The sequence below is a fragment of the Nomascus leucogenys genome, chromosome 5 (assembly GCF_006542625.1).
Source record: "Nomascus leucogenys isolate Asia chromosome 5, Asia_NLE_v1, whole genome shotgun sequence".
NCBI lineage: Eukaryota > Metazoa > Chordata > Mammalia > Primates > Hylobatidae > Nomascus > Nomascus leucogenys.
The window spans coordinates 62,824,679-62,947,378 of record NC_044385.1 but is presented as its reverse complement, the minus strand read 5'-3'; the positions used below and the strand labels follow the sequence as shown (position 1 = coordinate 62,947,378).

General features: G+C 45.6%; 1 protein-coding gene and 2 non-coding genes across 3 annotated transcripts; 1 reads left to right on the top strand and 2 right to left on the bottom strand.

Annotated features, from left to right (window-relative positions):
• The first annotated feature begins 4,358 nt into the window (after positions 1–4,358).
• On the top strand, positions 4,359–4,457 carry LOC115835332. The gene has a single exon (XR_004030319.1). It is a non-coding gene; the product is annotated as a small nucleolar RNA U13 (small nucleolar RNA).
• A 3,581-nt stretch (positions 4,458–8,038) lies between these two features.
• Positions 8,039–97,488, bottom strand: LATS2 (large tumor suppressor kinase 2). The gene is made up of 8 exons (XM_030813259.1): positions 96,801–97,488; positions 80,457–81,001; positions 26,536–26,668; positions 23,160–24,571; positions 18,462–19,044; positions 16,705–16,887; positions 14,893–14,999; positions 8,039–10,359 (listed from the first exon to the last, which is right to left on the bottom strand). Exons 2-8 carry the CDS (start codon positions 80,796–80,798, stop codon positions 9,865–9,867), a joined length of 3,255 nt encoding a protein of 1,084 aa, XP_030669119.1. The 5' UTR covers positions 80,799–81,001; positions 96,801–97,488; the 3' UTR covers positions 8,039–9,864.
• Positions 73,260–73,394, bottom strand: LOC115835230. The gene has a single exon (XR_004030226.1). It is a non-coding gene; the product is annotated as a U4 spliceosomal RNA (small nuclear RNA).
• Positions 97,489–122,700: the final 25,212 nt, after the last annotated feature.

The window sequence follows — 122,700 nt, the reverse complement described above, 5'->3', positions numbered from 1 at the left end:
AACAACTGAGAATCTTTTTGGAGGCGTTAGTCACCAGCCTAAAGAGACAATCAGAAACAGGTGGTTCTAGTAGGTACCATATAGTCAGAGCAGTGAGGCAGGAAAGGACTACAGCAGTGAGGCTGCTGAGCCATGGGCAGTGCTTGACACACCCTAGGTATTGCCGACTCTGATCCCTAAGGAATGCAGTGTTCTCTCCATTGCCCAAGCGTAACATGACACATAAGGGAAAGATGAAGACTACTTACATGAGTCCCAGAATTCAGCAAGATGTTTATCAGTGCAAGGATTCATGCAAAACTTGACAACTACCCTCCCATACCTGTGCTATCCCATATGGTAGCCATTACCACATGTAGCCACTGAGCATGTAAAATGTGGCTGGTGTGACTGAAGAATTGAAGTTTGAATTTAATTTAATTAATTAATTAATTTTATTGAGACAGAGTCTCACTCGGTCACCCAGGCTGGAGTGCAGTGGCGCGATCTCGGCTCACTGCAACCTTTGCCTCCCACGTTCCAGCAATTCTCCTGCCTCAGCCTCCCAAGTAGCTGGGACTACAGGCTGGAGTGCCACCATGCCCAGCTAATTTTTGTATTTTTTAGTAGAGATGGGGTTTCACCATGTTGGCCAGGCAGGTCTGTAACTCTTGACCTCATGATCCACCTGCCTTGGCCTCCCAAAGTGCTAGGATAACAGGCGTAAGCCACCACGCCTGGCCTTTATTTTATTTATTCGTTTATTTTGAGATGGAGTCTGGCTCCGTTGCCCAGGCTGGAGTGTGATCTCAGCTCACTGCAACCTCCGCCTCCCGGGTTCAAGCGATTCTGCTACCTCAGCCTCCTGAGTAGCTGGGATCACAAGCATGCGTCACCACACCTGGCTAATTTTTGTATTTTTAGTAGAGATGGGGTTTCACCATGTTGACCAGGCTGGTCTCAAACTCCTGACCACAAGTGATCCACCCTCCTTGGCCTCCCAAAGGTGCTGGAATTACAGGTGTGAGCCACCATGCCTGGCCTGAATTTTGAATTTTGATTAATAGTTGCCATTGAAATTGAAATTGAAACCCACTTCCACTTCCAGGAAAATGGAGTGCGTGTACTGCTCCTTATTTCTCTTGCTAAGTACAACTAAAACTCCTGGATATTACATATAAGACAATCCTCTCACTGAAAGGTGGAGAGAAGGCAGACCATTTAGGAACCTCAGTGGCTAAGGAAGTACATGGTGGAGAGTTTTCCCTCTAGAACACTCTCCACCATGTAATTTCTTTTTGCCTCAATATCCCAGACTTGGAATAGAGAAACTGGAAAATCAGAGATAGCAACAAGCAGACAAAAAAAGTCCCCATGAAAGACTGCTTTCTCTAGCCAAAGGACGAGGAAAGAGGTAGAGTAGCCAGGCAGCTCTTAGACAATTACTACTGTACTCCAGGCAATCACCGCAGAGAAAACTGTGGCTCCACCCAACCTGTGCCGTCAATGACTGAGTGAGGACTAGGATTCCATCCTTGTAAGGCTGCAATAAAGCACCCTGATGTTCCTGCCTAAGTGATGTCAGAGAACCCCTGGTAGGGAGCTGGGATTTTCCTCCCCATTGGCTGGTGATACCTTTCCTGCCCTGTGGGGAGCCTGGACTTCTAGTCTACCTGGTAGTTATGAGATGCCCCTCCCACTCCCCGCTAGGGCAGCAGCAGAGGGGGCCTAGGAGAGTCAGGACTTCACTGACCATTGCCCACTGGCAATGAGGCCACCCCATGGGGTGAACACAGCATGGAAAGCAGGCACTCCCACCCTGGCTCAGCAGTAACAAGCAGCCTCCCCTAACCCTGAACATCCAAAGAGGCTGAGTGGGGACTTTACCTTCCTAGGGAATAATGAGGCAGCATGTCCACTTTCCCTGCCAAAGCAATGTCAACAAAAGTCAGCTACAACAAAGATAAAAAATATACAGGTTTCCATCGAGAATCATTCATCACACCAAGAACTAGGAAGATCTCAAAACTAAGTTAAAAAAAAAATTCAATAGAAGCCAACACTGAGATGACAGAGATGTTAGAATTATCTAAAATTTAAAGTCAGCCATAACAGAAAGATTTTGATGAGCGATTACAAACACTCCTGAAACAAAAGATAAAAAGCGCCAGCAAAGAAACAGAAACTAGAAGGAGGAATAAATGAAAATTTTACCTTTTTTTTTTTTTTTTGTGAAAGGTTCTCATTTTTGAGAAACGGTCTCACTCTGTTGCCCAGTCTGGAGTACAGTGGTGCAGTCATAGCTCATTGCAGCCTTGAACTCCTGGGCTCAAGAGATCCCCCTGTAACCAAGTACCTCAGTTTAAAAACTATATTTTAATCACTCACTTTCTTTGTCTTCCTTCCTTCCCCTCTCACCCTGTCATTCCTTCCCTCTCTACACTCCCCTCTGGCAACGCATGCTTATCTAATTACATTCTTGCTTAAGAAATCCCAGAGGCTAATCTCAAACAAACCAGGCATGAAGCCCCCACTGCAGAATCCTCCCGCTTAGGGGGAGTCATGACAATTAGTCCACCATCAGCAGGCTGAAGTCAAGATAACGCCAATCAGACCTTTGGACAGGCGATTACCCAAGATAGCCACCAGAACAAGACACACAGGACCCTGCACCCTGCACCATTCCCGCATGTTTCCCATACCAAGTTTCCCTTTGAAAACCCCGTGGTAAATTTTAAAATTTAAGCCGGTACTTTAGAATGCTATTGCCATCTTCTTTGTTTGCTGGCTCTCCAGTTAAAACTGCTTTTCCTCCCACCTACCCCAACTCCTGTATTCTGGCTGCTGCTTCTTTTTTTTTTGAGTCTTACTCTATCGCTTAGGCTGGAGTGCAGTGATGCCATCTTGGCTCACTGCAACCTCTGCCTCCTGGGTCAAGCAATTCTTGTGCCTCAGCCTCCCAAGTAACTGGGATTACAGGCGTGCACCACCATGCCTGGCGAATGTTTTGTATTTTTAGTAGAGATGGGGTTTCCTCATGTTGGCCAGGCTGGTCTTGAATTCTTGACCTCAAGTAATCTGCCTGCCTCAGCCTCCCAAAGTACTGGGATTACTGGCATGAGCCACCACACTTGGCTCCAAAAATGGAAACTTTAGAACTAAAAGATGGCCGGGCATGGTGGCTCACCCCTGTAATCCCAGCACTTTGGGAGGCTGAGGTGGGCGGATCACCTGAGGTCAGGAGTTTGAGACCAGCCTGACACAATACGATGAAAGCCCAACTCTACTAAAAACAAAAAAATTAGCCAGTGTGGTGGCATGTGCCTGTAGTCCCAGCTACTCGGGAGGCTGAGACAGGAGAATTGCTTGAACCCGGGAGGTGGAGATTGTGGTGAGCTGAGATTGCACCATTGCATTCCTGGGGAATGGGCAACAAGAGCAAAACTCCAACTCAAAAAAAAAAAAAAACCTAAAAAACTAAAAGATACAGTAACTGAAATGGAAAGCTCAGTGAATGGGTTCAAGAGCAGAATAAAAGGGTCCGAGGAAATAATTAGTGAACCGGAAGCTAGAACAATAGAAATTATCCAATGTAAACAACAGAGAAAAATGGAGGGGGCTCTGGAGGTGGGAGAGCCGAAGCTTAAGAATTATAACAAAAGATCTAGTATTTGTATCAGTAGAGTCATGGAAGTAGAGTTCGAAAGGAGAGGTGTGAAAGAAAAAGCTCTTGAAATAATGCCTGAAAACTCCCCAAATACCAAATTTGGCCATAAAAATAAACCTACAGATTCAAGAAGCTGAGTGAACCACAAACAGTAAAAACCTAAGTAAATCTAAGCCAAGAATCTCCTAATTAAACTTCTGAAAAGTAAGCAAAGAGAAAAGCTTGAAAGCAGCCAGAGAAAACACCTTATCTATCCATAGGGGAAAATCATTAGAATGACTACAGATTCTCTTGAGAAATCACGAGAGCAGGAGGAAGTGGCACAGCATTTTTCAAGTGCTGAAAGAAAACTATCAATCTAGAATCCTGTAGCCAGTGGAAATACCCTTCAGGAAGGGAGGGGACATGAAGACATTTTCAGGTGAAGGAAACCTAAGAGAATGTCACCAATAGACTTCCCTTAAAAGAACAGCTAAAGGAGATTCTCTAAAAAGAAAGAAAAAGATAAAAAGAAAAAGCCTTAGCACATTAGGAAGAAAAGAAAGAACACGGTAAGCAAAAATATCAGTAAATATGACAGACCTTCCTTCTCTTGAGTTTTCTGAAATGTTTGATAGTCAGAACAAAAAAATTCTAACAGTGTCTGATGTGAACTGAAAAAGAACAACACTGCCATTCGAGTGGTTTTTTCACTCTGTGACAATAGCCTCCAATCATTTTGTACTTTTTAAGCATGACGATTGGGTTTTCACACTCATGTGGGAGGTGCCTCCCTCAAACTTTGTTACATTAGCACATTACTCATCTGATGTGAACTTAGGAAAAAACTCACAATGACCCATATGCATTTCATCCCAGTGTCCAATAAGATTTTTCTTCTTTTCTAAGGTGAATAAGCTCATTTTGTCCACTCAGTGTAGGCTTCTGTTGGAAATGGAAAATTCTCTTATAAAGGAAAAGCTTTTTTTTACTGATGGAAAAAGATTTAACAGGATTAATAATATCAGCATAAGGACCACTTGAGCCCAGGAGTTCAAGACCAGCCTGGGCAACACAGGGAGTCCCTGTATCTACAAAAAAAAAAAAAAAAAATATGGCAGTGCACACCTGTAGTCCCAGCTACCCAGCTACTTGAGAGGCTGAGGTGGGAGGATCACTTGAGTCCAGGAGGTCAAGGCTGCACTGAGCCATGTTCATGCTACTGCATTGCAGCCTGGGTGACAGAGCAAGAACCTGTCAAAAAAAAAAAAAAAAAAAAAAAACCAGCATAGTACTACTTACAAATATTGACTTAATATCAAAGATTTTTTTGATTATGCTAATTTTTTTTTCTTTTTTTGAGACAAAGTCTCACTCTGTAGCCCAGGCTGGAGTGCAATGGCATGATTTCAGCTCACTGCAACCTCTGCCTCCCGGGTTCAAGCAATCCTCCAGCCTCAGCCTCCCGAGTAGCTGAGGCTACAGGTGTGTGCCACCACACCCAGCTAATTTTTGTATTTTAGTAGAGACTGGGTTTCACCATATTGGCCAGTCTGGTCTTGAACTCCTGACCTTAGGCAATCCACCTGCCTCGGCCTCCCAAAATGCTGGGATTACAGGTGTGAGCCACCATGCCTGGCCTAATTTTTGTATTTTTAGTAGAGATGGGGTTTCCCCATATTGCCCAGACTGGTCTCCAACACCTGGGTTCAGGCGATCCGCCTGCCTCAGCCCCACAAAGTGCGGGGATTACAGGCATGACCCATGGTGCCTGGCCTTCCCTACTTTTACAAGGCAATAAGTTAGCCTGTTCTTTAGTGGAATGGTCCCCAACATTTTTTGGCACCAGGGACCAGTTTTGTGCAAGACAATTTTTCCATGGATGGTGGAGGGATGGTTTCAGGATGAAACTCTTTCACCTCAGATCATCAGGCATTAGATTCTCATGAGTGCACAACCTAGATCCCTCATATGTGCAGTTCACAATAGGGTTTGTGCTTCTATGACAACCTAATGCACTGCTGATCTACTGATCTAACAGGAGGTGGAACTAAGGACTCATGCTCACTCACCCACCACTCACCTCTTGCTGTGCAGCCCCGTTCCTAACAGGTCCATGGACTGGTACCAGTCAGTAGCCCGGGTGCTGGGGACCCCTGCTTTAATGGATGCTGGACTAAGACAAAGATTCCTGGATCAGAGACAAAGGACTTTATTTTTCATAGCACGGCAAGCAGCATGTTTGCATCAGTTTCCCCTTGTTCCCAAGTCCCACTGGGGCAATGTGGAAGACTCAGATGGGTTCTGCTGAGGTATACTAAGCTTGGGGAATCTTTTTTTATATCAAGCAGCAAGCAAACTTGCTCTTTGTCTTGGAGAGAGACATCATCTTACCCCTTAAAGTTGCTCACTACAAATCCAATCCTGAGAAATGGCTCAGAGAAAGAGCAGTCAGGCCTTATCTTCTTGGCATATTCAGCAAAGTGTGCATGAGGGAGCCGGGAAGAAACTGCTCACATCTGCACAGGGAAATGTGGCAATAAACCTTGCAAATACACCTTACTTTTGACCTAAGAATTGCACCTCTAGGAATTTGTCCCACATAATTACTTTCACGTACACAAATGATGGTTATAAGAGGTTATTTATTCTAACATTGTTTATAATAGGAAAAGGTCAGAAACAACTAAATGTCTAGCCATATGGGACCAGTTTGATTATAATACCCTCACAATGGAATACTATGCAGTAAGAATAAAAAAATCAATTTCTTTATGTGCTGCTATATAGAGTGCCAAGACATACTGTCAAGTGAAGAAAACAAATGCAGAAAAATATGCATAATATTCTCTCATTTCTGTAAGAGGCAAAAAGTACACATATACATTTTTTCTTGTACATAAACTTTCATTCCTCTAAGAATGCCCAATATATTGTTAATAATATCATTTGTTGTCTGTGGGGAGGTGAATTGAATGACTGAAGTGAAGGAGACATTTTTTGTGTATCACTTTTATATGTTTTGATTTTTTTTTTTTTTTTTTTTTTTGAGACAGTCTTGCTGTCTCCCAGGCTGGAATGCAGTGGCGCAATCTCAGCTCACTGCAACCTCTGCCTCCCGGGTTCAAATGATTTTCCTGCCTCAGCCTCCTGAGTAGCTGGGATTACAGGTGCACACCACCATGTGCAGCTAATTTTTGTATTTTTAGTGGACATGAGGTTTCACCATTTTGGCCAGGCTGATCTCGAACTCCTGACTTCAGGTGATCTGCCCACCTTGGCCTCCCAAAGTGCTGGGATTACAGGTGTGAGCCACCGTGCCCGGCCAGCGTTTTGATTTCTAAACCATGTGACTGTACCTATTTAAGGTATACAAACTCTTATATTTTCCAGATTTCTAATACCATCAATCTTTATCATCTATCTATTTATCTATATTCTTTGAGACAGTTTGTCTCTTCTTGCCCAGGCTGGAGTGGAGTGGCACAATCTCAGCTCACTGTAACCTCCGCCTCCTGGGTTCAAGTGATTCTCCTGCCTCAGCCTCCCAAGTAGCTGGGACTACGGGCGTACATCACCCACAGCCGGCTAATTTTTTTGTGTATTTTTAGTAGAGACAGTTTCACCATGTTGGTCAGGCTGGTCTCGAACTCCTGACCTCAGATGATCCACCCGCCTTGGCCTCTGAAAGTGCTGGGATTACAGGCATGAGCCACTGCACCCAGTCTATTTTTTTAAGACGGAGTCTTGTTCTGTGGCCCAGGCTGGAGTGCAGTGGTGCAATCTCAGCTCACTGCAACCTCCGCCTCCCAAATTCAAGCAATTCTCCCTGCCTCGGCCTCCTGAGTAGCTGGGATTACAGGTACCCACCACCCCACCCAGCTAATTTTTGTATATTTAGTTATTTAGTAGAGACAGCGTTTCACCATGTTGGCCAGGTTGGTCTTGAACTCCTGACCTCAGGTGATCTGCCAGCCTCAGCTTCCCAAAGTGCTGGGATTACAGGTGTGAGCCACCACACCAGGCCTCATCAACAATTTAAAATGAAAGGTCAGGGGCTGTAACTGTCCTCTCAGTTTAACATATTATGCTGGGGAATTAGCTCTTATTCATGATTTATTTGATCACCCACCATATTTATTTGATATCCCACTTAAGCCACTCAGTAATCCTAATGAGGCATATTTTGTTCCCATTTTACGTTACGTTGGTCACAGAACTACAGCCTGATTTGGACTTCATGTGTCTACCTGGAAAGCCTGCTTTTCCACACCCCAAGCCATTCCTGAGACAGCCCTGTCTGTGCTGTGCAACCCTGGCTCATGTGTCACAGGGGAAGCATGGGGGAGTTACAACACGCTGAGAGAGGCAAGGACTTACAAACTCCAGTAAGACATGACACCAACTACGGGATTTGGATTCAAAATTTTAATAATAAATTGTGCCAGTAGAAGCTTTTCAAAGGCAATGATATATCAATAAATAATAGTTAAACTGAGTTCCTGAGAAAGAACCTAGCACATGAAAGTATGTCAGAGCGCTGTGAGTAACAACATGGCACGACTATAAAATAGCGAGAATACTGACAGTCACGACGACAGGCACAGCAGACTTCAGAGTATGCCACTCACACAAATGTAAACCAGTACACAGGAATCTTTATTTTTTTAGTTTAAACATTGATAAACTTCTAAGTGTTGTTGCCTAGATATATACTAAGTAATGGATACATTATGCTAAGAACTTCAAGGAAAAATATGTGGAATAATATAATGAAAATTATGAAGCATCAGATTTTTTAAAAAGCAAAAAAGAATCGAACTTTTTACTCAAATATAAATCACTTTAAATAGGAATCATACTAATTTGAAATAATGAATATTGTGTTTATCTGTGTGTGTGTGTGTACACGCACATACATCTATACTTCTAAGAAAATACGTATGGCTTACTTTTTATCCCAATGTCATTTTGAAGAATCTTTGCTTTCTTACAAAGGTTAGAAATATGTATTGTTTAAACCAAGTTAAGATTTGACACTTCAAAGCACACTAAAAGAACAAAAAAAAAGTGAGAGAACCATTAGATCACTCAGTTTCCTGACGGTAACAGAAGAAAACAGGACTAAGAACGTTCACTGAAGCTTTCAGTGTGGGCAGTCTGTCAGTAAAAAGGTAAGCAGTAGGGTCAGAGGTATGGCATTCCACATACCAGCTCTACCAAGAATGAAAGAGCATACGGACTAGAGAAATGGACGTGTGTCCGTGATTAAACTTTTTTGGCATAGCTGTATTAATCCCTTTTGATGTACATAAGTTCAGTATGTGACAAATGTTTCAGTCCCCCCACCCCCAACACAAAGAATCCAATCACACCCAAGACACACACACAAATCACTTCTCAGTTACACATCTGCATTTCTTTAACAAAACAGTAAGAGATACAATCATAGCGAAGAGGTCACCCGCACAATACATTATCAGCACACTGTCTAGAACACCTCATTTAAAGACACTCAGTAAAAACATATTCACAGGACCTGCTGTGAATGGCAAGATACGGTAATTTTATAATAGAAAAACTCTGCTCATGCAGTACTCTCCACACACCAGATGTCGGAAATCACAGCCACATCATCACCTTGCTCACACTTCCTATTATACTAGATATGCAAAAAGCCAAAAAAAAGCAGCTTTTAACATTGTATCATTATATCACAATTTTGAAATGTGGGAAAAAAAAAAAAAACCATTGTGTGGATAAAATGGTCTCCGTGACATTGAGCAGAGTGTTATCTTTTTTTTTTTTACATTATTGCACAGAGATTTCTCATCAAATGTTCTTCAGTTTTTGTCTTTTCCTAAACGTGAATAAGTGCTATGGATAAAATACAAATGTAGAAAATAACAGCAGCATGATTTGTCAAAGTTAATCCCTATAATTTAGTAAGAAAAAATGGATATAAACAAAATAAGTGCTCTTTCTAAACTGTACTAAATTTTCAAAAATATTGTTTTAATGCAGTGAAGGTCCTGAAAAGCCTATTGAAAGCAACGCTGAGTCCTGTTTTCAAAAGTGTCTTATTTGGGTTTTCTTGGTGAAGACCAGAATTTCAAGTGAAGTAATCGACGGACTAATTTAAAACAAAACAGCCCTCGGCTTCCCTATTGGCCTGTGAGGGCACCGGCTCCGGGACCCTGACCTGGGAGCAGCGAGTGGTGGGGGTGCCTGGCCCCCATCTACACGTACACAGGCTGGCAGCCTTCAGTCTGATCCACCAGATCAGAGGTTTCTAAATCTGAGTTCTCAGCCTGTGAAGCTTCTGCTCCTGAAGGCTTTGGGCATCGAAAGGGGTAGCCATTGTCATCAAAGAACCTTCGGAAGGTGAACTCGTAAAATGCGTGCTCTGGATGCTTGTTACTGGGCGAGGTGAGTGTGTCCCAGGCCTTGGTGCTACCTTCGCTGGCATCGTTCCAAGGGCTTTCTTCATCTACAGGGTCGAAATTCGAGGTGTCCATGGGGTGGCTGATGGTGGGAACGTAGGGGGCTGGCTGCTTCCGGATGTCACTGGAGAAGTCAATGGTGCTGAAGAAGGGGTGGGCCTTCAGGTCATCCGCCCCATTCCGCCCCAGGCGGTGGTCTGCGGAGCAGCACAGCTTCGTGATGAGGTCCCTGGCCTCAGGGCTCAGCTTCACCTGGGCTGGAATGTGGAGCGTGTTCTCCCAGTTGATCACCTGAGGAAACAACAGAACCAACAGGTTAGCTTCTCCTCACATCTTGGGCAGTTCTGGGACAGCATGTGATGACGTGACTTTCAAATAAGTTTAGTTTCACAATAGGAGAGGAGTTAGAATAGACACAAGCAGCAGTGTTGATCTCAGCAGGCATAAAAAGTGTCATTTCAGTCGATGGCTCACAGCCTGAGGCCAGGATGACCAGTCAAATACAGACAAAAAGATACTGATTTTCTTCTCCCAGAAATACTGTTTAGCCAAAGAATTTTGTGCTTTCCACAAAAATGAAGAGAATGATGGTCTACAAGTTATTTCTTTTTCTTTATTTTTATTTTTTTGAAATGGAGTCTCGCTCTGTCGCCCAGGCTGGAGTGCAGTGGCGCGATTTTGGCTCACTGCAACCTCCGCCTCCTGGGTTCAAGCGATTCTCCTGCCTCAGCCTCCCGAGTAGCTGGGATTATAGGCGCCCCCCACCACACCTGGCTGATTTTTGTATTTTTAGTAGAGACCGGGTTTCACCACGTTGGCCATGCTAGTCTTGAACTCCTGACCTCAGGTGATCAGCTAAAGTTATTTCTTTAGCTATGGCAATGGCTTTCTGTCAAACCATCATGGCACTCATTCAAATACTTATTGTGGTCAAAAAATGGCCAACCGGGGTTTTGAAAAACAAAAAGGAAAAATCTCATAGAGAAGAATAAAGCTGACTGACCCCATGTGACCTTACATGCTCAACTGCACAAACCAGCCATCTGGACGTTCAGTAAATGCACTTGTTGTAGAGATGTGTCTACTGTGAAGACAAAACCTAGGGGACTTCTTTATTGTTTACACTTAGAATCAGGAGGAAACAAGGCCAACATGACTGGCTACCAGCTGGGGTGATGGGACAGCGGATAAGACATGGAAGTTAGCTAGTGGGTGTGTGGGTGGGAGGCTTGGTTTGAACCTAAGTAGTTGTTTTCACAGAGCTAAAACTAGAGCTCCTAGAAGAAAACATAGGGTGAAATCTTCATGATACTGAGTTTGGCAATGGTTTCTTAGACATGCCACCAAAAGCACAGGGAATAAAAGAAAAAAATTGGACTGCATAAAAATTTAAAACTTTTGTGCATCAAAGGACATTACTGATAGCAAAAAGGCAACAAAATGGAAGAACAGATTTCAAAACATATATTTGAAAAGGGGTTAGTACCCAGAGAAAATACAGAACTCCTACAACTCAACAACAATAACAAAACCAAATAACTTGATTTAAAAAGGGTAATGGACTTGAGGAGATATTTCCAAAGATATACAAATGACCAATAAGGACATGAAAATAAGCTCAATATAATTAATCACTAGGGAAATACAACTCAAAACCACAATGAGATACCACCTTACATCCCCTAGGGTGGCTACTACTTAAAAAAAACAAAAACAGGAAAATACTTATTGAGGATGTAGGGAAACTGAACACTCAGCCACTGCTGGTGGGAATGTAAAATGGTGCAGCCACTATGGCAAACAGTTTGGGAGTTCCTCAAAAAGTTAAACACGGAACGACCATATAATCCGGCAATCCCACTTTCTGGTTTATAAGCAAATGAACCAGAAGCAGGGACTCATACAGTGGAATATTATTCCACCTTAAAAAGGAAGCTACGACATGGATGAACCCTGAGAATGTTACGCTAAGTGAAATAAACTAGACACAAAAAGACAAATACTGCATGACTCCACTTACAAGACGTCCCAAGGCCAGGTACAGTGGCTCACACCTATAATCTGAACATCTGGGGAGGTCGAGGTGGGTGGATAACTTGAGGTCAGGAGTTTGAAACCAGCCTGACCAACATGATGAAGCCGCATCTCTACTAAAAATACAAAAATTAGCTGGTGTTGTGGCAGGCACCTGTAATCCCAGCTGCTTGGGAGGCTGAGGCATGAGAACCTGGAAGGCAGAGGTTGCAATGAGCCAAGATTGTGCCACTGCACTGCAGCCTGGGATACAGAGCAAAACTCTGTCTCAAAAAAAAAAAAAAAAAAAAAAAAAAGAAGTCCTGAGCATAACCAAACTCACAGAGACAGGAAGCAGAAGACAGGCGAGCAGGCGCTGAAAAGGAGAGTGGGGAGTTTCTGTTTAATGGGTTTGGGATGATTAACACATTTGAAAATAGAGGGTGGTAGCCGCGCGTGGTGGCTCACGCTTGTAATCCCAGCAGTTTGGGAGGCCGAGGCAGGCGGATCACGAGGTCAGGAGATCGAGACCACGGTGAAACCCCGTCTCTACTAAAAATACAAAAAAATTAGCCGGGTGTGGTGGCGGGCGCCTGTAGTCCCAGCTACTCGGAGAGGCTGAGGCAGGAGAATGGCGTGAACCCGGGAGGCGGAGCTTGCAGTGAGCCGAGATTGCGCCACTGCACTCCAGCCTGGGCGACAGAGCGAGACTCCATCTCAAAAAAAAAAAAAAAAAAAGAAAAGAAAATAGAGGGTGGTGATGGTTGCACAATATTGTGAATGTACTTAATGTCACTGAATTATACACTAATTAAAAATGGTAAATAAATAATTATCAAATAATTAGTGATTAAAATAATTAAAATGGTAAATTTTAATTTACCATTAAAATAATTAAATGGTAAATTTTATGTTATGTATATTTTACCAGAAAAAAAAATCTGAATTATCATGTGGGCAATTTAGTGAGTAGCTCAGCAATTCAATTAGGGTGCAGACAATGCCAGATTCCAATTTTACTGTTCCTAGAGTGAAATTAAGCCTTACTTTAGGGTTTTTCTATTTTTCTTTTTTTGAAACAGTCTCGCTCTGTCGTCCAGGTTAGAGGGCAGTGGCGTGATCTCGGCTCACTGCAACCTCTGCCTCCTGGGTTCAAGCGATTCTCCTGCCTCAGCCTCCCAAGTAGCTGGGACTACAGGCGCCCGCCCCCATGCCAGGCTAATTTTTTGTATTTTCAGTAGAGACGGGGTTTCACTACGTTGGCCAGGCTAGTCTCGATCTCCTGACCTCGTAATCTGCCCGCCTCCACCTCCCAAAGTGCTGGGTTTACAGGCATGATCCACTGCGCCCAGCCTTACTAGACAGTTTTTCTAATTAAAGTTATTAATTTAGGCTCCCTGGTGGTCATGGCCACCACGGCATGTGAAAACTCCTAGGATTGTGTGTCAGTTGGTATGTCCACAGAAGACCACAGATTCTTAATTCCAATTCTCAATTCAATCCTTACTAACTCATTTCAGAAAGCAAATGGCTGTCATTTTAAAACTAATAATTTAGTATTAAATGACTGACAGAATTATTTAACTACTTTGAATAAATATTAGGAATATGCATAACTAGCCTGACCACATAGCTGACAGTTTGCGAACAATGATATAATATCCAAATAAAGAAACTGATTTCTTTAGATACAGTTGACCCTTGAACAACACAGTTTGAGGGCCACTTACACTAGCATTTTCTTCCACCTTTGCCACCCCTGAGACAGCAAGGCCAACGCCTCCCCTTCCTCAGCCCACTCCACATCAAGATGACAAAGATGGAGACCTTTATGATGACCCACTTTCAATTATTAAAATAGTAAACTATTTTCTCTTCTTTATGATTTTTTTTTCTTTAGACAGAGTCTCACTCTGTCACCCAGGCTGGACTGCAGTGGTGTGATCTCGGCTCACTGCAACCTCTGCTTCCTGGGTTCAAGTGATTCTCCTGCCTCAGCCTCCTGAGTAGCTGGGATTACAGGTGCACACCACCATGCTGGACTAATTTTTTGTATTTTCAGTAGAGATGGGTTTCACCATGTTGCCCAGGCTGGTCTTGAACTCCTGACCTCAGGTAATCTGCCCACCTTGGCCTTCCAAAGTGGTGGGATTATAGGCATGAGCCACTGCACCCAGCCTATGATCCTCCCAAAGTAGTGGGATTACAGGCATGAGCCACTGTGCCTGGCCAGCATTTTCTGTTCTCTAGCTTGCTTTATTGTAAGAATACAGGATCTAATACATATAACATACAAAATATGTGTTCATTGACTCTTACTGGTAAGGCTTCCAGTCAACAGGCTATTAGTAAAGTTTTTGGGGAGGTGAAAGTTATACGCAGATTTTTGACTGTGCAGGGGGGTTGGCACCCCAACCCCCCCTTATTGCTGAGGGGTCAACTGTAGTTCCTGGAGTTACATGTGTTCTCTGCGGGGCAAGTGTGGGTGGGGGAGACAGTGGATCTGCAGCACACCTTTGCTGATCCTCACTGTTCTTGCCTGGAAATAACAAGGTGGCAGATGGCCAAGGGTTTAATAGAATTTCAGATATTAAAATGGGTCCAATTCCATGGCTTTGCTTATCAAAATAGAAAATTTAAAAACAGATAATAATTTAAAAAATAATGAGATTTCTTTTAAAAATCCCATCCTATACAACTGCCATTCCTACCCTACTCAGAATAAGAGGGCAAATGCTGACCAAAGATTCATGGGTACATGAGAAAATCAGATGTCTACAGCAAGCAGATGCGAGGTTCCTCTCACATTACCTTCAGCTGGGTTTCTGTGGGAGTAGGTGCCAAAAAGGGCGGCTGCCCCACCAGCATCTCGAAGAGAATCACTCCAACACTCCACCAGTCACAGAGCTGAGTGTACCCTGCAAGACAAAGTTCACTCAATCCCTACACAGGCATGAATTGTCCTCCGAGGTGAATTTCATCAAGATGCTGAACATACAGATTTCCTGTGAAGTGGGAAAGTGCGTTGAAGCATCACACTGTGCAGAGGATGGACCTGTGTGAGTACCTGGATACTACTGGGTGGAGTGGCGGGGGTGGGGGTGGCGGCCATGGCCGCTTAGGTTTTCGTATTTTTAATCATTGTAATAAGAAAATACTTTTTAATTTAAAAAGATTATTTTTATTGTTAGCAAATAGTTACTATCCAAAATTTTATGTTCTTAAAGATCACAAACAGAGGCACCAATTAAAACAACAAACTGAAAAACATAAAGTGCTATAACTCGTGAATAGTCAGGTGAGAGTCCAGGAGGGCTTGCTAAGGCGGGGGGCTTCTAAGTCAGCTTTGGATGAAGCTGAAAAATACGGAGATGAGGAGGAGGTGGGCAAAACCCACCGGACAATTCACTGTAAGCCAAACACGCCTTGTGTGAGGCCCCTACGGAGCTGGGCCTTCCTCACGGGGCTCCCAGCTGTGCTGGGTCAGGGCTGGCCTCTGGGAGGCTGTAGGCTAGGCTTGTTTACCTTTCATTTTCTCCCACTTTTCCTTCAGAGCCTCATGACCTATCAAGCCAGGCTCGTCTTCATGTCACCTAATCCTTGCTAAGTACAAACCGGGATGTTAAGAGGTCAGTCCGGGGGTGCCTGTAGCTGCATATGCCAGGGTAGACCCCTCAGGCCCCTCTGCTATGTCTCCATCCCACCTCTTCCTGTCCAAGTTTGGCAACAGAGGCTGCAGAAAAACCCCAAGCAATGGTTTCTTGAGAATGCTGCACGTGGCAGAGGGAAGTAGACCTTCAATGGACACCAAGGTTATTCACAACCTCTCAAGGTCGTTATTGCTATGTCTGTGGTCTGAGAAGTTAAGTAACTTGTGCTGGATTACCACAGCTAGCAAGGAAAACCCAGACTTGAACTGGGTCTGGCTGGCTCCAAAGACTTTAAACAACATGTGACGGCAGGGGCTGCCTGTCTCTGGATTAATTACACAGAATCAGATCAACACCCCACCGTCACTGTGGACCATGCAGGATCACTGAAGGATTCCTCCTATACTGAACCAGATGTTGTATTTGATAGAATGAAGCATCCATCCAGGAGGCAAATGTTATGAGCACTAGTCATTTTACACAACTGGCACCTGCCACTTTTGCTTATGGTCTAGCAGGGAGAATGAGAGAAAAAGGATCTTCCAATGCTGTCACATAAGCACCCAGCTGCACACGGCACAACTCAGCCAGGGGCCTGAGACAGAAATGAAAGCTAGAGCCCAGAAATATGTGGTCTGGGCAGACTGAGCGGAGGTCCTGTAGCCCTCAGAGTGGTTTCTATCATTTGACTGTGAAAATCAGGGCTGGAGTCATTCCCTTGGGTCTAGATAGAGCCCGAGGGCCAGCAGACACTGGTCTAATGGTGCATGTCTTCCAACCCCCTGAAGGAAGAGCACTTCCAGGACAGGAGGGAGGCTTGTATGTTGCGGACATTAGTAGTTTTCAGGCTTCCAGGAGGACAAAAATATGACTGGAAGCATTAGGTCCTGGAAAGCTAGAGCCAGGGAGACTCAGCTCACAGGTCTGAAGGGAAGGAGACCTCCTGCGGGGTGGCTGGCCGTGGCGCATGTACCTTTGCGGAGGAGCACCTCGGGTGCGATGTAGTTTGGAGTCCCCACCAGTGAATGTGCCAGGCACCTCTGGTGCTGCTTCCGCGCCCTCTGCTCTAGGGTCTTCAGCCTGTCCCCACACCGACAGTTAGACACATCGTCCCAGAGGTCGCTGGGCTCCATGCTGTCCTGTCTGACATGGCTCCCTTCACCCAGGAATCAGGGGTGGTGAAAGAAGAAAGAAAATATAAAGTGAATTTTCACTCTTCAATAACTCAACACATCTACAGCTTAAAACAGCAAAGTCATTCCAATTAGCTCCTGACATATCAGAACATAAGTCCCCACTGAGCTGCTCCGTATGGGCAGCCTGCTGTTCCTAGTTCAGAGACACAGGTGGTGAGGTTGGCGCTAGCACCAAGGTAGAAATGACGGTGAAGAATCATAGGACACCAGGCACCGTGCTGAGCTGGCAGGAAGGCACTGCAGGCAGGAGAGGCCGGAAGAACTGCGGGGACAGCACCCCTAGCACTTGGGCCATAATCAAAAGGTAACAACTGCCTGACACATGTTTTAAGATGAACATGGAAAACTTAGGAGGATTTAAACAACATGAACAAAGGTTACTTCAATACCAGAAAATGAGAGTGAATTAAACGATTTAGAGTTAGTTTTGAGTTAGAGAAAAAAGACTAAGTGATGATATTAAAATAACTATTTCAAGAATCTGAGCCATAAAGAAGATAATAACCAGCTGTTTTTGGCTTTTCCAAATGGCAGAACTATAGGAAATGGAGTTCAATGATACACTACATAGATTCAGGTTGGCTCTAAGAGAGGACTTCTTGGGAGGCTGTGACTCTTTTATTTATTTATTTTATTTTATTTTGAGACGGAGTTTCGCTCTTGTTGCCCAGGCTGGGGTGCAATGGTGCGATCTCGGCTCACCGCAACCTCAGCCTCCCGGGTTCAAGCGATTCTCATGCCTCAGCCTCCCAGTAGCTGGGATTACTGGCATGCATAACCACGCCCGGATAATTTTGTTATTTTTAGTAGAGACAGGGTTTCTCCACGTTGGTCAGGCTGGTCTCGAACTCCTGACCTCAGGTGATCCGCCCGTCTTGGGCTTCCAAAGTGCTAGGATTACAGGCGTGAGCCACCATGCCTGGCTGAATCTTTTATTTTTTAAGGCTTGCTTTAATGAGGCAGGTGATGGTTCCCCACAAAGGCCCTGTGACACCTTGTAGCCTACTGTCTTAAAAATATAGTAGGCCAGGCACGGTGGCTCACAGCTGTAATCCCAGCACTTTGGGAGGCGGAAGCAGGCGGATCACCTGAGGCTGGGAGTTTGAGACCAGCCCGACCAACACGGAGAAACCCTGTCTCTACTAAAAATACAAAATTAGCCAGAGGTGATGGCACGTGACTGTAATCCCAGCTACTCAGGAGGCTGGAGGCAGGAGAATCACTTGTACCTGGGAGGCAGAGGTTGCGGTGAGCTGAGATCACGCCATTGCACTCCAGCCTGGGCAACAAGAGCGAAATTCTGTCTCAAAAAAAAAAAAAAGTAAACCTGAAATCCACTAACTTAAAAAAAAATGCGTGTATCATACTATTCCTTTTGGAAGGGAAGGATGTCACATCAATTTATAAAATAATGGAGTGACAGACAAAAATTTCAAAATGATTAGGAGCCACTAGGATGGGAAATTTAGTTGCTTGCAATGGGGTTAGTGACATCTACACATAGAAAGTGCATGTGGCACACTTAAGACAATACCTTTCTGGTAATATTTGGAATTGTGAGTCCACCTGAACCCAGTGCAGAGGCCGAAATCTGTGAGTTTAATGTGACCATCCAGATCTATCAAAATGTTATCAGGCTTGATGTCTCGGTGGATGAAGCCCATCTTGTGGACACTCTCAATGGCCAAAGTCAGCTCTGCGATGTAGAACCGGGCCAGGTGCTCGGGGAAGACCTCCATCCGGATCAGCAGGCTCATCATGTCCCCACCAGGGATGTAGTCCATCACAAAGTACAGGCTGTCTTTGTCTTGGAAGGAGTAGTAGAGTTTGACCACCCACTCATTGTCTGCCTCGGCCAGGATGTCCCTCTCGGCCTTGACGTGGGCCACCTGATTCCGGTTCAGGACATCCTTTTTCCTTAGGGTCTTCATGGCGTACAGGGCGTGAGTGTCCACCTTACAAGCAAGGCACACTTCTCCAAAGGCACCGATCCCCAGGGTTTTGATTTTGACAAACATAGACTTGTCCATCTTGGCCCTCTTTAACCTGTTGTAATTAGACTCTTTCTGGTAGAGGATCTTCCGCATCTGCTCCTGCTCAGCTTCACAGAGTCCAGCCTGTGTAGAAGGAAAGGAAGGAGGAAGAATCACATTAGAGAAATCCCACGATAACAAATGACTGGGATGGGGATGCCCTGGAACTGAGAGGAACCCAGCTCGTTTTACAGAAAGGAGAACAGAGAAGAATGGGTCTCATATACTACAAAGCAAGGTAACAATTGGTTTTGTTTTGTTTTTGAGACAGAGTCTCACTCTGTCGCCTAGGCTGGAGTGCAGTGGCACAATCTCAGCTCACTACAGCCTTCGCCTCCCGGGTTCCAGTGATTCTCCTGTCTCAGCCTCCCGAGTAGCTGGGACTACATGTGCCCGCCACCACGCCTGGCTAATTTTTGTATTTTTAGTAGAGACAGTGTTTCATCATGTTGGCCAGGCTGGTCTCGAACTCCTGACCCCAGGTGATCTGCCTGCCTTGGCCTCCCAAAGTGCAGGGATTACAGGCGTGAGCCACTGTGCCCAGCCAGTTTTGTTTTTTTATATCCATATATAGACATGAATCTGGAATGAAAAGTTAAGACAAAAAAGAGAGTTCTTTCTCTAGGAGACTTTTGGCTCTAAAAACTAAGGGAAACTTCTATTAACAAAAATCTGTGGAAAAGGGGACCACAGCATTCCTAGAACTCCAAGAGCCATCTAATCTTTCAGTAACTCAGGGAAAATGGGAAAGCAGGAAGAAAAGTCAATGATCAGCATACAAAAATCAGTAGCATACATTAGATAGACTTGCATATGGTGAGAGATAGGGTCTAGTTTCATTCTTCTGCATAAGGATACCTGGATTTCTGTACACCAATAATGAATGCCATTTACAACAGCCATAAAAAAAATCTAGGAGTAAATTTAACCAAAGTGAAAGAGCTCTACAAAGAAAACTACAAAACACTGAAGAAAGAAACTGAAGAGGACACGAACAAATAAAAAGAGATCCCATGTTCACCGGCAGAAAGATTTAATATTGTTAAAATGACCATGCTACCCAAAGTAATCTACCAATTAAATGCAATCCCTATCAAAATACCAATGATATTTTTCACATTACTAGAAAAAACAATACTAAAGTTCACAGGGAGCCCAAATACTCAAAGCAATCCTAGGCAAAAAGAACAAAGTTGTTACCTGACTTCAAAATATATTACAAGCCTAGAGTAACCGAAACTGCATGGTATTGGTATAGACCAATGGAACAGAATAGAGAACCCAGAAATAAGTCCACGTATTTACAGCCACCTGATTTTTGACAACGGTGCCAAGAACGTACATTGAAAAAGAGACATGCTAGGAAAACTAGATATCCATATGCAGAAGAATGAAACTAGACCCCAATCTCTCACCATATAGGAATGTCAACTTAAAACAGATTAAAGACCTAGAAATAAGAACAGAGGCTATGAAAATATACTCTAGGACATTGGTTTGAGCAAAGATTTTTATGGCTAAAATCTCAAAAGCACAAGCAAAAAACCCCCAAATTAGACAAATGGGACTACATTAAGCTAAAAAGCTTCTGCAGAGCAAAGGAAACAACAGAGTAAAGAGGATACCTGTGTTGAATAGGAGAAAATATTCACAAACTATTCATCTGACAAAAGACTATTATTCAGAATATACAAGGAACTCAAACAACTCAACAGCAAAAAAAAAAAAAATCAAATAATCCCATTAAAAAGTGAGCCAAAAGGCCAGGCACGGTGGCTCACGCCTGTAATCCCAGCACTTTGGGAGGCTGAGGCAGGCAGATTACTTGAGGTCAGGAGTTTGAGACCAGCCTGACTAACATGGTGAAACCCTGTCTCTACTAAAAATACAAAAATTAGCTGAGCATGGTGTTGCACACCTGTAGTCCCAGCTCTCAGGAGGCTGAGGCAGGAGAATAGCTTGAATCCAGAAGGCAGAGGTTGCAGTGAGCCGAGATTTCACCACTGCACTCCAGCCTGGGTGATAGAGCAAGACTCTGTCTTAATTAAAAAAATAATAATAATAATAAGGCCAGGCGCGGTGGTTCACACCTGTAATCCCAGCACTTTGGGAGGCTGAGACAGGTGGATTATCTGAGGTTGGGAGTTTGAGACCAGCCTGACCAACATAGTGAAACCCTGTCTCTACTGAAAACATAAAACTAGCTGGGCATGGTGGCGCATGCCTGTAATCCCAGCTGCTCCGTAGGCTGAGGCAGGAGAATCACTTGAACCCGGGAGGCGGAGGTTGTGGTGAGCTGAGATCGTGCCATTGCACTCCAGCCTGGGCAACAAGAGCGAAACTCTGTCTCAAAAAGAAAAGAAAGTGAGCTAATGACCTGAATAGACACTTGTCAAAAGAAGATACACAAATGGCTAAGAGGTGCATGGAAAGATGCTCGCTAACCATCAGGGAAATGCAAATGAAAACCACAATGAAATATAATCTCTCCCCAGTTAGAACGACTATTATCAAAAAGGAAAAAAAAAAGAAACTAAAAATAGAACTACCATACAATCTACCAATCCCACTATTGGGTATTTATCTAAAGGAAAGGATATCAGTATATCAAAGGGATACCTGCACCCCATGTTTATTGCAGCACTATTCACAACAGTAAAAATATGGAATCAACTTAAGCGTCCATCAACTGATGAAGGGATAAAGAAAATGTGGTCTGTGTACACCACGGGATACTAATCAGCCATAAAAAAGAATGAAATCCTGTCATTTGGAGCAACATGAATGGAACTGGAGGTCATTATGTTAAGTGAAATAAGCCAGAAACAGAAAGTTCAGTAAGAACACCACACATTGTTACTGATATGTGGGAGCTAAAATAATTGATCTCATAGAGGTAGAGAGCAGAATGTTAGTTACCAGAGGTGGGAAAGGGTGTGTGTGTGTTAAGGGGAGATGAGAGGTTAATTGGTGCAAACATACAGCTGGATAGAAGGAACAAACTCTAACTAGCATGACTATGGTTAGTAAAAATGTATTCAGTACTTCAAAATAACTAGAAGAGAGGACTTGAAATGTTTCCAACACAGAAATGATAAATACACCAGGCAATGGATACTCTAAATACCTTGACTTGATCATTACATATCCTATGCACGTAACAAAATATCACGTTTCCCACAAATATACAAATACTATGTATAAATAAAAAATAAACGGCTGGGCGTGGTGGCTCATGCGTGTAATTCCAGCACTTTGGGAGGCCGAGGTGGGCAAATCACCTGCGGTCAAGAGTTCGAGACTAGTCTGACCAACATGGCGAAATCCCATCTCTACTAAAAATACAAAAAAATGGCCGGGCGTGGTGGTTAAGCACCTGTAATCTCAACTACTCGGAACGCTGAGGCAGGAGAATTGCTTGAACCCAGGAGACGGAGGTTGTGGCGAGCCAAGATCGCGCCATTGCACTCCAGCCTGGGTGACAGAGCAAGACTCCGTCTCAAAAAAAAATTAAAAAATAAAAAATAAAAATAAAAAAATAAACACAAATGAAAAGTGTATCTTTAAAAAAAATCAGTGAATATGGGACACTGAAAAGAACACAAATCTGGTTTTTAGGCTTTGGAATTACTGGCTTTGTGTGATTTAAATCTGTTACATTTTAATTTAAATAATTTCATCAATAATTACCTTCTTCAGCACTTCAGTGTCAACTAAGGTATACTTAAATCATTAGTTACTAATTAAACACTTAAAAGAATAAATGGAATCACTACTAGATACATTTTTCTTCCAAAATCCCACAATATCAATTTACAAAATCTTAAACTTTGTTTCTACTCATTCAAATGTTCTATTTTTAATCCATGATGAATTTTGTTAAGCGAGGACATACCCTAAAACTTAATTTGCTAATTTACCTACAATGTAAATTGTAGATTACCTACATTACGCTGGCTACATTATGCACAGCTATCTCTGATTCTTCAGAAGCGTCAAGGGGAAAGGGGAAAGGGGAAAGGGAGGTCACACCATTTGCAACTTCTCCAAGTTGTTGGCCCCATAACCAGACTGTTGCCCGTTAGCCATGTTGATGGTAAGGGGTATACAGTCGAATCAGAAAAGGGATTGTGCGTGCTTCCTATCGCCAGTAGAGGGAAGAGCCGGGAACAAATAGTAAAAATGAAGTGGGAAATTACTTTGGCCATTTCTTGCTCCAGCTGCAGCCTCCGGTTAACCTTCTGCTGGTAGGTTTTGATGACATTCTCCACATGCTGCTCCATGAAGAACTTAAAGGCGTATGGCGAGTAGCTCTTGATGCGTGACTCTCTCTTCTCTTCGTCTCTGCTGTTTTTGCGGACGGGAACGGGAGAGGTCTGAATCTGCTTTTTATCCTTTCCGCCTTTGTCCCCCTTGGCGCTTTTACGGCTCTTGTCACCGCCCTCGGGATCGCTGGGGCCCGCACGGAGGCTCTGCTCCATGCCCGCGCACAGGCTGTCCAGGTCGTACTGCTCGGACTTGCTGCGCAGCAGCAGGTGCTTCGGGTAGGGCGGAGGCGGGCACCTCCGGTCTGGGCCTCCGTACTCCACGTCCAGCGGGTAGGCGCCTGCGCCGCCCAGCGCCAGGGCATGCTCCTCCTTGGCGTCCAGGCCCTCCGCGGCCGGGGCGGGGGCCGGGGCAGGCGCGGGCACCCAGGCGGGGTGCGAGGGCCCCACAGCCGTCTGCGGCTCCGGCCTCAGCACACGCACGCTCTTCACCGGGTGCAGGATGTGCGCGGCCGTGACAGCCGTCACGGTGTTGGGGGCGGGCAGGGAGGTCTCGGCCTTGCCGGGCGCACCCGGCCGCGGCTGGTGGCTGTTGAAGGAGTTGGTCCTGCTGGGCACTGGGCAGTCAGGCCGGAAGGCCGCGTGCGCGCGCGGCGGCGCCTCCAGGCCCGGCTTCTGCAGGGAGTCCCGGCGGGCCAGGGTGGCAGCGGGCCACTGCTGGACGGAGGTGCTGCTCAATTCATACAGGTCCACGTTGAGGCTGTTCCGCGAGGGAGTGAGCAGGCTCTGCGGGGGGCTGTCGCTGGCGAACACCTGGCTGCGGGAGCCCAGCACATGCAGCTGGTGGGCCGCGGGGCCGGCCTGCTTGTGGTGTGGGTGCGGCACGTAGAGCCCGGCGGCAGGTGGTGGGAAAGCGAGGCCGGCACCTGGCGGTCCTCCCTGGCCCTTCGCGGGCAGGCTGGCGTAGCCCCCGGTCTCCGGCGGCGTCTTGCTCTGGAAGGAGGGGCTGCGCTGCACTCCGTAGCCCAGGGGTTCCCCAGGCACCAGCAGGTGTGGCCGGCCATAGTGCGCGCCCTGCAGCGGGAAGTGTGCCCCTGCTGCCTCTACGCTGGCACCGTAGCCCTTGGGTGGGTGCTGGTGCTGGTGGCCGGGCCCGTGGGGGCCGACTCCGGGGAAGAGGTAGTCCACGTATGGCCGCGGCACCTCCTCCAGCGCCGTGGGGCCGTCGGCGCCGAAGCTTGGGCCCTCATAGGGGGCACCGCTCAGCTGGTGGTAGGACGCAAACGAATCGCCGGTTCCTTCAAAGCTGGGCCTCCGCGTCACTGGGGTTGGCATGAGCCCCTTTCCTGCAGTGGAAAAAACAGGAAGACAGCATCAGAGTGGGTGTGATCAGTGGGTTCTGGCACTTTCAGGCTGGTCCCCACTCTAGCGCTGCCCTCGGGGCTAAGGGTCTTGAACCCTGGGCCCTGACGTGCTGCATTCTGCCTAGCACAGGGTCAGTGGACTCCCCTCTGCCCTGCCAGCAGGACCAGTTGCCCTAATGTGTTAGCAGAGTGGAGACAAGCTGGAGGGCACATGGGAGGGCCAAGGGCAGAAGAGAAGACCGTGTCCACATCCTGAGGTGCATCCTTGCCCCCTGGGGACCGCACTGGGGTCACTCTCCTGTCAGGCTAGGGATCCGTCTGCATAGCCAGCTTTGTTTTCAAAATCCTTTCATGCCCAAATTGTGGGAGGCTGAGTTTACCACCGCATGGTTCCCAAAGCGCTGCTCCCTCACAGAAAGGGCAGAACTGTATCCACTGTGCAGCAGCTGCTCCACTTCTCTTTCACCTCTTTTCCAAATTAAAAGATTTTCTAGTTTTTTTGTCTATATTAAAACAAAGCAATATATACACAATAATAAAAACCACACAAAACCCCTCTACAAATATCCAGATTTCATCTGCTGCTACCTTAATCCTGACCTCCATTTTCAACATTTCATCTGAAACAGACACCGGAAGGAAGGTCAAAGGCTCCTTTCATTTCTTTAGGCCAACTGCTCCACTTGGCTCGACTTAGCAGAGGGTGCTGAAGGGTAGAAAGGCTGTGCCTTGCCCACAGGAAGACCACCCCGATACCTGGCAGAGTGAAGGCCCTGACAGCCTGGCACTGAGCAAAGGTCACAGGCACACCAAGGCTTTGTTTTCCCTGGGCCCAGAAGACGTCAGCGAATAGACACACCAAAGGCAAGTGCAGAGGGAAATCAGCACGGAACATGGGCCTGGCCTAACCTTTGAGCTATGCTCTAAGGCCTCAAAACTGGAAGAATTCTGACATGGATGGCCAGCTGGGGGCTATTTAAGGAAGTTCCTTCTCTTAAGAAGAAAACAAAAATGTGTGTCCTTTTAACAAGGGAGATATAACTTACAAAGGTGAGATTTTTCTCACCCACCACATGAAGTAGGTTTTATCCAAGGTCTTCCACAAAATAGGGAAAACTCTTACTAATTACTAGGAATTTTTTTTTTTTTTTTAAATACAGATGAGGTCTCCCTCTGTTGCCCAGCCTGGTCTCCAACTCCTGCCTCCATCCTCTGGCCTCAGCCTCCCAAAGAGTTGGGATTACACAAAACAAACAAAACAAAACAAAACAAAACACCAGGCCAGACAATGTTGGGATTACAGGCTTGAGCCACTGCGCCTGGCCATGAATCCTTTATCACACCCCAGGGGCCTCAGGTACCAATCACAGGGCCCATGTGCTTGCTCCATCTTGGGAAAGTAACATTCATCCATAGCCAGTAAAAGGCAGGGATTTGGTGCGGTGCCTCAGGCCTTTCACAGGGGATGCTAGGGGGGGCCCAGCACTCTGCCCACACTGCCTGCCATTGAACCCGCACTCTCAGAGGCTACGATGTGAGAGAGGTGTGTTTTAGAATTGAGGAAAGAAGCCACCCTTGTCAAAGATCCCTCCACAGGCCCAAGAGAAAGTGAAAAGACCATTTTTACACCCACTTTGCTGACTTTTTTGATCTTTCATAAAACAAGCACACACTTTCCCCTAGGTAGGAAGTACTAAGGTAATTTCAGACAAGGCTGGATGGGGCAAGCACCAGGTGAGTCCCATGGTCTACCACTTGGGGCTGCTCCCGCCAGGGCCTGACTCTGTCAGGGCAGGGCAGGCTCAGCTTGCCTGTTAACTGAACAAGGCAATGTGCCAGGAGACTGGCTCTGGCCAGGCCAGGCCAGGTTGGACCCCTCTGCATATGGTTTTGTGTCCTTAAGCCACAAACCATCTTTGCCCACCATGCTGCAGGCCTGAGCTCACCTGGGGAGGTCTGCTTAATGACCCGCACGATCTGCTCATTCCTCGGGTCCAGGTAGCCCATCTTGCTGATGTACTCGAGGGCGGCCTCGATGCTCCTGCTGCCGGTCTGCTTGAGAGCTCGGCCAGCCATCTCCTGGGAGGGAAGTAAGGGAGAGGTAAGTGCATGTCATCCTAAAAGCCACCAAGGACTCCCATCCCCACTCTGTGCTGGACTGTGCTGGGACACTTCGCCTCTGTACTGCTGAGAACCTGCGCTATGCTGCAGGAGACCCTCAGAATGAGTGCCGGTGGCTGTGTGCCCTGCCGGTGCCTGATGGCAAAAGCCTAGCACAAGCCACACCATAGACTATTTAGCCTTATGTCAAGGACATACGGGAATTTTGATGATGGGCCTGAGACTTAAATTCTGCTTCTCCTCAGAAAACTTCTGTGGTTGGACTGGTGAGTTCAGGATGAACCTAAACCTAGAAACGTTTAAGGGGAAGAATTGTGGGAGTCAGGGAACCTGGCTTTAACCTCAGCTCACCTCCAGGCTAACTTTGGGACTAGGAAACCTGTCCCCAGGGAGAGGGTGCAGCTGCCGAAGAGTCATATATTACACGCCTACTATTTACAATGCCCCGTGCCGGCTATAGCAGCAGAGGACTGGCCCTTAGAGATCTGACTCGTACAAGAAAGAAAAGAGACACAACAGGAGCCCACGGAGCCACACCGGCCCAAGGACAGGCCCCTCAAACTGCTTGTGGGAAGAACACAGAGACTGGTGGCCACCACGGGAGAGGGCAGGTAAAATGGGAGAGGGCCACAGGAGAAAGCCTCCTTCCACCCGAAAGATGAGGTGGTGGCATGGCTAGCTGTTCCAGACTTTGGGCAGGTGGAGAGCCCCGGGAGAGAAAAGGCATTCCTGGCAGATGGGACAGCCAGAGCAGATGCCTGGGGAAAGATGGGCCCATGGCAGCAGCACGCAAGGGTAGGTAGAGATGGGGGGATAGACCCACAGATGGAGGCCAGGCTCTCCGGGGTTTTGCTCCTATCTGCAGGCATTCGAGGAAGCTTTCAAACTGGGACATACAGCATCAGCAGGTCAGGCTGGGGGCAGCTGTGGGTGCAGAGGTGGAGGCACTCAGATGGAGGAGACAGAATAGGCAGGAGGGTGCAGAAGAGATGCAGCCCAGTGGGGCGGGGCGGGGCAGTGAGGCTCTGATGAAGGTGCCCCCTTCACCTTTCAGGACAGCTCTGCAGAGCTGTAGGCAAACAGGGAGGGTGAGCACAGAGAAAAGAACACCACTGAGGCTGGCTCTGGGACAAGGGCAAAACAGGTAAAGGCCACAAAAAGGGCTTCGGCAGGAGAAGGGAAGGCTGAGCACTCTGAAGGTCAACGAGGAGGGCAACCAGGCAGGAGGAAACTGAAAATGTAGAACGGGGTCCGGAAAGGAGTCCACAGTTACCCAGACAGCAGAGAAGAAAGGGGTGGAGACAGCTGGCCATGGTGGCTCACGCCTGTAATCCCAGCATTTTGGGAGGCCGAGGCAGGTGGATCAAGAGGTCAAGAGATCGAGACCATCCTGGCCAACATGGTGAAATCCCGTCTCTCCTAAAAATACAAAAATTAGCTGGGTGTGGTGGTGCGTGCCTGTAGTTCCAGCTACTCAGGAGGCTGAGGCAGGTGAATTGCTTGAAACCTGGGAGGTGGAGGCTGCAGTGAGCTGAGATCACACCACTGCACTCCAGCCTGGTGACAAAGTGTGACTCCAACTCAAAAAAAAAAAAAAAAAAAAAAAGAAAGGGGTGGAGATGCAGAAAGACCCCGGACAGTGGGGGAGGCTGTGCAGGGCTGCTCTGCAGCAGAAAGCCTGGCCATGGTCACAGAGCCACTCTGCAGAGAGAGACGCAGCATTGAGTGTCCCCCACCTCTGGACAGGGCATTGTGGTGCCCATGATCTGAATCACACTCAGCTGTGTGTCTGTGGTTCCCTTAGGACAAGAAGAACCTGGCAGAGCCTGAAACCATGTTACTCATGGTTGCATCTGCCCACTTAACACAGTGCCTAGAACAAATTAAGCACTTATTGTCCATATATGATGGTCTAATACTGAATCAAGCTTTCCAGTCCTGGCCATACGCCAGCAGAATGGCTGTAAACTGTGCCTGTGTTCTTAGCGATGCAGGCATGGGCATGGCAAGATGGCAGGGACAGGGAAGGGGCTGCAGAGGAGCATGAAGTGGAAGGCCTGGGGAGGTGCCGCCACATGGGCAGGCCACGTTGCAGTGGAGGGACATGAAGTGACAGATTGGAAAATGGTAATAAGAACAGACCTGTTTGTTAAAGTGGCGCCTGGACTACCAGAAAGGGCAAGTGTTTACAACCTGGAAGAGTTGCAGAGAGAAGGCAGCGGCAGTTCCGAAGGGAAGTGCTTCCTGGCCTCACCTGGGACAGGAGATAAGACTCCCACCACCGCCTACTTCACAGCTGTGCTATGCGATGAGATCACGTCTGCGAAAACTCAACAGCTTGGAGGAAGACATGATATAAGACCACATCTTTGTGGGATCACCCTGGAGCTTTTGGCGCCCATTAAAAATATGTGCCAATTGGGGCCGACTCTTAACCACAAGCCTTTCCATCAGCACTAACTGTTCAATTGCTTCGTCTGAAACGTGACCATCGCTCTGTCTCCTGCAGGGTGAATCACCAGCCTGTGCTCATTAACCCAGTACCTGCTGACTGCCAAGGAAGGGACACCTCCAGGACAGACTAGGTCAATGTGGATGTTCTCAAATTCTCTCCCTGTTTATGGAGCACCCACTACTCAAGATGTGTATGTTTATTGTGCATCAAATCTAGGAACTCAGAAAAATCAGCAAGGAGATCACAAGTGAAGACTCATGTTCAGAAGGGAGTTTGAAGTCCTAAAAGTGAACCGTACTCATGAGCCAGCTTGTTTATAAATAAACCCTTCAAATAACCCATGTCCTTTGAGGCTTGCCCTTGTTATCTGTCCATCGACCCTTCTTTAGCAAGTAAGTAGTTCCTATCTGTATATTAACTCTCAGAAGATGCTACTGTACATATACATAGAGCTATGTTTTAAACACTGAAGGAAATGGGAATGCACTTCTAAATCCATCAGAAATACATGACCTCTGGGCACAAAGTACATGCAGAGTCACAGAGTGAAGACAAGCGCACAGTCTGGGGAATGGCAAGAGGTCAGAGCCAGGACGCGGAAGGAGTGTGTCAGAGAGATGCAGCTGAAGCCTGGCCAAGGAGCTTGGCCACTCACCTTCCTTTCTTAAGAATGTATGGAGACCAAGCTGGATGTGGTGGCTCACGCCTATAATCCCAACACTTTGGGAGACTGAGGCGGGAAGACTGCTCGAGCCCGGGAGTTTGGGGCCAGACTAGGCAACACAGTGAGATTCCGTCTCTACAAAAAAATAGCTGGGTGTTGGTGGCACATGCCTGTAATCCCAGCTATTCAAGAGGTTGAGGCAGGAGGATTGCTTGAGCCCAGGAAGTAGGGCAGGCTGGGCAACAAAGTAAGAATGTGTCTCAAAAAAGAAAAATAAATAGAATAAAGTATTTTTTTAAAAGAAGAACGTACAAAGATCATCATTTAAGGGTCCTTATCTAGAATCGTCGGTGGCTATTCCAAAAGATGGCAGGATGGCGCAGTGGTACAGGGCGCAGATAGGGAGGCCACACACCTGGGTTCACCCCTCCCCTCTGCCGCTTAGCAGCTGTGTAACCTTCAGCAAATCATTTCCTTACTTTGAGTGCCTGTTTCCTCATCTGGGAAATAAGGCTAATAGGTTGCTCTAGGGATGAAAGGAGATGTCATGCTTTGGCATCAGCATCACTTAAGGGTTAGCTGTTACAGTTCACAAAGGTATCTTATGTGTTTCTGGGAAAAAACATAAAGACTAATTGTAGATTTTATGCATGTTTGATATTTAATGGCTCTAATGTTTTACTGTCTATTCTTCTTACAATAATTATACAAAGAAATGTAATGAGTTCTTTTCACCAAGCCTCAATAGACACCTCCAATTTCTTCCAGCTTACCTCAGGCTGCTGTGTAAACATTATCCACATCTATGCATGCCAAGATGTGGAAAGGCTGAGCAGCCCTGCCCCAAAGCAAGAGTGAAGCTGCAAGCCAACTGAAGGCGAGGACAGTTCAGGTATGTGTTATGGTGTCTAGCGTGTAGAAAGAGATCAGCAGATATCTGTTCAATGAATGACTGAGTGAGTGACTGAGTTAGACTGTGACATAGGATAGATGAAAGGAAGAAAGAGCTGCAAGCAGGGAGAAGATACTGCCTGTTCCACTGGGCAGGCTGCCCTGGTGTGTGGAAGATGGAGATAAGGTACACAGCAGAGATGCACCAAGGCACAGGCTAAAGGGAATTTCAAAACATTAACAACAGCAGCAACTTCCAAGTTTTACTCCATTATCTAGTTTGCACATGTGTCATTCTTCAGGACAGCCTCTTCTACAGAAGTTCACAAAATCTTAATGCTCTTTGAATGTGTGTGTCATGCACTATTTACCAATTACTAATTATTTACAGAGTAATGTGGTAGGCTAACAAGACTTTGATGACTTTGTGTCACCTAGCCACATGCAACAAGAAAATCCCTCACACACTAAATTTTTCTCCTAAAACCCTTAAGAAAGCTTAATTTAGGAAAGCTTAATTTAGGATTGGGCTAATGTCTCATAGAAAAAGGATGCTAATCCATTGAACTTGGTTACCACGCCCATAAATTAAGCCTTCTCTTCTAGACAGATATCAATGCTGGAACTGAAGCCATCATATGAGCACCAGATTTGGCACAAGATACCCGCAGTGTTCAACACTTGCTTCATCACTCCATGCCACCTGCTGCAAGAGTAAGATGACTCAACATGTGCAAAACCCAATCTCCTGCCTCTAACTTACCTGTTCTCTCAGGGCTCCCAACCTTGGAGGCATCTTGACTTTGAGATTTCATTCACATCTCACATTCAGTCCAGAAGCATTTTTTTTCTACCTACATTAGAGTGGTAGAAGATTCTTTTTTCTTTCCTTTTTTTTTTTTTTTTTTGAGACAGAGTCTCGTTCTGTCCCCCAGGGTGGAGTACAGTGGCGTAATATTGGCTCACTGAAATTTCATCTCCCAGGTTCAAACAATTCTCCTGCCTCAGCTTCCCAAATAGCTGGGATTACGTGCATGAACCACCACACCTGGCTAATTTTTGTATTTTTAGTAGAGATGGGGTTTCGCCATGTTGGCCAGGCTGGTCTCAAACTCCTGACCTCAGGTGATCCACCTGCCTCAGCTTCCCAAGGTGCTGGCATTATAGATGTGAGCCACCATGCCTGGGCTGATAGAAGATTCTGGATACTTTGAAGGCAGAACTGATACTATTATTCACACTCCATATCAAATTCAGCAAAACCTAACATGGCATAAACTCTATGCCTTACAGTTTGGGGAGCCACAATGGTTACAAAGTAAGAGTCTGACAGGCTCTTACCTGGAGCCCTTATCTGCTACCCTGTGGGCTATTCTTGCAGATTCATAAATATTAAATGAAAAATTATTTTGTCAGACTTGCTGTAGAATAGAAGCTAGTAGGGCCAAATACTATGGCACAAAGGACAGATACCCCAAGGGGCCTGGCAGCCTCATCTCTTCTGGAGAGCAGTGACATGCACTGCAGTGGGCTATTCTCAGCTTGGGGTGGTGGCCCTGGACCAGATAGAAGGAATTCTTCCCACTCCATGAAAGCAGAGCTCCTCAAGAGGTTTTCTGCCTCATGGCTAAAACTAAGGGATTGGGGAGGGATTGAGAAGGGCAAGACAAACTGAGGTTTCACTAGTTTACTGCTGCTACTGACAGCTCTTGTAAAACTCCAATTTAGGTGGTGAATTACATATCAATAAAGCAGTTTTGAACATCTGTACCTTAGGTATCTTTCCCAAGAGATTTTTCCTCTTACATTTTGTCAACAAATTGGTGTTCACTTAAAACTGGACCTAACCACTACGAAGCCTGGAAACTGTGAGATTTGCCCATATGCTATCTGATATAGAAAGGACTGCGAAAGAGGCACTTTAACAAAATGGCGAGGTGGCTGAAAGGTGGGACACCTGCCAGTATCAGGCCCTGCCAGTATCTTAAGGCTGGTCCTCTCAATTGCAAGGACCACACCCCAGCTCCAAACCTCCCCATGGGATGGTCCAGGCCTCTGTTGCAGGTACATTACCATTTAATGATCTCTGCTGTCCCTCGGGGAAGCTAGCTAGCCTCACCCAGCTCTCCAGCTGCTGACCAGCTGCCAGACAGCCTAGCATGGGCTCCTGACACACCCTCTGCTCTCTTGGCTTTGTCCCCCTCTACTAGGCACAGGGCTTACGAGGATGGGTGGGAACTGGAAGACACTCCTTCAATCTACCGCTCAGCTCTTAGCAAGGCAGGAGCTGGGCTTGCAATGTCTAAGCAGCAGAAGTATTTCACGTGCATTGCCATGTGAATGCAAGTAATTTAAATGCAGTGACAATTATTATGTATGAGGGAAGGAATTTCCTATGGAGATCCTCCCCCACTCAGCCCTTCCTGGTAAGGAAGCATTTTTCAAGCCTTAGCAAAACCATATCCTAAAGTTTTAACATTCCAACTATGAGGTTTGGCTGAAAAAGAAACGGAGCACTCTGGCCCTATCGTGTCTGTGTGGGCCTCTGTCTGTGTCTGCCTGTCTCTCAGGCTTCCTCAGGTAACTTCCACTTCAGTTGTAGCTGAGGCCTGTAATCCCAGCGCTTTGGGAGGCCAAGGTAGGATCGCTTGAGGCCAGGAGTTCAAGACCAGCCTGGGCAAGACCCGCATATTTGTAAAAAGTAAGAAAATTAGACAGGCATGGTGGTGGGTGCCTGTAGTTCCAGCTTCATGGGAGGCTGAGGCAGGAATCACTTGAACCTGGGAGGTGGAGACTGCAGTGAGCTGAGATCATGCCACTGCACTCCAGCCTGGGAGACAGAGCAAGAGAGCCTGTCTCAAACAAACAAACAATAATTAATTAATTAAATTAAGAAAAAACAAAGACTGAGGGAGAGAAGAGGAAGAGAGGGGCCAGTTGGCTGGCAGAGGAGGCTGCACTGTCTCTGGAGGGATCCTGTGCTTGCTTGGAGGATTGCCAGCGGGCTGGTCTTCAAAAGAATCTCTGACCCAAAGGCCTAGATTTTTTGACGAGAATATAGGAGCCGAGGAGCTGGAATTTCCAAAGGGTGTTCCAACCCCACCCCCACGGAAAGGCGCCTGGAAGAATGAGGCCCCTCCTGGCCCAGGGCTCCTCTAACCGCCCCACCACTGCGTGCCCCTCCCCTGAGAGCAGCGCTCCCGGGGATCTTAGGCAGGTGGGGCCCCAGGACCTTGTCAATGCAAGGCGGGGCGGGGCCCAGCAACCTTGGGCTGGTGGGGCAGAGCCCCGTGACCTTGTCCACAAGGGGCGGGGGCCGCAGCCACATTGTGCACGCGGGGCCCCGAGACATTGTCCACAACCTTGTGCATGCGGGGTGGGGGCCCTGGAGACGTTGTCCACGCAGGGCAGGGGTCCCGGTGACCTTGCGTACCCGGCGCAGGGGCCCTGGCGACCTTGTGCACGCAGGGTGGGGGTTCTGGCGACCTGGTCCACAACCTTGTCCACCCGAGGCAGGGGCCCCGGTGACCTAGGGCAGGCGCAGCACGTGCCGTGTGCGAGCCAATTGTGGCTGGAAAACAGGTGGAGGACAAATGGAAGGAGTGGCCTTTGGAGTTTAAATGTCTGCGTGCTTGAAGAAAATGAGTTGCCACCTTGCGCGGATGCAGCAGAAGCTCCAGCCCCAGCCGTGGCCGCCTCTGACTGCTGGTGGTGCCGCAGGCCCCCGAACCTTGGTACACCAGACACGCGCCCGGAGGACACCTGCTAGGCACATACAGGTATAAACCATACGTCTTTTTGAAACGAATGAAGAAGAAATTTGGCATAATGTCTTTTTTTGTTTTGTGTATTTTTAAGGGCCATGCTAATCTCTGTATCGTTCCAATTTTCATATCTGCTGCGGAAGCGAGCACTTTTTTTTTTTTTTTTTTGACAGGGTCTTGCTCTGTCACCCAAGATGGAGTACAGTGGCTCGATCAGGGCTCACTGCAGCCTGGCACTGCTGGACTTAAGCAATCCTCCCATCTCAGCCTCCTGTAGTCAGGAGCCAGTATGCTCGGCTAATTTTTTTAAAAAATTTTTTGTAGAGATGGGCTCTCACTGTAACCCAGGCTGGTCTCAAACTCCAGAGGCCAAGCCATCCTCCCGCCTCAGCTTCCTAAAATGCTAGGATTATGGACATGAGCCAGGGTGTCTGGCCTTAAATTTGTTCTAAAATAAAATGAACATGAAAAATCCCTGGCCTTGCCAATGATCATGAGACCAGCCTGGACAATGTGGTGAAACCTCATCTCTACTAAACATACAAAAAAAAAAAAATTAGCCGGGCATGGCGACACACATCTATATAGTCCCAGCTACTAGGGAGGCTGAGGCAGGAGAACGACTTGAACCTGGGAGGTGGAGGTTGCAGTGAGTCAAGATCATGCAACAGAGCAAGTCTCCATCAAAAACAAAACAAAACCAAGAAACACCGATAAAATAAAGAGCATTTTATAACTATTGTTAGCACCAAAATAAAATCAAAAATTACAAAGATAGGCCGAGCGTGGTGGCTTATGCCTGTAATCCTAACACTTTGGGAGGCTGAGGCGGGCAGATCACAAAGTTAGGAGATCGAGATCATCCTGGCTAACATGGTGAAACCCTGTCTCTACTAAAAATATAAAAAATTAGCTGGGAGTGGTAGCATGCGCCTGTAGTCCCAGCTACTCGGGAGGCTGAGGCAGGAGAATCACTTGAACCCAGGAGGCGCAGGTTGCAATGAGCCGAGATTGCGCCACTGTACTCCAGCCTGGGTGACAGAGCAAGACTCTGTCTTAATAATAATAATAATAATAATAATAAAGATAAATGGACTGGTAAAACTATTCTTGGTCATGTATAAACCAAAAATATTCAGGGGTGAATATTTACTATCAAAAGTTATTAAATTTTTTGTATCCCGATTTAATGATTTTACTTCTTGAAATTTATCCTCAGGCTAAAATAATCCAGTTTTAAAAAACTGATTTCCATAATGATGTCTGTCAGATTTAGGTATATCAGCCCCTCAAATAGGAAAGTGTGGGATGGGAGTTGGAGGCCACATGGCCACTACTAAACTATAATTATAAGTAATATAGTCCTTAGAATACACTTACCACAGCCAGAAATAATACTTTCTATAAGTAAAACTCTAACAAATCTACCACTGTTCTAGATGCTGAGTATGTAGCAAAAATAAGCAAAAACAAAATAGGCAACTTTCAATAGTGTAAACAACATGGAAAAAATGGTGATTGTATAAAATGTTATGTCTCTTGGTAACTATGTACACAAATCAGTTATGCCTATCAACAAGGGCTTGATTAGAACACGAAAAAAATTAAAGTATGACTTAATTTTATGTTGAAAGAACAGCAATTTCTTTTTGTTAAAGAGAGTATGACAATAAGATGCTTACACATATATCAGATTCCATTATAACAAAACTGCCTGTACTATCTAGCTACATAATTGTGGACAGATCATAAAAATTCTCCAGATCACAGTTGTGTCCAATAAAATGGCAAGATAAGAATATACAAGCTAATCCCAAAGTTCCTTTTATCTGTAAAATTCCAGGATTTTTTTCTTTTTTTTTTTGAGATGGAGTCTCCCTGTGTTGCCCAGGCTGGAGTGCAGTGGCGCGATCTCGGCTCACTGCAAGCTCCGCCTCCTGGGTTCACGCCATTCTCCTGCCTCAGCCTCTCCAAGTAGCTGGGACTACAGGCGCCCGCCACCACACCTGGCTAATTTTTTTGTATTTTTAGTAGAGACGGGGTTTCACCGTGGTCTCGATCTCCTGACCTCGTGATCCGCCCGCCTTGGCCTCCCAAAGTGCTGGGATTACAAGCGTGAGCCACCGCGCCCGGCCAAAAATCCAGGATTTTGAGGGATGTTTGCTAAAATAAGACTTTTGTCACAACTGAGATAGGTGAACAGAGGTGAGCATATTCCACAGAAACTTAATATACCCAAAATTCCCTATTAGTACACACACATGGCATGGTTTCAGGGGTCCTGGATCCTATATTTCTATTCATGTGTAACAGTGCTACCAAAAAAACGGCACTAAAAAATTTCTCCCATCCCTGTATGTACCGGCTGCAGCTCCCAGTATGAAGCGGAATCTACTTCCCCTCCCTTGAATATTGGCTGGCCTGTGATTTTCTCTATCAATGGAATGAAGCAGAAGTGCTGCTGTGCCAGTTCTGAGCTTCACCCTCAAGAAGCCTGGCTGCTTCCATTTTCAGTCCTCAGATCCCATCATAGCTGGAGACAGATCCAGTTAACTGTGTTGCAGTTCTAACCCATGAGTGAAGCCCTCTTGGGTATTCAGCCCCAGCTGAGTTCCCAGTGGAATGAGCTACATGGAACCCCAGCAGATACAACATGGAGCAGAAGAACTGCCCAGCTGAGCACAGCCAACCCACAGAGCCATAAGAAATAATAAGCCATTATTTCACTGGCATGCGCCCGTAGTCCCAGTTACTCCGGAGGCTGAGGCAGAAGAATTGCTTGAACCTGGCAGACGGAGGTTGCAGCGAGCCGAGATAGCGCCACTGTACTCCAGCCTGGGCGACACTCAGAGTGAGACTCTGTCTCAAAAAAACAGTAATAATAAAATAGTAACAAATTTTAAAAAGCCGTTTTTTTTTTTTTTTTTTGAGGCAGAGTCTCGCTCTGTCGCCCAGGCTGGAGTGCAGTGGCACTATCTCGGCTCACCGCAAGCTCCACCTCCTGGGTTCACACCATTCTCCTGCCTCAGCCTCCTGAGTAGCTGGGACTACAGGCGCCCACCACCATGCCCGGCTAATTTTTTGTATTTTTAGTAGAGACGGGGTTTCACCATGTTAGCTAAGATGGTCTTGATCTCCTGACCTCGTGATCCGCCCACCTTGGCCTCCCAAAGTGCTGGGATTACAGGTGTGAGCCACTGCGCCGGGCCAAAAAGCCATTATTTTTAAGTCACTAAAAATTCTGGGATGGTCTGGGATGGTTGGTTACACAACAGTAGATAATTGATAACTGGTTCTACTTTGCTCTCTGCTATGTATAATCTGGATAAATATGCCCATCTTTTAAAAAATTAATTAATAAACTTTTTTTTTTTTTGAGACAGGGTCTCACTCTTGTTGCACAGGCTGGAGTGCAGTGGTATGAAAACAGCTCACTGCAGCCTTGACTTCCCAGGCTCAGGTGATTCTCCCACTTCAGCCTCCAGAGTAGTTGGGACTACAGGTGCATGCCACCACACCCAGCTAATTTTCTGTATTTTTTAGTAGAGATGGGGTTTCGCCATGTTGCCCAGGATGGTCTGGAACTCCTGAGCTCAAGCAATCTGCCTGCCACAGCTTCCCAATCTGCTGGGATTACAGGTGTGAGCCATCATGCCTGGCTCCAGCCTCTAACTCCTGGGCTCAAACTTCCTGCTTCGGCCTCCCAAGTAGCTAGGATTACAGGTGCAGGCAATCACACCTGGCTAACTTCATTCTTTAATTTCTTTTTCATTTTTAGAGAAAGGGTCCCACTATATTGCCTAGGCTGGTCTCAAACTCCTGGCCTCAAGCAAACCTCCCCACCTCGGCCTCCCAAAGCGTTGGGATTATAGGCATGAGCCACTGCACCTGGCCTATTTTATCTTAAGTTTTGAATGGTTTGGTCTCCTCGGTTTTTTTGTTTTTTTTTTTTTTAGATGGAGTCTCGCTCTGTCACCCAGGCTGGAGTGCAGTGGTGCGATCTCAGCTCACTGCAAGCTCCACCTCCCGGGTTCACGCCATTCGCCTGCCTCAGCCTCTCCGAGTAGCTGGGACTACAGGTGCCCACCACCACGCCCGGCTAATTTTTTGTATTTTTAGTAGAGACGGGGTTTCACCGTGGTCTCGATCTCCTGACCTCGTGATCCACCCGCCTTGGCCTCCCAAAGGGCTGGGATTACAAGCGTGAGCCACCGCGCCCGGCCAAGGTCTCCTCAGTTTTTGTTCAAATAAACTCAATTGCTGTTAAGATCATCAAGTTTTCTGAAAAGGTAAATTTTCATAGGTAAGATTACAATTATTAACACAAAGATTTAACCAAATGCTTAGAAATAATATTTCTTCAAAAAATGAGACTGTTCCATTATTGATTGCTGGTGTGATCAGTGAATTTTGATAATCTAAATAAATACATATTTTTAAATTTATTATTATTATTTTCGAGAGGGGTCTTGCTCTATCACTCAGAGTTCGGGATGGAGTGCAGTGGCCCAATCTGTGGTCACTGCAAACCCTGCCTCCTAGGTCCAAGCAATCCTCCTACCTCAGCCTCCTGAGTAGCTGGGACTACAGGTGCGCCACCACACACAACTAATTTTTGTCTTTTTTTCCTTTTTTTTTTTTTTTTTTTTTTAAAAAGACAGAGTCTTGCTCTGTCGTCCAGGCTGGAGTGCAGTGGTGCGATCTTGGCTCAATGCAACTTCCACCTCCTGGGCTCAAGCAGTCCTCCCGCCTCAGCCTCTCAAGTAGCTGGGATTACAGGTGCCTCGCCACCACACCCGGCTAATTTTTGTATTTTTAGTAGAGATGGGGTTTCACCATGTTGGCCAGGCTGGTCTTGATCTCCTGATCTCAAGTGATCCAGCCACCTCGGCCTCCCAAAGTGCTGGGATTACATGCATGAGCCACCGTATCAGGCCTAATTTTTGTCTTTTTGGTAGAGAGAGGGTTTTACCATGTTGCCCAGGCTGGTCTCTCCTGGGCTCAAGCAATCTGTGCATCTCAGCCTCCCAAAGTGCTGGGAGTACAGGCATGAGCCACTGCACCTGGCCAGGAGTGTCTTTTTAAATAATCTTATATCTTTTAAGGCCCTAAAGTAAATAATTGGTTGGGTTAGTATTTGACTACAAAATTACTTTTATTAATGTTTAAATGCTTTTGTTTTAAAGTGTGCTAAACTCTTAGCTATGGCTATTATTACTAGGTCAAATCTCCCTGTGAGAAAAACATACCCCAATTTTAAAAAGCAGCACACAAAGAACTTTCAAATGAATATGACATACAAAAGAATATAACATTCAAAAGCACTTTAAAATGCTTCTGTAACGGTGGCCGGGTGCGGTGGCTCACGCCTCACCAACCCGGCACTTTGGGAGGCGGAGGCAGGTGGATCACCTGAGGTCAGGATGTGAGACCAGCCTGACCAACATGGTGAAACCCTGTCTCTACTAAAAATACAAAATTAGCCGGGCATGGTGGTGCATACCTGTAATCCCAGTTACTTGGGAGGCTGAGGCAAGAGAACCACTTGAACCCAGGAGGCGGAGGTTGCAGTGAGCTCAGATTGCACCATTGCACTCTAGCCTGGGCAACAAGAGCGAAACGCTGTCTCCAAAAAAAAAAGCTTCTGTAATGCAAGGGAGAATCAAATTTTAACAGTATACATCCTGTTCAGTCCTAGTCTAGTGTTTTGTACAGCATTACTGGGCACTGACCAGCACATGTGTGTCGGCATGAACTTGCGTGTGCACACAGCATGCTGTTCTGTTCTGGGTGTAGGAAACCAGCAATGCAGTGGGCTTCCTGGCCCCCTGCCTCCAACCTGGCAGGCACACGTCTGCTTTGGCAGGAAGCGCTTTGCTCTAACGGCACCATGGGGCTGTTCAACAGTATCCTGAATCCAAGGGGTCTGAGAGCCAAGCCCAATGTGAGATTGCACAATAGCTTCATGAGGAAAGATTTTCTGTCTCCTTCTAAAACCTATACCAACCAAGACATTGCTGTTTTTAAGGACAAAAGGTACACTAAAATTTGGTTTATACAAGTCACCAGGAAAATAAGTAATTACACAAAATCCACAGGGGGAGTCATCATGTGCCAGGCCATGAGCATGACTCCAAGGGACAGAGACCAGCCCCGGCATTCTAAATGCTGGGGGAAAGCAGCATAGCCAGGAAGCCTTCAGCAGAGAGCACAGGAATGGGGCACTTCATGGGAAGGACCATGTTGGTCCCACAGAAGATGCAATTCTAGGAAAATTCTGGGAACCATCAGTCAAGAGGGCGTGGTGTCATGACTAGGTAGAGGCCCATGTTTTCCCAACACAAAAAAGGCAGCCCAGCACTAAGTTAGAGAGACACCCACTTTAAAAGAATGAGCTGAAGGTGGTCAGATGGAGAGCAGGGCTGCGGGCTGGGGCAGAACTCAAAAGGAGGCTCAAAAAACTGTCTGGTGAACAGAAAAGATTGCACACAGAGAAATCGGAGAAAGAAAATCACTTGACCTTGACAGGGTGTAGTGTAAGCCAGAGGGATGCGGCCTCTAGCACTCCTACTAGGCAGGACTCATGCTGGCCAGGGCTACACTGACCCAGGCAGAAGTGGGGCTTTCTCTGCCTTCCAAGGTAGGTTCAGGTCCAGGGTCAAAAAAGGGCTTGCCAAGTTCCTCTGCAAGCTTCATTCTGAACTTCCAGTGTTTTTCTGACAGGAAGAGTAATAAGATATGGGTAAGACAAAGCCCTGTCTGCTGGAGCTCTAGCAGCAGAATTAAGAAAGGAATTAGTTGGGGTTTTAATTCACACTCTTAGAACACCACCTTAGGAGAAAAAAGGTCTTCATAAAGGAAAGGAAAACCTGTAATCCCAGCGCTTTGGGAGGCCAAGGCAGGAGGATCACGTGAGGCCAGGAGTTGGAAGCTGCAGTGAATTATGATTTTGCCACTGCACTCCAGCCTGGGTGACAGAGTAAGACCCCTACTCTATTTAAAAAAAAAAAAAAAAAAATGGAGGCCAGGCGTGGTGGCTCATGCCTATAATCCCAGCACTTTGGGAGGCCGAGGCGGGTGGATCACCTGAGGTCAGGAGTTCGAGACCAGCCTGACCGACATGGTGAAACCCTGTCTCTACTAAAAATACAAAATTAGCCGGGAGTAGTGGTGCATGCCTGTAATCCCAGCTACTCGGGAGGCTGAGGCAGGAGAATCGCTGGAACCCGGAAGGCAGAGGTTGTGCTGGGCCAAGATCATGCCATTGCACCCCAGCCTGGGCAACAAGAGCAAAATTGCATCTCAAAAAAAAAAGAAAGAAAGAAAAGGAAAAAGGAAAGGATTCAGCTTCTGCCTCAGCTTATCATGGACGAGGGAGAAAAAAAAAAAAATCACAGCAAGCAAGGTGGTGGGCCAGAGCCTGCAAGAGGCTGGGACAGCTGTCATTAGCGAGCAGAGGAAGAAGACCAGGCCCAAGACACCCATGCAGCTCTAACAGGTGGCCACTCCCCGGCCCTGATCTCCAGCGCCCACTGTGTACATACATCCCTGAAAAAAGCGAGCAGACAGCCAGCTTAGCCCTGCGGAGACTCATGGTGGCACCTAAGTTATATGCTATGATGAGACTGAGTTTATAAAGGACTAACTTGTGCCATAATTGAGCATTAATAGTTAGCCAAAAAATAAGCCAGAATCATCAGAGCTGAAGCATGAACAGCTTAAATGTGACTCCAGAAGAGCAGACTTTTTCTGTTTGGGCTCCAAGCCACTCCTGGCTCCTGAAATTAAGTAGGCTGAGTATGTGTGAAGACGCTGCTCTTCACTTCCACACAAAGGCTGCCTGGAAAATTCTGCCGTTGTCTCCAACAAAAAGATCCACTTACTCGACAATGGCACATAGGCGTGCCTCACTGCACACACCGGTCTCCGACTGTGGGGCTTTAGGAGAGTAGCTGTGCATGTTTGGGGGCTCTGGGGCTCTCCGTGCCTCCCACAGCTCGCTCTGCTGTGGACAGGCAGCCCGTGAGTGCCCAGGGAAAGGGACATTTGGATGCAGACTGAACAGAGCTTGCTTCCCTGTGGTTATTTTTTAAATGCTGTCAAGTAGGTTGGAAGATCTGGCAAATTATAGGTTCACCCAAGAAGGAAGACAGTAATCTGCTACTTTCACAAAGTGCCCTCAAAGAGTCACTGACAAGGTAATTTGGTAAAGTATATAAATATTTTAGTTATGAAGTATGGTAGCAAAAACTGAAATTCCCTGGCTATGCAGTTTTTATGTATTTTTCTGAAAAAGTTACAGTGTAACTTTGAAATAGATACATATTATGGGTTTAATTTTTAAGTTATATTTCCAAAGGCTCAGAATCTCTGTAACAAGTTTCCATTTTCCAACAATGCTTTAAAATCCAACCATTTTGTTTAAAACTTGGCTGTTACCCTATCAGTTAGAATTTCTTCTTTTAGTCTATGTTTCTGACAGTGGAATGTCAGGACATGCATCCTCCATACTGATTATAAACCAGCAGGCTTTTTCTTTCTAAATGCCAAAAATTGTGTCTACAGACCACAGCCTGTTTTCCAGGCACTGAGATATAAGGAGGCTGAGCCAATAATCAGGTTTCTTCCAATCAGAGCCAAGGATAAGGGAAGGAGTAGTTAGTCGTAGGGGATATATATATATATATATATATATATATATATATATTTATTATATATTTTTTTTTTTTTTTTTTTTTTTTGAAATGGAGTCTTGCTCTGTGGCCCCAGGCTGGAGTGCAGTGGCGCAATCTTGGCTCACTGCAGCCTCCACCTCCCCAGTTCAAGCGATCCTCCTGCCTCAGCCTCCTGAGTAGCTGGAATTACAGATGTGCATTATCACACCCGACTAATTTTGTATTTTTAGTAGAGACAGGGTTTGCCATGTTGGCCAGGCTGGTCTCAAACTCCTGACCTCAAGTGATCCACCGACCTCAGCCTCCCAAAGTGTTGGGATTACAGGCGTGAGCCACCATGCCCAGCCCTGACTTCTGTTTTAAAAGGCCCACTCTGGCTCCACCGTGGGGAGCCAGGTACGAGGGGAGAGGTGGGCGAGGAGCTGACAGGCCAGTAGGATGCCACAGAGGCGCAGTGGTGCTCACTGCTGCATTGCCAGCTACTGTGGGACAGACACTCGGGCGCCGCATCCGGGGGACGGGGGGGGGGGGGCGGCTCTCCCGGGACTCCTGCTGGGGTTCTCAAGAGGCACCCCCTGCTCTCACAGGACCTCTTTGGCTCCTGCTGCTCCAGACTACAGCCTTGGGTGCGGGGTGGGGTGGGGTCTCCTCAGTGGGGACGGGCAGCCTGCTGGGTGGTGTTGGTAGAATGACTTCAGACTGAGACACAAACAGCCAGGAGCCATGCGTGTGGTCCCTCCTTCTCAGAATAATGCTAAATGTAGGTATTTATGTTTCACCAAACCAGGAGACTGGTTTGGTCTCCTGAACATTATGAACATTTATGAACATTTCCCAAGTTCATAAAGGCAGTGGTAAAGTCTGAATTCAAAACTTAAATAGTCACAAGAAGTCCAATGTCACCAGCAATCATAGAACTTCACTGAAAAAATAAGGGAGCATTTCACACCCATTAGATTGACAAATACTTTAAATATCTGACAACAGCAAGTGCTGGCAAAGTTAGAGAGACACTGCATTTTGATAAACTGAGGAAAGGTGTGTAAATTGGTACAATCACATAGGAGAATATTTTGACCATATCTAGTAAAGTTAAAGATGCTGAAATCCTACAACCAAGATTCCACTTCCACCCCCTAGGTAAGTTCCCCACCTTTGCAAGAGGAGACAAAAAGAATACTCACTGTACTTATGTCTGTAGTGGAGAACTGGAAACTAAATGTCCATCAGCAGGAAATCGCAAAATCCATAATGAATGGAAAAAGCAGGTTGCAAAATCACGTTGTATATAGTTTTAACAGCACAACAAAGGCTCAGGTTGTTCATCCCACCGCCCATGCTCTTTCTTCACAGTCTTGCCCCCTTGTCCTGCCAGCGATTTGGGCCAGACACTGAGTGCATATTCACTGTGTCTGGCAAATAGAAACTGCTCAGTCACGTGTGGTGAGTGATGAATGAACAAACGAACGAATGAATGAATGAAGAAGCAAATGTGCAAAGGTACAGCTCTTTTGTGTCTTGGCTCCCCCACCACGTGGTCAGCTCTTGGAAGGCAGGAGCAAGCATGCTGCACATCTGACCCGGAGCCTTGGAGCACTTTGCAAAGTGCTGAACAGCCATCTCTCCCTGACACCTGCTCCTCTCCTCTCCTCTCAGAAGCTTTGCAGAAACTATTCCTGCAAACTGATTCCAATTTGCTGCTGGACCATTGGTCCCAAACGATTCCCATACTCTTTGGGCCCAGCAAGTCATGTCTGGGAATTTATACTTATCCTAAGGGTAAGCTAAAACAATTAACAGACTGTTAAGTAAAAATACAACAACAAAAATGTAGGTAACAAACACATATATGTGGGATTTCCAGGTATATGTGGTGCATTAGCCACACCAAATCACTCTTACTATTCTTAATTTTTCATCATAGCTGTTACGTAACAATCACAGTGTAAGAAGAAAATTCAATACCTTTTAAAATATGGAAACCAGATGGAGGAACAGCTGCTACCTCCACATAATAGACGACAATACACCAAGTACATGCTGTGAGCCCACACGGCGGTGAGGATGAGGTATGGGTGGAAAAAGAGGCCTCCCTGGAGGTCTGTATGAGATCACCTGGGTCCTTAGGTGTCCCCAGGCCCCCGCCAACACCAAATCAGACCACAACACAGTGAAGGCAGACAGCAAAGAAATAACGCAGAAGGGCCAGGCGTGGTGGCTCATGCCTGTAATCCCAGCACTTTGGGAGGTCAGGTGTTCAAGACCCCAGCCTGGCCAACATGATGAAACCCTGTCTCTACTAAAAATACAAAAATGAGCCGGGCGTGGTGGTGTGTGCCTGAAATCCCAGCTACTTGGGAGGCTGAGGCACGAGAATCGGTTGAATCTGGGATGCAGAGGTCGCAGTGAGCCAAGATTGTACCACTGCACTCCAGAGTAGGCCATGGAGCTAGACTCTGTCAAACAAACAAACAAACAAATAAACAAATAAAAAACCCACAAAGGAATAACACAGAGAGTTAAGTGAGCATGGAAATACTAAATCAACCACACTGGCTTCAACTCTCCTCCCCTGCCAACCCCCACACACCCTAAAGATCTGAAGATCTCCTCTGGTAAAACCGAAGGGCCCCAGGGACAAGCCTCCAGCCCTCCACCTGGTCACCCTACAGCAAAGCCCCCACTCTACAGGCCCCACCCTATAGTCCTTCCAATCAGCTTTTAGTACATCACTCCCAAACATGAAGAGCCAAGAGTGCTGAATATTCAAGGAAGTTTTCCAAACAAAGCCGGAACAAACAAACAAAAAATCAAACAGTGCATATAACATGACTGTGTTTTCATAAAATTACAGCAGTAAAAAAAGCACTGTCAAAGACACTGTGAACTCTGGAAGAGCCAATCCCTCAAGATGAATCCTGAGCAGCTAACTGGGCCTTGGTTGAAATTAGAACCAAGTGGCCATTTGCTGACTAGTCGTCACACATGTACTTTGAATTCCTAGAAAACCCACACCTCTGCTTAACTTGGGGACTTTCATAGCTGCCCATTCCTGTTTACCCTGCCTGAACCAATCAATAAGGTGTGACTTACATTGACCAATCAGAGCTCAGCAAACATCAACCAATCAGAACTATGCAAGTTTGACTCCTTCATTTGCATAAATGGACCTGAGTGAGAACATGGACAGAAACTTTATAAAACACAAACACTCCTTAGATTCTCTGGAATGTACCTTCAGTTTACATTGAAGGCTGCAGCTCCCTGGTTTGCAAACTGCTCATTGGAGTAAAGTCTTTTTAAATTCCTTTCCAGAAAACTTTTGTTCACACATATATCAACATGGTAATGGTAGCTACCTCATAGTGATATTGGCATGTTGATTTTTGCAGAAATGCATGCCAATTAACCATGAAATCATCTCAAATCAGGACCATGGCCCTTCCTACCTCCTCTCATCTCTTTCTTGGCAGTATTTTGAAATACCTGCTTTTCCTCACTTGTCCTGAATCAAAAACTGAAGCTAGCTACTAAAGAAGGTGAGTATGTATCAACTTCTGGATGAAAGTTGGGATCCACAGGTCCCCTCCACCCAGTCCACAGGCCTTAGACCTCCATGAAATCTGGACTCTGATACTTTGCTACAAATGATCTAGACGTATATTTCTCATGCTAGGAAACTCATGTTTTTAAACTGGTCACTGTATCCACAGGTGGCAGAGAGCTAGGAAACTAAAAAGCAGAAAATATACTTTACAGTTCCTCAGGTCCAGCAACACTTTCTCTGAGAAAATGGTAATTTTGCATGGCTGAGTGACACCATGTGATGGATGACTGAACAGTGTTCTCATCACATGCTACTGGTGGAGACTTTGCCTTGGCCTAGGAATTTAAAAAATCTATTCTGCTTCTTTCCTGACCTGGAAAATATAGGAGCAAAATACCAGCTGGCTGTTGTAGACTTAACAGTTTCAAAAATGATAGAATGTATTAATACAGTCATGCATTCCTTAAATATGGGGATGTTTTGAGAAATTCATCATTAGGTGATTTCGTTGTTGTGTGAACATCATAGAGTGTACTTACACAAACCTAGATGCTACAGCCCACTACACACCTAGGCTAGATGGTATAGCATATTGTTCCTGGCTACAAACCAGTACAGTCCTCACTTAACATCGTCATTATGTTCTTGGAAACCTGCAAGTTTAAGCAAAATGATGTCTAACAAAAGCAATTTTACCATACAGAGGGAGAATGTGCAAACTCCACACAGTGGCCCTGGCCAGGAATCATTTTTTTTCTCATCAATGCTATAACAAAATGATCCTAAATGAAGCATGTTATTCAAACACCTGTTGCACAGCCTGAGATTGTAGTGAATACTGTAGGTAACTGTAACAGAATAGTGTCTGTGTATCTAAACATCTCTAAACATAGAAAAGATAATGTAAAAATATCATATAAAAGATAAAAAAATGCATGTCTATATAGGACGCTTAACACAAATGGAGCTTGTAGGGACTGGAAGTTGTGGAGGGTGAGTCAGTGAGTGAGTGGTGAGGGAATGTCAAGGCCTAGGACATTACTGGACACTTTAAAAGACCGGCAGTGCCCAGCGCTGTAGGTTTGTTTACACCAACATAAACCACACGTGCGTAAGTATGAATTGGGCTATGATGTTACGGCTACAAAGTCATTAGCTAATAGGAATTTTCCAGCTCCATCACAATCTCATGGGACCATCATCATACATGTGGCCCGTGGTTGCCTGAAACATCGTTATGTGGCACTTGACTGTATTTATTACCAGGTGCTTCATTCAAGTAGGACCTTTTCTAGTCAAATTTTCTACCTAGTAGTGTTCCTATCTTATGATTCTTGTCTCCTAGAAAATGCTATTCATGGCTCTGTTGGATGGTAAACAAGTATGGTATAAGCTCTTTGCAGATTTTTTAAGGGAACAAGCAGAATGAGAGGAAGATGGAATGAACAGCGCTAGCACAGGGCAGGAGCTGTGAGAGAAGCTGTGTGTGATTGGGTGAATCACAGCCCCACCACCTCCTAGGAAATAAGGGTTCCTAACCACATTTCCAAGATGAACAAACTGAGACTAAAACAGATTAGCTTTTTACCTAAAGTTACAAAGATAACATGGATGAAAATGGAGAGGTAAGGAGGTGGGAAGAGATAATGCTCCAAGCACTTGTTTCTATTGCAAAGCAATTAGTTAAGGTATTGAGACCTTTTCCAACCCAGTAACTTCATGGTCTCTGATGTAGTATTTCCTTCATTCAGAACTGGTGCTGAGGAATACCAAGCAGTGGAAGGCTCTGTTCTAGGCACTGGGGATGCAGTGGTGACAGAGCAGATGAACATCCCTGTGCTCATGGGCATGCCACCCTGGTGCTGGGGTATGTTCTTGTATATGAAAGTTCTCATGTGCTTGCCTGCTTGAGTGAGTTAGGCCCATCTGCTGCGGTGACCGTGAAGCAGGCTGCCTCCCAGGTTACCAACAGCTGCTCACCAGTTACAGCCTTGCATGTTCTGCCCAATCGGACCTGACAGCTGTCCTGGCTCAGTACTTATCCTGGCTCGATGCCTAATAATAATCTCATTTCTTGGACTATGACTAATGTGCATGAGGGAATATTAATGATTATACCTTATAAAAGTAAAAATTAGTGTTTGCTGATTCCAAAGTCTGTGGAAAAAGTCCAATTTTCTGTAGACAAGATCCAAACGGCCAGGAAAGGCAATGGTAGGGTTACTTGGAAGGCTGCACACAGCAAGGTAGAAAGTCCTGGCCTTTGTTTAAAGGGCTTGACAGAGTTCCATGTTATCTACATCCCTTTCCCGTTTATGTTGGAACGTTCTCTTTATTTACTCTCTGAAATGTCCTTTTTCTTGTCCTCCCATTAAATTTGTACAGATCACTTAAAAATAAAATAAGGGCTGGGCACAGTGGCTCGAGCCTGCAATCCCAGCACTTAAGGAGCCTGAGGCAGGAAGATCACTTGAGGCCTGGAGTATGAGGCCATCCCGGGCAACACAGCAAGACCCCATCTCTACAAAACAATTTAAAAAGGAATTAGCCAGGTGTGACCACACATGCCTGTGGTCCTAGCTACTCAAGAGGCTAAGATGGGAGGATCGCTTGAGCCCAGGAGATTGAGGCTGCAGTGAGCTATGATTGCACCACTGTACTCCAGCCTGGGCAACAGAGCAAGACTCGCAACTCTAAAACGAAAGAAGAAAGAAGAAAGAAGAAGAAGAGGAGGAAGAGGAGGAAGAGAAGAGGAGGAGGAGGAGGAAGAAGGAGAGAGAAACAAAGAGAGGGAAGGAAGGAAGGAGGAAAGGAAGGGAGAGAGATTAAAATGCCAAAGAATGTAGGAAAAACAGATAAAAGTTTTTTAAAAAGAATAAGAACAGGGTAATGTGAGTTGGGGGCAGGGGAAAGGTGCGCAGGTCACTCCAGATGGACGACAGGGCTCTCCCAAACCCAAGGCCTTTTCTTCTTGTTCTCCCACAGATGACAGCAAACCAGGGAGGACAATTAGCAATGCAGCCAGCCACTCTCTCAGGCTAAACCACATCTCAATACAGACACATGAGCCAAAGACAGCCCTGACAACCAGGATCAACAAACCAAAGGACCCACTCCTCACTGCCACCGTGGTTTGGCTTAGCCGATCCTGAGGTATGAATAAAGCATGGCCTTAGCTAAGGAACTGCCATAAAGGAAGTATTTCTGAGTGAAATGTATATGCTAGATAATATTTTTTTAGAAAACTACACACCAGGAAGGTTTTATGGCAATGCTGAGGATGGATGCTAGGAGGACATGAGAAGGAACGACGCTGACCATCCATGCAGCAACTGAAACAAGCTCTGCTGATTTCACTGAAGTGGAAAAATCTGTTTATGCAGCCAGCACTGCTGCCATCAGCGTTAAAGTCCAATGTGAGCAACAAAAATAAATATCACAGGGTCAAGGAAAGAAGAAATATGATACCTTTTTAAAAAAGAATGTTTGTTGAGTGGTTTAAGTTCACAGATTCAACCAAATGGAAACTCCTTTCTCAAAACTCACAAATACCACGCAACATTCTTTTTCCAGCTGGGATGATTTAAACTATTCTAAAATCTTGTCTGTTTTATGACAAGTTAGTTTTGAAAGGAGGTACTGACAGCATGTTTGTTGGCAGGTTGATGAGCCTTGACTGTGAACTCCGGGAGGGCAGGCCAGGCCTAGTGCGCTCACCGCCGTATCCCTGGGGTCCAACACATGGCCTGGCACTGCTGGCGCTCACGTGTGGGCTGAGGCAATAACTAACACTGATACAGAATTCTTCTTGAGTGTCACATGTACAGTGTTCCAGGGAAACTGTATAACTCTTTTGGTCCAGTAATATTTAGATTCCTATTAAAATGAGCCATCTTGTACTTTGTCATGAATGGTTAGATACACATTTTCTTACTCTTCTTCCAATACCAAATCTTTTGTTCTGAAGGGTTCTGCCATCAGCCTCTGGTGTGAGTGGGATTTGGGCTGTTTTGTTGTGACTGTCAGGATCCCGCCCTAGAAGAAGGCTCACATTGCAGACACAGGAAGGAAAAGGACCCTAGTGGGGACTGGACATCATACTCCCTTGTGGCACAATTTCTGCTGTGTATTTAAAGACATGTCCAATACATAGTTAAGAACAGCTAACAGTATAATTATCCATACTACACACACTGATTCACCACAAAACCCAAGGAAAACTTACTCATAAACTTGTCATAAGAAGAGAAGCAAAATAATTTGGCTTCATTAATGCCCAACTTTTAAAAGTTTCCTAGGTAGTTGTTTTAAATAGGATATGGGGAACTGTGAAAAATTAGTTTGATTTTTTACAACCAGCAGTTTGCAAAAAGCTCCATTTACCTCTTTGTATCAGTTCATCCTTTACTTTATTTATTTATTTTTGAGGCAGAGTCTCACTCTGTCACCCAGGCTGGAGTGCAATGGTGCAACCTCTGCTAACTGCAACCTCTGCCTCCCAGGTTCAAGCGATTCTCTCGTCTCAGCCTCCCGAGTAGCTGGGATTATGGGCACCCAGCATCATGCCCGGCTAATTTTTGTTATTTTTGTAGACATGGAGTTTCACCATGTTGGTCAGGCTGGTCTTGAACTCCTGACCTCAGGTGATTTGCCCACCTCGGCCTCTCAAAGTGTTGGGATTACAGGCGTGAACCACCATGCTTGGCCTATTTTTATTTTTTTGAGACAGACTCTCACTCTGTCACTCAGGTTGGAGTGCAGTGGTATGATCTCGGCTCACTGCAACCTCTGCCTCCTGGGTTCAAGCGATTCTCTCGCCTCAGTCTCTCGAGTAGCTGAGATTACAGGCACTCGCCATCATGCCCGGCTAATTTTTATATTTTTGTAGAGATGGGGTTTCACCACGTTGGCCAGGCTGGTCTTGAACTCCTGACTTCAGGTGATTCACCTACCTTGGCCTCCCAAAGTGCTGGGATTACAGGCATGAGACAGCGTACCCGGCCTATTTTTATTTTTTTTGAGACAGACTCTTGCTCTGTCACCCAGGCTCAGTACAGTGGCGTGATCTCAGCTCACTGCAACCTCAGCCTCCTGGGTTCAAGCAATTCTCTTGCCTCAGGCTCCTGAGTAACTGGGATTATAGGCGCATACCACCATGCCTAATTTTTGTATTTTTAGTAGAGACAGGGTTTCACCATGTTGGCCAAGCTGGTCTCAAACTGCTAACCTCAAGTGATCTGCCTGCCTCGGCCTCCCAAAGTGCTAAGATTACAGGTATGAACCACCGTGCTCAGCCAGTTCATTCCTTTAAAAATGGCCAGAAAGCTCTCTGAGACTTGATATGAAATTTCTTACACTTCACCCCAGCCAACCCCCAGGAAACAGCAGCTCTCTGCTGCAAATACCGAGGCGCCAAGAGCAGCCTCTCAGGCAATCCAGAGCAAAAACCAAGTGCTTCTCCAAACCAAGAGCAGGTGACTGATTTGTTAATTTCCCACTGTGAAATTCATCAGAAAATCTCTCACTAATAAAACTCCACAGAACACCTGAACTAACTCTCTTTATCACGGCAGAGTCCTTAACTGCCTACCTTGTTCCCATTGTTAAGTCCGGTTCCCCAGAGATAAGTAAAACCAACTTGCCCGATCCATGGCCATGCATCTGTTCTCAGACATAAGAGGGATTACAGCATCAAATCACTTATGAGAAAAAAAACATTCATAACAACTCCCACAGAGGAAAATATGGCAGAACCAGAAACAAATTCATCTTCATTAGTGTTTCTTACCCAGATTTCTAAGGACTGGGAAGCATCCCAGTGGTGGTTACTGGAGGTGACCAGCCATGAACAAAGCGCCTGGCACTTGAATGGCAGCCAGCACAGTGCAATGAAACGGAGGATGGCCATTAATCATCCAACTGTGCAGAAAAAGTTAGCATTCCATCTAGAGCTGTGTTTTATTGATGTTTGGTAGTTTTTTTTCTTTTGTACTACGACTCACAATTTCATAAAAACACTTCCCTTACATAGAGTGATGCGATCCTTTTTCTTTTTTTTGTTTTTAATTTTTGTAGAAATGGGGTCTTGCTATGTTACCCAGGCTGGTCTCAAACTCCTGGCCTCAGGTGATCCACCAGCCTCAGCCTCTCAAGGTACAGGGATTACAGGCATGAGCCACCACGCCCGGATGATTCTTTACATTGTTACGTGCAACCCACAGAACTGATTATTTGATCTACTGAAGGATCTTACTGTGTAGTCTGAAAACCACTTCACTAAAAAATGCTTGGGTGTCGTCAGCAACCAGTACCTTCCCTTCAAAAGATGACTCTTTTTTTTTTGAGATGGAGTCTCACTCTGTCGCCCAGGCTGGGGTTAGCGGCATCATTTCAGCTCACTGCAGCCTCCATCTCCCGGGTTCAAGCGATTCTCCTTCTTCAGTCTCCCAAGTAGCTAGAATTACAGGTGCCCACCACCACACCCGACTAATTTTTATATCTTTAGTAGAGATGGGGTTTCACCATATTGGCCAGACTGGTCTTGAACTCCTGACCTCAGGTGATCCGCCTGCCTTGGCCTCCCAAAGTGCTGGGATTACAGGCGTGAACCAGCACGTCCAGCCTGATTCATTTCTTCATACTAATAATGTGAGACTATCCCTTCAATTAGGTGCCATGGTTTTCTTTATATCCTCTAAATTTAAAGCTACCATGTGGAAATGGGAAATGTGAGGCCAATTTAGTTTCATTCTTCTGAGTCAACGTCACTCAGCTTCAGTAACACGTAGGATCACTGGCTAGTTTTGATCTGAGACTTTTAGGTAGAATATATGTAAATTGACTGTTCAAGAAGGTCTCTAAAACCTAAGGCATTCCTTCAGGCAGGTGTAAAATACTTAGAATTCACTTAGAAAGTAAACACTTAATTAAAAAGTACTGTATGAAAATAAGTGAAGGCAAGTTTCCTTCAGACTTGGGACAGACCACACTACCCTACACAGGACATTTGTGACGTGGGTGTTGGGCGAGGTATGTGGCAATACTGAGGGGCATGCTACTGTCCATCTGGCAAGATGAGGAGACACGGCGTTGACATGGAAAAACAAAATTCTGCCCTGAGGCAGATGAAAAGTACTGCATGAGGCAGCTAGAGTTCAGAAGGGGAAGGGCTGGCTCCAGCTGGGTCCACCTGGCCTTTGATGAAAGGACAAGCAGGACCACCCTGGCAGACCACACAGTGCTTGCGCAGCAGGGCCAGGAAGACTGTGGTCACTTCCCTGATGTCCTTCACCCAGGTGCCTGAGAGTGACATGCTGTTTCATACCAAGACTCTCAAAGCCTTCTTTTCTCAGAGTCCCTCTTTTTTTTTTTTTTTTGACACGTTGTCTTGCTTTGTCGCCCTGCCTGGAGTGCAGTGGCTCGATCACGGCTCACTGCAGCCTGCACCTCCTGGGTTCAAGTGATTCTCCTGCCTCAGCCTCCTGAGTATATAGGCATGCAGCACCATGCCTAGCTAATTTTCGTATTTTTAGTAGAGAAAGGGTTTCAGCATTTTGGCCAGGCTGGTCTTGAACTCCCGACTTTATTTGAAGTCTTGGCCTCCCCAAGTGCTGGGATTACAGGTGTGAGCCACTGCGCCTGGACCCGAGTCCCTCTTTACGACTAATTTTCCTTTCTAGTCTTCTGCAGCCACTCTCTTTACACCCCTGTCCTGTAAGTAGCCCAGTAGCTCTGTGTGTGGGAACCAGACATCCCAAGTTTGAATCCTGGACCAGCTACCTTCTCCCTATGTGGTCTAAGGGAGTTCCCTAATTACTCTGTGTTTCCATTTCCTCCTGTGTACCTAATTTGTAACACATCTTAAGCACGTAAGACAGTGCTTGTTACCTGGTGGGCACCCAGTAAATGTTAGCTATTATATAGTCACAACATACAGCTGAAAGGTTTTAAAAAATGAACTGTACATATTAAATCACTTTGTATTCTCACTTGGATTTGTTATTATTATTATTAGAGACAGAGTTTCACTCTTGTAGCCCAGGCTAGAGTGCAGTGGCGCAATCTCAGCTCACTGCAACCTCTGCCTCCCGGGTTCAAGCGATTCTCCTGCCTCAGCCTCCCAAGTCGCTGGAACTACAGGTGCGCGCCACCACACCCAGCTAATTTTTTTTTGTTGTTGTATTTTTGTATTTTTAGTAGAGACAGGGTTTCACCATGTTGTCCAGGCTGGTCTCGAACTCCTGACCTCAGGTAATCTGCCTGCCTCAGCCTCCTAAAGTGCTGGGATTATAGGTGTGAGCCACCGCATCCAGCTGGATTTGTTATTATTTTTAATCTCTCTCAAAAAAAAAAAAAAAAAAAGGTGGCTGGGCATGGTGGCTCATGCCTGTAATCCTAGCACTTTGGGAGGCCGAAGCGGGTGGATCACCTGAGGTCAGGAGTTCGAGACCAGCCTGGCCAACATGGCAAAACCCCATCTCTACTAAAAATACAAAAATTAGCTGGGGGTGGTGGTGCACTCCTGTAATCCCAGCTACTCGGGAGGCTGAGGAAGGAGAATCGCTTGAACCCAGGAGGTGGAGGTTGCAGTGAGCTGAGATCGTGCCACTGCACCCCAGCCTGCGTGACAGGAGTGAGACTCCATCTAAAAAAAAAAAAAAAAAAGCCCTAAACTCATTTGTCTTCTCATTGGCATACTTTTCTAGAGAACAGGGAACACAGATTTTCATGCAAATGGCACCCCACTTTACGGAAGTGGTTGAGGGAGAGTGGATGTACATCCTTTCCTTTCTAGACAGCTCCTAAAGTCAGACAGTTCACATGAAATATACCTGAAAACACACCACCAATTCCCACTGTGACATAGGGAAGCCTGGCAAGATTCTTCATCAAAGCAAGGAGCTTCTGACGTGAGCAAATCTAGCTCTCCACTACATCAGCCAAGTGAACATCTGAAAGTACATGCCCCCTTTCAGAGCTTGCACAAACAATTCTATTATTATTCTATTATTTGCCATTAAAAGTAATGACAAAAACCTCAACTGCTTTTGTATCAACCTAATACAACCAGAAAGAAAGCCAAAGCCTCACTGCACTGCCTCTAGGCACAGGGCAATTTACCCAGGAAGTACCCAAGGGAAGTTAGGCCAGGAAGTAAACTTTTGTAACCAAAATAGCATTTTTAATTTACGAGACCTTACATCTACTTACTAAGGAATGTTAAGGGAAAAAAATCACATTAATTCCTCTCAAGTACAGCTAGATGGCCACAAATGTTGTCCTGCTTAAAACGCAGGACTTCAGACTGCCTGCATGTAGTCAGAATTCCTGCCATCCATCAAACAGCCAGGCCAGGTCTGCCTCTCTCCATGTAGGGACGCTGTCTGTCCAGGGGCTAAAAGGTTGAAAATGGCTTTTTTCCACTAGGAAGGCTGTGGGGCCATAAGCTGACACCTACCCTACATGGACCAGGCAACCCTGTCATGCAAGCAAGCCTCTCTCCCAAAGGCACCGCCATCCTGCTGTTATGTGGCACAGATGAGCACACCTACTACGTCACAATGCAGTGTAGCCACGCCAGACTGGACCAAGGACACACTCTTAGCCTTCTCTTCTCTCCAAATTCACTTTATTATCTTTAAGCCACACATCCATGGTTGGGAAGGTGTCCTTGATTCTTCAAAAATCAAAAGGCATCTCCTGATATGCTGTCTGGGATTTATTTTAAGAGTCTGAGAGGAAGAGAGGTGGGAGGGGTGTAGATGAAACAAGACAGGCCGTGTGTGGGTCACTGTCAAAGCTGGTCAGTGAGCATCTAGGAGTTCATTATTTCATTGTTTACTTGTGAATATGTTGAACATTTTCCATAATTAAAAGCTTTCTTGGTCAGGTGCAGTGGCTCACACCTGTAATCCCAGCACTTTGGGAGGCTGATGCAGGTGTATCACTTGAGGTCAGGAGTTCAAGACCAGCCTGGCTAACATGGTGAAACCCCATCTCTACTAAAAATACAAAAATTAGCCGGGTGTGGTGGTGCGTGCCTGTAATCCCAGCTACTCAGGAGTCCCAGGCAGGAGAGCTGCTTGAACCCAGGAAGCAGAGATTGTAGTGAACTGGGATTGTGCCACTGCACTCCAGAGCCTGGGCAGCAGAGTGAGACTCTGTCTCAAAAAAAAAAAAAAAAAAAAGCTTTGTAAAAGGCATTTCTGATATGCACGTTTAAGTTTCCAGAGAAAACAAAACCCTTTGCCAAGTTCTAACTCCAGTGTGTTTAAATTTCACATTGTTAAGATGTTCAGGTTTCTTGTCAGCATTGTTCAAAGCTGCCCATGGTCAGCAGCTTAATTTTTGAAGAACTGAGGACACCTTCCCAACCACTGATGTGTGGCTTAAAGATAATGAAGTGAATCTGCAGAGAACAGCAAGGCTAAGAGCATGCCCTTGGTCCAGTCTGTTGTGAACAGTGCTGCTCCTGGGGTCCACACTGCAGTTACGCACTGTAGCCCTCACAGAGCCCCAGGGCACCTTTCACAGTGCCACAGAGACCAGTTCTGTCACCAAGCAGCACAGGTTGAAAGCTCCTCAGACTTCTCAGCGCTACAAACTGTTCTGACAGAGAAAAAACAAAAATCTTTACATGGACTATCTGTTTCCACACTTTCTCCTTAGAGGAGCTGATTTTTTTGTGACTGAACTGAAAGTATAGTGGGCCCTGGGTGAAAGAAAGATGAAATAGGAGAGAAGACTATTTTCATGGGTTCTCAAACTTGTGGAAAATACCAATGCCCAGAATCCACCCTGGACCAATTAAATCAGAACTTCTAACAGATGTGTATGTGTGCCTGTGTGTGCATACGTGTGTACATGTGTGCAACTACGTGTGTGAATATGTGCGTGCATGTGTGCCTATGTGTGGACATATGTATATGTGTGCATGCATGTATTTGTGCATGTGTGTGTGTGTGAGTGTGCATGTGTGTGAATATCTGTATATGCCTAAGTGCATGTACTGAGTCAGGACTGAGAACCATTGCTCAAGGCCATGCATGTACCTAGATGGTCTCGAATTCCTCAAACATAACCCCCACTAGCCCCGAAAGCCTAAAATCCCTAACATCTCACTTTTGGACTGCACAGTTAGAAGGTTCTTCCTGTATCCTGCAAAGATTGGTCCAGGTGGACCTTGGACCCACTGGCCCTTGTTCTAACCACACAAAACACATCTTGTCCCTCATTCAAAATGTTTGAAAGATCAAATGAACTGTACTAAAGTCAGAGGAAAGCTTTTTGTTTATTGTCAGGGTGCTTTTAGGAATCCCGCGTTTACTGCCTGAGCCACAGAAATGTAATACTGAAGGGGGAGAGAGATGAGGACTATGAAGCAAACACACACAAGGCCAATTTAGATATGAGAGTGGGGATTTATGTGTTTTTATAAAACTGGAGTGGATATAAACAGAGCTATCTACCCTGCGAGAGAATAAAAGATCCTCATTATGTTCATGAAGGGATTTTGCAGATTATTTCCTGCTTTAAAGGAAATAATCATGTTTCCTAGAACACATCTATAATCTTGATCATATACAAATAAGCAATAAAGATTCCCCTTCTTCACTCTCCAGCTGGACACTTGGGCAAGGGCGTTTTGATTTTCTCTAATTAGCCAGGAAAGAGGGTGTGGGGGAAGCCGCCCTCACCCTGTAGTCCAGCCCAGCAATCCCGCTGCATGCACGCGCAGAGCCCCAGGGGGGCAGTGTCGCTCGAGCCGGGGACTCCTTACCAAAGATAGCTCCCGGCATCCATAGCCCTGCACCGAGGGCTCTGAAGGCCGGGGAGTGGTCCCATACAGGAGACGCAGCTCAGGGCTTCTACATTTCCAGGAATGCTAAAAACCCAATTTTCTTAATTCTTTTTTTTTTTTTCTTTTTAGAGATAGGGTCTCACTACGTCCCATCCTCCTGCCTCAGCCTCCCGACACACTGGGACCACAGGCACTCGCCCCCTCGCCAGGCCCAATTTTCAATGTGAAAGCTCTTGGTTCTTAAAAGTTGGAAATACATTTTTAAAAAACTTGTAAGACACTGTGTGGGTAGAATAGAACCCAACTGCAAGTACACGGACCCCTGCACTTCCCGTCCTTGGCCTCTGTTCTCGAGGTGGGGCCGGGACTCTCCACGCTGCCGGAGAGCCCAGACAGCGTCTGAGATTGAGGATCAATAACACAGCAAGGTCTTAGGATTTCAAAAGGATGGGAGGGAGGTCCACCAAATGACACATTTTCTATGATTGGCTAAAAAAAAAAAAAAAAACTCGGCTGGGTGCAGTGGCTGACGCCTGTAATCCCAGCACTTTGGGAGACCAAGCCGGGTGGATCACCTGAGGTCAGGAGTTCAAGACCAGCCTGACCAACCTGGAGAAACCCCGTCTCTACTAAAAATACAAAATTAGCCGGGCATGGTGGCGCATGCCTATAATTCCAGCTGTTCAGGAGGCTGAGGCAGGAGAATCGCTTGAACCCAGGAGGCAGAGGTAGCAGGGAGCTGAGATCGCACCACTGCACTCCAGCCTGGGCAACAAGAGTGAAACTCCCTCTCAAGGAAAAAAACAAACAAACACATAACTCAGGGGGCTTTGGAAAACAAGCAGGCTTCCTCAAGAAGGGCCTCCCAGGGAGTTTACAGACCTTCCCCAGAAAGGTTAAAGTGTCTCGCTGTGCAAAAAAAAAAAACCCAGCTTGAAAAATAACAGGAATGGGCCGGGCGTAGTGGCTCACACTTGTAATCCAAACACTTTGGGAGGCTGAGGTGGAGGGATCACTTGAGGTCAGGAGTTCAAGACCAGCCTGGCCAACATAGTGAAACCCATCTCTACTAAAAATAAAAAAAAATTAGCTGGGCATGGTAGCACATGCCTGGTAATCCCAACTACTGAGGAGACTGAGGCAGGAGAATCATCTGAACCTGGGAAGCGGAGATTGCAGTGAGCCGAGATCGCACCACTGTACCCCAGCCTGGGCGACAGAGTGACTCTGAATGATAATAATAATAAATAATATAAAAGTTAACCCTTTTTAGGTTGGCTTAACTTTCTCGGTGGAGTTCAGTGGCGGTTCTGGCCAGGGCATATCTAAAAGTTGAGGACGGCCCTGCGGGAGCTCTTCCTGCATAGTGCCTCACTGATGACATCTCACCTTGACGGTCATCACTGACCAGCACCGTGCTGTCCCACAGAAATATAACTCGAGCCACATGTGGAATTTTCCATTGTCTTATACTCACATTAAAAAAAAAAAAAAAACCAAAGACTACTGATGTTAAAAGATGTATATTTCAACCCGATACATCCAAATATTAACAATTCAACAAGTAAGCAATGTTAGAAATACTGACATTTTATATTCTCTTTTTTGCACTATGTCTTCCAAATCGGGGGTGTATCCTATACTCACTGCACACCTCAATTGAGATGAGCCCCATCTCAAGGCCTCCACAGCCATGCATGGCCTGGGGCTGTCCCCACAGGCTCAGCCAGGCCCAGAGACACGCACATTTATGTACAGCCCTGTAGACCAGGCTTCCCCCATAACTTTTTGCCTGGTTTTGTTTTTTGATTCATGAATTTTTATATATTTAACAGGTTACTAATTATAATCAGTATTCCTTTATGGCTGATATACTACTTGCTACTCCCATGAAGTCTGTAAGACACTTTTAATGAGGTATAATTTATGGTCATGGGGCCAGGTGCGGTGGCTCACCTGCGGTCAGGAGCTTGAGACCAGCTTGGCCAACATGGCGAAACCCCATCTCTACTAAAAAAAAAAAAAAAAAAAAACAAAAATTAGACGGGTGTGGTGGCAAGCACCTGTAATCCCAGCTACTAGGGAGGCTGAGGCAGGAGAATTGCTTGAACCCAGGAGGCGGAGGTTGCAATGAGCCGAGATCATGCCACTGCGCTCCAGCCTGGGCAACAAGAGCGAAACTCCGTCTCCAAAAAAAAAAAAAAAATTATGGTCATGAGTGAGGAAGAGTTTCTGGTTGCCATCTGAGGGGCTCGGACATGGACATGGGATCATTTTCTGGAAGATCTGTGGAGGGTTTCTTGAAAGGAACAGTACCAGCTTGTTCAATAACTCTACCTTTTGGTGTCATGTAGGATGGATCACTTAGGTTTTATCCCTCTTCATGACACATGAGGTAGTATGCCATGAAACTCTGTCTCATCGTCATTAGGTCTGCACTCATTGACCCAGACAGGTTCAGATCTTGATTGACACTGCTCACAACATTATCTGGACATACTAAATGTGTGCTGGTCAGCTGGTTCATACATGGTGAGGTCTCCAGTCCTCAGCACAGAGGAGGAAATGAAATTATTGCTGTGACCCCTCAATGTTCCGGGCCAGACAAAAGCAGAGCTGTGGAGATGCTACTGATGGCCATGCGGCCCTGTATGTCTGGGTTGATTTTTTCACCAACAGTGACTCTCTGACTAGGACTAGATTAGGAACCCCTGTTACAAGGTTTGTTTAAAGTACAGCCTGGTTTTGGCCTTGATTTTGCCTGATGTTTTGTAAGAGGCTCTCCACCCAAGACCTAGCCTGACCATCCTTAAGCCACCTCTGAAAGCACTGGCCATAAAGAGGGCTGCCCATGAAATCAACACCAATCCCTGGAATACCCATCGGATGCCCCACCCTCCTCTAGGCATAAGAAAGAAGGAAACAAATTATTTGCATCCACTGTAACTGGACCGTTCAAGTATGAAAGATGTATACACCAGTAAAATCACCATCACAACAAAGATACAGAATATTTCCATCAATCCCCAAATTTTCTTAGTGCCCCTTTATAGTACTCCCTCCCTCCACCCCACCCTAAGTAACTAATTATCCACTTTTTGTCATATGAGTTACCATTCTCTAAACTACTAAATACATAAAACTGTGCAGTATGTACTTTTTGTGTTCAGCATCTTTCATGCAGCATGATTTTCAAGTCCATTGATGCTGTTGTATAAGTGGTCCCTCGGGTTTCTTTGTTTTGGTTGGTAGTATTCTATTGTAGGGATGTGCCAAAATTCATCCATTCAACTGTTGATGGACACTGGGGTCGTTTAGTTTTTTGCTATTACAAATAAAACTACTATAAATATTTGTGTACAAGTCTTTTTGTAGACATGTTTTCATTTCTCTTAAGTAGATACACAGGAGAGGAATGACTGAGACATATGGTAGGTATGTTTGACTTAAATTGTTTTGGCCTGGCACCATAGTTCATGCCTATAATCCCAGCACTTTGGAAGACAGAGGCAAGAGGATTGTTTGAGCCCAGGAGATGGAGACCAGCCTAGGTAACATAGCAAAACCTCATGTCAATTTTTAATTTAAAAAACATTAGTAAATAAACTGCTTTACAATTCTATGTGAATTTTAAGAGAATTCCAATTGCTGCACATTCTCACCAATACTTAGTATTATCAGACCTTTATACTTTAGCCTTTCTAATGAGTATATAGTAGTGTCTCATTGTGGTTTTAATTTGCATTTCTCTGATGATGAATGATGTTGCGTATCTTTTCATGTGCTTATTTGACATTCCTGTATATATTTTTTGTGAAGTGTCTACTCAAATCTTTTGCCCATTTTTAAAGGTTTGCCTTTTTATTATTGAATTGTAGTTCTTTATATATTCCAAATGTGAGTCCATTGTCAGATATATGTATCAGTAATATTTTTCTCATTCTGTGGATTGAGTTTTGTTGTTTTAATGTCCTCTGAAGAGTAAAGATTTTTCATTTTGTAAACATCCAATCTACCAGTTTTCCTTTTATGTCCCATGAATTTTGTGTTGGATCTAAGAGATCGTTGCCTTTCTCAAGGTTGCAAGATTTTATCCTATGCTTTTTTCCCCAAAGTTTTTAGCTGTAAGTTTTATATTTAGTTCTACAATCCATTTTGACTTAATTTTTGTGAATGGTGTGAGGTCAGAGTAAATGTTAATTTTGACTCATCAGGCTATCCAGTTGTCTCAGCACCATTTGCTGAAAAAACAAACAAAAAACCTCAACCTCTGCCCTTTTCCTCATTGAATTTTCATGGTACTTGTGCTGAAAATCAATTGTAGTAAGTCCCATTAAGTGTGGGTCTATTTTTGTACTCTGTTCCACTTACCTGTCTATCTAGTCTTATGCCAATGCCACACTGTCTTGCTTAGCTTTAGAGACTACCCACAATAGTCTAGTCCAAAGTCAGGTCTAGCAGTTTTGAAAGTAAGGTAGTTTAAGGACTCTACCTGTGTTCTTTTTTAAAACATTGCTTTTGCTATTTTAGGTACTTTGCAGTGCCATATGAATTCAGAATCAGCTTGTCAATTTCAATTTAAAAAATAAAAATAAAATAAACCTGCTGAGATTGTATTTGGATTCTGCTGGGTCCATAGATAACTGTGAGAACTGCCGTCTTAACAGTATTGAGTCTTCTGATCTGTGAACATTCTCCATTTATTTTGATATTTAATTTGATCGGCAATGCTTTGCAGTTTTAAGTGTACAGATCTTGCACATATTTTGTTAAATTTATCCCTAAGTATTTTGTATTTCTAAATACTACTGTAAATGAAACTGCATCTTAAATTTCAACTTTCTGGAGTCTCGTTCTGTCACCAGGTTGGAGTGCAGTAGCGCGATCTTGACTCACTGCAACCACCGCCTCCCGGGTTCAAGCAATTCTCCTGCCTCAACCTCCCAATTAGCTGGGACTACAGGCATACGCCACCATGCCCTGCTAATTTTTGTATTTTAGTAGAGATGGGATTTCACCGTGTTGGCCAGGATGATCTCGATCTCTTGACCTTGTGATCCACCCACCTTGGCCTCCCAAAGTACTGAGATTACAGGTGTGAGCCACCGCGCCCGGCCAAATTTCAACTTTCAAGCGTTCATTGCTAGTTCACAAAAAAACTACTGATTTTTGCATACTGACATTGTATCCTGTGACCATGCTAAATTATTAGAGGAAATTATTAGTTCTGGTAACTTTTAAAAATAGATTCCTTAAGGTTTTCTATAAAAAAGATCATGTCAAATGCAAATTGTTATACATCTTTTCCAATCTGTGTACTTTTATTTCTTTTTTCTTTCTTTACTGCACTAGCTAGGACCTCCAACAGAAGATGAAAGAGGACATCACACTTTATTACTAATCTTAGAGGCAAGTTATTTGGCTTTTCACCATTACATGTTGATGTTACCTGTGGATTTTACACAGATGCCCCTCAGCAAGTTGAAGAAGTTGCCTTTTTTTCCTAGTTTGGTGATAGTTTTTGGTACAAATGGCTGGTGGATTTTTCTGAAATGCTTACTCTATCTATTGAGATGATATAATGGTTTTATTCTTTATTTTGCTGATATGATGAATTATATTGATTTTCTAATGTTTAACCTTGTATATCTGGGATATATCCCAGTTGATCCTGATGTATCATCTTCTTACCAAATGCCATTTACTAATATTTTGGTAAGGATGTTTGGATTTATATTGCATTTATAAAAGATATTGGAACGCTGGGTGCGGTGGCTCACGCCTGTAATCCCAGGACTTTGGGAAGCCAACGCAGGCGTATCATGAGGTCAGGAGTTCGAGACCAGCCTGGCCATTATAGTGAAACCCCACTGCTACTAAAAATACAAAAATTAGCCGGGTGTGGTGGTGCACACCTGTAGTCCCAGCTACTCAGAAGGCTGAGGCAGGAGAATCACTTGAACCTGGGAGGCAGAGGTTGCAGTGAGCCAAGATTGCACCACTGCACTGTAGTCTGGGCAACAGAGCAAGACTCTGTCTCAAAAAAAAAAAGATACTGGGGCTGGGCGTAGTGGCTCACACTTGTAATCCCAGCACTTTGGGAGACTGAGGTGGGTGGATCATGAGGTCAGGAGATGGCAGGCAGATCATCTGAGGTCAGGGGTTCGAGACCAGCCTGGCCAACATGGTGAAACCCTGTCTCTACTAAAAATACAAAACTTAGCAGGGCACGGTGGCACGCACCTGTAATCCCAGCTACTCAGGAGGCTGACACAGGAGAATCGCTTGAACCTGGGAGGAGGAGGTTGGACTGAGCCGAGACTGAGTCACTGTACCCCAGCCTGGCGAAAGAGCTAGACTCTGCTTCAAAAAAAAGTAAAAAAATCCACCCCCATGATCTAATCATTTCCCACCACGCCCTATCTCCAACACTGGGGATTACATTTCAACATGAAATTTGTATGGGGACAAATATCCAAACTATATCAACAATCTACTTAAATGTTAATTTTGAGTTACGCTAGAAAAGGAACTCTGCTGGCCGGGCATGGTGGCTCACGCCTGTAATCCCAGCACTTTGGGAGGCCAAGACGGGTGGATCACGAGGTCAGGATATCAAGACCATCCTAGCTAACACAGTGAAACCCCATCTCTACTAAAAATACAAAAAATTAGCCAGGCATGGTGGCGGGTGCCTGTAGTCCCAGCTACTTGGGAGGCTGAGGCAGGAGAATGGTGTGAACCCGGGAGGCGGAGCTTGCAGCGAGCTGAGATTGTGTCACTGCACTCCAGCCTAGGCGACAAGAGCCAGAGACTCTGTCTCAAAAAAAGAAAAGGAACTCTACAATAATATATTTCCATTTAACTCCCCCAACTCATAGAGTTGTATATCAGATCTATAGGTATGATAAACCTATCAATAAAGTATTGTTTTTACTTCAAATATTGATGTCTTTTAGAGATTACAAGAAAGAAAATAAAAAATAAATTAGTATTTTATACTTATTGATATCTACTGTTTCTAGTGCTCTTCATTCCTTCCTGTATATCCTTTAGCATTTTTCACCCCATATCCCCACCCCTTTAGTATTTCTTTTAATATAGGTCCCCTGGTGACAAATTTTCTCAGATTTTTGTTCCCCCAGAAATGTCTATACAACACTTTCATTTCAGAAGGACAGTTTTGCTAGATATAAAATTCTCGGTGTATTTTTTTTCTTCAGCACTTTGTGTCATTTCAATATTTGCAGCATTTATACTGTCTGATGAGAAGTCAGCTTTTAATCTTATCATTCTTCTGTATGTAACATCATTTTTCTCTGGGTGCTTTCAAGATTTTGTCTTTATCTTTGGCTTTCATTAGCTTAAATATGATAGGCCTAGGAGTTGTTTCCTCTGTGTTCATCCTGCTCTTGGTTTATTAAGCTTCTTAGATCTGTACATGAATGCCTTTCACCACATTTGAGAAGTTTTTAGCTATTACTGTGTCAAATGTTTAGGTACTTCCTTTCTATTTGTCTTCTTGGATTCCAATTTCACATATACTGGACAACCTCATATCATCCCACAAGTCACTGAGATGTCTGTTCAATTTTTTTCTATGATTTTTGGATTGGGTAATTTCTACTAATTTATATTTCAGTTTACTGGTTCTTTCTATTGCCATACCTAATGTTATGTTGAGACCACGTAGCCAATAAAAATTTTTTCACCTATTTTGCTTTTCAGCTTAGAGTTTCCATTTTTGTAGTTTCCATTTCTCTGTAAAGATTTCCTGTCTGGGGCTGGGTGTGGTGGCTCATGCCTGTAATTCCAGTACTTTGGGAAGTTGGGGAGGAGGAGCAGGGGATCACTTGAGCCTAGGAGTTTGAGACCAGCCTGGGCAAAATAGTGAGACCCTATCTCTACAAAAAAGTTAAAAAGTGAGCTGAGCGTGGCGAAGTGTGCCTGTAGTCACAGCCACTTCAGAAGCTGAGATGCGAGGATTGCTTGAGCCCAGGAAGGCTGCAGCGAGTGAGCTGTGATGGCACCCACTGCACTCTGGCCTGGGTGACAGAGCAGGACCCTGACTAAAAAATAATTTTCTGTCTGTGCAGCACTAACCCTGCATTTTCTCTTAATTCTGACACATTTCCCTTTCATTGTCTGAACATATTTTTAATAGCTTTTTAAAAAATTGTTTAAAAAACTAACAAAATTTGTCATTTTAACCATTTCATGATAGCTGTTTAAATTTGCTGTCTGCTAAAACCAACATCTGGTTCCTCCTGGTGCTATTGACTGCCTTAGTTCCTAAGGGTCTCACTTTCCCTTTTCTTTCCATGTGCAGTAATGATGGATAAAAACAATATTGTTGATAATACGTTGCAGCAACACTGCATTCTAATGGGTTAGGTACTCTGTTTTGTAAGTAAGAGCTATGTGCTGCAATTTGACTAAATTCACATACAAACTGATCTCTGCTCTGTTCTTATGGCTTACCATTTTTTATTTTATTTTATTTTTTTGAGACAGAGTCTCGCTCTGTCACCCAGGCTGGAGTGCAATGGCGCGATCTCGGCTCACTGCAACCTCTGCCTCCCCTGGGTTCATGCAATTCTCCTGCCTGAGCCTCCTGAGTAGCTGGGATTATGGCGCCCGCCACCATGTCTGGCTAATTTTTTGTATTTTCAGTAGAGACGGGGTTTTGCCATGTTGGCCGGGCTGGTCTGGAACTCCTGGCCTCAAGCAATCGCCCACCTCATCCTCCCAAAGTGCTGGGATTATAGGCATGAGCCACTGCACCCAGACTTTTTTTTTTTCTTTTTTAAGCCCATCAGCTATCATTAGTATTAGTGTATTTTATGTGTGGTCCAAGACAATTCTTCTTCTTCTAATGTGGCCCAGGGAAAAGATTGGACACCCCTAAACAATCCCTAAGACCCTGAGAGACCTACCATGGTTCCCTGGATGGTACCGACACAAACGGGAATTCAGAAAAGAAAGAACTTAGCGGGCACTGGGATGAATGGCCGTAGAAGGCCACAAGGATGGGTCGTGAAAGTGGGACTTGAAGGGTGGACCACAGCTGGCCGGGGAATGCACTCCAGGGGGCGATAGCATGAGCGAACCCAGTGTGGGAGAAAATCTCACAGCCTGGTGGCAGGGGAGGTGCAGAGGGCAGACCCAGTGAGAACAGGGAGGCTGGGCCGGTACAAGAAATAAGTGGAGATCAGATTGGAAGAGGATGGTGAGGACAGTGGTTACCAAGACACTTGCCATTCAGGAAAAGTTCACCGGGGGAATTGCTGGGTCAGGAGAATACAGGTATAGTAGAACAGAGTGTTAGCAACAAAGACACTTAAGAGAAAAAAAAAAAATAGCAGGCCACTGGAGAAAGTACTCATTAACAGAAAGACTGGAAGTGGAGCCTAGAGCCAAAGACAACGTAAGCTAGGAACCTTTTGTTAGACCAGACCTAGTTGAGAAAGAGAAACAGGGAGGATGGGAGAGAATAGGGGGTAGAGGGGAGACAGAACACACCTTCCTGGTGTAGAGGAAAGAATCTGGAAACTACCAAGGAAATCCTGAAAGGAGGACTCAGCTGAGTCCCTGCTGACTTGGTTTCTCTTTCTACTGTGACCTCAGACAGAGAGGTAGAGATGTGCACGGGAAGACTGGAAACAAACACACCGAGTTCAATGCAGAAATACCCAGTCACAGGGTGGGGCTCCTTACTCTAACCGTTCCATCCTAAAACACCACAAAAATAGTGGCAACACCAAAGCAGGAGAGTTGAATTAAGCCACTTGGCATGGAGAAGGTGACAGACACACACGGTATCACTGAAGGCTCTTGTAAGCATCTCCAAGGTTGACAGCCGGCACAGAGTACAATTTGTTCCACTACACTTGGCCACATTCTTGGGCCTACTAGATGCCAAATGCCACTAGCTTTACAACAGCTCTCTGCTGACTAAAAGCTTTTATAAGCCAAATGAAGTTGCTTCCAATTTACATTAAATGTGTACTTCTTGGCTGGAGAAATTTGTCACTGTTAATCATTTACTTTTGTACAAAACAACCTTTATTTCTATGACATGATTAATAATTCTTCTAATGTCATAACCACCCAAATATATATCAAAACCACAAGGACACACACATTCCACAAGTTTGAGCAAATCTTCTCCATGTGATTTCTGTGGGACAGGGGACCAGTCGCACCCGGGCTGGTAGGACAATGATCTTATTATTAAGTAAAGCACGTCACAGCACCAGGAAGCCCAGCTCTCCAGCAACTTCACAAGTTTCTGAGCACTAATGACACATGGCATTGTGGTCAGACTGCCACCTCTGCATACCAACCACGGGCCAGTTACTTTACATTCTTTCTGGTCAGGGGGACGACTCATAACATAAGAGCAATTATCATCCCAAGTGTGTGGATGAGGACTCCTGAGGCTTAGAAGTATGCCCTGGTTGACACGGCCAAGGTGACACATGGCTACACCATGCTTTCTAACCAAGGTCCAGCTTCCCTTTCTTCCTTACTAACAGTGCCCAATTGCATTAGGGGTGGCCATGTGCCCAGCTGAAGTACACATTTCCAAGGCTGCTTAAACCCCTGTGACCAAGGAACTGGGTCCTGACCGGGGAGGTGTTGGGGAAGCTCCTTGACAAAAGAGCCAGAGCCAGAGCCAGCGCATCCTTCCCTGGCTCAGACCTGGAACACCACTGCAGAGGTGCTGTCTGGTGCACGCCAAGATGGAGTCACTTGCTAAGGGTGGCAGACACAGAGAGAAGGTGCCTATTCCTGATGACGCTGTGGACTGCCGTGCCACCACAGCCTGCTCATCTCCAGCATCTTTCTTATTCTACCTCTGGGGGTTAGGCCTCTGCAGTGGGATCAGCTACCAGTAGCTTGATTTAGTGCTTCTGTCTGCTTCTGACACCTGGGGCCGCTGCTGAGCCTACACAGCTAGGCTCCTTGCTGGGGGAGGATACAGGGGGGAGAATTTCCTGCCGTTTCCCACAGTACAGGAAAGTCATCAAGAACTCTTAGGAAAAAAAAGGCATCCGCTAACAAATAAGTCAATTATAGAAGATTACAAATTGTAAAAATTTAACTATGAAAAAAATCTCTCTTCTAAATACACTACTACAAAATAACTATATCTAAGATGGGGTTGAGCACAGTGGCTCATGCCTGTAATCCCAACACTTTGGTGGGCCAGGGCGGGAGGATCACTTGAGGCCAGGAGTTTCAGACCAGCCCGAGAAACATAGCAAGACTCCATCTCTATTGACAAGAACAAACCAAACCAAAACAAAACAAAACAAAAAAGCAAGAAAAGAAATCTAAAACGAGTAAAACCTAATATATAAAAAATTGCATGACGAATGTGGCTTTAATTCAAGAGCTATGAATTTCTGGCAAGTAAATTTTAAGGCCAAAATAAAGAGAAGCTGGGTAGTGACTATGATAATGGATGTGGCATTCTTTTTTTTAATTTTGAAATTCATCATAACCCTATTAAAAATAGTTTCTAAAAGAGAGCATTGTTAAATGTCATAAAACATTCTATTTCCTTGCTGGTTTTTCCCCTATTTACATCCTTGTTGGTTTTCTCTATTTACATCCACAAATGGTTTGGCAATGACAGAAACAGTTTAAATGAAGCCCCCACACAGAATTGCATGCAGACTGGAGACCCAGAACTCGGAGCCCCTCTCCCAGGGCCCCATCCATCAAGCCAGGCAAAATTGGGGTTCCAGGCAACAAAAACCATCAATCTTGACTGTACACGAGTTCCCACCTAGATCTCTACAACCACATGACAGCAAATAATCTCAGCAGTAAACTGTTTGGTGTGACACAACAGGTATTAAGTGAACAATATTTATGATCTCCAATATTTTTCACATAGCCCACATAAAAAATGCTAATATCTGTACTGCACACTGGGATAGAAGAGCAGGTTGCTCGCAGTGGAGGGACCCAGCTCCCAAAGGGCTGCAGGGACCAACACCACAGCATACAAGTAGCCAGTGATTCCTAGAGCCCACCTAAGGACCTGCGCCACTCACAAAGGTAAGTTATTCAGGGAGCAGAGAAAAGGTATTTCCTCAAAAGCCCTCTCCCCCTTTTTTCGGGGAACAGAGTCTTGCTCTGTCGCCCAGGCTGGAGTGCAGTGGCACGATCTTGGCTCACTGCAATCTCTGCTTCCCAGGTTCAAGTGATTCTTGTGCCTCAGCCTCCTGAGTAGCTGGGACTACAAGCATGTGCTACCACACCTGGATAATTTTTGTATTTTTAATAGACGGGTTTCACCATGTTGGCCAGAGTGGTCTCGAACACCCGACCTCGGATGATCCACCCCTACCCCCCTCAGCCTCCCAAAGTGCTGAGATTACAGGCGTGAGCCACCGCACCTGGCTTAATTTTTGTATTTTTAGCAGAGACAGCGTTTCGTCACGTTGGCCAGGCTGTTATCAAACTCCTGACCTGACAAGATCCATCCGCCTCAACCTTCCAAAGTGCTGGGATTACAGGCGTGAGCCACTGCGCCTGGCCAAAAGCCCATTTTAACAGGAAAGTGGGTCCAGTCTCAGGCACTTAATAAGAGCCTCCCCACTCACTGCCAAAATGAGAGCTTTCTAGTACTTAAAACTGGAGAACCATTACCACTTTCTATTATTGCACACATCCATTACTGCAATTAAGAATACAAAGCCCAGCCCTCGCAGTGGCTCACACCTGTAATCCCAGCACTTTGGGAGGCTGAGGTGGGCAGATCACGAGGTCAGGAGTTCAACATGGTGAAACCATGTCTCTACTAAAAATACAAAAATTAGCCCAGCATGGTGGCACGTGCCTATAATCCCAGCTACTCAGGAGGCTGAAGCAGGAGAATTGCTTGAACCCGGGACACAGAAGTTGCAGTGAGCCGAGATGGCGCCACTGCACTGCAGCCTAGGCAACAGAGCAAAACTCCGTCTCAAAAACAAATAAACAAACAAACAAAAATGCCAACTATTAAACTGACAGTTGCTTCTAGTTTTTAGTAGTAGTAGTGATAATATTCATCGTTGGCAGGGTTGGAAGTATAAATTCAATTGAATGACTTTTAAAAACCCACTTGGCAATACAAATAAGAATGGTAAAAATGCTCTCAACATTTACGCTGGTAATTCCATTCCAAAAATGTATTCCAAGGAAGTCAGTAATATCCATAAGAATGTGTGGAGAAGAATGTTCATGACCAGCTCTTTACAATAAATTATGGGACATCTATTTGAACAATGGAATACAATGCAGATGTTAAAAATCATATTTTAGGACCGGGTGTGGTGGCTCAGACCTGTCAGCACTCTGGGAGGCCAAGGCAGGTGGATCACCTGAGGTCAGGAGTTCAAGACCAGCCTGGCCAACATGGTGAAACCCCATCCCTACAAAAATAACAAAAATTAGCCAGGCATGATGGTGAGTGCCTGTAATTCCAGCTACTCAGGAGGCTGAGGGGGGGAGAATCACTTGAACCCCAGAGGGGGAGGTTGTAGTGAGCCAGATCGTGCCATTGCATTCCAGCCTGTGCAACACAGCGAGACTCCATCTCAAAAATAATAATAATTTTATAAATCATATTTTAAAAGACTAATGGAATGAAAATGTTTATGACATAATGCTTGTCTCTGTGCTTCTCTGTCAGGTGTTTTTGAGAGCTTGCACAGTTCTGGGTCTTAGAAAGTGGCGACTAGAACAAAGCCACTCTCACAGGCCTTAAAATCTACACAGGGAGACACACAACTACTTAACAGCAGATTCTGATAAACACTGGGGGAGAAAATTATGGTGTCATGGGAGAGAATGAGGGACCTAATTTTGACTGGGGGCTCAGAAAAGGCTTTTCAGAATCACGGACCCAAAGATGAGCCCTGAGGGAGAAGTGGGCCTGGTCCCGCAGCCAGGCCAGCACTGGGCAGCCTGAGAGACAGGCAGAGTGGGCAGGGCCAGGGTCTGCCAGGGCAGGCAGGGCCAGGGTGGTCAGGACCAGGGCGGGTGTAGGGCCAGGGTGGGCCTGCCAGCAGCTGGGATCCTGCAGGACCCAGATGGGTCCTGCCTGCCAACTCCTGGGCACCATCCTGAGGCCTCTAGAGAAAAGGTTTCCAGAAGGGAAATGACAGAATCTTCCCTTTTCAGAATGAGGGGGGCCAGACACGGTGGCCCACATTTGTAGTTCCAGCTACTTGGGTGGACTGCTTGGGCCCAGGAGTTCGAGGCTGCAGTAAGCCATGATATGCCACTGCACTCCAGTCTGGGTGACAAAGCAAGACCCTGTCTCAAAAACCAAAAACCAAAACAAAACAAATCAGACTGAGGAGGGTACTGTGCAGGGAAGGCCGGAGAAAGATGCAGAAGGGGCAGCCAGGAGCCACCAAGATCCCAGGAGCAAAGGTGGAGCCTGTAGCGGGGGCAGGAGAGGCCAGTGCATGAGGTGCTTCCAAGGAGAACTGACTGGGGTGATCTGATGGGCCACAGGACCTCAATTCTGTTACACAAAATGTGTGTGTGTGGTATATGTATTATATAGTTTAATATATAATTCCATCTTTTTTTTTTTAATTTAAAAAAATAGACAGGGTCTTGCTGTTGCCCAGGCTGGCCTTGAACTTAATAAGCTCAAGCAATCCTCCAGCCTCAGCCGACCAGAGTGTTGAGATTACAGGTGTGAGTCACTGCACCCCACCTATTATATCTCTCTTTCTTTTCAGTCTCTGTAGAGACTGTCAAAAATTGCCAGTGCTGACTACATTTCAAGTTGTTATGGCGAGGTATTGGAAAGTTTCCAATTAGCAATAATCGCACCTTGGACCTCATTGGCTATGATACTGCCACTGTGCAAAGCTTTATCATTTTTGTAATTAGAAAAAAGTTGTCCAGTTTTATACCAACATGTTAACAGCAGTCTTACCAGAAGGCCGAGGCGGGCAGATCACCTGAGGTCGGGAGTTCTAGACCAGCCCGACCATCATGGAGAAACCCCATCTCTACTAAAAATACAAAAAAATTAGCCGGGCATGGTGGCGCATGCCTATAATCGGCTCCTCAGGAGGCTGAGGCATGGCCGATTGCTTGAACCCGGGAGGCGGAGGTTGCAATGAGCCGAGATCGCCCCACTGCACTCCAGCCTAGGCACAGAGCGAGATTCCATCTCAAGAAAACAAAAACAAAAACAAACAAACAAAAACTAGGAGCAAGGCTTAAGGGGGGAGGGGATTATGATACAGAGGGGTATGCTTTGCTTGTGTCTTGTCAAAGTAATTTAAATTCCTACATTAAAAAGGTATGTGGTGTGCCTTTTGGAAGAGCCAGATTTAATTTGAAAGCCACTAAGAAAAAAAAAAGGGGAAAAGGCAAGGAACTGCTACACCCAAAAGCCATTGTAATACAATTTCCTGTTACATGACCGACATTCCTAAACTTAAGTGTTTCTTTCTTCCTTCTCCTCTTATTAATATTTCAGCCCGAGTGTTCAGTAACACCAAACGGTGGTTCCCTTTCATGAGGAAGTGAGAAAGAGGAAAGGTACATGTTATCTAAATTCCTTTTATCTTTTTCATTAGCAAAATATCTTTAGTACAATGAAGCAATCCTGTGGCAGGATCTTGTCACCAAGACAAAGGGCTGGGAGATTAGTGTTACCATTTCTCTATTGCTTTTTTGGTGATGCATATTGTTAGAATTAAGCCAAATAAATATCCCGAGGAGATCTGCATTTCTGGTTAGCATCTTTTCCAGTGTCTGACAACTGAGGTGAGGGTTTTGGCTGGACTAGTATACAGAACTTTCACTGGTGAGCAAGCACTGATTGAGCACATGCTCTGCAGCAAGGGAGGCCTCGTGGGCACAGAGGGATAAACTCCCAAGATCCAGGCCTCCAGAGACACCACCTAAGACAGGGAAAGCAAGACAGGAACGTGACAATCTGCCAACACAATGCCCAATGCATGGAGCATCCCTGGGGTTAGAAATAAATTTCTGAGGCCAGGCCAGGCAGTTCACACCTGTAATCCCAGCACTTTAGGAAGCTGAGGTGAGTGGATCCCCTGAGGTCAGGAGTTCGAGACCAGCCTGACCAACATAGTGAAACTCCATCTCCACTAAAAATACAAAATTAGCTGGGCATGGTGGTGCATGCCTGTAATCCGAGCTACTTGGGAGGCTGAGGCAGGAGAATCACTTGAATCCGGAAGGCGGAGGTTGCAGTAAGCCGAGATAGCGCCATTGTATTCCAGCCTGGGCAATAGGAGCGAAACTCCGTCTCAAAAAAAAAAAAAAAAAAAAGAAAGAAATTTCTGGCCAGGCATGGTGACCCACACCAGTAATCCTAGCACTTTGGGAGGCTGAGGCGGGCATATCGCTTCAGACTAGGAGTTCGAGACCACCCTGGGCAACATGGTGAAACCCCGTCTCTACAAAAAATAGAAAAATTAGCCAGACACGGTGACGTGCGCCTGTGGTCTCAGTTACTTTGGAGGTTGAGGCGGAGAATTGCTTGAGCCCAGGTCAAGGCTACAGTGAGCCGAGATTGCGCCACTGCACTACAGCCTGGGCGACAGAACTTGTCTCAAAAAAAAAAAAAAAAAAAAAGAAAAAGAAAAAGAAAGAAATGTCTTTGCTGTGGAAGTTTGAATAGGAACAGCTCGTATCCAGGTGGAAGAACCAGGAAGAGCCTGTGTAAAAAGGAATCTGAGTGGAATCACAGCAGATACTAGAATCCAGATAGGTGGTGATACTTCCAACCAACAAAATCGTATGTCAGAGAGCCCCAAAGTAAGCAAGCGGAAGAGCTGTCTGGGAGGCCATGCTGTGTGGCTGAGACACTGCAGAGAGCTCCTCTGTAGAGGGGAGCATGTAGGGAGGATAAGACCAGGGTCTGGGAGGCCCCGGAAGCTGCAGCAGAGCCAAGGCCATAGTCAGGCTGGCCAGCTGCCAGGGACATGGGGGACAGCCATGTATGGATGCCCAGGGAATGAGAGGAGGGGAGAGGGACCCTGATAAACTCCATGCCCCATAGACATGAGGGAAAGGAGAAGCAACCCCTATGAGGATGGAAATGAGAAAAGAATTCTTATCTGAGGAATCTGAGTCCTTTTAAATTATTAGGCCCAGAGAGACATTAAACTGAGAGAACAATCACATTCTACTTCCCCCTTGAGGCATGTGTTCACCTTTTTTTTTTCTGAGGTGGAGTCTCGCTCTGTCGCCCAGGCTGGAGTGCAGTGGCACAATCTCAGCTCACTGCAAGCTCTACCTCCCGGGTTCACACCATTCTCCTGCCTCAGCCTCCTGAGTAGCTGGGACTACAGGCGCCTGCCACCATGCCTGGCTAACTTTTTGTATTTTTAGTACAGACAGGGTTTCATCACGTTAGCCAGGATGGTCTCAACCTCCTGACCTCGTGATCTGCCCGCCTCGGCCTCCCAAAGTGCTGGGATTACAGGTGTGAGCCACCATGCCTGGCCCACTCCCTTTTCTTATTAAGCAGATTGCCCCTGATTCACTGAGCGGCTGGCATGGCCACTATTCTCAGGAAGGCTGCCTCTCAGTGCACATCCTGACCACTGGCTGTCTTCTTTATGCCCTTCCTTATTTGATATAATATAATCAGTTTATCAGTTTGTTTGTTTACATTTCTTCCCTATCCTCATTCCATTAAAGTTCGAAATCACTTAAACATGATAAAACGGGGGGGGGGAGGGGATGCGGGGGGGGGCGGGGGAAGAACTGGATTAATCAGGATTAGGAAATTACAGCTGACACAATATTCAGGACGAAGAAAATGTATCAATGCTGAGCCACAGACTGGGCACCCCTCAGCAGATCAGAGGGAGGGTGGACAGGCAGGATACAGGTCATCCACAGAGAAAAAGCACACGCCAGTTTCTCAAGGAAAGCAGAACCCTTTCCTAGCACTCGCATCCAAACAAAGTTCTCACATAAGTCTTCCTAGAGGAGACACCACGTGATAAAGTGCTTTGCTATTCTAAGGGGTCCAGGGGCCATGGGCCTCCCCTGGGAGTTACTGAATTGGAACCTCACTCTCACAGGACTCATAGGAACCATCTTGAGTGCTATAATTAAGAGCAGTGAGTGCAGTGAGCTGATGATAATACCCCCCCTACACACACCATGCAGATGTTCCCCCTATAACCAACCCACTGCCACCAGGTAGAAAACAAGTCCCAGGCTCCCGTGGAACAGAAATATTTTTCATATTTAAATGCAAATTTAAATGATCACTTATGCCAATAACTATCCAAATGCTCAAAATATGATACTCATAACCAAAAAACTTACCTTTCCAATTCCTTAAATCTATATTTAAAGAGCAGCTCCTCCCATAAGAAATATTAATCTAGTGGCCTAGTTCTTTTCTACAGGAATTTTTGTAAGTTTTCAGTAATTAATGTGCAAAAGATTAATAAACATATCATTTGACATACACATCATATCCTTACACAGAAAATACCCTTAAGTCTTTTACTTTTTCCAGAAATTTCCATTTTAAAGTATTTTAATTAAAAATATACCCAAACATGCTAGTTACATGGGTGGGTTTAATATGTAAAAATTCACTATGCTGTGTGCTTAGAAATTGTGCACTTTTAAAATAAATTTTACTTTAATAAAAAGTTAAGGCTGGGTATGGTGGCTTGGACTTATAATTCCAGCATTTTCGGAGGTTAAGGCAGGCAGATCACTTGAGTCCGTAAGTTCCAGACCAGCCTGGGTAACATAGTGAGATGCCATCTCTAGAAAAAATTTTGAAAACTGGCCAGACGTGGTGGCACACCTGTAGTCCCAGCTACTTGGGAGGCTGAGGTAGGAGGATCGCTTGAGCCTGGAAGGTCGAGGCTGCAGTGAGCAGTGACCTCACCACTGCACTCCAGCCTGCACAACAGAGCAAAACCCTTTTAAACAGACAAAACAGTAGGAGTGGCTGAGCATGGTAACTCAAGCCTGTAATCCCAGCACTTTGGGAGGCCGAGGAGGGCGGATCACAAGGTCAGGAGATTGAGTCCATCCTGGCTAACACGAAACCCGTCTCTACTAAAAATACAAAAAATTAGCCAGGCGTGGTGGCACGTGCCTGTAATCCCAGCTACTCAGGAGGCTGAGGCAGGAGAATTGCTTGAACCTGGGAGACAGAAGTTGCAGTGAGCCGAGATCACGCCACTGCACTCCAGCCTGGGCCACAGAGCGAGACTCCGTCTCGGAAAAAAAAAACAAAGAACATTGGGAGTGAAAGGGGTAAAGCTGCAACAATAAGGACTCTCGGCCAGACGTGGTGACGCACGCCTGTAATCCCAGCACCTTGGGAGGCCAAACGAAGCAGGCAGATCACTTGAGGTCAGGAGTTTGAGACCAGCCTAGCCAACATGGTGAAACCCCGTCTCTGCTAAAAATACAAAAATTAGCCAGGCGTGGTGTTGTGTGCCTGTAATCCCAGCTACATGGGAGGCTGAGGCAGGAGAATCGCTTGAACCCAGGGGCCCAGGTTGCAGTGAGCCAAGATGACGCCACCGCACTCCGGCCTGTGCGACAGAGCAAGACACTGTCTAAAAAAAAAAAAGAACTCTATTATACTGAATTCAAATCATCTTTTTAACAAACTGATGCATACAACTCTAAAGGTACTGTTATCTTTTTCTCTCTTATTATTTGGGTTCACATAATGACTTTCCTACCTGAATTTTCTGAAAGCAAATGCATTTTTTCATTCAGACCAAGAAAAGTGTGAGGGGAAAGGTGGAGGGGAAAGGTGGAGGCACAGCTGTTTTAAGTTATAAAGTAACACCACACACCAAACTGACTCAATTATTTCAAGGGCATTAAATATGGTAAATGGAGGCTTTTCTGCTAGCAATTAACATAAATTAAATGTTGATGGAAACTTCATCGGTGTCATGATCCTTACTTTTATTATATTTGTGTGTTTCTGTATTGGAAACAGCACTGGCTTTATTACTTCTTGCACTATAATTATCACTAATGGATTTTACCCTAATAAGATCCCACCTGTATATGGGATTATTTGCTTGACTTGTTTCTTTTTCTCACAGCTGAAACACAACTGCAAACAACACAGGGGCTTGGCTTGCCTCCTTTGTCTGCAAGTGATTTACAGGAGAAGATTTTAAGCTCTGCTGTTGGCCTGAAAGTTTCTCTGCAATCTTACTCCAGATTTCCCCAGGACTGCTCCTTCCCTACTTTCAAAACTGCTGGGTTCTGTACGTCAAGGGATAATGCTTGGCAGCATATTTAACATCATGCTTTCACAATGAGAATGGCTGTGCCTTTGCTGTCAGCTTCACTGCTGAAACACTCTGCACCACATTACTCACGACCCTGTGCTTTATCAAAGCAGCTCGACATAACAATCCTCACTATATACAAGTTAATCCTAGTATGGCCCAAAGTATCAAGGAAGCCCTCTACAAAACAGCAGGATTCATTTCACAAACATCTCCTCTGAGAAATGTAAATTCCCTATTTAAGGTCTATGGTAATAAACTACAAGAGGACTGAGAGTGGTTTTGGAAATAACAAATAACACTGTTAGCCTTTTCCTATGACTGCAACACCAGGAGTATGTAATTAGGTTATTTCTAAGAAACCAGAAGTGCTCGGGCCATTCTGATGTGCTTTGAGCATGAAATCTTACTACTTTTCCAAGGTACCAAAAATATTTAGCTTATTTCCGCTTCAAGCAACTGTAATTTTTAAGATGACAGATTGTAATAAAGCACTGGCTTTCATGAATCATTTCATAATGCAATTATGTTTTACTTGTTACATTTCACTAATTACATTTTTACCTGGTTGGACACTAGTTCCATTTTATATGATCCTGTCCCTCAATTTGGATTGTATTCAGGTATATGAATTGCTAAGAGATCATAAATGTATGGCTATGAGGTGTAGGGGTGTGTGTGTGTGTGTGTGTGTGTGTGTGTGTGTGTGTGTTTTAGAGATAGGGTCTCGCTCAGCTAACCAGCCTTGGAGTGCAGTGGCTATCATAGCTCACTGCAGCCTCAAACTCCTAGGCTCAACGATCCCTCCTGCCTCAGCATCCCATGTAGCTGGGACTACAAGTGCACACCACCACGTCCAGCTTTTTATTTTTTGTAGAGATGGGGAGTCTCGCTATGTTGTCCAGGCTGGTCTCAAACTCCTGGCCTCAAGTGATCTTCTTGCCTGGCCTCCCAAAGTGCTGGGATTACAGGCATGAGCCACCACACTCATCTCTATAAGTTGTGTATTAATGTATAACTGGTGCCACCTCCACTAATGTATCCTTTAATCCTAAACAACTGAAAAGTGAGACTGTGTTGCCACACTTTCGACAATTTCTCAAGCTTTTTCTTTCTAGTTTTTCCCATTTCCTGAACATGTTCATAGTTACACCCCCTGTAACAGCATATACACTATTTTTTTAAATAGGAGAAAACCGAGTCAGAGCATAGCCAGTGCATGTTGCTCAACCCTCCCATTTCTAGAAAAAAAAAAGCACAAACCAAAACAAGAAAAGGGAAGCCAGTCTCTTTCCATGATAGCTCAGAATAACCCGAATAAACACCAAAAAAAGGGGCTAAGCATGAAAGCCCTTTTCATCTCCACAAGAACAGATCAGAAAATACATGTTACAATTTCAGGAGACCTCGGCAACTTCTGGAACTTGCCTAAAAAGGAAAAGCAGCTCAAAAGATCCTTTTAGAGAGAAGGTAGAGAACCTTCAATTGTGAGTTCAATTATGTGTTAAAAGGGCCTTGGGTTTTTAACCTAGAAACACTTGTATAAGTAGTAACCAATTCAAAGTCTTCAAGTAGTTGCCAAACCATTCTGACTGCCCCAGCTGTCCCATGGCTGCCTCTGCACATGGCCCTGCGGAGGTCTGTACCCACCTGGTCGCATCCTGCGTTCACCAGTTCCTGCAGCATTTGCCGGTTCACTTCTGCAGCTGCAGAGGTGCCCGATTCATTAGCAAAAGGCAACAAGGAATATCTGATTTCCCTCAAGGCTTTCTGATAAGGTCCGAACTTCGGGGTGGCTCTCATCTGCTGCTGCTGCCTGGTGGCATCTTTGCTCCCCAGGACTTTGGCATCCAGGGAAGTGTCACTGTTTGGTCCCGCGGGTAGCCCCTGAGCCGAAGACTTGGATGGCTGCTTTAACCCCTCACGAATCTCCTGCAGTCGCTGCCGGCTATTTCCAGAATAAGTCGTGGCAGGAAAAGTCTTTGGCCTCATTGTTAGTCCAGTTTCCTTTTACCATAAATACAATCTTCTTAAAGTGTTTTATTATTTAAAAAAAAAAAAGTCAATAGTATCAGTTTGTTGTAAACATAATTTCAAAATAATTTCCTTTTGAAAATGTTCTTTCCTTCCATTTTTGTAGTTCCTATAGAGAACCTAAAATTTCCCAAAGTCTTCATTTTGAAGATCATCACTCTCTGAAAAAGAAAATAAATGGGATAGAAATGTTCATTTGTCATTTTCACGCAATGTTAATGCTACTTTTCAGAAATAAAGTGATTGTGGAAGTATACCGCTTGGAAAGAAAAGAAAGAATGCATCACCTCTCAGAAATGACAAAAATACTGTTCAACCATGGTTAGAGCACATGACATCTACGGCTGTCCCAAAATGTTTCCTGTAATACGTAATCTGCAATAAAGTAAATTGCTATAAATATTCAACTCAGGGCAAGAACAGTAGTATTAACAACTGACAGCTCATTTAAAATACTTCATTATAATAAAATTTTATTTTGAAACCCACAGCTTGAGGAGTATTTAAATTTTCTACATGGGATCTTGGATTTCTGGCTTGTTCCTAATAACTAATCCACTCCTTGTCCTTCATCCCCATGGCTTTACTAACCTCTCCCCCCTCACATGAGATGTGGTCCTTCCATATCTTTAGAAAACTTTCTGAACTTTTCCTTATAAAACCCTCCCAATTTTCCTAAAAGACACCACAAAGCCTGTCACATTAAAAGTGTCCCATGTTGCAAATGTTTCAATTGCAGTTTCCACACACACATTATGAGACTTTTGAAGGTAACTACTTCCTTCGTTTTTTACAAGGTGGCCACTTACCAGCATTTTGACCTAAATAGTAAAATTAAAATATCTTTCTTGTAGCAATTGATACTGACATGGAAGGGGACTGGTAACAGCATGTAGGCAACTTCTCAGAGTGCACCACGGCCACATGAACATCAAATGATCATGTGGGTAGGAGTTATTAGTACAGAACTACAACTGCAGCATGGAAATGGCCTCGTTATATGGAACGTGATGTCACAAAGGCACTTTCCAATAGTAAATTCTACCTACCCCAGGCCTAGTTCACGGCCTACTCTGCTGTTCTTTGATTCAGAAAGCAAAATCCAGCCCAAGTCGACACCGCCCTCAGTAGCCAGCACAGGTCACTTGTCACAAGGGTGGGTGACCCTGGACCAGTCCCTTCACCTCCCTCAGCCCCACTCCCTGCTATGTAATAGAGATGGATGCTTAGGGCAGTGGTGAGCACTGGGTCAGATGACAAGGGTGCCAGGCCCTGCAGTACTTGGAACACACAACATCCTCCCTATTCTTCACCCCATGATGACTGTTTATATAACCAGGTGCTCTAACCCAGGCAAGGTGCCCACTGGTGGGAAAGGCAGGGCCAGCACCCCACACCGTGCCAAAGCCCTTAGTGGCTGCCCCTTCCCTCACCCACTCCCCATTACTCCACAGAACTCAATGAGCAGATTTTGAAGGATAATCATTTTGAGTTTTAATAAACGAAGAACAACTGATCCAAAGAGTACCCTTTAAACGGGGATGGGCAGAGGGATCTGGATGTTTAACTTCCGTAACAAACTTTATAACTGTAAACCGTGATCCTGCTTCACAGACTTTTCAAGTGGATTATAAAAAAAAAGGATAGCTAATATTCACCCAGCCTTACTATGTGTCAGGTGCGGTTCAAAGAGTTAATTTACATAGATCTATTGCACAACCATACGCAGTAGCAAACACTAAGAGACGACATTTGAATTCCTAGTCCTTGCTTAGATGGGAAGGGGATTGTAAGCGTTTTAACTATCCCCTTTCTCAACATAATTGTGAGAAGACTCCATTTAGAAGGTAAAAGAGAGACTAAATAAATTTCTCCACATGAAATCCCTATTTTAATACACAATATAGTAAAGTCACTGAAATGACAGTGTTAAGACTGTGCAGATATCGAGCTATTAGATCCAGGGACAGCCCAGATCCCCTGGGGCCTGTACTGGCCACATACCAGAAGCCTAGAGCTCTGCTTAATTGGTGTAAAATGGGGCATATTGCAGCCACACTCATTTCAGTGACTTTGTGCTCTAAGCATCTGTTTTGAAATACCTAACTTTGTAAAACCGTAACTTCACCTTCCGACAAAAACGGAGAGGTTCTCAAGGTGATGCCAAGCAGTATGGAGGATCCTAGGAGTGACTCGGTATGTCTGGGAAGAGGCAGTAGAGTTTCTTTTCCTATAGGAATTCACACAAATCACTTTGTTTCCAATCTTAAGTTTTCTTCCCTTTCTTTGAAAACTCAAATAGAGAAAACACAGCCATAGTATCTTCACAAGAACAATCAATGCAAGGGAGGGCCTGACAATATGCAGAGTTTCTTCATGCTCAAAATACATTCACTCGGCCATGTACTCATCTAGCCCATCCACCCTTTATCTACCATACAAACATTTATTAAATACCTACTCAAGGCTGGGCGTGGTGGCTCACGCCTGTAATCCCAGCCACTTTGGGAGGCCAAGGCGGGTGGATCACCTGAGGTCAGGAGTTCGAGACCAGCCTGGCTAACATAGTGAAACCCTGTCTCTACTAACTAAAAATAAAAAATTAGCCAGGCATGGTGGCGGGTGCCTATAATCCCAGCTACTTGGGAGGCTGAGGCAGGAGAATCACTTGAACCAGGGAGGCGGGGGTTGCAGTGAGCCGAGATCGCACCATCGCACTCCAGCCTGGGCAACAAGAGCAAAACTCCATCTCAAAAAAAAAAAACCAAAAAAAAAAAAATAAAAGAAACCTACTGAATCTCAGGCACTGACAGGATAAATGAAAACAAAATCTTGGCTTCAGCAAGTTTACTGTCAAGTGAAAGCTGGGGTGAGGCAGGCAAATAAACAGCTTCAAAAAAAGAGAGATGCCTGGAGAATAAAAAAGAAAGAGCTCTAAGGTAGAAATAATTAGACCTGAGTGTCAGGAGGAATGGAATTCCAGCTAGAGGGAACAGCATATGCAAAGAAGCCTTTAGGCTCCACCCACCACATTCAGGTCTGTGCAATGCAGGCTCTTCCTGGAGACACAGGAGGTCAAAGGACTGGGCGGTGCTGGGGGTGTCTCGTGGGATGAAACCATGGAGGTATCCAGAGGCTCAATTCCCGGCCATGTTGAGTCTGGACTCAGTGCAGAGGATGGGCAGCCACTGCCTATGATTCAGCTAAGGAGTGACATGGCCTGAGTGGAAGGTGAGCTTAGAAGGGACAAGTGCAACACTTCCTGGGTGAGGAGCAGCAGCCCCGGGGGCAAGGGGAAGGGGTTTCAGGTCTGGAATGAAAGGCACAGATGGGGGATGGTGGGGAGGGGTGCTGGCATCTGCATATAGGACACTTGCCTAGCCAGTGGCCTGCCTGCTCAGCCATGAAATGGAGCTACCAGGTGAGTGGATGGCTGAAGGCCCTCCCGGCTCACTCACATTCCTTAGAGGAGCAGCCACCTGTGATATGTCTCTTTTTACCAGCAGTGACATTAGCAGGGCACAGAAGGGGCAAGCTGTTTTTCCCTCAGCTATGAAAGGGCAAGAGCCACAAGAGACAATGCAGACTGAAGAAAAAGAACCATGAGAAAGTTCTATGTTAAAGCCAGGATGCAGGGATGTCCTCTCCCCCATCACATAAGCAGAGCGAAGGGAGTTGGGGGTGGCTGAAGGAGGTCCTGGTTGACTCTGAGGCTGGAAAGCTCTCTCTGGAATCTGCTCTAAAGAAGGGAAGCTGGCCGGGCGCTGTGGCTCACGTCTATAATCCCAGCTCTTTCGGATGCTGAGGCAGGCAGATCACTTGAGGTCAGGAGTTTGAGACCAGCCTGGCCAATACAGTGAAACGCTGTCTCTACTAAAAATACAAAAATTAGCCAGGTGTGACAGCACACCCCTGTAGTCCAGCTACTCGGGAGGCTGAGGCAGGAGAATCCCTTGAACCCAGGGGGTGGAGTCTGCAGTGAGCTGAGATTGTGCCACTGCACTCCAGCCTGGGCGACAGAGGGAGATTCTGTCTCATAGATGGATAGATAGATAGATGATAGATAGATGGATGGATAGATAGATAGATAGATAGATAGAGATGGAAAGCTGCTGAAAGCCAGGAGGAACAGTAAGCCTTTTGGGGGTGGAGGGGGTAGGAGCAATCCACTTATTTAACATCTATTTTTTCAAGTGCACAGATTGTAAGATTGACAAATGTTCACCAAGAGAACACACTCATGTAAACAGCATCCAGACCAAGAAGTGTATCATTATCACAACATCCAGATCAAGAAGTGTAGCATTATCACAACATCCAGATCAAGAAGTGTAGCATTATCACAACATCCAGATCAAGAAGTGTAGCATTATCACAACATCCAGATCAAGAAGTGTAGCATTATCACAACCCCAGAAGCCCCCAGGCCCCCACAGACCAAGGGGAACCCTCAAGGGGAACCACCTTCATGTCATCTAACACCAAGGATTAGTCTGACCAGTTTTTGAACTGTATATCCAAGGAATTACGCAATCTCTACTCTGTAGTTGAGCACATTTCGTTCAACACTATATTTGCAGATTCATACACGTAGTATATATATAGCAGAAGCCTGTCAGTTGTCATTGCTGAGTAATATCCCCTTGTATGAATACACCGTAACTTAGGCATCCATTCTACCTAATGGACGTTTAGGTTGCTCCTGGTCTGGGCTATAACAAATGGCACCGCTGCCATTCAGGCTGCCATGGCTCCAGGCCCAGAGCTGTGAGGAGCTGCAGCGTGGGTGCTCAGCTCAAGGCCTTGCTTCTACCGCCGTGCCAAATACTTCCCAGTAAAAATACTTGCTGAAGAGTGACTGGCAGAGCCCCTGGAGAGACTATAAAAAGGCACCCCTTCCTCAAGAAGTTTTTTGTTTCTATATTATTGTACAGCACCAACAACTCTCCCTGGGGAGCTTCCCGGAGCCCTGTGGGCAAGAGGCCCTGGCCCACGCATAGACGTGCCTTGATACCACAGCCACGTGAGGGGGGGTGGGAAAAGGCTGAGTCAAATGGAAGGCGTGAACGGGACCTCTGAGGCATAAGAGAGAAAGAAATGGTCTTAGTGCAAGTCACAGAGGAGGGTGATCATGTGTGCCCTTTAGAAGATGTGTGACACATATGCCATGTCAGGGGAGGTGAGTCTCTACTGCCACCCAGGTCTTCCGTGAGTGGCTAAAAGTCTCCAAGCAGACTGCACATGCCCTCATATAAATGTGTATACATGTCATGTGAGACAAGCCCTCTTATATGTAGGGCCCTTGAGCAGTGCACAACCTGAACACCCACACAAGGTGACCCTGTTACTTGGTCCTGAGGATGCAGAAAGACTGATTTGCCTCTGACTTTAAGGAGCTCATAGCTCAAGATGGGAAGGCAGAGGAGAAAATTAATTATTTAAATACACTATAGGGTATGTGTCACAATGAAAGTTTGCCCAAAGAATTATGGGGATCTGAAACACAGAGCAGTTATAGGATAGAGAAAAGTGGGTGCATTTAATAGCACTAAAAGGTAGAACCCATAGGAGTAAGTAACGTTCACTGGAAAGGACTGATATGAAAGATGAGCCCAAGTTTCTGGTTTGAAAATGGGGCCAGTGGTGGTGCCATTCTCTGAGCCAGGAAACCTCACCTGTATGGGCAATGTGGCCCACCAGGAGAGCAGCGTCAGTGGTGGAGGAGGAAGGCAGTGACCAAAGGTGAAAAAGCACAGGGCAGGCTGGGTCCAGTGGCTCACACATGTAATCCTGGCACTTTGGGAGGCCAAGGCGGGAGGACTGCTTGAGCCCAGGAGCTGGAGACCAACCTGGGCAATACAGGGAGATGCCATTTCTAAAAGTAATTAAATAATTAGCCAGGTGTGGAGGCACACCTATGGTCCCAGCCACTCAGGAGGCTGAGGTGGGAGAATCACTTAAACCCAGGAGGTAGAGGCTGCAGTGAGTCAAGGTCACACTACTGCACTCCAGCCTGGGAGTCAGAGCAAGACCCTGTTGAAAAAGCACAGAGCAGGGAAGCTCACTGAGAACTGGGTGCGCAGTGCTAAAGTGGCTGGAGGTGGGAGGCCTGGGTCCTTCCCCAGCTCTGGCACTGAGCGTGTGGTCTGAGCCTGTCACTTAACCTTGCTGAGTTTCGAGCTCCTGCATGGTACCAAGGGTCTAACACCCGCTACTGTCTACCTGACAGGCTTGCCTTGAGGATCACAGTGGTGCTGTGTGTGACAGCAGGCTCAATCTGTAATGCATGATACACTGATCAATTATCACCATTACTAATTAAAGATTTATAATAAGTTAGGCAAAAAAGGTTTAATGAGGCCAGGAGATAAGACCACGGAAAAATTACCAAACTGAACACAGAAACAGGTATTTCATGCTTGCTCCAAGTGACTCCTCTTTATTTATTTATTTTTTTTTGAGAGAGTCTCACTCTGTCACCTAGACTGGAGTGCAGTGGCTCAATCTCAGCTCACTGCAACCTCCACCTTCTAGGTTCAAGCGATTCTTGTGCCTCAGCCACCCGAATAACTGAGATTACAGGCGTGCACCACCACACTCGGTTAATTTTTGTATTTTTAGCAGAGATGGGAGTTTCACCCTGTTGCCTAGGCTGGTCTCGAACTCCTGATCTCAAGTGATCCACCTGCCTCAGCCTCCCAAAGTGCTGGGATAACAGGCGTGGGCTACCGTGCCCAGCCGAGTGACTCCTCTTTAAATCAGTGTTTGAGAATGATGCTAAGAAAGTTAAAGTAGCTTTCTTTTAACTGTAAAGACAGAAAAGCACAGAGAAGAAAAGCTTAAGTCATTCCTCTCTGAAACGTGCCTGCAGCCAGGTGCCAGGTTGCTCAGTTCTGAGCAGCATCTGAGCCTCAAGATGCTGACTGCAGCTCAAACACCAGGTCTGGGTTGACTCTATGATCCTGTGTATGTCAAAGACACCAATGCTTCCTGTCCTCCCCAACTTGCAAAACCTTTCTCTCAGCTAGAAAAACCCAACCCTGGGCCAGGCACGGTGGCTCACGCCTGTAATCCCAGCACTTTGGGAGGCTGAGGCGGGCAGATCACGAAGTCAGGAGATCGAGACCATCCTGGCCAACACAGTGAAACCCTGTCTCCACCAAATATACAAAAATTAGCTGGGCGTGGTGGCACGCACCTATAGTCCCAGCTACTTGGGAGGCTGAGGCAGGAGAATCGCTTGAACCCAGGAGGCAGAGGATACAGTGAGCCGAGATCATGCCACTGCACTCCAGCTTGGCGACAGAGTGAGACTCTGTCTCAAAAAAAAAAAAAAAAAGCCCAACCCAACCCCACCCGCCTGGCTCACTCCTACTCCTAAAACCTCAGCCTAGAACCTCTCCCACAGAAGGACCTTCCTGACCTTCCCAATCTAAGGGACCATACATGTTCACTCCCAGCGCTTCCCAAAGCACCATCACTGGCTGGTGTGCTTCCTCTTGAAGAACCTGATAGCACCATGAGGGCAGGAGCATCCTGTTTGGTTTACCCCCATCTACTCCCAGGCATGCGCACACAGGCCCACGCAACATCTGTTGAAAGACACAGGTAGTCACTCAGCACCGAGTCTGCGTCCTCAGTTCCACACTGAGGACAAAGCCTGCCAGTGCCACCCCAAAGGTCTAAGGTGATAAAGGAGAACGAAGCCTCAGTCAACGGCAGCACTTTCTCTGAAGTTTAACATGCAGGTCTAAATGAAATGTGGCCGACGGAGGTTCACATAGAACAAAAGTCACAGGACTATGGCATATTATTCAGCTATAAAAAGGACGGAAATCCTGTCATATGCAACAATAAAGATGCACCTCAAGAACATTATGCTAAGTGAAATAAGCCAAACACAAAAAGGAAATATTGTATGATTCCAGTTATGTGAGTTACCTCCAGTAGGCAAATTCGTAGAGACAGAAAGAAGAGAGATTACCGCCGGGCGCAGTGGCTCACGCTTATAATTCCAGCACTTTGGGAGGCCGAGGCGCGCGGATCACAAGGTCAGGAGATCGAGACCACGGTGAAACCCCGTCTCTACTAAAAATACAAAAAATTAGCCGGGCGTGGTGGCGGGCGCCTGTAGTCCCAGCTACTCAGAGAGGCTGAGGCAGGAGAATGGCGTGAACCCGGGAGGTGGAGCTTGCAGTGAGCCGAGATTGCGCCACTGCACTCCAGGCTGGGTGACAGAGCAAGACTCCATCTCAAAAAAAAAAAAAAAAAAAAAAAGAAGAAGAGAGATTACCAGAAGAAAGGGGAACAGGGAATTTTTATTTAAGGGGTACAGTTTTTGTTTGGGATGATGAAAAAGTCTTATGTATAGACAGTGGTGACGTTTGCAGTAATGGTACATTTAATGCCACTTAACTGAACCGTATACTTATGAATGGTTAAAAGGATAAACATTATGTATATTTTTCCTCAATTTTTAAAAATGGGGAAAAAAGTCTCCTAACTATTCCTATTTAGCAAACTCGTGTTTGAACAACGGCTCCCTTTGTAAACATAGCTACACGGCTGGGTGCAGTGGCTCATGCCTGTAATCCTAGCACTTTGGGAGCCAGGGGGAGGCAGATCACTTGAGGTCAGGAGTTCAAGACCAGCCTGGCCAACATGGCAAAACCCCATCTCTACTAAAACTGTAAAAATTAGCTGGAAATTGCTTGAACCTGGGAGGTGGGGGTTGCAGTGAGCTGAGGTCATTCCACCGCACTCCAGCCTAGGCAACAGAGCAAGTCTCCACCTCAAAAAAAAAAATTAAATAAATAAATAAACATAGCTACACAATCAGAAGACTGGACCTAGGGACTGGGTAGGATATAGCAGGGCAAAGTCTCCACGTGAAGTCCAAACCCTAGGGCAGCTGTACCTCCCCACCCCACTGGCCCTCCACCACACAGATACTGACTCACAGCAGAGCCATGCTCCTAGAGACAGTTGGGGTGTTAAGCATCTGTGGGTGCCACAAACATTCAAATAATAACATCAACCAGGGTAGTCAAGTCTGGACATTTCTATGTCGATGTCTGTTTATACCTGAGCAAAGAAATACTAAGTGGCTGTGCCCTTAAACAGAAGCCAGATCAGGAGTCCTGGTTTTTCTTTCTTTTTCCATTTCCCCCCTCAACATCTGCTTAAGAAAAATTTCAAACATACAAAAAAGTTGAGAGGATTATTCAGTGACATCCCTAAACCTACCACCTGGTTTTGTTTGGTACGGAGGGAGGGGGAGGACCCCACACCCTGTTCTGATTTTTTCTCCATCTCCCACCACAGTGAGGCACCAGTCTAGGGATACCACAAGGGCTGTCCCTGTCTTAAGTGAATATGCAAAACAGTACCTACAGATAAACCGTGTTCTTGCCTGAGTACTTTAGAAAGGATGAAACGTTCCTTCAGTTTCATAAAGAATGAAAGCATTTTTTCAGCTTGAGACTGTGTATTTTAAGCTTTAATTTGAAGACAGTTGATTTCATGGCCAAATTATGAACTTTTGAAAGAATTTTCATGAGAATACTCATCAGTCAAGACTGCAGCTGGAGGCCGGGCGTGGTGGCTCACGCCTGTAACCCCAGCACTTTGGTAGGCCGAGGTGGGTGGATCACGAGGTCAGGAGATCGAGACCATCCTGGCTAACACGGTAAAACCCCGTCTCTACTAAATATACAAAAAAAAAAAAAAAAAATTAGCCGGGCATAGTGGCGGGCGCCTGTATTCCCAGCTACTCGGGAGGCTGAGGCAGGAGAATGGGGTGAACCCCGCGGGCGGAGCTTGCAGTGAGCCGAAATCGCGCCACTGCACTCCAGCCTGGGCGACAGGGCAAGACTCCGTCTCAAAAAAAAAAAAAAAAAAAAAAAGACTGCAGCTGGAAATGAACAACTCTGACATACTACTATACCATTTTAATGAGACTTCACATATGGGAAATTTTTCTTTCATCAAGAGTTTTATAAATATGACCCTCATGGATGTGGACTTTTAAAAAATGGGGATATCAAGCAAAGTAAATCTAACTTTGGAAATTTCTTTGGCATCACCAATTGATTTAAACACACTTTAAGAAACTACAAACGCTGGAATTTTAAAACCGTAACAACTCACAAAACAAAAGCACCTCATTTTCTAAATCCAGAGCTGAGACAACTACTAAATCCCATGCTTAATATAGGTGGCCTGTGTAAACAATGTGAGAGCAAAATTTTAAGCCTGCCTTTAATTTGGTCCTACCAAACCCAATTCCAACCCTCAATCCAATCCTGGAAAATGCTATCAGATGTTCAAGAATTTTTATTCTAATTTCTCCTAGTGCTTCACAAACCCACACTGGCTGCCAAACACACATCAAGCACCAACCAAGGAACCAACCAAACCAGTGTCTCATGGGACCTGCACTAATGACACACGTTGGCATTTTCTGAAGCAGGATTTCTTGAACCTAAAATTCCAGCTATTATTTAAATCATATCCCTACTATAATTAACTAGCAAAGCTGAAACTAAATCAGGCAGACAGGCCAGGCCTCCAGCCAGATGCTAAATGTCAGAATCATAAACCACTATGTGGATGTACCATTCCAGCACTGTCAGGCCAGGAAGCCACAGGCCAAGGGCTACCTCTCATAATGAGGGTCTTTGAGGAAGGCAGTGATTGCATTCCTCTGGGGATCCAGGAAAACACACTTTAGAAGAATTCCCACTCTCCAATAGCAGCATCATCACAAGGCCTCAGAGAATTTGGCATTGCCATGTGTACTGAGCATTGTGCTGGACACTGTAAGGTCTCACCCAGGTAGAATTGGGTCTTTTTTTGGGGGGCGGGGGGTAGGGTCTCACTCTGGTTGCCCAGGCTGGAGTGCAGTGGCAAGATCTGAGGGGGAGTTTCGCCATGAAATGGGGTTTCGCCATGTCACCCAAGGTCGTCTCGAATTCCTGGACTCAAGTGATCCCCCTGCCTCGGCCTCCCAAAGTGCTGGAATTATGGGCATGAGCCACCATGCCCAGCTAGGGTATCACTTCTACATAAGCTTACATTCTCGGGGAAAAAGACACCATCACATTCTCTATTAGACAGCTTTGTACATGATGTTTTTATGATATACATTATGCAAATATAAATGGCATAAAAAAAACTGAGCTACAGAAGTCTGTACTCAAGATATTGCAACATAGAGTGACCAAGCTGCACATACATTATTAGTTCTTTGCAGCATTCCTAATAGCAAGTGACCCAACAGGATAGGCCGGCCATCTTACATTCAATTTCCATAGCCCGGCAGGGGTTCTCAATCGTTAAGAAAGCCTTGCCTCCTCTGCACCCCTCCAAGTTTTGGATATGCTCCAGCTAGGGAGTTAGAACACCCCTCCCGTTTGAGAATCATTGCTATGGACTGAAGTAATAAATACTGTGACTGTCCAAAGAATCCCTGCCTACTTCCATGGAGGAGCACAATTCTTCAGGAAGGTGTTGAGATTATTTGGAGAAGGTATCTTAGAGAAAGGGATGTTTCACCAAAATTAGAAAGGCTGAAAGGCTATGATTTGATGGAGAAAGTGTGAAGCTATTCTTGGAGCCTGGAACTTGCAATGAAAAGGCTCAAACGTGGGAGAGAAAGATGAACAAAACAGCCAAAAAATATTGGGGAGGGGGCAGGTGTCGTCCGGGTACATTTAATGAGAAAAATGAGTGAGACTCCCGAGTAAGAATGGAGTTAACTAGCAATGAACCATGTTGGCCCTTAGCATTCCTGCTCAAGATAACTGCCTAGAGCCAGGGAGGCTCACTATTCCAAACAGAGGCCCACTCCTTTCAAAATCCAGCTTACATTCTTAAGATCCTTACCATCCTAACTGATCAAGGGTCTATAGGATCTAAACTACACTACAAGATTCTAATAATCAGTGTTAACAAGAAATACAAACCACGGCTACAAAATATGGGATTTTTTTATTTTTCTCCCAGAAAAATTCCCATGTATGTCAAATATTGTCACACAAAAAGTATTTCTGAATTAACTTAAAACACTTGTCACAATTAACTTGACATGATCTAGATGATAACCAACAAAGTCTTCCCAGGGTGAACGGCAAACATTAAACAATGCCAAATTTCCATTCTAATTTTAACATCATAACCAATGTCTTTATTTCCAATATTACCCTGCTGTTTTCATACTGAATAAATAAAACTAAATAAAAATAATCACATAACAGGCCGGGAGAGGTGGCTCATGCCTGTAATCCCAGCACTTTGGGAATTGCTTGAACCCGGGAGGTGGAGCTTGCAGTGAGCCGAGATTGTGCCACTGCACTCCAGCCTGGGCGACAGAGCAAGATTCCATCTTAAATAAATAAATAAATAAATAAATAAAAATAATCATGTAACATTAGCCTTAAAATACTGAGAGAACAGCTAACAGTGAAATGAACATCCCAAGCAGGGCTGCCCTCATACTGGGGCCATCACAGGGCACTCTATGTAATAAAGCCCATTACAGAGCGGCAGTGACCCAGCATACAATGGGAACGATGCCCCCGGACTTGTGTAATTCGAAGGCCCACTCCTTCTAGAGGAATTACTAAGCAATAGACTTTTTAAAAGGAAGAAGATTCAGAGAATGTTTAGAGCTAGAAGTCAGTCACTTCAATCAAGCCTTACCCTTCTTTCTGTTCATCAGAACATTTCAGTATTTTTTAGAACAGATTCAGTCAAGACAGAGTCAATGCATTTGAATTTAACTTCTGTATTTCTTCACACCAACTGCTTTTAAAAAGTCAGTAAGAAATACTGTTTAGAAGTTTCACATGATTTTAACTACAAAATAAAATACAAAAGCAGCTTTTCAAAAATGGTGTTGGTACGGTTTTTCCAATACAAAAAAGAACACCTCTACCCCCTAACCCCAGCTTCCCGAAATCCTTCCTCTGTTTATGGTCAATTTATCAGCTTCAACCCCCACCCTACCCCACCCCTCGGTGGAGTTTAGGAGCCCAGGGCTGGCTATTTACAACACAGCATTTAAAATAACAAGGAATCTTATTGTAAAATCATTCCCCTCCCACCAAAAGAAAGTCCCTCCCACCACCCCTGTGATTTGCTAAGGAACATGTACAGCTCCAATTTACACTTAAACTATTTCAAACTCGATGGAGAAGCCAGAAGAATCCCTTCCAGTTCTATAATTCAATGATTCTAGTAATTCACCTTTGTAATTTTGCAAGACGGGCTAGCCTCTGCTCAGATACCTTAAACTGCCTGAGATTTGGAAAGTTATTAAATGTTCACCAACTTATTTTCAAAGGAATGCTGATATATCCATTGCACTATTATTATTATTATATTCAGTGCCTTCTATACCTGCATGAGACAAAATTTTGTGAGGCACTGACTTGTTAATTACAGTTAAATAGACGTCATAAACAGTTTATACGTTCTCATTCTGGAATATTTTTTCTGTTACTACCTTATTACAACAGTTGTTACGGAAAAAAAAAAAAAACTTAAAACATGCAAAGCAGCTTACCAAAAATATACATCAAGATTTAGTACAAATTTCCTAATAATCAGCCATGAGTTACTTTTTCCATGATTAAGGGAAGGCCCCTCATCTTCTAAGTTAAAATTTTAAGCAGAACACTTGTGCAAGATCACACATTTTTGTGATTTCCCATTCAAATTTCAGTATATTTGTTTCTTATTAAAATATGGGCAAACTTTCCTTTAAAAATGTACATATTTGTTGAATACTTTGTGAAAAGAGCTGTTCAGCTATTAATTTGAATTATTTACCGGCCAAATGTATACTCTATGGCTTAGCAGTTAAGGTGAAATAATTTTTTTAATGCTATTACATTAAAAACACTCTTGGCTGGGTGCGGTGGCTTACGCCTGTAATCCCAGCAGTTTGGGAGGCCGAGGCGGGCGGATCACAAGGTCAGGAGATTGAGACCATCATGGCTAACACGGTGAAACCCCGTCTCTACTAAAAATACAAAAAATAAGCCGGGCATGGTGGCACACGCCAGTAATCCCAGCTACTCGGGAGACTGAGGTAGGAGATGGCTTGAACCCAGGAGGCGGAGATTGCAGTGAGCCGAGATCGCGCCACTGCACTCCAGCCTGGGCGACAGGGCAAGATAACGTCTCAGAAAAAAAACCAAACAACAACAACAACAACAAACACTCTTACATCCATCATAGAGAAGCGTGAAAATGTAAAAGTTCTTGTTCAAAATTGTCAGGTGGGGCACGGTGGCTCACGCCTGTAATCCCAGCACTCTGGGAGAGTGAGGCAGGTGGATCACCTGAGGTCAGGAGTTCGAGAGCCAGCCTGGCCAACACGGCGAAACCCGTCTCTACTAAAAAATACAAAATTAGCTGGGCTGGTGGCGCGGGCCTGTAATCCCAGCTACTTGGGAGGCTAAGGCAGGAGAATCGCTTGAACCTGGGAGACGGAGGTTGCAGTGAGCCGAGATCGCGCCACTCCCCTCCAGCCTGGGAGACAGAGCGAGATCCTGTCTTAAAATAACAACAACATTTTGTCAACAAAATCTGCAAGTTAAGTTCTTTCATGATGATCCTCGCAAAATAGCATTTCTCATCCAAAGGCCTCAGAACAGCCGCCAGCCGCCGAGCTAACTCGGGACCCTGTTACCGGCTGCTTGGCGCCCTGGTCAGGTGGGTTTTACCCTCTTCAGGGTCCATTCCTCGCCTCGCCCCCCGCTCCCAACCCTCGGGACACTGGAGACTTGGATTTCACAAACGGGTTTGCTCCAGGTCGCACTCCATCCCCGAGGGAAAGCTGCTCAGAAGTTCTGGAGTTGGGCTGGAGTGTTGAAGTTCTGGAGTGATGGCAACATGTGAATGATGTCAGAATTCCCATCTCCAGAGTCCGGCTGGGGAGCTAAGCGCAGGTGAGCTTGCATCAGAAGAGAAAGCCAAGCCCCCCACACGTCGCTAAACTAGGGCACAGGAATGGCGTGTTATGCAACGGCCGCCGCTCGCGTGGCCACGAAAGCGCTCCTGCCGCTCGGGCCGCGTCCCGCCAAGACCGTGAGCAAACTAGCACAGTTGGCGCGGCAGCCGGCCGGGAGACGCCGAGCAGGGCCTGGCCGCCCGCGGCTCGGGAGAAACGGCGCCCCCAGGGTCCGGTGGCCTCTGAGGGGCTGACTGGCCCGTGGGCCGGCGGCGCGGCCGCGGGGGACCAGGTGGGAACCGCGCGGCCGTGGGTGCGGCGGCGCAGCCACCGGGGGCTGAGGGGCGGCGCGGCCTCGACTGCGGCACGGCCGTGGGTCTGTCGGCTCGCGGGACGACGGGGCGGCCGACGGGGGCCAACAGGGCGGGCTCCGAAGGACTGATTGGCCCGTGGGACTATGGCGCGGCCGGGAGGACGGCCCCGGCTCCGTGGGACCGCTGCGCCGCCGGACGCGGGGGTCCCGAGGCTGTCAGGGGCGCCTGGCCGAGCGTCTAGTGGAAAGCCGAGCCCCCGGGGACAGCGGAAGCAGAGGCGCGCCCGGCGCTACGGCCTTTCGGCTCTAGGACACCGCCCCCCGGCCGCGCCGCCCCTGCCCCGCCGGGATCCCGGTCGCCCCCGTCGCCGCACAACAAAGCGGCGCAGCCCCGCTGCCCCCGCCCGACGCCGGCCTCCAACTTCCCCGGCTCCTCTGGAACCGGCTCCGCGGGCTCCGTACGGCCTGGACTACGCGCTGCCGGGCGGGGGCGGCTCCGGGCGGGCGCGGACCGTGGGGGCAGGGCGCAGGGCTCCGTCCGGACAAACTTCCTCGGCCGCCCCGCCGGGCGCCCTTCCCGGAGCCTCGGCCCCCGGTAGGTGCGCGGAGCCGCAGGGCTCGACCGCTTCGCGGAAACTCTCGCCACCCTCCCGGCTGCCGCCCCGACCCCAGCTCCCAGCCCCCTCACCTCCAGGGGCGCGGTCTACACCCTCGGGGGCGTCCTGGCCCGCGGCTCCCGGGCCTCGCGCGCCGGGAGACCGGGCACTGGTGGCTGGAGCTGCTGCTGGCCCCGCAGGGACGGGGGAGCCCCGGGCGGCGGCGGTGGCGTGGACGGCGACTGCTCCATCTTCCCGGAGCGCTCACGCCGCGGTTCCAAAGCGCAGACCCAAGTGGGACATTCGCTACATTGTTGGCATTCCACGGGCGTCACGTGACCCCGCCTCCCGCGTCACTCTCGGCCGCATACCAGTCCGGGCGGGGCGCCTGCGGCCCCTGCTCCGCCGCGGCCGCTCCGCCCAGCCCCGCCCGGCCGCGCTTCCTGCCTCCGGCCTCGACCGCCACCTGCCCACGGCCTCCCTGCTGGCCTGCGGTAGCCCGCCGGGGCCTCTCGGACCTATTTGACTCGCTGCTATCCGCCCCCAAACTTGAGTATTTGCCCTCTCGACTGCATTTGTATTAAAAGTTGGTAACTGTCGTTAAAGCCACTATTCTTAAGTATCTCATTCCAGTCTTGGTGGAAAAAAAAAAAAAAGTTAGCAGGCCTGAAGGAGCCACCAAGTTACCAACTAGGGGCTGGACACTAAAACTAGGGGCAGAAAAGGACAGACGGCTATTGGGACAGTGGAATCGAACAATTAAGAAGAAGGTTTGCCAGGAGCGGTGGCTCACGCCTGTAATCCCAGCACTTTGAGAGGTCTAGGCGGGCGGATCACCTGAGGTCGGGAGTTCGAGACCAGCCTGACCAACATGGAGAAACTCCGTCTCTACTAAAAATACAAAATTAGCCAGGCGTGGTGGCGCATGCCTGTAATCCCAGCTCTTCGGGAGGCTGAGGCAAGAGAATCGCTGGAACCCGGGAGGCGGAGGTTGCGGTGAGCTGAGATAGCATCATTGCACTCCAGCCTGGGCAACAAGAGCAAAACTCCGTCTCAAAAAAAAAAAAAGAACGTCTGATGCACACCCAAATTTAATCTGATTTAATTTAATCAGCCTCCCCTCCCCGTGTACATTTTGTTTCTGAGAAGTATTTTATGGTGTAGGGAATAGTATAGTACCGTATATACCAGCAAGTGAGGTCGTGGGTTTTGAACAGCTTCACTATCCATTTGAGGACTGTGGATCTGGTACAGGGACAGAAGCAGGGATGGTGCAAAGATTCAGAGTAGAAACAATAGACTGGAAGCCAAATCCTCAATCTACTTACGGCTCTCCTAACATCATACTTCCTACCACCTACATCTGTGGCAAGTGATGCTGAGGGTCAATATGGTGTTTAAAGTCAACTCGATTTCTTCTTTAATTGACAAACTCTTGTGAAAATTTTAAATTTTACTCTCATGGGAAACAGTAATAAAGGTCATTATCTGTGCACTATTTTGACAGTCTCACCCAGCCTTCAGTCCCTGGTCCATCCTCCTCCCCTCCTTCCTCTCTTTCAATCTCTTAAAGCCTCAGCTCTCTAGGGAATCTTCTCAGATCTCTGTTTTCTCTCTTCTTTGGGCTCTGATAATCAAACTGTAATCCCTTCCTGCCAGCAGAAGTGTGCAAAAAAAAAAAAAAAAAAAAAAAAAGAACAAAAAAAGAAACCATCATCGTGCAGCTTAGAATTCAATTTAATTTTTCGATAGTATCCTGTGTGCTACCCAGATATCTTGCACAGTACTGGGAGCAAAATAAGTCTCCAGCCAATATTCTGCAATTGAGCGCTACTGGCATTACCTATGTACTTTTCCACATTTTTTCCTTTTTTTCTTAGAGACAGAGTCTCACTCCATTGCCCACGCTGGAGTGCAGTGGCACAATCATAACTTACTGCAGCCCACATCAACCTTGAACTCTTGGGCTCAAGCCATCCTCCTGCCTCAGCCTCCAGGGTAGCTGGGAATACAGGCACACACCACCATGCTTGGCCTTCTTTTCACTCTTAAGCTGACTATACTTTCTCCACCCCAACCCCAAGCCACATGGCTGCTAATCTTTTTTTGTTGTGTGTTTAAAGATCCTGCTCCTGCTCTGCCTTCAAAGATGTAAACATAATTTTAAAAACACTTGTGAAATGAAAAATATTATAAAATAGATTTAATGGACCTTAAAATTTGTGCATAAAATACCTAATAAAAATGTTGCAGTTACAATGATCATTTCAGCATTGTTTGCAGTAGTGAAAAATTGAGAAAAACCCCAAATGTCCAGTCAAGGGGTAGGAAAATAAAAGGTAGATATCCAAATGATGGAATATACATAGTAGCTAAGTTAATGAACTAGCTCTGTAGTTGTAAAGGATAAATGATGGTAGAAAGAATTCAAAAGCAGTGTGGAGTGAAAAAAAGCAAGTTGCAGAACTATATATACACTGTGATACCATATTTGCAAATAATCAAAATCCCATAGAACCTAAAATGATTACATACTTTATATAAGTATAGACGTAGAATGCAATATCACACACCAAATTCATGACAGCTGTCGTTTATATTAGAGGGAAGGAGGAAAATGAAGCGGAGAAAAAAATGAAGACTTCAAGCTTTCTTTTATTTAAAAAATGGAAACAAAACTGTCAAAATCTTAAAAGTTGTTGGTTCTGGGAGGTTGGGTTCAATAATGTGTGCTGTATTATTCTTTGTGCCTTTTTTTAAAAACATTAAAATTTTTAAATTATATATATATAGAGAGAGAGAGAGAGAGAGAGACAAATTGGAAACAAGTTTCCAAGATAGGGGCTTGGTTGGGAAAGCTGACACACTCACATGGAAGAAGGTCGTGATTAACAATTTGTGTTTATTAACATGGAGTCATTCCTTCCTTTTCATTTTTGTTTGTTGTTGTTATGTTTGGGTTTTTGTTTTGTTTTCTGTTTTGTTTTGTTATTGGTACCTGCTATGAACCATGTGCTAAAATAAAAAACCCATGTTTGGGTTTTTGTTTTGTTTTGTTTTCTGTTTTGTTTTGTTATTGGTACCTGCTATGAGCCATGTGCTAAAGTAAATCATACTTGTGATAACATGGTAAGCAAAACCATAAGATTTATCCCCTGGTGGGGTTTATAATGTGGTAGAGGTGTTCCAGAAAAACAACATGCTGGGCATGGTGGCTCATGCCTGTAATCCCAGCACTTTGGGAAGCTGAGATGGGTGGATCACTTGAGGCCAGGAGTTCCAGACCAGCCTAGCCAACAGAGTAAGATCCCATCTCTACTAAAAACAAAAAAAAGAAAGGAAAAACAGCAACAATATAAGTTTATTTAATATGTCTATACAATAAACTATGTACACATATATATTTTTTGAACTATTTTTAAAGCCCAGAAAATTACACAACCAAATGTTAAAAGTGGTAGTCTCTGGATGTAGTGTAGTGATTCTGAATGACTTTGTCTTATAATTCCTGATACTTCTATAGTAGGATAGTTAACATAATTTTTTTCTTTTTTTTTTTTTTTTTTTTTTGAGATGGAGTCTTGCTCTGTTGCACAGGCTGGAATGCAGTGGTGAGATCTCAGCTCACTGCAACCTTGCAACCTCCATCTCCCGGGTTCAAGCGATTCTCCTGCCTCATCCTCCGGAGTAGCTGAGATTACAGACATGCTCCACCCTGCACGGCTAATTTTTGTATTTTTAGTAGAGATGGGGTTTCACCATGTTGGCCAGGCTGGTCTCGAAATCCTGACCTCAGGTGATCTGCCTGCCTTGGCCTCCCAAAGTGCTGGGATTACAGGCTTCAGCCACCATGCCTGGTCCAGAAAATGTTTTAAAGTAAATCAGTTAAGTAAGCACATCTACATAACGTATCTAGCTGAGAAGAGGAGAAAAAGAGACAACACAAGACCAGTTGAGCATAGAACAGTAGTAACAAAATTGGAGTGTATAAATTAACTGACATAGTATATACATATGCGTATGTGTGTGTCCTTATTCTATACCAAGTATTGCTCTAAATTTGTATATTATATCGTTTAATTCTCAAAACGACCATGTTATTCAACCCATTTTATAGAAGACGATCCTGAAATGCAGACGGCTCAAGTAACTTGTCCAAGATCAAAGAGCGGAGATTCAGACCTTCATAGATCTAACTCCAGAGTTTGGAAACACTGAATTATAATGCCCTCTCTAGATAATCTTAAGAAGTCATGAGGCTGGGCGCAGTGGCTCATGCCTGTAATCCCAGCACTTTGGGAAGCCGAGGTGGGTGGATCATGAGGTCAGGAGTTCGGGACTAGCCTGGCCAAAATGGTGAAACCCTGTCTCTACTAAAAATACAAAAATTAGCTGGGCGTGGTGGCAGGCACCTGTAATCCCAGCTACTCGGGAGGCTGAGGCAGGAGAATTGCTTGAACCCAGGAGGTGGAGGTTGCAGTGAGTGGAGACCAAGCCACTGCACTCTAGCCTGGACAACAGAGCAAGACTTCATCTCAAAAAAAAAAAAAAAAAGTCATGATTACAACATACTCATAAGTAAGGAAACTGAAAACAAATTAACTCCCTTATACTTCCTCTGAAACAGGAATGGACTTTGTGGAGTGAGGAAGAGGGGAACTCAAAGACTTGTGTCTCCAGCCTCAGCCAAAGCGGAGAATGATTCCAGGCCTAGCAGACACAGAGAATCCACTTGCTCGTGAGGCCTCTGCATTTGTGAAGCCAGGATAGTGTAGGAGTTCTCTCCCTGAGGCTCCTATAGAATATCACCTATGGCCGGGTATGGTGGCTCACACCTGTAATCGCAGCACTTTGGGAGGCCCAGGTGGGCGGATCTGTTGAGGCCAGGAGTTCTAGACCAGCCTGGCCAACGTAGTGGAACCCTTTCTCTACTAAAAATACAAAAATTAACCAGGCATGGTGGTACATGCCTGTAATCCCAGCTACTCAGGAGGCTGAGGCACAAGAATCGCTTGAGCCCAGGAGGTGGAGGTTGCAGTGAGCCGAAATGGCGCCACTGCACTCCAGCCTGGGTGACAGAGCCAGACTCTATCTCAAAATAAAATAAAATAAAATAAAATAAAATTAAATTAAATTAAATTAAATTAAATTTGCCTAACTACAGAAGAATGTTCTCTATGGGCAGTAGCATAAAAATAGAATAGGATCAGATCATGCAAGACCCAGACAACTGAGAAGAAAATGAAACACTGACTTGTTCCATTTGTTTTAGAGTCGTTTTATATCCATATACAGTAGTTTATGTCCTTAACTAAATTATACATTCCTTAAGAACAGAGAAGATATTCTCCCCCAAAAACCATATGTAAAGCACATTTTAATGGTAAAATTCAAGGCCAGGTGTGGTGGTTCACACCTGTAATCCCAGCACTATGAGAGGCTGAGGTGGAAGGATCACTTGAGTCCAGGAGTTCAAGACCAGCCTGGGCAACATGGCAAAACATTGTCTCTACATAAAAATACAAAAAAATTAGCCGGGCATAGTGGCACATGCCTGTGGTCCCAGCTATTGAGGAGGCTGAGGCTGCAGTGAGCCATGAGTGCTCCCACTGCACTCCAGTCTAGGTGACAGAGGTCCTGTCTCAAAAAAAAAAAAAAAAAAATTGCACTTAATACATTCAATTTAACAGTTTTGGGTTTTTTTTTCTTTTTGGTCTGTTTTTTTGTTTTTTGTTTTTTGTTTTTGTTGGGTGGGGGGGAACATAGGCGTATGCCATCCCACAAGGCTATTTTTTTTGTATTTTTTGTAGAGATGGGATTCTGCCATGTTGCCCAGGCTGGTCTTGAGTGTTGGGATTATAGGCGTGAGCCACCGCACCAGGCTTTGTCTATGTTTTGAGGAATTGTTGTTGTTGTTGTGGTTAGTTATTATGAAATGTGTATCTATTAGTCTGTGCCTCCAGTTCCTGAAACAGAGCTCTTAATATCCTTGTATATAGGGGCGCTAGGAGAATCTTCTGTTCTGATATTTGGTCTTTGACCCCAATTCCTGACACAGAGCTTCTGAATCCCTCAGAATTTCCTGGGCAATAGGAGCATCTTTGTTCCAATCAGGTGACTGTTGGTGGCTCCTGGATGGAGACTGGTTGCCAGAAAGACCAAGGCATGATTAGACTCTTGGAACTTTCAGCCCTATCTCCCATCCTCCAGGAAGGGGAGAGGGGCTGGCGATTGAGTTAATAATCATGCCAACATCATAAAGCCTCCATAAACTGCAGTGTTCAGGAGCTTCTGGGTTGATGAATATATCTGCATGCTGGGAAGGTGGCACACTCCAGCTCCATGGGGACAGAAAGTCCAGCACTCAGGACTCTTCCAGACCTCAACCTATGTATCTCTTCTGTTCATCTGTATCCTTTATAGTATCTGTCATTAACCTGTAAATGCAGGTGTTTCCATGAGTTTTATTATTTTTATTTTTATTTATTAATTTTTTTGAGACAGAGTCTCGCTCTGTCGCCCAGGCTGGAGAGCAATGGCATGATCTCAGTTCACTGCAACCTCCGCCTCCCGGGTTCAAGTGATTCTCCTGCCTCAGCCTCCTGAGTAGCTGGGATTACAGACGTGCGGCACCATGCCTGGGTAATTTTTGTTGTTTTTTAATTTTTTTCAGTAGAGATGGGGTTTCACCATGTTGGCCAGGCTGTCTCAAATTCCTGACCTCAAGTGATCTGCCGGCCTTGGCCTCCTAAAGGCATGAGCCACTGCACCCGGCCTCCATGAGTTTTATAAGCCATCCTAGCAAACTAATAAAACCTGAGAAGGGGTAGTGAAAAGTGATTTACAGCGAGTTGGTCACCAGTATAGGTGACAACCTACTATTGGCATCCCAAATGGGGGCAGTTTTCTAGGACCGAGCCCTTAACCTATGGGGTCTGCACTAACTCCAGGTAGATAGTGTCAGAATTGAACTGAATTATTCTAGGACACCCAGTTGGTTTGTGATGGGAAAAACCCACACGTTTTGGTGACCAGAAGTGTGTTGACTGTTGAATGTAAATGTAGAAGGAAAAACTTTTTCCTCAGTTGGTTTTTCCTTTAGAGTTGTTTTGTCTCTGTTAGGGAATGAGCTATTTTTTTCTCTGCTATTAAGAATCCAAGGCCGGGCGCGGTGGCTCACGCTTGTAATCCCAGCACTTTGGGAGACCGAGGCGGGTGGATCACGAGGTCAGGAGATCGAGACCACGGTGAAACCCCGTCTCTACTAAAAATACAAAAAATTAGCCGGGTGTGGTGGCGGGCGCCTGTAGTCCCAGCTACTAGGAGAGGCTGAGGCAAGAGAATGGCGTGAACCCGGGAGGCGGAGCTTGCAGTGAGCCGAGATCCCGCCACTGCACTCCAGCCTGGGTGCCTGGGTGACAGAGCGAGACTCGGTCTCAAAAAAAAAAAAAAAAAAGAATCCAGCCTTTAGTAATATATCATACCTTATTAATTTTCAACTTTTAATCTATTAGCAAAGAAACATTGCTTAGCTTATTAAAATTATATGTAAAGTAAAAACTAATAGAACTTCTTATCCCTAAGACCTTTTTTTCTATGCAGAGAACTAGAACTTTCTGACAGCTATTTCAACTATCGAAAGATCTTTTGCTCCCTCAGTTCCTAGACATTTTCCACAGAGTTTATAATACTGGATGTCAGATTTAGGGAAGAGTGGAGTATTACTGTTTTGTTTTTGCTTTTTTGAGACAGGGTCTGGGTCTGTCGCCCAGGCTGGAGTGCAGTGGCACGATCACGGCTCACTACAGCCTCGACCTCCCAGGCTCAAGGGATCCTCCTACCTCAGTCTTCCCAGCAGCTGGGACTACAGATGCATGCCACCACGCCTGGCTAATTTTTGTATTTTTTGTAGACACTGTGTTTCGCTATGTTGTCCAGGCTGGTCCCAAACTCCTGGGCTCAGGTGATTTCTGCCTCTCGAGGTGTTAGGATTACAGGCATGAGCCACCTCGCCCAGCGAGTATTATTATTATTATTATTTGTTTGAGACAGCATCTCACTCTATCACCTAGGCTGGAGTGCAGTGGTGCAATCTCAGCTCACTGCAACCTCTGCCTCCCATGTTCAAGTGATTCTCCTGCCTCAGCCTACTGAGTGGCCGGGACCACTGGCCTGTGCCATTACGTCCGGCTAATTTTTGTATTTTTAGTAAAGACAGGGTTATGCCATGTTGGCCAGGTTGGTCTTGAACTTCTGAGCTCAAAGTGATCTGCCTGCCTTGGCTTCCCAAAGTGCTGAGATTACAGGTGTGAGACACCGCACCTGGCCTATCTTGTATTTTTAAAAAGCCTTTAATAGGTTTTGCCACTAGTCTTCTTTCTTAATTTAAATTGTATTTTTAAATTTGTGGTAAAATATACATTAGATAAAATTTACCATCTTAACCATTGTAACCATTAGAAATTCTCATTTTGTGCAATTACGAAAACAATTTGGGTACCAGGGGAGAAAATCTTCAGTATTAAACTTCAATTCTTATGCATGTTTTCCAATATGAAAATCATGAGACTGTACATTTTCCTCTGATTTTAATTTATTTCTAATTGCTTTGCTTTTAGCTATTTTGGAAAACCGAATCTCCAGGAAAATACAGCAACAGCCTCTAATGCCTAGTTAGGGAAGGCCCAGGGTTCCAGCAACTTTCCAGGGCAACCACCTGACCAGTCCCCGCAGACCTCCCTTTCCAGCCACCTCCAGAGACTCCAAGTGTAGTTTCATTCTCCAAATAGCCACTCTGCTTCTCAGGTGAGTAATAAAGTATGTGGTTGTGTAAGTCAGAATTGCTCAATAATTTGAGAAGATTCATTCCCAGAAAAGCTCAAAGATACACTATGAAGATACAAATCACATTCTGCATTTAAAGAATTCTTGTGTTGACACTTACGTTAGTAAGAGAAGAATTGCTAAAACAATTTTCTTTCTTACCACATCCCCCGAAAGCTTACTCTTTCTGCTGAGTGAGCTATGACAGCAACACCAACTATTTACTTATTTCTCATTACGTTTACAGTTGGCTGCAACTTCCATTTCATTTGCAGACCTGAGCAGAATGCTGCTTTGTCTATAATTAAAAGAAACATCCCGCCGGGCGTGGTGGCTCACGCCTGTAATCCCAGCACTTTGGGAGGCTGAGGCGGGCGGATCATGAGGTCAGGAGATCGAGACCATCCGGGCTAACACGGTGAAAACCCGTTTCTACTAAAAGTACAAAAATGAGCCAGGCGTGGTGGCGGGCGCCTGTAGTCCCAGCTACTCGGGAGGCTGAGGCAGGAGAATGGCCTGAACCCGGGAGGCAGAGCTTGCAGTGAGCCGAGATTGCGCCACTGTACTCCAGCCTGGGCTACAGAGCAAGACTCCATATCAAAAAAAAAAAAAAGATCCCATTGAAAAGGTGAAGTTTTAATTCTGTATGCTCCAAAACCTTCCATTTAAATTTTTTATCAAACATTTGCAGTAAACATTGGTAAAACTTGCTTTAGGAGCAACAGGGTAAGGCCCAAACTCTCATCTCAACAAAAATCTATTTCCATAACAAAATTAATATTTTCAAAGTCATCTGAGTTCATCTAAATTGACAATACATATTTAATTGTGTAACTGTAAAGGAAACATTTTCATGGTATGTTTTTAAACTTTGAATTTAAAATTAACTACTAAATGTTGTTTTGGTTGTTATTTTACAGTTCCTTTTAAGACCAGTTTTTTTTGTTTGTTTTTGAGATGGAGTCTTGCTCTGTTGCCCAGGCTGGAACGCAGTGGTGCGATCTCAGCTCACTGCAAGCTCTGCCTCCCGGGTTCACGCCATTCTCCTGCCTCAGCCTCCCAAGTAGCTGGGACTATAGGCACCCGCCACCATGCCTGGCTAATTTTTTTTTTTTGTATTTTTAGTAGAGAATGGGGTTTCACTGTGTTAGCCAGGATGGTCTTGATCTCCTGATCTTGTGATCCTGCCTCAGCCTCCCAAAATGCTGAGATTACAGGCGTGAGCCACCATGCCCGACCTTAAGACCAGTATTTTGCTTTATCAGCTGGGTGCAGTGGCTCACGCCTGTAATCCTAGCACTTTGGGAGGCCAAGGTGGGAGGATTGTCTGAGCTCAGGAGTTCAAAACCAGCCTAGGCAACACGGTGAAACCTGTCTCTACTAAAATACAAAAAAAGGAAAAAATTAGCCGGGTGTGGTAGCGGGTGCCTGTAGTCCCAGCTACTCGGGAGGCAGGAGAATTGCTGAACCTGGGAGGCAGAGGCTGCAGTGAGCCAAGATCATGCCACTGCACTCCGGCCTGGGTGACAGAGTGAGACTCGTCTCTTAAAACAAAACAAAACAAAACAAAAAAACAAAAAAAACCCCTCAGTATTTTGCTTTATCACCAGAGCTGATAAATAAAAACCGAATGAGTTATCTTCGCCTGCTTGATAAATGGCTTTGATAATGAAAACCATGATGAGATTATGATAAGGTGATTCACCTGCAGAAGTGGAAGCTGGCCAGTAACCAAGAGGCTGCCAAATTTCAGAAAGCAAAGGGAAATCTACACAAATCAGGATGCAGTCTCTGCAGATTGTATTTGATAGTTGGTAACCCCAAGCCAAAAAGAGTTCCTGGGTTTGAGGGTGGAACTTGAAAAATGTCCTAGAGCTAATAGCCTTCAGAAAGACATTGGTGGGAGGAAGAACTAATGTTTGAGGTAAAGATACTTGGAAGGAGAAAAGGACAGAACAAAGTCACAGAGAAAGCCTGGTATTTGAGGCATGCAGATAATGGACTTCTGAGAGAGTAGGGAGGATGTTAGAGAAACAGGGAAATGAAGTAAACAAAGAAGTAGACAGATGAGATGGCACAGCTCTGTGATTATGTACAGTCAAACTAATACTTGGGGAGTAAGCTGTAAAAATTATTTCGGAGAGCCCGGCGTGGTGGCACATGCCTGTAGTCCCAGCTACTTGGGAGGCTGAGGCAGGAGGATCACTTGAGCCCAGGTCCAATGAAATGGCTATTTCCTGCATAGGATCTGTCCCCATACCCTGCTTGTGCCTTTCTAGGCCTGGATATCCCCTCCCCAGTTTCTCTTTTGGTTGAAATCCTTCTCATTTGCAGTAGGCAGAATAATAGCCACCCCCAAAGATGTCCATGCCTTAATGACTGAAACCTGTGACTATGTTACCTGACTTGGCAAAAGGGGAGTTGTAGATGTGGTTGTGGTTACAAACCTTGAACGGGGGAGACTATGCTGGATTATTCAGGTGTGGCCCAGCGTAGTCAAATGGGTCCTTAAAAGCAGTAGAAGGCAGAAGGGGAGGCTAGAAAGATGCAACAGCAAAAGAAGGCCTTGACCCTGCTGCTAGTTTTGAAGATGGAGGCCACAAGCCAAGGGATGCAGCAGCTTCCAGAAGCTGAGAACAGCCAGCAAGAAACACTCCCCAGTCCTAAAACCACAAAGAGCTGAATTAGGCTAAAAGCCCAACTAGCGGGAACAGCCCCTTTGCTAGAGCCTCCAGGAAGGGATGCAGCTCTCCAACTCCTTGGTTTTAGTCCAACAAGATCCACATTGGGCTTCTGACCTACAAGACTATAAGATAATTAAGTTATGTTGCTTTCACCCACTAAGTTTGTGGTTCAGTAGTCCCTCCTTACCTGTGGCTTTGCTTTTCACAGATTCAGTTACCTACTGTCAACCAAGATCAGAAAATAGGTGAGTACAATACAGTAAGACATTTTGGGAGAGAGAGACCAAATTCACGTAACTTTTATTACAGTATATTGTTATAATGGTTTAATGGTTCTATTTTAGTTTCAGTTATTGTTTTTTTCTTTTTTTTTTTTTTTTTTTTTTTTTGAGACGGAGTCTTTCTCTGTCCCCCAGGCTGGAGTGCGGTGGCGCGATCTCGGCTCACTGCAACCTCCATCTCCTGGGTTCACGCCATTCTCCTGCCTCAGCCTCCCGAGTAGCTGGGACCACAGGCGCCCACCAACACGCCCGGCTAATTTTTTTGTATTTTTTAGTAGAGACGGGGTTTCACCGTGTTAGCCAGGATGGTCTCGATCTCCTGACCTCGTGATCCACCCGCCTCGGCCTCCCAAAGTGCTGGGATTACAGGCTTGAGCCACCGCGCCCGGCCTCTTTTTTTTTTTTTCTCTGAGATGGAGTCTCACTCTGTTGCCCAGACTGGAGTCCAGTGGCACAATGTCAGTTCACTGCAGCCTCCGCCTCCTGGGTTCAAATGATTCTCCTGCCTCAGCCTCCCGAGTAGCTGGGACTACAGGTGTGCGCCACCATGCCCAGCTAATTTTTATATTTTTAGTAGAGTTGGGGTTTCACCATGTTGGCCAGGCTGGTCTCAAACTCCTGACCTCAAGTGATCCGCCCATCCCAGCCTCCCAAAGTGCTGGGATTATAGGCGTGAGCCACTGCGCCCCGCCAGTTATTGTTGTTAATCTCTTACTGTGCCTAATTTATAAATTATCATAAGTATGTATGTATAGGAAAAACATAGTATATATAGGGTTCAGGGCTATCTGCAGTTTCAGACATCCACAGGGGGATGAACGTATCCCCTGCAGATAAGGAAGGAAAACTGTATTTGTTACGGCAGCAACAGGAAACAACTACACCATCCTTCACGGCCTGCTTCTCGCTCAGTGTCTCTGAGAAGTTGTTCTTGATCTTAGCCAGGAACAGCCCCCTTTGCTTTTTCCTGAATTCCCAGGAGCTCTGTGGGGCTTCTGCCCCCCTGAGAAATGGTCTGGTGTCATGATTCCTTGTAGACCTGTCTCATTAGAGTTTTAGCTCTTTGAGGTAAGAGGTTAGGATGTAGGCAGGTATGGTAGCTGCCACAATATCCAACCCCTTGCCTAGTACATAGAAGCCACTCAACAAACTGTGTTTTACATAAAAAGGTGGACAAATGGAAGCCGCCATAAACACGGCAGAAACAAAATAACTGTAGTTGGTACAACCTTTCTCTTTTCTTTTCCCACAGGTTAGTTATTATTATTTTATCTCTGAAATTAGAAGCCATTTCTTTACTATCTATTGTCTGTGGCCCCAAAATTATTTGAATACTTCCTGTTAACAAGAAATGTTATTCTTGTCACATAATTAGTTATATTTCATGTGTTTCCAAAGAAGAGGACCTTAGAACTTTAAGGAATTAATAATAAATAAGAATGCCTGCTTGGCCGGGCGCAGTGGCTCACGCCTGTAATCCCAGCACTTTCAGAGGCCAAGGTGGATGGATCACCTGAGGTCAGGAGTTCGAGACCAGCCTGGCCAACATGACGAAACCCCATCTCTACTAAAAATACAAAAATTAGCCGGGCGTGTTGGTGCACACCTGTAATCCCAGCTACTCAGGAGGCTAAGGCAGGAGAATTGCTTGAACCTGGGAGGCAGGAGTTGCAGTGAGCCAAGTTTGAGCCATTGCACTCCAACCTGGGTGACAGAGCGAGACTCTGTCTCAAAAAAAAAAAAAAAAAGAATGCCTGCGGCTGGGCATGGCGGCTCACACCTTTATCCCAGCACTTTGGGAGGCCGAGGTGGCTGGATCACTTGAGGTCAGGAGTTTGAGACCAGCCTGGCCAACATGGTGAAACCCCATTTCTAATACAAATAGAAAAATTAGCCAGCTGTGGTGGCAGGTGCCTGTAATCCCAGCTACTCAGGAAGCTGAAGCACAAGAATCACTTGAACCTGAGAGGCGGAGGTTGTAGTCAGCCAAGATGGCACCACTGCACTCCAGCCTGGGAACAGAGTGAGACCCCATCTCAAAAAATAAAATAAATAGAATGGCAGGGTGCGTGTTTCACGCTTGTCATCCCAGCACTTTGGGAGGCAGACGCGGGCAGATCACTTGAGGCAGGAAGTCAAGACCAGCCTGCCCAACATGGTGAAACCGCATCTCTACTAAAAAACAAACAAAAACAAAAACATGTAGGCATGGTGGCCTACATCTGTAGTCCCAGCTACTGGAGAGGATGGGGTGCGGGGAGGACAGAGGCTGAGGTGGGAGGATTGCTTGAGCCCAGAAAGTAGAGGCTGCAGTGAGCTTCAACTTGGGCGACAGAGTGAGACCCTGTCTCAAAACAAAAGAAAGAAATTTAAGAAGTCAAGACAAAAAGAAAATATTTGTTATTTTAAAACATTTTAAAGAGCTGAAACTACACTAAAAATCACAACTCACAGTGAAACTAACAGGTTCGTTTTCTAAGGGGAGATCCGACATGATAGATGTTTTTCCCAGCCTGTCTTCTAAGCATCCACATCACACTCGCAGATGGCTCTTCCATCTGACAAATCGTGTACTAATTATTTTTCAAAATGTGTATGAGTTGAAGATCTCTCTAATGACTGTGCAACTATTCAAATGTTGAACACAACTTAGCTGGAGAAATCTGGAGAAGTCTGGCTGGGAAGGGAAGAAGAAGCAGGAAAACAGGGCTAAGCCAAGAAGTGCAGCTGGAGCAGAAGGAGTCAGAACGGACTGGCAGAGAGCGCTGAGCTCCCAGCAGCGGAAGAAACCAAAGAACATGGAGGCTCCTGCGATGAGAGGCCTGTAGGTTTTGGGCGCCCACCCTGCTACTGTAGAATGGTTCTTGGCAATAGATTTCTCAATGTCCTTCTCCAGTTTAATTTTTTAATAACTGAGTACCGTTAAAAACAGAGTAAGATCACAGTCTCCCAAGCCCAGTTCCTTTTTTATTTGTGGGCCCCAAGAGGAGTCAAAAGTAAGAGCAGGGACTGGGGGGTACCCTGTGTGTCCTGGCATCACTTCACGGAAGGTAAGGCCATGTCACCACATCCCCAGTACAGGGCTGGCCTGGCATGGTATCCGCAGGAAACAGTGATCGAGCCCCCTCCTTCCTCCTACGTCCCCACCGCATCCTGGGCAACATTTTCTCTCTTAACTAATAACCGCTGAGTATTTGTATTTTTCAGGGAACCTCAGGAGACGTAAAGCCTTTAAGGTTTAAAGGACTGAATCTCTTCCGGTGCAATTTCTGGAATTATAATTTTTTTTTCCTTTCTTCATTCATTCATTCAATACGTATGTTTTGAATTCCAGGCATAGCGCTAGCCATGGAGACCATAGTGGTGGGCAACGCAGACACGACCCTGTCGTCACAAAACTTAAAGTTTAGAGAAGACAGACGTAATATAATCACAGAAACGAATATGTGCTGCGAAGCAGTGGGAAGTGCCCCGCAGTCTGATTCCCCTAGCAGAGAGACTGGCCTTGTGGCGGGAGACCCCCGCGCATAGGGAGGGCCGGTGCGGCGACTCCTGGCGGGTCGCGCTGTTGGTGTCCAGGGCGCGGAGCCTGCGCCAGCTCCACAAACGCGGTGTGGACGTCTGAGCCAGTCCGCTCTTGCTGGACGGCTCCCCATAGTTTTAGCCCAAAAATCCCCCTCTGGGTGGCGCTGGCAGGCGTGATTTAGGGCCACAATTAGGTTGGACGAGGAGTGGGGACTTGCCCCGAGCCGCCTTTGCAGACCCGGCGGCGGCGTTCTACCCCGAGGCTGCCCGCTTGGCTGCGCGGCTGAGGCGAGGTGAGGACCCAGCCCGTCCCCAACTCTCCTCACCCCTCCGTCCCCCGCTCGCCTCACCCCTCTGGCCCCCGGCCACCCCGCCTCCGCCCCCCACTCTCCTCACCCTTCCGCCTCGCCCGCTCCCCTCACCCCTCCGGCCCCCACCCTCCTCACCCCTCCGCCCCCACTCTCCTCACCCCTCCAGCTCCAGCCTGCCCCACGCCTCCGCGCCCCCCCACGACCCCTCCGGCCCCTGCTCCCCACACCCCTCCTCTGGCCTCACCCTTCCGCCTCGCCCCTGGGTGGGGACCTGCCCGGGCGGCTTCCCCATAGGCCAGTGCCGGGCCCGCGGTGCTTCTAGCGGCCCAGGGAAACGTTTTAATTTTCATTTCTTTTAAAATAAAAATAGATAATTGAATGTGATAACATTGAATCTATAATAATAAAACTCCAGTCTGGGTCATTCATGTTCGCCTTTATACACTAAGTCGTGAAACCACTTACATCTTCAGGAGGAAGGGCACGTGGAGGCTGCAGTCGTCGCACAGTGCAGGGGCAGAGGGGCAGTGGCTGACGCTGCCCGGAGGAGAGGGGAGGCCCGGGGGTGGGGGGGTGGCCCGGCCAGGCGCTGTGAGAAGGGAAGGATGGAAGTCACTGGCAGGCTTAAGGGGGTGAAACTTGATGTTATAAAGAGCACGCTGTGGCCGGGAGCGGTGGCTCACGCCTTTAATCCCAACGCTTTGGGAAGCCAAGGCGGGGTGATCAGGTGAGGTTCGGAGTTCGAGACCAGCCTGCCCAACGTGGAGAAACCCCGTCTCTACTAAAAATACAAAATTAGCTGGGCAGGGTGGCGCATGCCTGTAATCCCAGCTACTCAGGAGGCCCCCGGCAGGAAAATCGCTTGAACCCGGGAGGCGGAGGTTAAAGTGAGCCGAGATCGCTCCAGTGCACTCCAGCCTGGGCAACAAGAGCGAAGCTCTCAAAAATAAATAAATAATAAATAAAAGAAAGAAAGAGCACGCTGAGACGGGGCTCACACCCATAATCCCAGAACTTTGGGAGGCAGAGGCGGGCAGATCGCTTGAGGCCAGGCGTTTCAGACCAGCCTGGGCAACATAGCAAGACCCCATCTCTACAAAAAATACAAAAATTCCCCGGGCATGATGGTGCGGGCCTCCAGTCCCAGCTACTGGGGAGACTGAGGCTGGAGGATTGCTTGAGTCTGGGAGGTTGAGGCTGCAGTGAGCCGAGATTGCTGCTCTGCACTCCAGCTTGGGCGACAGAACCAGAACCTGCAAAAAGATAAAAAAAAAAAACAAAAAAACCAAAACCACACTCTGGCCACTGAGTGGGAGCAGCAGGTGTGGGGAAGAGGCAAGTGGAAGTGGACAGAGCCGAGAGGTCCCATGGCAGCTGAGCACCGAGGGTGAGGGCTTCTCAGGGCAGGCCCTGGTAGTCAGCTAGGGAAAGCTCTGCCAACATCGGGGCCTTAAACAACTGGAGTTCACTCCTCTCACACTTATGGAGGCTGGAAATCCGGAACCAAGGTGTGGGTAGGCTGGGCTCCTGTGAGGCCGAGGGAGGATCTGTTTCAGGCCTTTCTCCTAGCTTGACGTCTCCTGGTCATCTCAGGCATTACCTGGCTGGCTGGTTGCTGTCTTCTCCCTGTGACTTTCTCCTTTCTTTCCTTTCCTTCCTTTTTCTTTTCTCTCCCTCTCTCTTTCGACAGGGTCTTGCTCTGTTGCCCAGGCTGGAGTGTAGTGGCCCAATCTTGGCTCACTGCAGCCTCTATCTCCTGGCCTCAAGTGATCCTCCCAACTCAGCCTCCTGAGTGCTAGGATCACAGGTGCATGCCACCGCACCTGGCCCCACTTTCCCTTTTGAATGTCTTCGGGATGCAGCCTTGGCACTTTCTCTAGCCATCCCCTCCTTTGGTTCCCAGGCCCAGCTCTCCCTCCTCCCTCAAACCGGATCCAGCCCTCCTGCACCCCGGCCTGTGTGCAGCCGCAGGAGAGGAGTAAGCCAGCCTCTCCTGTGCGGTGCTCTCTGCATAAGTTTAGTGGTGGGGACCAACACGCGAGCTGGTGCTTTCCGTGCGAGCCCAGCATCAGGCAGAGGCCCAGGGCCAACCGGACTCTGAACAAAGGGAGACGACAAATGAGAAAGCAAAGGTACCTCAGAGACTACGAAGCCCTTCAGATGGAAATGGTCATCTCCCAACAGCCTCCCTGGACCTCTGCCTGCAAGCCCGGCCCACACATCTTGGACCCAGGCTGGAGACACAGACAGCCGGGTGGTGATGCCCACGTGCAGCTCCACGACCCCGGGGAGCCTCCGCCAGGCCGGAACCTGCGCCAGGCTTCTCTGGAAACTTCTCTCCAGGACGCTTTTCTGTGGTTCCTGAAAAAGGGAGTCTACGTGAATTAATAAGTGAAGGTGAAGGAGGGAGGGAGGGAGGAAGGAAGGAAGGAAGGAAGGAAGGAAGGATGGAAGGAAGGGGGTGGGGACAGAGGGCCTTACCTCCTACTTGACAACAGCTCTATGGCAGGGATTATTTTAGTCTTGGTTCCATCCCAGCACCTAGAAAAGGGCCTGGCAAGTAGGAGGCGATCAATAAATGTGATAGAACTATTGAAATTAATGACTTTCTAAAGAACCAACCAGGCAAGTGACGTGAACTCATGGTTCCTTCAGCTGCCCAGGAATGCAGTGTATGTGTTTCTGTTTATTTTCCAGATGGTTTTGATTCTTAATACGTTTTCCCACTTATTGCTCTGAAAGCTCCCATTGCTCGTCTTAAAACTCCTCCCAATCCTGCCACTTCCTTCACGAAGCCTTTGCTGATCTTATATTGCAAGCATATGGCCTCTGGTCTGGGAGGCAGCTGAGTATCTGGGAAAGACCCAGGCTTTGGAGCCAACATATTTCGCTAGTTGTGAGATCTTAACCAAGTTTCTTAAAACGTCAAAGGCTTGTTTTTCTCATTTGTAAAGCAGGTATTTATATCTGTTTCTTAGTGATATGAGGATCAAATGAGGTAGTACATGTGAAGTCCCTGGCATGTGGTAGGTGTTCATTGAATAAATAAACCTTTTATCCAAAGAAAAATTGGGAAGAGCTGGAGCTTACCAAGTATCAACAGAGTGAAAAGAATATTTTAGAAGGAAAGATAAAGCCAATAACCTTTTTGTGAATTTTAAGTCTAATGAATCAAATTATTAACATCAAATTTGGGGAGGGAAATGCATTTCTACAGAAGGTAATGGCACCATATGCTGCCAATTAAAGCCTATAGCTGTGCGTTCCTAGGATTGTGAACAGAACATCTAAAAAAAGGCATTTATGATCATCTTAAGTAAGGCATAGTTGTGACAAACATCCCGTTGATATTGAATAGTTTTAAAAATAAAACTACTTAGCTATATTAAATTCTGTATGCTGTACATGCCAGAAATCTAAAAGAATTTGGGGACTTTGAATGGAATTTCCCTAACCTTAGGAAGGAACACCACAGCTTGAACATCACCACTGCCAACTGTGGAATTAATTCTAAGCCATTCTAGGGCCTGAAACTATTTTGTTTGGCGAGAGTAGAGCAACGTATTATGGAGGATCTCTGAAATTCAGGGTTCTGGTTCAGGGATAATCCTAGTTTTTCTTTAACGCTATCATACAAAGAGAAGAAACATAGGATTTACAGGTTAGACTGGAAAATACGAGAAGATGACTTTGAACCTGCTGGTGTCCCATGTATTATGTTACCACTTCACCCTTTTTGGAGGTTTGTTTTTACATCCATCATGTAATTAACTGAATTGATCAAATTCGTGCTATCCTTTGTCAAGAGAAGACCTATGCACACACACCCACGTGTGTGTGTGTGTGTGTGCGCGACGGCCTCTCTCTCAGCTGGAAATTAGAGGTGAGAGTGGTTCAGGCAGGCAGCTCCCTGCAACATGCTCTGTGAGGCAACATCCCGTTTGGTCAATTCACATACCCAAAAGAATGTGTCACTGCAAAACTCAGAATGTCAGGAAACTGAGACTATGGGTGAGGAGAAATGGTCAAATGATTTCAATTCCTTCCTCGAAAAGCAATTCCTCACACCACGGAGAATGCTTGGAGGAATTTGCTCTTTCACTTCAGGAAACAGTCCTCCCATCTAATGGGCATTATCACAAATGCCAGTGGGCTGACCCAGGACAAATGCCAGTTCGAGGGGCTCAGCCCTGAAAATTCCCTGGCAGTGCTGGACGTTAATCTGCAATGAAGTCATCACATGTGAGTTCTACAAAAAAGTACAAATGACAAAACACTGACATACAGGCTTTCATTTGTGTAAAAAACAAACACTTGTCTGCTCAGCTGAAAACAAATCTCATATTTAAAGTTGCGTCCATTGCTCCATGCTAAATGCTGAGCATAAATCTGGGCAACGCAGGGGTAATAAAACAGCCATTTAGGTGAAAGCTCTCCTAGACTCTTTGGCATATAGTTACTGTGTTCTTTAAAATGCCTTCAAGATCCCATAATAATATAATACTTAGTTTCTGTAGGTGTGCCAGTTAATAAGATTGTCTAGGACTGGATGTCAGCCAATAGCATCTACTGAGCACTTTTGTGCCAAGGGACTATGAAGTGAACGAGCAGAATAGACTGATGGAGAGAGCCCCCCCATAGGAGAGAGGTAATGACAGGATGCTTTTTATAGAGCAACAGAACAACAAGAAGCTCAATGTAATACGCTGACAAAGCAAGGGCTTAAGTGCTCAGAGGATATCATATAGAAATCCAGGGCTCTGTTGGACTCTAAAGTTCAAATGGGGCCAGCTGTATAGAAAGCACAAATGAGGAACTCAGGGGCAGCTCTGGTGGACAGTTTGCGTGGTTTAAACACAGGTTCCTGGGCTTGGAAACATGATTTTAAAATAGCAACCCAAAAATTAGCTTCAGAGAGATAGCTATTTCACCCACAAAATCTGGAAAGCAGAAATAAATATTTTTTCTTATTGAATTCTAAAAAGAAAAATATGCTTTTGTTAAACTGCTATTGGTAAGAAGCAAAAAAAAAAAAAATCAGTCTGTGTGACTTTGCACAGTTAACTGATACTTGGTTTGAAGACAAATTACCACTTAAGGTTGTGGTATTTAATAGTGATAAGACAGAAGGTATGAACAAGTGGAATATGAATTTAAAAATCAATTCAACGATTTATGCTTGACCTCACAGCCTTGTTTGTTTGTTTGTAGAAGTAGTCTAATTATCGACTGGTAAATTAACAAAATTTACCATTCCCAGCAAATAAAATATACAATAGGTTAATATATAAATAACTGTGCTAAATCACAGCTTTTTGTGAAGGTGAAGGGAAAGGCTTCATCATCACTTCCTGAACACAGGTCTGGGTTCGCCAAAGGGAGCCGACAAATGAGACAGCAAAGGCACCTTTCTCCAGTATCCTAGACTGGGATACGAGAACCTCTGTTCATTTGTAATTCACAGACTGGGGCTGGAATCTTCGAACAGTATTGTCTGTAGGCATAGTCGGAGGAGCTTGTTAAAAAAGCAGATTCCTTAATCACTTATCTCAGAGATTCTGAGTTCAAAATCTGTGATGGCTCGGGCCAGGCGTGGTGGCTCACGCCCATAATCCCAGCACTTTGGGAGGCCCAGGTGGGCAGATCATGAGGTCAGCAGATCGAGACCATCCTTGCTAACATGGTGAAACCCCGTCTCTACTAAAAATGCAAAAAATTAGCTGGGCCTGGTGGCAGGCGCCTGTAGTCCCAGCTACTGGGGAGGCTGAGGCAGGAGAATGGCATGAACCCGGGAGGCGGAGCTTGCAGTGAGGTGAGATCGCGCCACTGCACTCCAGCCTGGGTGACAGAGTGAGACTCCATCTCAAAAAAAAAAAGAGGCGAGATGGCGCCACTGCACTCCTAGACTGGAGTGCAGCCATGCAATCTTGGCTCACTGCAACCTCCGCCTCCCAGCTTCAAGCAATTCTCCTAACTCAGCCTCCTGAGTAGCTGGGGCTGCAGGTGCACACCACCACGCCCGGCTAATTTTTTTGTATTTTTAAGTAGAGACGGGATTTTGCCACGTTGGCCAGGCTGGTCACAAACTCCTGACCTCAGGGCATCTGCCCACCTCAGCCTCCCAAAGTGCCGGAATTACAGGCATGAGCTACCACGTCTGGCCTTTAGTGGAAATTTTAAAGCATTCACAAAAGTAAAGAGAGTAATATTATGAACCCACATGCCCATCACCCTGCTTCAACAATTAACAACTGATGGCATATCTTCGTTCATCTATACTTCTTGCCTGCCTCCACTACCCCATTATTCTGAAGCAAATCTCAGATATCATTTTTGTCTGTATTTCAGTATTTATTTCTAAAAAAATAAGGACATTAAAAAATAAAAGGTATCCAGATTAGAAAGGAAGAAGTAAAATTATACTGATTTCATGTGACATGATCTTCTCCATAGAAAACCTAAATAATGCACATGTACACACACAAACTATTAGACCTAATAAATAAGTCCAGTAGCAGGATAGAAAGGCAATAAGTAAAAATCAATGGTATTTCTATACACTAGCAATGGAGCAATCTCGTCTTAGTCCATTTTATGTTGCTATATCAGAATAAATGAGACTGGGTAATTTATAAAGAAAAGAGGTTTATTTAGCTTATGATTCTGCAGGCTGGAAAGTTCAGGGGTATGGCACTGGCTTCTTGTGATGACTTTTCTGCTGTACCATAACATGGTAGAAAGTCAAAGGGAGGCCGGGCGCGTTGGCTCACGCTTGTAATCCCAGCACTTTGGGAGGCCGAGGCGGGTGGATCACGAGGTCAGGAGATCGAGACCACGGTGAAACCCCATCTCTACTAAAAAATACAAAAAATTAGCCGGGCGTGGTGGCGGGCGCCTGTAGTCCCAGCTACTCGGAGAGGCTGAGGCAGGAGAATGGTGTGAACCTGGGAGGCGGAGCTTGTAGTGAGCCAAGATTGCGCCACTGCACTCCAGCCCAGGTGACAGAGCGAGACTCCGTCTCAAAAAAAAAAAGAAAGTCAAACGGAGAGGAGGTTTGTATGGAAAAGGGACCAAACAGGAGAAGAAACCTCATTTTATAACAACCTGGTCTCATAAGAACGAATCCATTCCTGAGAAAGCAAGAACTCCCTCGCTGGCCTTAGACTATTGCTGAGGGATCTCCCCCCATTACGTAAACACTTCCCACTAGGCCCCAGCTCCCAACATAGCCACATTGGGAATCAAATTTCAACATGAATTTTGGCAGGGACAAACCACATCCAAACCATAGCAAATCTGAAAATAAAATTAATTAAAAAATCCACATGTTAACATCAAAAAGAATAAAATACTTAGGGATAAATTAAAGCAAGAGGCACGAGACTTGTACACTGAAAACTGCAAAACGTTTTTGAAAGAAATTAAAGTACATAGACCTAAATAAATGGAAATACATCTTTGTTCATGGATAGAATAATTTAATATTGTTACAATGAAAGTAATTCCAAAATTGATCTACAGATTCAATGCAACCCAATCAAAATTCCAAATTTTGAATTATGGAAATGGATAAGCTGGCCCTAAAATTCATATGGAATTGCAAGGGACCAGAATAACTAAAACAATCTTGAAGAAAAAAGTTGAATTATTAATTTCAAACTCTACTACGAAACTACAGTAATCAAGATAGTATGGTACTGGCATAAGAATAGAATCAATGGGCCGGGTGCGGTGGCTCACGCCTGTAATCCCATCACTTTGGGAGGCCAAGGCGGGCAGATCACAAGGTGAGGAGATCAAGACCATCCTGGCTAACACGGTGAAACCCTGTCTCTACTAAAAATACAAAAAATTAGCCAGAAGTGGTGGCACCTGCCTGTAATCCCAGCTACTCGGGAGGCTGAGGCGGGAGAATCGGTTGAACCCAGGAGATGGAGGTTGCAGTGAGCCGAGATTGCGCCACTGCACTCCAGCCTGGGCAACAGAGCAAGACTCCGTTTCAAAAAACAAACAAACAAAAAACAAACAAACAAACAAAGAATCAATGGAATCAAATTAAGAGTCCACAAATAAATCCATACATCTATTGCCAATTGATTTTTCTTTTTTTTTGAGACGGAGTCTTGCTCTGTTGCCCAGGCTGGAGTGCAATGGCATGATCTTGGCTCGCTGCAACCTCTGCCTCCCGGGTTCAAGCAATTCTCCTGCCTCAGCCTCCTGAGTAGCTGGGACTACAGGTGTGTGCCACCACACCTGGCTAATTTTGTGTATTTTTAGTAGAGACAGGGTTTCACTGTGTTGGCCAGGACGATCTCTATCTCCTGACCTTGTGATCTGCCCGCCTCAGCCTCCCAAAGTGCTGGGATTACAGGCGTGAGCCACCATGCCTGGACAGCCAATTGATTTTTCATAAGGGCACCTAGACAATTCACTGGAGAAAAAAAATAGTCATTTCAACAAATGGTGCCAGGACAACTGCATATCCACATGCAAAAAAATGGAGTTAGATCCTTACTTGATACCATGTACAAAAATTAACTCAAAATGGATCAAAGAACTAAACATAAGAACTAAAGCTATGTATTAGAGTTCTCTAGAGGGACAGAACTAATAGGATAGATGTATATATAAAGGGGTGTTTATTAAGGAGTGTTAACTCACACGATCGCAAGGCCTCACAATAGGCTGTCTACAAGCTGAGGAGCAAGGAAGCCAGTCTGAGTTCCAAAGCTGAAGAACTGGGAGTCCAATGTTCGAGTGCAGGAAGCATCCAGCATGGGAGAAAGATGTAGGCTGGGAGGCTGAGCCAATCTAGTCTTTTCCTGTTCTTCTGCTTGTTTTTATTCCGGCCTTGCTGGCAGCTGATTAGATTGTGCCCACCCAGATTGAGGGTGGGTCTGCCTTTCCCAGTCCACTGACACAAATGTTAATCTCCTTTGGCAACACCTTCACAGACACACCCAGGAACAATACTTTGCATCCTTCAATCCAATCAAGTTGGCACTCAGTACTCACCATCACAAGGTATAAAACTCATTAGAAGAAAGCATAAGGGTAAATCTTTGTGACCTTGGATTTGGTAACGTTTCTTAGATATGATAGTAAAAGCACAAGCAACAAAAGAAAACATAGATAAATTAGACTTCTTCAAAATTCAAAGCTTTTGTACATCAAAGGAGTGTCAAGAAAGCACAAAGACAGCACAGAATGGAAGAAAATATTTGCAAATCATATTTAGTAAGGATTAGTCCTCAGAATATATAAGAAATCTTACAACTCAACAATAAAAAGACAAATAACTCAATTAAAACATAAATAAAGATGTGAATAAACTTGTACAGAAAAAATATATAAAAATAGCAATAAGACTGGGCGTGGTGGCTCATGCCTGTAATCCCAGCACTTTGGGAGGCCAAGGTGGGCAGATGACCTGAGGTCAAGAGTTCAAGACCAGCCTGATCAATATGGTGAAAACCTGTCTCTATGAAAAATACAAAAAAATTAGATGGGCCTGGTGGCACACACCTGTAGTCCCAGCTACTCAGGAGGCAGAGGTGGGAGGATGGCTTGAGTGGGGAAGGCAGAGGTTGCAGTGAGCCAAGATTGTACCACTGCACACCAGCCTGGGAGACGGAGCAAGACCCTGGCAAAAAAAGAAAAGAAAAGAAAAGAAAAAAGGAAGGAAGGAAGGAAGGAGGAAGAGAAAGAAAGAGAAAGAAAGAAAGAAAACCAAGTATCTTTTCCAGCCACAATGATCTATCGATCAATAGCAAAAGGAAAACTGGAAAATTCACAAATATATGAAAATTCAAAAACATACTACTGAACAACCAATGGATCAAAGAAGAAATCAAAAGAGAAATTAGAAAATTAATCTTGAGACACATAAAGTTAACAAGTGAATCTTGAGACAAATAAAAATGAGGCCCGGTGTAGTGGCTCACGCCTATAATCCCAGCACTTTGGGAGGCCGAGGAGGGAGGATAATGAGGTCAGGAGTTTGAGACCAGCCTGGCCAACATGGTGACACCCTGTCTCTACTAAAAATACAAAAAAATGTAGCTGAACATGGTGGCATGCATCTGTAATCCCAGCTACTCGGGAGGCTGAGGCAGGAGAATCATTTGAATCCAGGAGGCAGAGGTTGCAGTGCGCTGAGATCCTGCCATTGCACCCCAGACTGGGCAACAGGGCGAGACTCTGTTTCAAGAAAAAAAAAAAGAAAAGAAAATGAAAACACAACATACCAAAACTTATGGGATGTAGCAAAAGCAGTACTAAGGGGAATGTTTTTAGTAATAAATGCCTATGTTAAAAGGAAGAACTATCTCAAATAAACAACGTAACTTTATACCTCAAAGAAATAGA

What these genes read in the sequence shown, in the direction of transcription:
- LATS2 (XM_030813259.1), bottom strand. Translation starts at nt 80,798, where the DNA reads ATGAGGCCAAAGACTTTTCCTGCCACGACTTATTCTGGAAATAGCCGG. An exon ending in CATTAAGCAGACCTCCCCAG is followed by an intron (nt 24,572 to 26,535) that starts GTGAGCTCAGGC and finishes TTTCCACTGCAG; the next exon opens with GAAAGGGGCTCATGCCAACC. An exon ending in TTCCAAATATTACCAGAAAG is followed by an intron (nt 16,888 to 18,461) that starts GTATTGTCTTAA and finishes TCCTGGGTGAAG; the next exon opens with GGAGCCATGTCAGACAGGAC.